Source organism: Leucoraja erinacea, chromosome 1 (assembly GCF_028641065.1).
Source record: "Leucoraja erinacea ecotype New England chromosome 1, Leri_hhj_1, whole genome shotgun sequence".
NCBI lineage: Eukaryota > Metazoa > Chordata > Chondrichthyes > Rajiformes > Rajidae > Leucoraja > Leucoraja erinaceus.
Genome location: NC_073377.1, coordinates 135,434,097 through 135,565,189, shown reverse-complemented (window position 1 = coordinate 135,565,189; position 131,093 = coordinate 135,434,097). Strand labels below are relative to the sequence as shown.

Here is a 131,093-nt window from a genome sequence, read left to right as displayed (position 1 = left end):
AGAGCTAAGACGCGCGCCATTTAGCTCTGCTCTGAAAAACGCGCAAAAACACACTAAATTAAAAAATGGACTGAAGAAAAATGCTTTCCGGCAGATGCCCGTTGTCGCGTAAGTGACGTCATCGGAAATCGACCCGACCCCGGTATTTTAAATGAGAAAACGGGTCCACAAAAGGAACCTTCCCACCCGATCTCCGGGAAGACCAAGAACTCGTGGGCAAACACTACAAGAGGAAGGTGAGGACATTTCTCAAGACTCTGAGGAAGAAAGCTCTACTTTTACTACGGAACAAGAGCAAGAGCAAGCACTAAAACAGGCTATGGTGCAAGAAATTAAAGACTTGTTGGCTGAAAAGCTGAAAAGTTAGACACAAAACTGGATGACCAACTTAATGGTGTGAAAACAGAAATATGTGAAAAAATTAATACGGTACAAGTTCATATAGAGGAGGTGAATTCCACCCTGAAAGGAGAAATTAAAAGGGTTGAAGCAGACATCAGCAACAAGTTAGAACCCATTATTGTCACTTCAAGAAAACAGCGACGCCATCAGGGAACTGGAATCTGCAACTGCTGAGATCACCCAGACAACTCAAAGACTGAAGACGGAACTCGACCGTGTTTCTGGGTAATTGGCCAAAATGACCGAAAAATGCCTAGATCTCGAAGGCCGTTCTAAACGTCAAAATCTAAGGATTGCCAGGGTGAAGGAACAAAAAGATGGCAAAAATACTTGGAGCTTTGCTGCCGATTTACTTCAACAGGTACTTAATCTGGATGAGAGACCAAAACTCGACCAGCACATCAAGCCCTGAGAGTACGACCGGGACTTGGAGCTCCACCAAGACAATTTATTTTGAAGCTACATCATGCATTAGTTCTTGAAGACATCATGAAGAAAGTGGCAAACAAAAGAAATCTGATTTTTGAAGGAGACAGCATAAGAATTTTCAGAGATTATCCAGCTTAAGTCGTCAAGAAAAGAGCACTCACCAAGTCGAGAGATATACTCAGAGACATACCAGATCTTAGATATTGACTAATGTATCCAGCCAAACTAAGGTTCACATACAGAGGGTCCAAACGCTTCTTCACCGACCCAGAAGATGCATTTACGTATGGGCAAGACATTGCAAAGGACAAGTAGGATAAGTAACACTTTGCAAAGATTCGTTATGAAAATACATTGAGCTGACTTTACTCGATTACTTAGGAGGGCTATGTTTTATTTATCTTGAAGTTATACTGCTTGTTATATTGTGTGTTTAAATCACTCCTTCTGTATTCATTTATAATGGGGATATAAACGTTGTAAGGGTTTACAAAGGGCTTATAAGTATATAATGGGTTTAAAAATGTTCGTATAAGATGGCCGACATTTAGAAACAAAGGCTGCTAAGCCTAGGCTAAGATTAGAGATAAAAATGGAATGTATGTGAAAATTGAGGGAGGAGAGGGAGGGTATGAGGGACAGACGGAGAGGGAGAGATTAATCTCTCCTTGTACAATGCAGCTGTCAACAAGTTGAAATTGCTAACAATTTATCTAACATACAAACGGAAAAAATCCGCGTATTAAGCCGTCTATTTTAATTTTTTAATTTAACGAGACTTAATAAATCTATGTTACGGTGGTTATAAGGTGGTTATAAATTACGCGATAAAAAGGTTTAGGCCTCGTGACAGACTGCAGGATAGAGCGAGAGGGAATATGGTAGAGAAGGTGAGTAGGGTTAAGGTAATAAAGAACTAGGGGGTAGAGGGTGGAAGTGAGATGGGGAGAATTACAGGGTGTTATCGGAAGGGGGATTTAGAGAGAATTAGTCAGGAAGTCAGGGAAAGTTAGGGGAGTCAATTAGAGAAGCGAGAAAGTGGGATGCCCAGGTGGGCAGAGGTCAATAGAGAAATAGGGGTCAAGCAAGTGTAGACAGGGATTGAGTAAGTTGTAGCAAGATGCGCGGAAGCTTAGAGATGTATTAGAACGATTGGGGAAGCTGATGGGGTGTTTGAGAAGTGAGGAGAGAGAAATCTCTGGAGGTACTAATAAATTCCTTTAAGTCTCCCAATTTTAAATTGGCTATGTATTTGACATATCAATTTCTTTAAGCTAGTTAATAAGTTTTATAAACAAATCTAATTACCAAATATTCATTTAGTATGTATTGTATAAAAATATATTTAATTCGCCCAGAGGAAATTATTTACTGAGCTTCCTCTGGGATTTTTTAGCCTATCTGTCACACTCTTTATCTATTCTTTCTAAGGCACTTTTTCTTGGGAGATACCTGCAGGGCTTTGGAATTGGGCTCACCCACCCAGCAACCAAAAGTTTTATTTTAAATATTGTGTTACTCCATCTGAAACAAGGAAAAACATGTAAGCTTTAATGCAAGACGATCTTTCTAGGAAAACTGGAGGAATTACCTTTTGTAGTTACGTAGAAACATAGAAATTAGGTGCAGGAGTAGGCCATTCGGCCCTTTGAGCCTGCACCACCATTCAATATGATCATGGCTGATCATCCAACTCAGTATCCCGTACCTACCTTTTCTCCATACCTTCTGATCCACAAGGGCCACATCTAACTCCCTCTTAAATATAGCCAATGAACTGGCCTCAACTACCCTCTGTGGCAGAGAGTTCCAGAGATTCACCACTCTCTGTGTGAAAAAAGTTTTTCTCATCTCGGTTTTAAAGGATTTCCCCCTTATCCTTAAGCTGTGACCCCTTGTCCTGGACTTCCCCAACATCGGGAACAATCCTCTTGCATCTAGCCTATCCAAACCCTTAAGAATTTTATAAGTTTCTATAAGATCCTCTCTCAATCTCCTAAATTCTAGAGAGTATAAACCAAGTTTACCCAGTCTTTCTTCATAAGACAGTCCTGACATCCCAGGAATCAGTCTGGTGAACCTTCTCTGCACTCCCTCTATGGCAATAATGTCCTTCCTCAGATTTGGAGACCAAAACTGTACGCAATACTCCAGGTGTGGTCTCACCAAGACCCTGTACAACTGCAGTAGAACCTCCCTGCTCCTATACTCAAATCCTTTTGCTATGAAAGCTAACATACCATTCGCTTTCTTCACTGCCTGCTGCACCTGCATGCCTACTTTCAATGACTGACGTACCATGACACCCAGGTCTCGCTGCATCTCCCCTTTTCCTAATCGGCCACCATTTAGATAATAGTCTGCTTTCCTGTTTTTGCCACCAAAATGGATAACCTCAGTGTGCAGTGTGCTTTAAGTTTGTATACTAATCTCTTATGTGGGACCTTGTCGAAAGCCTTCTGGAAGTCTAGATACACTACATCCACTGGTTCTCCCCTATCCACGCTACTAGTTACATCCTCGAAAAATTCTATAAGATTCGTCAGACATGATTTACCTTTTGTAAATCCATGCTGACTTTGTCCAATGATTTCACCACTTTCCAAATGTGCTGCTATCCCATCTTTAATAACTGACTCTAGCAGTTTCCCCACTACCGATGTTAGACTAACTGGTCTGTAATTCCCCGTTTTCTCTCTCCCTCCCTTCTTAAAAAGTGGGGTTACGTTTGCTACCCGCCAATCCTCAGGAACTACTCCAGAATCTAAAGAGTTTTGAAAGATTATTACTAATGCATCCACTATTTCTGGAGCTACTTCCTTAAGTACTCTGGGATGCAGCCTATCTGGCCCTGGGGATTTATCGGCCTTTAATCCATTCAATTTACCCAACACCACTTCCCGACTAACCCGGATTTCACTCAATTCCTCCAACTCCTTTGACCCGCGGTCCCCTGCTATTTCCGGCAGATTATTTATGTCTTCCTTAGTGAAGACGGAACCAAAGTAGTTATTCAATTGGTCCGCCATATCCTTGTTCCCCATGATCAACTCACCTGTTTCTGACTGCAAGGGACCCACAATTGTTTTGTCTTTTATATTTTTTATTATTTTATACAATTTTTTTAACAAAACAGAACAAAACAAACAAACAAAAAATAAATAAATAAATAAAAACTGAAAAAGACAACAGGAAAAAAAAAGGAAGGAAAAACAAATAATTATAATTAAAAAAAAAATAAAATAAAAATAAAACAAAGCCGCCAGACATAACAGTATTGGTACAATCCACATGGTGCTACACAGTCATGCATTGCAAAAGCAGAAGTAAAGGTCACAGGACTACATCACTGCAGATAATATGAAATCATGAAATTATTGGACTTTGAGATGGTTGATAAATGGTCCCCAAACACTTGAAAAGTTGTTTGGTACCTTGGAATTGTAGAAGTGTATCCTTTCCATCTGTATGATTATTATAATTTCATTGAGCCATTTTTCGAAGCAGGGGGGTGTAGATGATTTCCAGTCTGTTAGGATCATTTTCTTGGCTGCCACCATACCAAGCATCAGTGCTTGTTGTTCTTCAGACGTGAAGTACAAAGCAGTCTCTGAGCATCCAAAAAGTGCCAGTTCTGGATCAGGGAGAATATCTTTTCCATAGACCCCAGAAAACCACTTAAATATTTTAGACCAGTATATTTGTATATGAGGACAGAGCCAGAAAATATGTGTTAAAGAACCATCTGCACTTTTGCATCTGTCACATAATGGAGAAATAGCAGGGTAGATTCGATGTAATTTGGTCTTTGAGTAATGGAGTCTGTGGATGACTTTAAACTGAATCAGTTTATACCTGACATTGATCGAACAAGTTTGGATTCTGGTCAGACCTTCATTCCAAGTGTCGTCAGACACCTCGAAATTCAGCTCAGTAGACCAGGCTTCTTTCAGATGGGTAGTGGATACAGAGGTGGTGAATAGACTCACAAAGCGAGATATTAGATGTTTGGAGTCTGGAGGAAGCTGCAGGAGCACATAGAGTGGGCAACTGTCAGGCATGGTTTGAAAATTTGCAATTTGATCTTTAACGTAGTGCCTAATTTGGAGATAGCGAAAAAAATGAGAGTTGGAAAGGTTAAATTTTGATTTCAGCTGATTAAACGAAGCAAACTTTTTGTCAATATATAGATCTCTGAAGGTCGCAAGTTTTCTTTCATGATCTATTTTTCCTTTCCTAATTAAGCCCTTTGTCCTCCTCTGCTGGTCTCTGAATTTCTCCCAGTCCTCTGGAATGCTGCTTTTTCTGGTTAATTTGTACGCATCATCCTTCGCTTTGATACTATCCCTGATTTCCCTTGTTATCCACGGATGCACTGCCTTCCCTGATTTATTCTTTTGCCAAACTGGGATGAACAATTTTTGTAGTTCATCCATGCAGTCTTTAAATGTCTTCCATTGCATATCCACCGTCAACCCTTTTAGAATTAATAGTAAGATTAAACGAGTACTTACCAGTATGAAGTTTGATCTGTATTTTATGAGGAGTTACGGTGAGGTATTACGTGAAGATCCCAGCCCAGTGCGCAGGTGCGGCATACTTCGAAGCAGCGGTGTGAAATCACAGGATAGACACAATATTTGAAGTAAGATAGTAAAGATCATGAGACATCAGTTTATTAGTTTGATCTATATATTGAGGGTGGGAGCGGAGGGCACGTAATACCTCACCGTAACTCCTCATAAAATACAGATCAAACTTCATACTGGTAAGTACTCGTTTAATCTTACTATTTTACTTCGGAGTCACGTGAGTGATTCCGTGAAGACTTCAAAGGTCTGTGATTTCAAACCGTGTAACAGTTTTTATTTCACTCACTGCCGAAGTTTTTGAGGGAGGAAGTATTATCGTAATCAACCAGTGGATCTGCTTTCACAAGAAACAGAAAGGTATTTGTTAACAATAACAACATAAAGAGCTCCCCTGAGCTTAAATTAATATTGCAGTTTGTAATATTCTTTCTGCAATTAAATCAGGTTTATCAACGGTTTATAATAAAAATGTTCTGAACATCGTTCCCTTGACCATTCTGCCGTATTGAGAATGTGGTCAACCGGGATGTCCATTCGTTCAGCCGCTGATATCAATGCTGCCCTAGTGGAATGGGATTAAAATGTATTATTATCTATTCCGGCAGCTTTCAGTACCTGTTTGAGCCACCTTGGAGTGGTTTGGCTCGTACCCCGTCTTGGGGTTTCTGTGGTTGACCCATGGGCTTTCCTCTCCCTCTAAGATTGTGGGTTGTGTCTATATATTGTAGTAGATGGGTCACCACACTCAACCTGGACTCTGGTGGGTAGGCCCGGAATCCCACCAGTGAATTGGGCGTTCCTGGTCCATAACCATATAACGATTACAGCACGGAAAACACAGGCCATCTCGACCCTACTAGTCCGTGCCGAACTCATAACCTCGCCTAGTCCCATATACCTGCGAGTTAGGTTTTTACCAGACCTAGAATATGAACGTGATGCGTCTGGGGTAATCACCATGTTATCCAGTCTAGTTTTATGGAGTGACTGGACTCTGTGAGCGTATACGATAGCCATAAGCATGAGCGTTAGCAAGCTGAGGGATCTGGCTGGTGCCATTCTCTGAGATATGTCAATATCACACCGATATCCCATACATGGGTATGCCTGCATGCTCTGCTGTCCTGCTGTTTTGGATAAGCAGACAAGGTGCTCCATGCTGTATTTACGGCACTGTAACTCACCTTTTGTTCATGGTGTAGATGTTCCAGGAACTCCAATACGTCAGTGGTTGAATAGTTTGGTATGTTGTCCCTGCGTCGTGGCAGTATTTTACCCATGTTAGCTCTTGGTGACTGTTCGCAGGGATGCCGACATGGTGGTAATGGTTCCTTTGGATAATCCCAGTCCCTGGTAAGGTCTATTCTAACCCTGCACCCAGGAGTTTGATGTTTTTCTGGCATGGGTGGCTTATGCCTGATACTGGGTTGAGTCAGCAACCATGGTCCACTAGGGAAATCCATAGGTGACTCGCCCACCATGTCGTGATGAACTGGGAACCATGGCTGTGTAGGCCGGTCGGGCACGTTCAATATCTCGGAGACAGATCCCATCTGTATTGCGAAGTGCCCGACTGATGAGGCAGAAGGGAGGAAGGCAAAGCAGAAATTCCCCCTTCCAGCGTGTAGGCATCTATCGCTGCTGCCTCTGATCTGGTTCCTAAGTCACATACATAGGTTACTGGTGATTCCGTCTTGTGCAACCAAATTGATATCTGGCTTTCAAACTGCTTAATACCTTTAGCAGATATCTTGGGTTTGACATCTATTCAATGTTATCATAAATTTTTACCCGTGACATGGTGTCTCCCACTGTGTTCTAGCTTCCTAGGACATAGGCAGCTGATAGTTAAAATGTCTTTTGACACACCATTGCCAGATTTGTTTGACCAATTTGTTGCACAATAATGATTTTTATGCTCCCCATATGGTTGATATAAGCCACCACCATAGTATTATCAATCCGTAACCACATATGTACGTGCTGCATTTGAAATGCGTATGCTTTTTAGCCCAATAGGCGATCACCAATCCCAAGTAGTTGATGCCCGGTGTGTGTAGTAACGATGTTTGTGAATTGGTCCATCTGTTACCTGTGCTGGATATGGAGTTTAGTTGCTCCCCAGCCTAAAGTACTGGCATCGGTTTTTAATAACCAAGTTGGGATTGGTGATGATAATAGGGCAGAAAACTATGCCAAATATATGTCTGCCCACCACCGTAATTGTGATATAGCTTCAGTGGGTACATTCATGATTTGATTATAGTGACCCAAGTACCTTGGCAAAGTAACAGTCATATGGACGGAATTGTTATTGAAGCCCAGATAATCCATGGTAGTTAATGCTTCAATTCTGGTTTATCTGGGCGTGGGATGAACCTCAGAGCTTTAGGGAGCTGTTTCGTAGCTAGAACTGCTGCCACAGCTAATTCCTTTGTTTCCCCTAATATGAGGATATCATCCAATATATGCCATGATTATGCTTGTTTTCTTAATATTTTCATGGCCATTTTTTAATATTTATAATAGTTTAGGGCTGAGGTTAGACCATAGGGAATGCTCTATGCTCCCATAGTTGCCCTAACCGGGATATCCATTATCCAGGTAAAAATTTTTAGGTATCTATAATGATCCTAGTGTATGGGTATAAGATAGTTAGCATCTTCCATATCAATGCTCCCCATAGGTATCCTTTGGAGATCAGATGTCTGGCAGTGACAAAAACCCGTCTCCATCTTAAAGTGTATATACTCAACAGATTTATTTAGTGATATTAGATCAATGATGATGCTACATTCACCATCTTTTGTAGTTTTGGTGAATATATTCGATACAAATTCCAATGGTTCATGTTTACTCCCATGATCCGTTTAGTAATGAGCCTTTCTAGTTCAGCTTGACCTTCTCACTTCTCTTTTTTAGAGGGAGAAAATGCCCTTTGGGCGCATTGCTGAACTGGCGGTAATATGCCCAATTTGAATTCGTTTTTATCCACTAATACTGTTGAGTATATTTTAGTTATTTGTGACAGCATCCCATGCTTTATCAACAAGGGTAACCCCCCCCCCCCCCCCCCCCCCCCCCCCCCCCCCCCCCCCCCCCCCCCCCCCCCCCCCCCCCCCCCCGCAGTTAGTAAAACACCCTTATTTAGTGTAAACTGGGAGGAACCAGACTACCTACCTCCATGTTTATTGTTTTTTCATGAAGGCCTAGTTTGCTGGTATGCTGGTGCTGTCGGTGGGGCGGCGCATTTTCCCATGGCTCCGCTCTGGGCCCCTGTCTAAAAAGAATTTTGGGGGTAATGTGAAGCGGTCGCCAGGCTTTCACCAGTCCTTGTTCGATATTGCTGGTGGATGCCGAGGGGTGCTGCCAGCTGGGTGTTGGATGCGATGTCCTGCTCGTTCCATGGCCTGCCCTCATGAGGCGCACAGGTTTAGCTGCCTCTCTTCCCGCAGCAGCGGTTTGCATAGCCCCGTATATTTGGGGTTGCGGGCAGGTCTTATATGCACCAATGTCAGTCGAGTATCCCAAATTTGGGAACATCTTAGGCGTCAGCACCCTCGTAGTGCAACGGGATAGTCTCATCCTGGGAGAACCACCTTGGTGATCATGGCGTCTCGCCTGCCAGGTGAGTATGATCCGTGGAAAACGAGCAAAGGCGGTGACATCTTGACCCTTCTGTTAGGAGCTTCAGAATTCGCTGCTTTTAGCTCTTGTCTGCGAGTCTGCTGACCCAGCTGCCTGCGGATTTGCCTCTAGAAAGGCCTGCTCCTGCAGGGCTTTGTTGGGAAGATGGTCGCATGGAGGAGCCATGTAGTGGCCCACGACACCCAGTAGCTCTTCCTGATCCTGCTCCCCTGGCATACTGCTGTTCTCGTCCGCCTGCCCAGCGTTTAAGCCAGCCCAGCCCTGGCCTCCTTAGCTAGCCTCAAAAGAGGGAGCAAAAGGGTGTGCTATAAATTGGAGGAGGCATAGCTCAAACTCCGCTGTTGCATCAATCCCTCGACAAGGGAGATGGCTAGTGCAATAGCACTGGGGTAGGAGTGTCAGCTCCCTTGGCATTCAGCCAGTGCCCCTTTTTTCCTGGAGGTTTTGAACTCCATGACCTCCTCTGGCTTGGGGAGACAGACATACTTATTTTTGCTGTCTCCAACCTGTTCCAGTGTTGGAGGAAGTTGATTCCTATAGAACCTGTAATTTTGGTAAGATTTTTGTCTTACCTGTATGTAGAGGCTGCCTGCCGTTTTTCAGGCGGCATTCTACCGGTTCCCGGGCGGCGATTCTCCTTGTCAGGAGTCTGCAGGGCTGCCGGTCGGGTTTTTTAATTTCCCGCCGGTCCGCTGCTGTTAACCAAACAGCTGTTCAGCGGACCGGCATAGCGCAGCTCCCTGCAGCGGTCCGCAGCGTGTGCGGTCCCGTTAGCGCCTTTCCCCCTCCACTGTCGGCTCCTTCGCTGGAGTCGAACGGGGGCCGCTTCCTCTGCTGTTTTGCTCCCCCTGGAGCAAAAAACCACAAGGCCCGATTAAGGTAAGTACTTACCTCACGTCCTTGGATGCGGGAGCGGCCGACTCCCGCTGGCCGCGTTGCACAGCTGTGCGATAATGCCGCACCTGCGCACTGGGCTGGGATCTTCACGGAATCACTCACGTGACTCCGAAGTAAAATTGCCAGTCAATCTTGGCTAATTCATGTCTCATACCCTCAAAGTTACCTTTCTTTAAGTTCAGAACCATTGTTTCTGAATTAACAATGTCACTCTCCATCCTAATGAAGAACTCAACCATATTATGGTCACTCTTGCCCAAGGGGGCACATACAACAAGACTGCTAACTAACCCTTCCTCATTACTCAATACCCAGTCTAAAATAGCCTGCTCTCTCGTTGGTTCCTCTACATGTTGATTTAGATAACTATCCCGCATACATTCCAAGAAATCCTCTTCCTCAGCACCCCTGCCAATTTGATTCACCCAATCTATATGTAGATTGAAGTCACCCTTTATAACTGTTTTGCCTTTGTCGCACACATTTCTAATTTCCTGTTTGATACCATCTCCAACTTCACTACTACTGTTAGGTGGCCTGTACACAACACCCACCAGCGTTTTCTGCCCCTTAGTTTCGCAGCTCTACCCATACCGATTCCACATCCTCCAAACTAATTTCCTTCCTTTCCATTGCGTTAATCTCCTCTCTAACCAGCAACGCTACCCCACCTCCTTTTCCTTTCTCTCGATCCCTCCTGAATATTGAATATCCCTGGATGTTCAGCTCCCAGCCTTGGTCACCCTGGAGCCATGTCTTGGAACGTTAGGGGCGTTAATGAGCCAATTAAAAGAGGTAAGGTCTTAGCCCATCTAAAATCAATTAATACTGATATAATATTTTTACAGGAGATGCATCTCAAGGATGGAGCTCATAACAGGCTGAAGGCTAACTGGATTGGCCAACTATATAATTCTACTTTTCATTCTAAAGCTAGAGGTACTGCAATCATAATTTGTAAAGGCATACCATTCAAACACAAAGCCACTATAGCCGATAAGGAGGGTAGGTACATTATAGTATCTGGGGAGTTATATTCAACCCCACTTACTATGGTGAATATCTATGTCCCCAATTTTGCCAACCCACAATATTTTAATAAAATAATAAATATAATCTCAGACTTCACCCAGCAAAATCTGATAATTGGAGGAGACTTCAATTGTGTTCTGGACCAATATCTGGATAAATCCTCACAGCAAAGGAGATATAATCCAAAATCAAAATCGAGCGAACTCCTAAACACTTTTATAAAATATACAAATATAACCGATGTATGAAGGATTGAGAAACCATCCGGAAGAGAATATTCTTTTTATTCAGCCGTGCACAAAACGTATACATGCATTGATTATTTTCTGGTGGATACAAAACTTTTATCCCTTTAATCCCTTTTAGAATAAATCCCAAATACCATAATAATATTATTTCCGATCATTGTCCATTAACATTCTCCTTAAAATTAGAAGGAATGCATAATAAAAAAATGTTCTGGAGATTTAATCTTCAAATATTAACAGATCCAGGTTGCTGCGAATATTTGAAGCAACAGATGGAATTATTTTATGAGACAAATGACACACCAGGTATTTCGGCCTCTTCATTATGGAATCTTTTAAGGCCTTTATTAGAGGTTCTATTATTTCATATCAAGTGTATCAAAATAAATAAAACAGGTCGGAACAATTGGAATTAGAACAGATTAGACAGCTTGATTTAGAAAATGCTACCAATCCTTCTATTGACAAACAGAATAAGATAGAAGTATTAAAATTTAAGTTAAATCAAATTATTTCTGCAAGAGTTATCAAGTTATTTCAAAAAATCAAAAAAACATTGAATTCGGTGACAAACCACACAAACTTCTGGCAAGTCAGTTGAGGAAAATGGAACAAGATCATACCATTCAAAAAATTAGATCAGAAAAAGGTGAGCTGATTACACTCCCTAAAGATATCAACGAAAGATTTTTACAATTCGATCGCCATTTATACACATCTAAAACTTCAGTAGAAACTATAAAGATTCTTGACAATTGCAATCTTCCGTCACTTAACGTGGCGGAACATGAAGAACTTGGAGCGCAGATTCCAGTAAAAGATATTGAAGAGAATATTAAATCACTGAATAATGGTAAAACGCCAGGCCCAGATGGGTTTAGTAACAAATTTTATTTAAAAAATTCATGAATTAATCTCTCTTCATTTACAAGCCCTTTATATACATGCATTTAAAGAACAGACGTTACCACAAACTTTAGCCGAATCAACTATTACACTGATACCCAAAAAAGATAAAGATCTTGATGAGCAAGGATCATATAGAGCAATAGCTCTTTTAAATACAGACCAGAAAATATTAGCTAAAACCCTGGCAAGAAGACTGAGTATGTTAGTAAACTAATACACCCTGATCAAACTGGGTTTATACCCAAGAGACACTCGTTCAATAACTTGAGACGCTTGTTTAATATAATGTACTCATACAGAACGATAAACGAATACTTATCAATTATTTCCTTAGACACAGAAAAAGCATTTGACCAAGTAGAATAGGAATATCTCTTCACAGTATTGCAAAAATTCCAACTAGGAGAATTTCATGGTAAAGTTGTTATATAACAATTTGATTGCCAGAATACTGACTAATCAAACACTCTCACCTAAATTTCAATTATCCAGAGGCAATAGACAAGGGTATGCATTATCACCACTGTTATTTGCCCTTGCGATAGAACCCTTAGGTGAAAGTATAAGAGTACATCCGAGCATTCATGGCTATAATACTAAATATTCTAATAATAAGATATAATTGTACAATACAATACAATACAATTTATTTGTGTCATTTGAACCTCATTGAGGTTCAAACGGAATTTGGTTTCTGCAGTCATACACACAAGAAAAAGAACCAAGACACAACACAATTACACAAACATCCATCACAGTGAATCTCCTCCTCACTGTGATGGAAGGCAAAGTCTTATCTCTCCCCTGAACTCCTCATTCTCCTTCCGATGTCAGTCAAACCCCCCGGCGGGCGATGGTAAGTGTCCCGCGGCCATTAAAGCCGCGCTGGGTGATGCAAGGCCACGCTTCGGGTCTTGGTGTTGGAGCCCCCGGCGGGCGCTAGCAAGTCCCGCAGCCATTTAAAGCTGCGCCGGGCGATGTAAGGCCCCGCTCCAGGTACTTTTCAACCCCGCAACTCGGGCGGGAGAAGTCGCCGTTGCGGAAGCCCCGAAAAGCGGTCACCCACCAGTGACCCGCCGGCTCCCAGTGTCACCATCCACCAGACCTACGGTTGGAGCCTCCGAATCCCCGGGGTCGGGTCGCAGCCACGCGCCACCACAGCTCCTCCCTCTCCGAACTCGGCCAGCTCCACGATGGTGGGTAAGTCCATAGCTCCAGGGCTGGAGCCCCAGGTCGTTCCAGTTGGAGGCCGCTGCACGGTGCTAGGCCCCAACGACAACGGAGACCCGACAGGGAAAAGGTCGGGTTCTTCATGCAGGGGAAAGATTTTAAAAGTTTCCCCCACCCCCCGCCCCCCACACACATACCCAGTTAAAAAAAAAGCACTTTAAACTACATTCAAATATTCAAACGCGACAACAAAAAAAAAACGACAGACAGACTGCAGAGGCCGCTGCGACGTGAGTCTCGCCGCCCACCCAAAGATGGGTATGCAGAAGATGTACTATTATATATTACTAACTCCCAAGTCAGTATCTCAAATATACTAAATCTTATACAACAATTTGGCTCCTTTTCAGGGTATAGAATAAACGGGAACAAAAGTGATATTATGCCGATAAAACATCAAGACCCGTCACACCTTCTAAAAGTTCCCTTTAGAATTGCCATGGAAAATTTAAATATCTTGGAGTTTACCTGACTAGAAAATATTCTTCCTTATTTCAAGCAAATTTTCCATCATTAATCACCAAATTAAATGCCCTTATTCAATTTTGGAAAACACTTCCGATGTCCTTCATGGGCAGAGTAAATGCCATAAAGATGATTTTCCTTCCACAAATCCGGTACTTATTTCAATCAATACCGATTTTTCTCCCTAAAAACTTTAAAAAAAAAACTCGACTGCGATTACAAACTTTATCTGGGATTACAAAATTTACAGAATTCACAAACGACATTTATGTAAACCTAAAGAAATCGGCGGACCAGCTTTCTGTAATTTTCTTCTCTATTCTATTACTGGGCAACTAATATTAAAAATTTAATTTATTGGATGGACGATACATGCCAACAAGTAAACTGGTTAAAAATGGAGAGGGAAGATTGTTTGCCTTTCAATATAGGCGAGATTCTTCTTTCTCCAACAAATCTGAAGAAATCAATGTATGAGAAAAATCCGAGACTCCATAGCACCTTACAAATCTGGAAACAGCTGAAATCAACCCTTAAATTGAGAAATTTATCACTCCTCTTACCAATTGCCAATAATCCCTCGTTTAAACCATCTACATTAGACGTTTGTACAATGGGAAAGCTTAGGAATTAAAAAGCTGGGAGACCTTTATGAGATGGGGACCCTCCTCTCGTTTCAAGAATTACAGTCGAAATATCATTTGAAGAGTAGTCAATACTTCAGATATCTTCAAATACGAGTATGTGAAAATACACACCCAAGATTGTCACTCTATGGGTCCAGATATACTAGATGAATGCATGAATAGAAAGTTGGATTCAAATAAGTTAATATCGTACCTCTATAATACCCTTTTAAATGTACATATCCCACCATCGGAAATAATTAGGCGAGCTTGGGAAGACAAATTGGGTTTAACAATTTCAAAGGATAGTTGGGAGGAAAGTCTTCTATATATACACCACTGTTCTCTTAATGTTAGGCACTCGCTAATACAATTTAAAATACTGCCTAGACTTTATTATTCAAAGTCTAAATTGAATAAGATCTTCTCAAAGGTATCCTCCAAGAAGCAACCATAACCCATTCCTTTGCTTCCTGTATACAATTACAAAACTTCTGGAGGGGAATTTTTGAATTTTTTCCAAAATACTTAAAATAAAACTGGATCCCGACATAAAATTGATCGCACTAGGCATATGGGAGGCCTGTTCTGACCTAACATTATTTCAAAGACGTTTCCTTAACTATGGCCTGATAACGACGAAAAAACTAATACTTAAATTTTGGAAACAGGCAAGTCCCGACAGTGAAGATGTGGATCACAAACATGTCTGAGACACTACATTTGGAAAACATTAGGCTTGTCTTGCCAGAAAAAAAAACAGATCAATTTCTCAAGACATGGACACCCTTCACCAAATTCTTACAAGAATAGCATGGTGCAACACAAATTTAAATTTAAATCCGATGCCAGGTTTCTTTTTTCTTATTTCTATATCTTTCGGCCACACTACTTTGGTAGTTTAGGGGTCTTTCTTTTGTTCTTTTTCGATCTATCTTTTCAATTTTTCCCTTTCTTGTTCTCTTTTTCTTTTCTTTTTCTCATTTCTTGTTCTCATTTTCAGGTTATAAGATTAAAAATGAAGCTGTACAATTGTATAATTTTAGATACTGAATGTTTAATCTTTGTATAATTGCTTCTAATAAAAATAATTAAAAAAAAATAATAATATTTTAATTTAGGAAGGAACTGCAGATGCTGGAAAATCGAAGGTACACAAAAATGCTGGAGAAACTCAGCGGGTGCAGCAGCATCTATGGAGAAGGGTTTCAGCCCGAAATGTTGCCTATTTCCATATAACCATATAACAATTACAGCACGGAAACAGGCCATCTCGACCCTTCTAGTCCATGCCGAACACATAATCTCCCCTAGTCCCATATACCTGCGCTCAGACCATAACCCTCCATTCCCTTCCCATCCATATAACTATCCAATTTATTTTTAAATGATAAAAACGAACCTGCCTCCACCACCTTCACTGGAAGCTCATTCCACACAGCTACCACTCTCTGAGTAAAGAAGTTCCCCCTCATGTTACCCCTAAACTTCAGTCCCTTAATTCTCATGTCATGTCCCCTTGTTTGAATCTTCCCTACTCTCAGTGGGAAAAGCTTTTCCACGTCAACTCTGTCTATCCCTCTCATCATTTTAAAAACCTCTATCAAGTCCCCCCTTAACCTTCTGCGCTCCAAAGAATAAAGCCCTAACTTGTTCAACCTTTCTCTGTAACTTAGTTGCTGAAACCCAGGCAACATTCTAGTAAATCTCCTCTGTACTCTCTCTATTTTGTTGACATCCTTCCTATAATTAGGCGACCAAAATTGTACACCACACTCCAGAATTGGCCTCACCAATGCCTTGTACAATTTTAACATTACATCCCAACTTCTATACTCAATGCTCTGATTTATAAAGGCCAGCACACCAAAAGCTTTCTTTACCACCCTATCTACATGAGATTCCACTTTCAGGGAACTGTGCACAGTTATTCCCAGATCCCTCTGTTCACCTACATTCTTCAATTCCCTACCATTTACCATGTACGTCCTATTTTGATTTGTCCTGCCAAGATGTAGCACCTCACACTTATCAGCATTAAACTCCATCTGCCATCTTTCAGCCCACTCTTCCAACTGGCATAAATCTCTCTGTAGACTTTGAAACTCTACTTCATTACCCGCAACCCCACCTATCTTAGTATCATCTGCATACTTACTAATCCAATTTACCACACCATCATCCAGATCATTGATGTACATGACAAACAACAGTGGACCCAACACAGATCCCTGTGGCATCCCACTCGTCACTGGTCTCCAACCTGACAAACAACCATCCACCATTACTCTCTGGCATCTCCCATTCAGTCACTGTTGAATCCATCTTGCTACTCCACCATTAATACCCAACCATTGAACCTTCTTAACCAACCTTCCATGAGGAACCTTGTCAAAGGCCTTACTGAAGTCTATATACACAACATCCACTGCTTTACCCTCATCAATTTCCCGAGTAACATCTTCAAAAAATTCAGGAAGATTAGTCAAACATGACCTTCCAGGCACAAATCCATGTTCACTGTTCCTAATCAGACCCTGTTTATCCAGATGCTTATATATATTATCTCTAAGTATTCTTTCCATTAATTTGCCCACCACTGACGTCAAACTAACAGGTCTATAATTGCTAGGTTTACTCTTAGCCCCCTTTTTAAACAATGGAACAACATGCGCAGTACGCCAATCCTCCGGCACTATTCCCGTTTCTAATGACATTTGAAATATTTCTGCCATAGCCCCTGCTATTTCTACACTAACTTCCCTCAATGTCCTAGGGAATATCCTGTCCGAACCTGGAGACTTATCCACTTTTATATTTCTCAAAAGTGTCAGTACTTCCTCTTCTTTGATCCTCATAGTTTCCATAGCTACTCTACTTGTTTCCCTTACCTCACATAATTCAATATCCTTCTCCTTGGTGAATACCGAAGAAAAGAAACTGTTCAATATCTCCCCCATCTCTTTTGGCTCTGCAGATAGTTGTCCACTCTGACTCTCTAATGGACCAATTTTATCCCTCGTTATCCTTTTGCTATTAATATAGCGGTAGAAACCCTTCGGATTTACTTTTACCTTGGTTGCTTTGGCAAGTAAGGTAAAAGTAAATCCGAAGGGTTTCTACCGCTATATTAATAGCAAAAAGATAACGAGGGATAAAATTGGTCCATTAGAGAGTCAGAGTGGACAGATTTCCTTCGCTCTATAGATGCTGCTGCACCCGCTGAGTTTCTCCAGCATTTTTGTTTACCTAATATTTTTGGTTCTTGGGTTGGAAATGATATAATCAAGCCTGATCCAGAAAGACTCCGGCCACTCAAAGAGATACCTGTTCCAGCTACATTAAACTCTCTACGAAGGGTTCTTGGGATGTTTGCATATTATGCTAAATGGATACCAATTTTTTCTGACAAAATTCAACCTTTGATTAGAGCAAAATCTTTCCCCTCGACTCTACAGCAATTGGTGTCTTTACTTCTTTAAAGAAACAATTGAAATCTGTGACATTACGCTCCATTGATGAGGATCTCCCCTTTGTTGTTGAATGCGATACCTCTGATTTAGCAGTATCAGCTACATTAAATCAAGGAGGACGACCAGTGGCTTTCATGTCTCGTACTCTCCAAGGTAGTGAATTGCACTACCCACCCGTCGAAAAGGAAGCTACAGCAATTATTGAAGCAGTGAGAAAATTGAGTCATTTCCTTGCTCGTCAGCACTTCACTTTGATAACAGATCAGCTTTCAGTAGCTTTTATGCTGGATAATCGGAACCAAACAAAGATTAAAAACAGTAAAATACGTGAATGGAGGATTGAATTATCTGCATAGTTATTCAATTGAGTACCGCCCTGGTAAGGATAATGTTGCTCCGGATACATTAATTCGAGCATTTTGTGCCTCTGTTCATTCTTCTGCACTCACTGATCTTCACAATGGGCTGTGTCATCCTGGAGTCAGTAGTTTGTTACACTATGTTTGTTCCAAAAACTTACCTTTCTCTACAGAAGATGTGAAGATGACGTGTGGTTCATGTAGAATCTGTGCTGAATTAAAACCAAGGTTCTTCCGTCCTGAAGAAGGAAGATTGATCAAAGCTACTCAACCTATGGAACGTTTGAGTATTGACTTCAAAGGGCCTTTACCATCCTCCTCTCGAAATGTTTATATACATACCTTAGTTGATGAATATACGAGGTTTCCATTTGCCTTTCCTTGTCCAAATATGTCAGCTACTACAGTTTTCAACTGTTTAGACCAACTGTTTTCATTCTGTGGATTTCCAAGTTACATACATTCTGATAGGAGCACCTCATTCATGTCAAAATATTTAAAAGACTACCTTTCTAATAGAGGAATTGCAACAAGTAAAACAACACCATGTCATCCTATTGGAGATGGTCAGGTTGAGAGGTATAACAGAATCATTTGGAAAGCAGTGAAACTGGCTTTAAAGTCAAATGACATACCAGATCAGCAGTGGGAATGTGTTCTACCAGATGCATTACACTCCATCAGATCTCTACTGTCAACTGCTACCAATACTACTCCACATGAGCGGTTCTTTAACTTCAAACGGCTTTCTTATAGTGTACTTCTCTGCCATCATGGTTGACTAGCCCTGGGCCTGTGTTGCTTCGTCGTTATGTCCAATCAAATAAGAATGAGCCCTTTGTTGATGAAGTTGAACTGACTGATGTCAACCCTTCTTATGCAACTATCAGGATGGACATCAGTCAACTGTCTCACTTCATGACCTTGCACCATGTCCGTCTTCTCCATCAGCTCCATCACTCCTTGATAACATTAATCGAGAACTTCCTTCAACACTTCCATCATCCCCTATGGAAACTTCTATAAGTAATTCTAAAATGGAAAATCTAAATAACAATATGAGCGAAGTTGATTGCCACCAGCTATTGAAACACCATTATCTCCTGAAGCTCCAGTGCTGCGACGGTCATCACGACATACTAAACCTCATGACCGTCTCAACTTATAAATAGGACGGGAGAATGAAGTGGGTGCATGTGCGGGGCTTTTCCAGAGTGTGCGCATGTGCGGGGTATTTCGAGTGGGAAAGGCCTGTGGAATCAGCCATGTTTGCCAGACATTTCTGAATTTATGTATTACAGAAATGAGTTGCTTAAAGCTTAAATAAAGTTAAGTAAATTACGAGTAGATTAAAGTTTAATTTGCCTCACAACAGTCTACATTTACTTGTTTCGTTTGTTTGAGAAAAAAAAAATATTTGTCCAGTGTGGTAGGTGTCCAGGGTGATAGAGGCTCCCATTCTCATCATAGCTACAAACAGTGTGCCATCTCTATTGTTTTCAGTTGCCTCACCCACTGACCTCGATCCCTGATCCCATCCTCTCATCACCTGGAGTTATTGGAATGAGAACGTCAAAGCAAGATAAAGGAATGCCTACTTGCATTATTTGATTAGCTCTCAAATATAGAAACTCATGTATTCGTGTTGGTGTTTCACTTAATCTGCAAATATTATTAAATACATTTGAGTATTTAAAAGGTTGTCACCGAGTCCTTTATTATTAAAACTCCTTTAACACCATAATGTGTTTACATTGATTGTTCCAACTTTAATGCATATTTGGGGAATATGGTTCACACCATCAATCAAGGTCACCATCCCCCCTTTCCACCTTTCTTCTTTTTTTGTTGCTGCTTTTTCTTGGAGGCTGCTGAAGGCTTCTGCTGCCGAGGAGGCACAATGTTGCTGGAAGCTGCTACAGTTGCAGCAATCCCAGGTCTTGGCGATGTGGGTGGGCTATTCACAGTCTTGCTGGCATCACTGAATAAAGAGCAGAATAATCATTAACCTGGCTATAAAGTACAGCTACTACACACAAAGGTAGATAAAAGTGCTGGAGAAACTCAGCGGGTGCAGCAGCATCTATGGAGCGAAGAAAATAGGCAACTTTTCGGGCAAAAACCCTTGTTCAGACTGATGAAGGGGGGGGGGGCAGGGAGAAGAAAGGAGAAAGGAAGAGGAGGAGCCAGAGGGCTGAGGGAGAGCTGAGAAGGGAAGGAGACAGCAAGGGCTATCGTAAATTGGAGAAGTCAATGTTCATGCCGCTAGGGTGCAGACTGCCCAAGCGGAATATGAGATGCTGCTCCTCCAATTTCCGGTGGTGCCCACTCTGACCATGGAGGAGGCCCAGGACAGAAAGGTCGGATTTGGAATGGGTGGCGGAGTTGGTGCTGAGCCACAGGGAGATCAGGTTGGTTAATGCGGACCGAGCGGAGGTGTTCGGCGAAACGATCGCCAAGCCTACGCTTGGTATCACTGATGTAGATCAGCTGACATCTAGTGCAGCGGATGCAATAGATGAGGTTGGAAGGTGGTGCAGGTGAACCGCTACACACATTCAGTCAGCAACAACATTTTCAGGACATTCGCACAGATACATGGGTAGGACAGGTTTAAACTAGAGGCAAGGGGTGGGAACAATAGTACGGCAGCAATTGGATGGAGTGATCGGAAAGTAGAAGTTAGGACCAATAGGTCTCACAGGAATGACAGGCAGTGAGAGATGATGGAGAGACATGGTGAGGCTGATAGACTGAAGTGTATTTATATCACTGCAAGAAGTAACGTGGAGGAAGAGGTGGAGGAGCTGCGACACTAATCAGCAGTTTTCAGAGAGGACACTGGAGGCTTTGTCTGCTGAGGTGATATAGGTAGGGCTTAGAAATAAGATAGGAGCAAGAAAGCACTCTAATGGGACTGTACTATAGTCCCCTAATCGCAAATGGAAGATGTAGGATATGGAAACAAATTAATAAAAGATTCCAAAGAAACAGGGTTGTCTAAGTGGGTGACTTTAACTTTCCCAGAATTGACTAGGACTTGCTCAATGCTAAACATAGAAACATAGAAATTAGGTGCAGGAGTAGGCCATTCGGCCCTTCGAGCCTGCACCGCCATTCAATATGATCATGGCTGATCATCCAACTCAGTATCCCTTACCTGCCTTCTCTCCATACCCTCTGATCCCCTTAGCCACAAGGGCCACATCTAACTCCCTCTTAAATATAGCCAATGATAAAGGTTTAGGTTTTAAACTTAGACAGGAAAGGCTTAGACAGGAAAGAATTTGGTAGCTTTATCCAAGAGGATTTCCTGAAACAGTATGTGGATAGTCCAACTGAGAAGGGAACATACTGGACCCTGTATTGGGAAATGAGTCTGGCCAGGCTACTGTGTTTCAGAGGAAGAGCCTTTTGAGGATAGTGATCTCAATTCCATACGTTTTAAGATTGTTTTGAATACGGATGTCTGGATCTTGCAGAAAGGTAGTAAATTGGAGCAAGACAATCTATAACACTATTAGGCAGGACACTGATAGCAGTTATTGGATAACTACACATCTGATATATGGGAGTCATTGAAAGGGCATGTTCCAGTGATAAGGAGGGGTGCAGATGGCAAAGTAAAGGAGCCTTGGATGACCATAGAGATGGTAAATTTGGTTAAAATTAAAGAGGAAATGTACATAAGGTTTCAGATGATGAAATCACACATGGGCTTTGAGGAATATAAAGCAAGTAGTAGAAAGAACTCAGATGGGCTCTTTGAAGGGCTACTATGGGCCATGAAATAGCTTTGGCGGGTCAAATTATAGAAATTACAAGGGCTTTTAATACTTACATTAAACACAAAAGGGTAACCAGGAAGCAGGTAAGGCCAATCAGGGATAAAGGAGGGAATTTGTACTTGGAATCAGGGGATATAGGATAATAAACGAGTACTTTGCATCTCTATACACTGAGGAAGACAGTGAGATCAGTGTAAAGAATACTAATATACAAGGGCTGTTTGAGATTTAGGTGGCAGTATTTGGAGCTCTTGATAAGCATGAAGGTAGATAAATCCCCAGGGCCTGACATGATCTATCCCAGGTTATTGAGAGAACCAGAGAGGAGATTTTGGGAACATTAATGAAAATCTTTACATCTTCTCAAATCCCAGGCAAGGTCCGGGTGGACTGGAGAGTAGCTAATGTTGGATCTTTATTTAAGGAGAATAGTAGAGAGAAACTAGGGAACTAGAGGTAGATGAGCCTCACGTTAGGGGTGGGGAATCGATTGGATTGAAGAGATAAATGCAGCATAATCAAGCACCAGTCTCACTCCGGCTACTCACCCTTCTCCCAATACCCTCTACTTCTTTACTCCCCTACCCTGGGAAAAATAATCTGTGCATTCACCCTGTCTATTCCACTCACGATTGTATACACCTCTATAAGATCACCACTCAACCTCCTGTGTTCCAAGGAATAGATTTCTAGTTTGCCCAACGTCTCCTAATAACAGCCCCTTTAGTCCTGGCACCATTTTATTTCCTTCTTGCTTCTTAAAGTTTATATACACTTCTTGCTTAATTTTGGCCTTGGATGACCAGCAGTAGCAATCTTAATATTAGCAGAAAAAATTAGCAGAATCTTGGGAGCACAGGAGGATGTCAATCCACAACACCTGACTTTTTTTTTGCAAATATCAACTTGCATCTTTCACCACATGTACAGAGTAAGAACAATCCCACAGCAAACACTCACAGTTCACTTGTTCCAGATGATGTTGCTCCTTGAGTTCCTTTCCCAATGAGTTCCTTCTTCTTCCCCTTCTTTCTCCCACGATAATATGAACGTTCCCTCATAGGAAGCCATCGCTCTGGATCAGGAGTCACTTTCGGATCATGATTTTTGGGTAGCTTACCTACACAACATAAAGTGGGACATGATGGAGGTGGTTTACATTCACAGGTCAACAAGATCAACATCATCTAAATTAGCTATTTTGTTTCAAGCTTGGCCTAATATTGAAAAGCCCATGCTGGCTCTCTGAGTAATCACGCTGACATAATTGCCCCTCTTATTTCTTTGTACCCCGTTCCTTCTATTGTTCATCAACTCTATCCCAATTGTCTAACCAGCACACTGTGGAGATGTGGGAGGAAACTAGCGCAGGCAAGAGATCCTCGTGTGGTTAACCGATATCACACAAACAGCAGAGGTCAGGAATGAACCAGTACCGCTCTGTCCGCTCCTCTGTCCTCAGTGGCAGATATAGGAATGTTCATGTGTCCCATCCAGTAACTCTAGATTGATATGACAAGGTTCCTCATGGAAGGTTGGTTAAGAAGGTTCAATGGTTGGGTATTAATGGTGGAGTAGCAAGATGGATTCAACAGTGGCTGAATGGGAGATGCCAGAGAGTAATGGTGGATGGTTGTTTGTCAGGTTGGAACATGACGAAGCATGCACAATAAGTGGCTCCACTTTCCTCAGCTACAATGATTTGATGGTGTGGTAAAGTGTCATAGTTGCATATGCAGATGGGGGGGGGGGGGGGGTTGGGGGGGGAAGGAAGTAGAGTTTCAAAGTTGAGAAGAGAAATTTATGCCAGACATGCTTTGGGCTGAAAGATATTCAAGTACATGGCTCAAGATACAGGTGGAACTCACTAGGGTACCAAACATCAAAATCAAAATGAACTATCAATTATGGTATGTTACAGAACCTACCTGAACAGAGGGATCTGGGAATAATCTGCCCAGTTCCGTGAAAGTGGATTCTGGCATTTAGAGGGGGGGGTGGTTTAAAACGCTTTTTGTACTAGGCTTTTCCAATCGAAAATGTTCAGCCTAGTAAATCATTAACGGAAAATCGCTGAAAGACCCCGTCGCAAAAGGTATTATTAGTTTTTATGTCCTTGTATAATAGTTATAGTAGTTTAAAAATCACTCTCTCATTCCGCAACCTCTCGCAGCCCCAGGGTTTTATAAAGCAAGCAATTAAAGGTATGTACCTTACTTTTACATTAAATGGGGCTTGTATATAACCCTGTATATAAAGTTCTATAGGAGTTTCATTTTGGGCTCTTTGGATCCCGCAGTAGGTTAAGGGGGCACTTGATGGGCACAAATCCACTAAAATGATGAACGTTCTAGACAGCGTTGTTCAGCTTTTCCCACTAGAAATCCGATTTAAATTGACTTTAATTTACATGCAAATGAGAATTAAATTCCTTCCATTTGGCCTATAAATTGATGTAGAGATTTAAAAAATCATGTTTTATTGTGAATTGTTTGTGAATGATTATTTGGACAGGTGGTGGGCTATTTTCGTGTTAATCATTTAAAAATAAATGGATAGAGTTTAGGTCTGGGAAGGGAAGTTTGAAATTATGCTACAATTGCAGGTAACTAACTAATTAGGGGAGATTATGTGTTTCAGGTCATCCAAGTCGAGATTATTTTCCGTATTTGTTTCAGAATGGTTATATGATCTATGATAACTGAAAATTTCACTTCTTGTTCTCACATTTCTAAGAAGTTATGGGCTTGCTGCGTGTCCACGATCACAGTCTGTTTTGTTATGAAAGCATGCACAAAAAGCTCACTCTCCTAGGAACATGTTTGAGTAGCTAAAGTGTCATAAGTGCATGAAAATGGTCATAACTTTTTAATCACTGGGTGATATGAAAGAAAAAAAAGGTGTCCAATTAATGCTTTTGTTAAGCTTTCAAGTGATGGGATCAAGGTGCAGCTTGAATTCACTAAATCTCAAAATTTGTAACATTGCTTTATATCAATCACAAAATAAACATATGCTACAAAACCTATGACGGGAAGAAAGAAAGAAGAAAGAAATCTAAAGAAAAAACCTCTCTTTTTCTTCTTCTTTTTCTTTATATCACCCTGTCTGCAAAACAAAAAGTAGTGTCAGAAGGAACAATTCTACAAAGCAGAATGAATTATGGGCAAAAAAAACCAACTATTTTTGTGAAATTTGCAGTCATGAAGCTCTGGGATTGAAACATGTTTAACAAAGAAATGCAGATGCTGGAAAAATCGAAGGTGAACAAAATTGCTGGACAAACTCACCGGGTGAGGCAGCATCTATAGAAAAAAAGAAATAGACAACTTTTCGCGTCGAGGCCCTTCTTCAGACTGATGTGGGGGGTGGAAGAAAGGAAGAGGGACAGTAGGCTTGTGGGAGAGCAGGGAAGGGGATAGAAAGCAAGGACTATCTGAAATTGGAGAAGTCAATGTTCATTTACAAGATGGAGGCGTAGGCAAGTCCGGTGACAAGATGGAAGCGCATTGACTTATCAAATTTCAGGTAGTCCTTGCTTTCTCCGTCCTTCCCCTCCCCAGCTCTTCCACAAGCCTACTGTCTCCGCCTCTTCCTTTCTCCACCCCCCCCCACCACCCGACATCAGTCTGAAGAAGGGTCTCGACCCGAAACGTCGCCTATTTCTTCTCTCCATAGATGCTGCCTCACCCGCTGAGTTTCTCCAGCATCTTTGTCTACCAGGGATTGGAGCAGATCAAATTTCTTCCTTACATACAGTTGTCAAATCAACGCAAGTCTCTGCTGGGTGCAGCTGATCGAGGCAATGAGAAGGAAAGCATATTAACACCTTCAGAAGATTCACTATGTCAACGGACACTTATCCACCTTCATTCTTTGGGCAGAAATCAGTTGGAGATAAAACCTTAAAAACTCTGTTCATTCTGTGCTTTTAATATGGTGCCACATACCCACGTTCGTTTGGTTGGATTTCACCTGCCACTTTTCCAGCCTTCTTCCTGATGTATGTGGCACCATGTGAATTCTCCAAGGCATCAACATCCACTTTGAAAGACATAGCCTCAAGTGAAGGCAGGTGTTTACTAAGTCTGGACATGTATGTTTAGGAAATGTAAACATAACCATTAAACCATTATTGTTAAAAATCTTTAAGATTTCTCAATCTATCCAGGGACATTTCGACAGGTAAATAGGGCAAGTCATAACAGGATAAGGATCTAGTGTGGGCAAACGTGATTGGTTTAGATGAGCAAAAAAGTCAGCATGGATATGGTGCCCTGAAGGGCTGTTGCTGTGCTGACAACTATGATGAACATATATTAAATATACCAATATATTTAATCATGGGGAGTACCAAATTATGCAATTACTTGGTTACAAATTAAAATATTAGCTGCTCATCCCATCCCCAGCAGTAAGGTAGTTCAGTTTTCAGACATATGCTCCCTAAAACACTTTCCTGACACCCTGGACTTAACTCCACACCAGGCACATAGGACACAGAACATGGAACAGGCCTCTCGGCCCACAATGTTTGTGCCTAACATGATGCCAAGTTAAACCGATCTGTGGAGACTGTACATGATCCATATCACTCTGTTCCCTGCACTTACATGTTATCTAACCTATCTAACAGCCTCCTAAATGACACTAAGATATCGCCTCCACCACCACCCCTGGCAACGTGTACCAGGTCCCCACTACTCTACAAACACTGGCTCCACACATTGGTTAAACTCTCCCCCTCTCACATTATAGCTATGCCCTCCAGTTTTGGTCATTTTCACTCCAGGAAAAAGGTTCTGACTGTCCTATACTTCTGTCATCTCCCCTCAACCTCCAATGTTCCGGAGAAATCAATCCAAGTTTATCCAGCCTCTCCCGGTAGCTGCAACCCTCTAATCCAGGCAGCATACTGGCAACCTCCTCTGTATCCTCTGCAAAGCCTCAAAATCCTTCCGGTAATGGGGCAACCAGAACTGCAACAGAACTGCAATTGCGGCCCAACAGAAATATCGCACCATAAGCCTTCTTTTCCACTCTATATTTATGCTGCCACCTTCAGTGAGCTATGAACGTGAACTTCACCATCCCTCTGCACATCAATGCTGTTAAGGTTCTTGTCATTAACTGTATACTTTCCCCTAATATTTAACCTTCCATCCTCACATTAGCTCGGGTTAAAATCCATCTGCCATGTCTCCGCCCATTTCTGCAGTTGGTCCATATCCCGCTCTATCTTTTGACAGCCCTCACTGTCTGCAACTCCTCCAATTGTGGTCAACAAACTTACACATCTACATTTATGTCCAAAGTAGACAAAAAATGCTGGAGAAACTCAGCGGGTGAGGCAGCATCTATGGACAAAAGGAGTAGGTAACATTTTGGGTCAAGACCCTTCTTCAGACTGATCTGACTGTCCAAGTCATGTATTGACATTATAAATAGCAGAGGTCCCAGCACATATATGTACAGAAGTCCACTGGTTACAGACCTCCAGCCAGAAATCTCCATTCCACCACAACACTGTCTTCTATGAATATGCGAGTTCTAGATCCAGACAACCAGGTCACCATGAATCTTAATCTTCAGGATCAGCCTACCATGAGGGACTTTATAAAAAGTCTTACAAAATCCATGTATATAACATCCACCGTCCTACCTTCATCAATCTCCTTCATCATCTCCTCAAAATACTTAATCAAGTTAGAAAAGGCATGTCCTGTTGAAGAAGGGTCTCTGCCCGAAACGTCACCCATCCCTTCTCTCCAGAGATGCTGCCTGTCCTGCTGAGTTACTGCAGCATTTTGTGTTTATCTTCTGCAGTTCCTTCCTACACATAAAATACGATGCTGGCTATCCCTAATTCATCCATTCTCCGATACCATCTACCATCCTAGTCATCCTGCTCGTTTCCTCTCCTCCGTACTCTCATCTCCCATAACCGAGCCTCACATTTCCCTTCTATCCTCCCTCTTTTCCCTCGCTGTTCCACCCCTGTTTTACATTTCACTCCTCCTCTTCTCTCCTTATCTGCAACATTTTTGCTTCCTTTTCACCCTTAGCCATTATCACTTAGCCCACCCATCTGCCAATCATCCCATCACTTGTATCCGCCTATCACCCCACCCGCACCTCTTTTCTCCCCCTACTCCATCAATCTGAAGGGTCCCGACCCAAAACATCGTATGCCTATTCCCACCATAGATGCTGCCTGGCCAACTGAGTTACTCCAAAGCTGTGTTATCCTCGATATTATAGCATCTGCAGTTTCTTGTGTCGACATTGCTACTCTTCCATTTGCTATTACTCGAAGATGTTATAAAATGTTATAAATAATTAAAAATGCTTTTGACTTAAAGGATACATCTTGGCTTTTTCGGAGTCCACCAATGAATATGCAGAGATGAGTTGTGCCAAAGTCCGTACATCTGCAGAATTTTGTCTAGACAGAAAACAAAACCAAGTTCATAAGTCATAGGAGCAGAATTAGGCCATTCGGCCCATTGAGTCTATTCCGCCATTCAACCATGGCTGATCTATCTTTTCCCCTCAATCCCATTCTCCTGCCTTCTATCCTATGACACGCATAGTAATCTAGAATCTGTCAATCTTAATATCAATTATTAATAACACATTTTCTGTTATTTGCACTTTATCAGTTTATTTATTCATGTGTGTATATATTTATATTATGGTATATGGACACACTTATCTGTTTTGTAGTAAATGCCTACTATGTTCTGTGTGCTGAAGCAAAGCAAGAATTTCATTGTCCTATACAGGGACACATGCCAATAAACTCACTTGAACTTGATCTAGAATCTGTCAATCTTCACCTTAAATACCCAAAGACGTTCCGCACAGCCGCCCGTGGCAGTGAATTCCATAGATTCTCACCTCTGACTAAAGAAATTTGTGCTCATCTTCTTTCTATAGATATGTCCTTTTATTCGGAGGCTGTACCCTCTGCTCCCAGACTCTCCCACTAGTGGAAACATCCTCTCCGCATCCAAGAAAAACAAGTGGTCTGATAATAAAATTAAACCACTGCTGTCCAGGATTGTACCTGTACATTTCATTTCATACATGCAAACCATCAAGCAGTCTCAAATTATACTTTACATTGGAGTCAGAGCGACATAGATCATTACCACATAAAAACAGGCGCTTTGGTCCACCTTGTCCATATTGACCAGGTTGGCATATTGGGCTAGTCCCATTTGCCCGTCTTTTTCCCATATCCCTTAAAAACATCCTATCCATATATCTGTCCAAATATTTTTTTAAGTCAGCATGCACTCTACTGTCCACCTATAGAAGTTAGAGAGAGTCATAGAAACATAGAAAATAGGTGCAGGAGGAGGCCATTCGGCCCTTCGAGCACAATAACCTGGCCCTCAACACCAACAAAACCAAGGAACTGATTGTGGACTTTGGAAGGGGTAGGATGGAGACCCACAGTCCCGTTTATATCAATGGGTCGATGGTGGAAAGGGTCAAGAGCCTCAAATACCTGGGCGTGCACATCTCTGAAGGTCTTTCCTGGTCCGAGAACACTGATGCAATTATTAAGAAAGCACATCAGCGACACTACTTCCTGAGAAGACTATGAAGAATCGGTATGTCAAGGAGGACTCTCTCTAACAGGTGCACAGTAGAGAGCATGCTGACCAGTTGCATCGTGGCTTGGTCCGGCAACTTGAGCGCCCAGGAGCGGAAAAGTAGTAAACACTGCCCAGTCCATCATCGGCTCTGATCTCCCTACCCTACCATCGAGGGGAACTATTGCAGTTGCTGCCTCAAAAAGGCTGGCAGCATCATCAAGGACCCACACCAATCTGGCCACACATTCATCTCCCTGCTACCTTCAGGTAGAAGGTACAGGAGCCTGAAGACTGCAACGTCCAGGTTCAGAAATTGCTGCTTCCCCTCAGCCATCAGGCTATTAAACTCAGCTGAAACAAATCTCTGAACACTAATAGACCATTATCTGTTAATTTGCACTTTATCTGCTTATTTATTGATGTGTGTATATATTTATATAATGGTGTACGGACACACACTGATATGATATGTTCTGTATTCGTGCCTACTATATTCCGTTGTGCTGATGCAAAGCAAGAATTTCATTGTCCTATCTGGGACATATGACAATAAACTCTCTTGACTTGGCTCTTCTTGGGCACCGGTATAATTGATGCCCTTTTAAAGCCAGTGGGAACCTCAGACCTCAGAAGTGAGAGGTTGAAAATGTCCGTAAAAACTCCAGCCAGTTGGTCCGCACAGGTTTTTCGAAAACGAACAGGAATACCATCAGGTCCAGATGCTTTTCGAGGGTTCACCCCTCTGAAGGATTTTCTGACGTCGGCTTCAGTGACTGAAATATCATCACAGCGAATGGGGGCTCGGGAAGGCACATCAAAGCGTGCGTAAAATGCATTGAGCTCGTCAGGGAGTGAAGTTTCGCCGACATTCGAGCTGTCTCCTGATTTCGCCTTGTAGGAAGTGATTGCATTCAGGCCCCACCACAGCTGCCAAACATCTCATCCTCCAGTTTGGAGCAGAAGTCCCTTTTGGCCTTTTTGATGGCCTTACCAAGGTCATATCCTGACTTCTTGTAGACCATTGTTTCATCAGACATGAATGCCCGGTGCCTGGTCTTCAGAAGAGTGCGGATCTCAAAGTTCATCCATGGTTTCTGATTGGGAAACACTCGGAAAGTTTTTGTACGGATGCAGTCCTCCACACATTTCTTCATGAAGTCTGTAACGACTGTGGCGTATTTGTTCAAGTCCATTGCCGAGTCCTTGAACATTGCCCAGTCTACAGACTCCAAACAGTCCTGGAGTTGTTCCTCTGCAGATCAGATGGTTATTGGCTGTAACCTTCCCTCCATTGATGAACTGTACACTGCAAGGGCCAGGAAGCGAGCGGGTCAGATCATCTCTGACCCCTCTCACCCTGGCCACAAACTCTTTGAATCACTTCCCTCTGGAAGGCGACTCCGGACTGTCAACGCTGGACATAAAAACAGCTTTTTTCCACGAGTAGTAGCTCTACTCAATAACCAAAAATCTGTAGCCTCCTTTTGCTCTGGTATTTTATTTAATTCACATGTTTTATTATTAATGTTTAATTTTTTATGTGTCATTCCTAACTGTCACTGTATGTCACGTTGTCACTTGTGGGCAGAGCACCAAGGCAAATTCCTTGTATGTGACTACTTTGCCAATAAACTTATTCATAAACTTAGATGTTGTAAACAGTCCTCTGATCACTTTTCTTCATGCCTTGCGGTATAAAACAGCAGCGATGCTTCATGGAGAAGGACGACAGAGTCATAGAGTGATACAGTGTGGAAACAGGCCCTTCGTCCCAACTTCTCCACACCGGCCAACACTGTCCCAGCTACACTTGCCTTCGCTTGGTCCATATCGTTTGCAAACCTGTCCTATCCATGTACCCGTCTAACAATTCCTTAAACAATGGGATAGTCCCAGTCTCAACTACCTCCTCTGGCAGCTTGTTCCATACACCCACCACCCTTTGTGTGATAAAGTTATCCCTCGGATTCCTATTAAATCTTTTCCCCTTCACCTTGAACCTATGTCCTCTGGTCCTCGATTCCCCCACTCTGGGCAAGATACTCTGTGCATCTACCCGATCTATTCCTCTCATGATTTTGTATTGTATACCTCTATAAAATAACCATATAACCATATAACAATTACAGCACGGAAACAGGCCATCTCGGCCCTACAAGTCCGTGCCGAACAACTTTTTTCCCTTAGTCCCACCTGCCTGCACTCATACCATAACACTCCATTCCCTTCTCATCCATATGCCTATCCAATTTATTTTTAAATGATACCCCTCAAATCACCCCTCATACTCCTGTGCTCCATGGAATAGAGACCCAGCCTACTCAACCTCTCCCTACAGCTCACACCCTCTAGTCCTGGCAACATCCCCATAATTCTTTTCTGAACCCTTTCAAGCTTGACAATAACTTTCCTATAACGTGGTGCCCAGAATTGAACACAATATGGATTATAACCAGCATCACCATCACATATTGCCCAGTGACACAGGACAAGTGCGGCAGGGATGTTAGCAATAATTCTATATTCAACCATACTAATAAACAACTCTGCTTCACAAACCTCCAGTTACTAGAGAAAGTAGTGACATTTTCACAAAATAAACAGTCCAAATTAAAGTAACCTCTTGCAATACACAGTCAGTGCCAGATGATTCATGTTACTGAAGCAATTGCTAAACTATAGAGAATGTTATAACGTACCTCCAAAGTTGATCCAAATCACTGATCGCTTCCTTCTGCCGCCCATATTTCAGTTTAAAATTGGCTGCTTCTCTCACTAATAGCAAATGCGCCGGGGTATTTGGCTATATTTAAAAACAAAATGACAATACATGACACCATGTGCCCCACATCCCAAAAATAATGCAAAACATTTGCATTGCGCTCCTTCATGGAATGTGAGGGGAAGTAGAACACAATGACAAAATCACATAAACGCCTCGGTTTTCTTAGAAGATTAAGGAGATTCGGTATGTTGACATAAATAATCTCACAAACTTGCACAGGTGTATGGTGGAAAGCATACTGACTGGTTGCATCACGGCCTGGTTCGATGACTCAAACACCCAGGGACAAAAGAGATTACAGAGAGATTAATAAAGGACAAAGTGTTGGAGTAACTGGAGTTGGCCAAGGCCGACTGGAAAAGGATCCTAGCAGGAATGACGGTGGAACAGCAATGGCAGGGATTGCTGGGCATAATCCAAAAGATGCAGGATCATTTCATGCCAAAGAGAAAGAAAGATTCTAAGGGAGTAAGAGGCAACTGTGGCTGACAAGGGAAGTTATGGATGGAATAAAACTAAAAGAAAAGCTGTATAACATAGCAAAGAGTAGCGGGAAGCCAGAGGATTGGGAAACTTTCAAAGGACAACAGAAGGTAACAAAAAGGACAATATGGGGTGAAAAGATGAAAGACGAGAATAAGCTGGCCAAGAATATAAAGAAGGATAGTAAAAGCTTCTTAAGGTATGGTAAGAGAAAAAGATTAGTAAAGACAAATGTGGGTCCCTTGAAGACAGAAACAGGTGAAATTATTATGGGGAACAAAGAAATGGCAGAAGAGTTGAACAGGTACTGACAGGTACTGGCAAAGGAAGACACAAACAATCTCGCAGATGTACTAGATGACAGAGGATCCTGGGAGACAGAGGAACTGAAAGAAATTTGCATTAGGCGAGAAATAGTATTGGGACTGAAGGCTGATGAAATCCCTGGGCCCGATGGTCTGCATCCCAGGGTGTCAGTGTGAACTGCGAAGAGGATGCTAGGAGGATGCAGGGTGACTTGGACAGGTTGAGTGAGTGGGCAGATGCAAGGCAGATGCAGTATATAATGTAAATAAATGTGAGGTTATCCACTTTGGCGGCAAGAACAAGGAGGCAGATTATTATCCCAATGAGTCAGATTAGGAAAAAGTGAAGTGCAACAAGACCTGGGTGTCCCTGTACACCAGTCACTGAAAGAAACATGCAGGTACAGCAGGCAGTGAAGAAAGCTATTGGCATGTTGCCCTTCATAACGAGAGGATTTCAGTATAAGAATAAAGAGGTCCTTCTGCAGTTGTACAGGGCCCTGTTGAGACCACATCTGGTGTATTGTGTGCAGTTTTGGTCTCTTAATTTGAGGAAGGACATCCTTGTGATTGAGGCAGTGCAGCGTAGGTTCACGAGATTGATCCCTGGAATGGCGGGACTGTCATACGAGGAAAGATTGGAAAGACTGGGCTTGTATTCACTGGAATTCAGAAGGATGAGAGGGTATCTTATAGAAACATATAAAATTATAAACTGGACAAGTTAGATGCAGGAAAAAATGTTCCCAATGTTGGGGGAGTCCAGAACCAGGGGCCACAGTCTAAGAATAAAGGGGTGGCCATTTAAAACTGAGATGAGAAAAAACTTTTTCACCCAGAGAGTTGTGAATTTGTGGAATTGTCTGCCACAGAAGGCACTAGAGGCCAATTTAGGAGAGTGAGAGAGTTCAATGTTTAATGTTGGGTTGTAAACTACCCAAACAGAATATGGAAGACACTGTTCGGTCACAGGTATCGACCTCCCCATCATCGAAGGGACCTACAGGATTTGGCAATTTCTTATATATGTGGGAAAGTGCAATTATAAAATGTATCTCAAGGATCAAAGCAGAACTGAAGGGCATTGCTTAAACACACGATGAATCATATTAAATGTATACAAACATTGTATACATTATAAAATGTAAATGTATACAAAAAATGTATACAAAAGTGAGTGGCTTTGCAGATAGTGAAGATGGTTGTGAACGATTGCAGCAGGATCTGGATCGATTAGCCAGGTCAGTGGAGGAATGGTTGATGGAATATAATACAGAGAAGTGTGAGGAGTTGCATTTAGGGATGTCGAACAAGGGCAGGACCTACACAGTAAATGGTAGGCCTCTGGATAGTATCGTAGAGCAGAGAGATCTAGGAGTACAGGTGCATGGTTCCTTGAAGATCGAGTCGCAGGTAGATAAGGTGGTCAAAAAAGGCTTTTGGCACTTTGGCCTTCATCAGTTGAATATAGAAGTTGGGAGGTCATATTGCAGTTGTATAAGACGTTGGTGAGACCGCATTTAGAATATTGTGTTCAGTTCTGGGCACCATGTTACAGGAAAGATATTGTCAAGCTTGAAAGGGTTCAGAAAAGATTTACGAGGATGTAGCCAGGGCTAGAGGGTGTAAGCTATAGGGAGAGGTTGAGTAGGCTGGGTCTCTATTCCATGGAGCGCAGGAGGATGAGGGGAGATCTTGTAGAGGTGTACAAAATCATGAGAGGAATAGATCGGGTAGATGTACAGAGTCTTTTACCCAGAGTACGGGAATCGAGGACCAGAGGACATCAGTTCAAGGTGAAGGGGAGAAGATTTAATAGGAATCCGAGGGATAACTTTTTCACACAGGTGTATGGAACAAGCTGCCAGAGGAGGTAGTTGAGGCTGGGACTATCCCATCGTTTAAGAAACAGTTGGACAGGTACATGGCTAGGACAGGTTTGGAGAGTTATGGACCAAGCGCAGGCAAGTGCGACTAGGGTAGATGGGACATTGTTGGCCGGTGTGGACGAGTTGGGCCAAAGGGCCTGTTTCCACACTGTATTACTCTATGACTCTATAAGCATACTCCAAAGCACTTCTGATGTGTCTGTTCTATAATATTCTTGTTGCAATGGAAGAATGTTGTACATTTTTTTAACGTCTAGATTAAATGTAGAATATAGAACCTAGAATGGCACTGCAAAAACACCTTCACCCCATACCAATTGCCTGCACATTATTTATATACTTGCATTCCCTGCCTGGTCACAACTTTAGATGCCTATTAAATGTTGCTTTCATATCTCCTTCCTCCCCCTTCCCTTGGCAGCACATTCCAGGTACCTACCACTGAGTGAACACTCTCTCTCTCACCTAAAACCTACCCCCTCTGGTATATTTCAAGTTTGTCCAACTCTCCTTCAACCCGATACCCTCCAATTCAAGCAACAATCTGATGCACCCTCCACATCCTTTCTGTAAAGCAGCGAGCAGAAGCGCACACTTGGCCAGTCAGCATTAATGGCATCAATGGTGGCCTCGTGGATATGGTGAAGAGCTTCAAGTTCTTTGGCATAAATTTCACCAAAAGTTGTCTTGGACCAACCAGGTTAAAGCTAAGAAAACACACCAATCCTTCTATTTGCTCAGAAGACTGGGTGTTTGACACATCTCTAATGACTGTTAACAAACTCTTGCAATGTACTGTGTAGTGAGGAACTGCAGATACTGAGGACATATTCGATTCCTCTGACATTTCTTTATTCCCATTATCACCTCTCCTGCATAATTTTTCAGCAATCCCACACCAATTCTCGCCTCTTTCTTATTGTTTATATATCTGAAGAAACTTTTGTTATCCTCATTTATATTATTGGCTAGCTCCCCTTCATGTTTCATCTTTTCTCCCCGTATTACCTTTTTAGTTCCTTTCTTTTGGGTTTTTAAAAAAAAAATTTTATAAAGCTTCCCAATCCTCTGGCTTCCCACTAATCATTGCACTTTTATATGCCTTCTCTTTTAGTTTTGTGCTGTCTTTGTCTTCCTTTGTCAGCCACATTCTCCTGTTAGAATCTATCTTCCTCTTTGGGATGAAGTTTCTGCACATTCCAAATTATTCCCAGAAATTCGCGACTTTGCTGTTCCACCGTCATTCCTGTCAGTCGCCTATCCAATCAACTTTATCCAACTCCCTCATGCCTCTGTGGTCACCTTAGCTCAGCTGTAACACCGACACATCAAATTTCATTTTCTCCTTCTCAAACTGCACGATGACGTTTATCATATTATGGCTACTACCTCATAGTGATTCCAAGATGGCGGCGCTGCCTTAGCCGCTGCGGCTCGCCTGCAGTCAGTTTGTTTTTTCTTTTTTTGTTTGTTCTTTTGTCCTGTTTTAGTTAATTTTTGGTTTTATTTTAATTTTATTATGTTGTGTATGGGTGTGGGGGGGAGAAACGTGTTTTTGGTCTCTTCCTTCGGGGGGATGCAACTTCTCTTGTCGTATCCCCCGTGTCCGTCTCCGCCTGCGCCAAAGCCTAATGGCGGAGCTGGCGGCCTCGGAGCTGGGGAAGCGTTCCAGCGGCAACATCAGAGCTGTGGCGACCCGGCATCGGAGCTGTGGCGTTCCGGCAGCAGCGGCGACCCGACAATGGAGCTGTGGCATTCGGCGGCAGCGGCAGCGGCGACCCGACATCGGAGCTGTGGCGTTCCAGCGGCAGCGGCGACCCGACATCGGAGCTGTGGCGTTCCAGCGGCAGCGGCGACCCGACATCGGAGCTGTGGCGTTCCAGCGGCAGCGGCGACCCGACATCGGAGCTGTGGCGTTCCAGCGGCAGCGGCGACCCGACATCGGAGCTGTGGCGTTCCAGCGGCAGCGGCGACCCGACATCGGAGCTGTGGCGTTCCGGCAGCAGCAGCAGCGGCGACCCGACATCGGAGCTGTGGCGTTCCTGCGGCAGCGGCGACCCGACATCGGAGCTGTGGCGTTCCGGCGGCAATGGCAGCGGCGACCCGACATCGGAGCTGTGGCGTTCCGGCGGCAGCAGCAGCGGCAACCCGACATCGGAGCTGTGGCGTTCCGGCGGCAGTGGCGACCTGACCTCGGAGGATCGGCCACGTCGGGAGCTCACAGGTCGCCTCGGAGCAGAGGGAGAACAAGGAGGGAAGAGACAAGGACTTTAAGATTTTTGCCTTCCATCACAGTGAGGAGGTGCCTGGTGAGCTCACTGTGGTGGATGTTAAATTTGTGTTTATTGTGTAATTTTGTCATTTTTATTATATGTATGACTGCAAGGCAACGAAATTTTGTTCAGACCGAAAGGTCTGAATGACAATAAAGACTACTTTACTTTATAGAGACTCCTTTAACTTAAGCTCACTAATCAAATCTGGTTCGTTACACAATACCAAATCCAGAATAGCCTTTTCCCTAGTATGAGTGACTACAAGCGGCTCTAAGACGCCATCTGGTAGGCACTCTACAAATTCACTCTCTTGGGGTCCAATACCAATCTGATTTTCCCAGTCTATCTGCATATTGAAATCCCCCATGACCACCACAACATTGCCTTTCTTACATGCAGATTGTATCTTCTGATGGAACTTGCACCCTACTTCCTGGCTACTGTTTGGAAGCCTATAAATAACTCCCTTCAGGGTCTTTTTACACTTGCAGCTTCTTAGCACTACCCACAAGGATTCTACATCTTCTGAGGGGGCGCCGTCCAGTTGGGTATGGCTGCCCTGCGTGCAGCTGTCCGTCCTTTCATTTCTTTTTTTAATTTTTAGTACGTTAAAAAGTGTTGTTTGGAGGTCTATTCCTTTTATGTGGGGCAGAGGGGGAAGGGGGAAACTGTATTTCTCAGTCCCTACCTGGTCGGAGAGGCGGCTTTCCTCCGAGCAGCATCTCGGCCCGTCCTCGTGGCCTACCATCGGGGTCTGGAGTGGCGTTTCCTATACTAAGTGCATTGTTCCCTATACTAAGTGCATTGAAATACCTTTAGTTCAGTATTCACCACCGTTCTTCTCACACCGTTCCCAATTTTGCCTTCTGAAACTTTCCACCCAATTACTTCTGGAGGCTTCAGTCGCTTCTCCTGCACTCTCCTTCCCTTTAATTTGATCCACACATCTCCAATTTGTTGAGCCCCCCCCCCACCCCCAATTTAAATTAAAGCCCTTTGTACGGCCTTGGTTATACGGTTTGCCAGGACCCTTGTCCCAGCCGGGTTCAAGTGGAGTCTGCCCCATCGGAACAGCTCTCTAATACTCGTGCCAATGTTCCTCAAATTCAAATCTACTTCTCACACACCAATCTTTGAGTCACATGTTCAACTCCTTAATCTTCTCAACCCTATGACAATTTGCTCCTAGCTCAGGTAGCAATCCAGAGATTATTACCTTTTTGGTTCTGCTTTTCAAATTACTCCCAAGCTGCTCAAATTCCCTCAGCAGAACCTCTTTCCTTGTTCCACCTACGTCAATGGAATAAACATGGACCACGACGATAGGATCTTTCCCCTCCCGCTCTAAATTCCTCTGCAGGTCAAGTGAGATGTCCCCAACCCACGCAGGCAATAGTCTTCAGGATTCTCGATTCTTGTGACAGAGAATAGTGTCTATTCAACAGAATATACTGTCCCCAATGGCGACTACGTGTGTCTTTAGTTTAATATTGAGAAACATGCCCTTCGGCCACCGAGTCCATGTCGACCAGCGATCCCCATACACAAAACACTATCCTACACACTAGGGACAATTGACAATTTTTTACCAAAGCCAATTAACTTACAAACCTCTACGTCTTTGGAGTGTGGGAGGAAACTGGCGACCCCGGAGAAAACCCACGCAGGTCTCGGGGAGAACGTTTATACATTCCCCCCTCGAATGGCTCCCTGATCCAGAGTGCCTCCAACCTTCCCGACTCCATTTACGTTCCATGGCGTTTTCATGGAAATAAATTTTCATAAATTATAAAAGGTTGAACCTTCCTGTAATATATTACTCATTGCATCCTGTCAATCAATCAATTTAATACATACTCCCTGTTTCCTATAAGTCTGCATCAATGGCTGATCCTTCTGCCGATATCTTGCTGTTCCCTTCGTATGCATTTGTCATTTTTATAATGTTCAAAAACAAAAAGCATAGCAAGTGTTACCTGGTGTTCCTGGTACCACTGGATAGTTTGGCAGAAGATTTCTATTGCACTATCAATATCCTCCTCATGGCTATACATAGTGACTAAGGCAGACACCTGTTGAAGAAAATAATATTTTCAATAGTTACAAACCAAACATTTCCTCAACTTTCTAACATAACTAAAATTCATTATGTTTCAGAGCAGAGGGATCTAGGAGTACAAATACAGATATCCCTGAAACTGCCATTTCAGGTGGATAGGGAGGTAAAGAGGTCTTATGGCATTCTGGTCTTCATCAGTCAAAGATTTGAGTATAGAAATTGTGACGTTATGTTACTGTTGAGCAAGACAATGGTGAAGCCACACTTTTCAATTTTGCTCACCCTGCTATAGAAAAGTTCAAAAGTTCATAAGTCGATAGTTTTACCGTTATCCCTCGTGGGCTGGATAAATCTGGTCAAGATGGTCGTCCTACCCAAATTCCTGTATCTTTTCCAGCACGTCCCTATACTTATCACTAAATCTTTTTTTGATAAATTAGAAAGGACAATATCTAAATTTTTATGGGGTAGCAAAACCGGCTAGAATCTGAAAGGCGATACTGCAGTCTCCTAAGAGTGACGGCGGTTTGGCACTTCCTGACTTTAGGCGATACTATTGGGCAGCTAACTTGCAAAACCTCCTGTATTGGATGAATGATGATTGCGACCACCTACCGACCTGGGTACACATGGAAAAGGCGAGTTCACATCTCCCGTTGCGGTCTGTCCTATGCTCCCAACTCCCCCTTCCTATAACATCTGTGGGTGCAGGCCCAATTGCGTCCCTCTCGCTCAAGATATGGAGTCATCTCAGGAAAAACTTCGGTTTACAAGGCCCTTCCATCTTGACCCCACTACTTAAAAACCACATCTTTAAACCTTCAAGTACAGACCACCGCATTCAAAACCTGGCATAGCAACGGTATCAGTAGTATCAAAAACCTATACAAGGATGGCATCTTTTCGTCTTTTGCGGAGCTCTCGTCCAACTATAGCTTCCCAAACCCCCAACTTTTTCGTTTTTTCCAGATTAGGGATTTTGTGAAGAAGACATTTCCCCATTTCCCAAATCGCCCCCCTGAAACCCTGACCGATACCATCTTAACTCTAGATCCCAACCGGAAGAAATGCATCTCTGTTTTGTATAACTTGTTGGGGTCGGTTATATTGAAACCTCATACCTCATTAAAAGCTGCGTGGGAGGGCGAGCTGAATACGAAACTAACAGACCATCAATGGGACTCTGCCTAGGATTTGATCCATTCTTCCTCCATATGTGCCCGTCATGGCCTAATCCAATGCAAAGTCCTTCACAAAGTCCACTACACAAATGCAAGATTATCTAGAATTTACCCCGCTGTTGGGGACACCTGCAACAGATGTAATCAATCTCCTGCCAACCATAGCCATATGTTTTGGTCTTGCCCTAAGCTAGCAGCCTTTTGGAGGAGTGCTTTCGACTTGATAAGCAGAGCCTACGGCCAGACTATTCCTCCAAACCCACTGTCAGCCATTTTCGGTACCCCTCCCAACACCAACCTCTCTGTTGCGGTGAAATGGGTCCTAGCTTTTACAACCTTGTTAGCCCGGAGACTGATCTTGCTTAACTGGAGGCTCACCTGTCCCCCGACACACGCCCGCTGGATTAAGGAGGTGCTTTACAATTTAAAGCTTGAAAAACTTAGGTTCTCTCTCAAAGGCTCTACCAAGACATTCCTAGATACATGGAACCCTTTCTTGGAACTTGTTAACTCTCTCAACTTGTCCACCATTGTTCTGCTCTACTGCAGCTGCTCTCCCCTTACCCCCCCCCCCCCCTCCCCACACTTATTTATTTAATTACTTACTTATTTACTGTTATTAGTGACCCCCCCCCTTTTTTTTAAATTAATTAATTTTTAAAAAATAATCTTTTTTTTAGTACTTTTTGTCTAGTTTATCTTACCATATTTGTGTGGATGTGTATGTATGTGAGTGTTGTTTGTCCCCGTTTGGTTCCGACCTGATTCGGGTGGGTTGAAAGTGGGTAAGGGTAAGGGCTTTGAGGGTCGCTTACATACTGTTGCACAATTATGCCTTGATTGTCACTGTCTGTTATCATTCTATGTATGCAAATTGCTGTGAAATTCAAATAAAAAGATTTAAATCATAAAAGTTTATAAGTCATACGAGTGGATTTAGGCCATTCGGCCCTACGAGTTCTCTGTCATTCACTCGTGGCTGATCTATCTTTTCTGCTCAACCCCATTCTCCTGCCTTCTCCCCATAACCCCTGACACCACGACTAATCAAGAATCTGTCAATATCCGCCTTAAAAATAGCCAATACCTGCTATCACAGCCGTGTGTGGCAATGAATTCCACAGATTCACCGCCCTCTGACTAAAATTCCCCTTCATCTCTTTTCTAAAAGAAAATATCTGGAAAGAGTGCAGAGAAGATTTACACGGATTTTAGCAGAAATCAAGAGCTCAAGCTATAGGGAGAGATTGGAGAAGCTAAGACTTTATTCTGTCTCCTTCCATGAAGCCAATTCTCTATCCAGTCATTCTGTGCCAGACCTGATGCCAAATTAAACTAATCTCTGCCTGCATGTGATCCATATCTCTTCACCCTCTGAATATCCATGTGCCTAGATACAGAACCGGATACAATTAGAACTATTAAAAGACAATTGCACAGATATATGGAAGGGCTTAGGAATGGGTCAAAAGCAGGCAACTCGATCCGCATGGACAAAATTGACTGAAGGGCTTATTTCTATGTTTACTGCTCTATGAATCTATGATAAATCCTGTTTACTTTCACATTGTCTCCAGATTTAATATCTGAAACACTTTTGTATCCAAAATCATTACAAGAAATTAACCAATTTGACAAGGAACGGTGCCACAATAAAAGCAAATACGCTAATACTTTTCTATTAGTCCTTACCCTGGAACACTCTTGCCCTCGGAATCCTGAAATAGAACGGTTGGGCAGAATGGTGAGAATATGGAGCCGATAAGCACAAAGGATGGCTGGAGATTTGATGGGAGATCTGATAGAAGTGTATAAAATTATAAGAGGCATAGATAGGGTGGACAGTCAGAACCTTTGTACCAGGGTGACAATGTCAAAGACTAGATGGCATTGCTTTAAGGTCAGAAGGAGAAATGCTTAAAGGACAAGTATTTCACACAGTGAATGGTAGGTGCCTGGATCCTTGTGGTGGTGGTGGAGGCAGATACGATAGTGACGTTTCAGAAGCATTTAGATAAGCACATGGAAATTCAGATGGTGAAGAGATATGGGTCACATGCAGACAGAGATTAGTTTAATTTGGCATCAGGTCTGGCACAGATATTGTGGCCATTCCTGTGTATAAAGTTTTATGCTTCATGATCTCTGATGTTAGGAACCGATTTCTTTATCATGATACATAGGATGCCAATATGTTGATAATGGTGAAGATAGACACAAAATGCTGGAGTAACTCAGGCAGCATTTCTGGATAGAAGGAATGGGTGACGTTTTGGTGACGAATGGGTGACCCTTCTTCGGATAAATAATGGCAAACTATGAGTCCATGTACAAAATGTGTGATTGGGCCACACGCACTGCCAGAGTCAGCATGCGATCTATCATAAGTATTCTGAGCTAAAACCAGGCAAAGGCGGGACAATAAAATATCAATATCTTTAACATAAGTTAGGATCAGAGGAATCCAAGTGTGGGAAATAATGTAGGAAGGAACTGCAGATGCTGGTTTAAACTGAAGATAGACACAAAATGCTGGAGTAACTCAGCGGGACAGGTAGCATCTCTGAATAGAAGGAATGGGTGACATTTTGGGTCAAGACCCTTCTTCAGAATTACAGGTTTTTTTCTGATAAATGATAAATCTGAATTAAACTGGCAAAGTAAAGTGCATGGAATGATGACTCGGAACCACCGATTATGCTGGGTACACATAACAGCCAGACATGTCACTTGATATAACCATATAATAACCATATAACCATATAACAATTACAGCACGGAAACAGGCCATCTCGACCCTTCTAGTCCGTGCCGAACACATAATCTCCCCTAGTCCCATATACCTGCGCTCAGACCATAACCCTCCATTCCCTTCCCATCCATATAACTATCCAATTTAATATAACTATCCAATTTAATATAACTATCCAATTTGATATCATTTTCACCACAACACGATTTTAAAACTTACCATCCCAAGTTTGTTTGTCTTCTCATCAATTGATCTTAAGATGTCACATGCTTTTGTAACATGACCTTTAGGAAAGAGAATGAGAGGTAAACAAGAGAACACAACAAACAGCTTAATATCAAACACCCATTTTCAATGTTTTTCCACTCTACACTCAGATGAATGGCCGTTTATGATCAATTATTGAACAGCAATTACAAAAGGGTTGTTAATTCATTAAAATACAGTTTTGTTACCATCTACGGAGCAGGATGCCCACCTTGGACAAGATATAACTGTGCCACTGTCATCTTCAATTCAACTTCATTTTCTGGGTGGTGCTCCAAGAAATCCTTCAAGTCAAAATGCATCAAAATACTTATATTAACTCATGGTTCTTAAACAACAAAATAAAAATGGTTACATCACAGTAAAGCACTGTAATAAGAGTTTTTCCACAACAGCCTGCGGCTCATTGCGCTGTGGCCAGTAACACTACAGTTAAAGCCTCATAGCACTGTGACCAGTAATGCTACATTTAAAGCCTCATAGCACTGTGACCAGTAATGCTACAGTTAAAGCCTCATGGCACTGTGGCCGGTAGCACAATGTCTAAAGGCTCATGGCGCTGTGACCAGTAACACTACTGTTAAAGCCTCATGGTGCTGTGGCCAATAACACTGCATTTAAAGCCTCATGGCTCTGTGGTCGGTAACACTATGTCTCAAGCAGGGGTCAGCAACCTACGGCCCCCAGGCCCAATGCGACCCCTAACCAGAAATCATCCGGCCCGCCAAGCTCTGGCTGCACCACATCTTGCGCAAAGCCGCCGGCACGGCCGCGCACCTTCTGTGAACGCAAGAAAGAACTGCAGATGCTGGAAAAATCGAAGGTAGACAAAAATGCTGGTGAAACTCAGCAGGTGAGACATGCAAGGATTGCATGAGGCTGCCTCACCCACTGAGTTTCTCCAGCATTTTTGTCTACTTTCTGTGAACACGTGATTTGATGCCTGCCATCCGGGGCGGGATCCATGTGTACATGTGATAGATGTGGCCCGCCATCCACTCACAGACATGCGTCCTGACTCCCTGGTCTAAAGGCTCTCAGCGCTGTGGCCAGTAGCGATATGTTTAAAACTGTGGCCGATAGCAAAGTGGGGGTGGGGGGGCTGGCTCGGATGCCTCTGCCATTGGTTGCAGTTTGAATTGTGAGGCAGCGCTATTGGCCAGAACTTAACGGCAGTTCTTTTCAACGGCTGATTTATGCCGATATAAAGGCAGGCGCTAGTAAGCCATAAGTTAGTTCATGTATGGGAGGGGTTCACCGACGGGCTGAACCTCGTCTCCGGGGTGAACCTCATCTTCTCTGCCTCTGATCAGCGCCGCGGATGGAGGCAGAGAAAGACAGAGGCGCGCTGTTGTAAAACAGACCTTGCGCATTCCGAGACAAGTATTGTTTTTGTTCTCTTTCTTGCCAATAAATCTGATTTGTAACTGAACAGACGAGTGAGCCTTTTCCTGTTCAACTAGTCAGATCCTTGAACCTTGAACCTGTTCACTTGTAACAATTGGCATAGTCGGCAGGATCTGACGAATAGAATATAATTTTTTTTTGTAAAAAGAAAAGCAAACGAGATGGCGCTGGTGCAGGCCAAGTTCTCCCGCAACGAGCTGCTGCCCTCACTCTAGGGTACTGGGACTGTTCATGCTGGAGAGGGTGTGACTATTGGTCTGTTTATCTTCCCATGGACTTGAGTATTTTGCACAGGAAAATCTGGTGGTACCTCACCAGCGATTTGCAGTGCTGAAGGTAAATGGACCATGTCTTCAAAGCATTTAGGAGAGTTGGATGCAATGCTACCTGGTAGGTGTTGAGTCCTGGGCTTGGTTTGAGATCTTGATCATTATTGCTTAGACATCCTCATGCTGTACAGGCACACTGAAAGTGGTGGTGAATTTTCTTACTAATGAGTGTCTTGTTGAAAGGTTGCTCCTGGGAAGTGACCCACGTATTCCTGAGTCTTGCAATGTATCTTTATTGCTTTAAAGTAGCTTTACACAGTGGGGACAGTTGGGAGAATATCGTTGCTTTGCAGACCTTGCATAAGCTCAATGACTGTCTCCACAACCTCACAAGAAAATAATTTGAAAGGTTCATCATCCGAAAGGGGACTATGAAGGCATGAGAGAGGAGGTGGCCAAGGTAGACTGGAAAGGGATCCTAGCAGGAATGATGGTGGAACAGATCTCAACTACTACCTCAGAAATGACCTGGATCCACTTCAATTTGCCTATTGCCTCAAAAGTTCAACACAATTGTCACATCACTGACTCCCTACTCTCCTTGGGACCATCTTCATAACAGTAACACATGCTTCACTCTGCTGTCTATTACACCAGCTCAGCATTTAACACAATCATGCCCTACAAACTTGTCACCAAGTTCCAAGAACTTACTTTCCTTTGCAACTGGATCCCTGACTTAAGCATCAGCAGACCTCAATCTTTACACTAATAATATCTTCTCCTCACTATCAACACAGCTGCACCTCAAAGCTGAGTGCTCATCCCCGTGCTGTGCTCTCTTTACACCCATGACTGCGTGGCTAAGCACAGCTCCAATGCAATTCCACTGCAGGGGAATGCAAGAGGCTGCAGAGGTGGACTCCCAATTCATTATAGGCACAGTCCTTTGCATCATCGAAAGCACCCACATGGGGTGGTGCCTCAACAAGGCTGAATCTATCATCAAGGATCTATCATTTAGGTAAGGCCCCTTCACGCTGTTACTGTCAGGCAGGAGGAACAGAAGCCTAAACTCCTGCACCCCAGCTCTTGCACTACCATGGACTTGCTTTCAAACTGTTTCTGCAGATCTTGCACTGTGGTAAATGTGATAGTCCGTATAGTCAGGGAACATTGCATGTCTTGTACTTTTTCACCCCGCCATTTTAAAGAATTTATGTTATTTATGTTAAATTTATGCATAATGTATTTCTTGTTTTTTTTCTTTTCATTATATTTTATGATTTATGTGTAATTGTTCTGTGCATTGTCTGTGTCTGTGATGTTGATGCAAGCAAAACTCATTGTACCTGTACCTCACTGTGCTCATGCACATGACAATAAACTCAACTTAAACTCATCAGCCCATTGAATTCTTCAAGACATTTTATGTGTTGCTGAAATTTCTTCCCATCTTTGTGAGCTCTGGAGAATACAATCCTCCTCGAGTCCCAGGAACCCGATCCACCCGCTAAGATTTCAACATGCAGGTAGACTGGGAAGATCAGGTTGGTACTGGACCCCAAGAAAGGGGCTTTGTAGAGTGCCTTTGTGATGGATTCTTAGAACAGCTTTTATTGGAGCCTACCAGGGAGAAGGCAATTCTGGATTAGTGTTATGTAATGAACTGGATTTGATAAAGGACCTTGAGGTTAATGAGCCATTAGGAGGCAGTGACCATGACATGGTCAGGTTTAATCTACAATTGGAGATGGAGAAGAGTAGATCGGAGGTGTCAGTGTTGCAGTTGAATAAAGGGAACTATGGGGCCATGAGGGAGGAGCTGGCCAAAGTTGACTGGAAAGATACACTAGCAGGGATGACAGTGGAACAAAAATGGCAGGTGTTTCTAGGAATAATACAGAAGGTGCAGGATCAGTTCATTCCAAGGAGGAAGAAAGATTCCAAGGGGAGAAAGGGTCGTCAGGGACAGTATAAAAATTAAAGCAAAGAAGTACAAAGTAGCAAAGATGAGCGGGAAGCAAGAGGATTGGGTAATGTTTAAAGAACAGAAGATAACCAAAAAGACAATACGGGGAGAAAAGATGAGGTACGGAGGTAAGCTAGCCAAGAAAATAAAACAGGATAGTAAAAGCTTCTTTGGGTATGTGAAGAGGAAAAAAATTAGTTAGAACAAATTGGACCCTTGAAGACCGAAAAAGGTGAATTTATTATGGGGAACAAGGAAATGGCAGATGAGTTGAACAGGTCTGTCTTCACTAAGGAGGACACAATCTTCCTGATATAGTAGTAGCCAGAGGATCTGGGGTGACCGAGGAACTGAAGAAAATCCACATTAGGCAGGAAATGGTTTTGGATAGACTGATGGGACTGAAGGCTGATAAATCCCCAGGGCCTGATGGTCTGCATCCCAGGTTACTTAAGGAAGTGGCTCTAGAAATCGTGGATGCATTGGTGATGATTTTCCAATGTTCTATAGACTCAGGATCAGTTCCTGTAGGTTGGAGGGTAGCTAGTAGGAAAGGCAGTAGAGAGAAAACAAGGAATTATAGACCAGTTAGCCTGACATCAGTGGCGGGGAAGATGTTGGAGTCAATTATAAAAGATGAGATAGTTGAACATTTGGATAGCAGTAACAGGATCGGTCCGAGTCAGCATGGATTTACAAAGGGGAAATCATGCTTGACTAATCTTCTGGAATTTTTTGAAGATGTAACTAGGAAAATGGACAAGGGAGAGCCAGTGGATGTAGTGTACCTGGACTTTCAGAAAACATTTGATAAAGTCCCACATAGGAGATTAGCGGGCAAATTAGGGCACATGGTATTGGGGGTAGAGTGCTGACATGGATAGAGAAGTGGTTGGCAGACAGGAAACAAAGAGTATGGATTAACGGGTCCCTTTCAGAATGGCAGGCAGTGACAAGTGGGGTACCGCAAGGCTCGGTGCAGGGACCGCAGCTATTTACAATATACATCAATGATTTGGATGAAGGGATTCAAATTAACATTCGCAAATTTGCAGATGACACAAAGCTGGGTGGCAGTGTGAACGGTGAGGAGGATGCTATGAAAATGCAGGGCGACTTGGACAGGTTGGGGGAATGGGAGATGCATGGCAGATGAAGTTTAATGTGGATAAATGTGAGGTTATCCACTTTGGTAGCAAAAACAGGAAGGTAGATTACTATCTTAATGGCGTCAAGTTGGGAAAAGGGGAAGTACAACGGGATCTGGGGGTCCTTGTACATCAGTCTATGAAAGTAAGCATGCAGGTACAGCAGGCAGTGAAGAAAGCGAATGGCATGTTGGCCTTTATAACAAGAGGAATCGAATATAGGAGCAAAGAGGTCTTTCTGCAGTTGTTTGAGAGCCTAAGTGAGAGCACACCTGGAATATTGTGTGCAGTTTTGGTCCCCCAATTTGAGGAAGGAAATCCCTGCTATTGAGGGAGTGCAGTGTAGGGTTACAAGGTTAATTCCCGGTATGGCGGCACTGTCATATGCTGAGAGAATGGAGCAGTTGGGCTTGTACCAGGCACGTGCCGTGAGTAATTACGCAAGGTAGGCAGTCAGTCGGCTTTTAAAAAAAAATTTAAACCGCGCATGCGCAGATTGTTCTCACTGTAAAAAATAAAAATAAGTAACAATTCAATTTTCCCAAGGCTTCTAAATCTCCTTCATTTTGTAATTACTGAATGGGTGGGGGACGGAGGATGGAAACATAGAAATTAGGTGCAGGAGTAGGCCATTCGGCCCTTCGAGCCTGCACCGCCATTCAATATGATCATGGCTGATCATCCAACTCAGTATCCCGTACCTGCCTTCTCTCCATACCCTCTGATCCCCTTAGCCACAAGGGCCACATCTAACTCCCTCTTAAATATAGCCAATGAACTGGCCTCAACTACCCTCTGTGGCAGAGAGTTCCAGAGATTCACTACTCTCTGTGTGAAAAAAGTTCTTCTCATCTCGGTTTTAAAGGATTTCCCCCTTATCCTTAAGCTGTGACCCCTTGTCCTGGACTTCCCCAACATCGGGAACAATCTTCCTGCATCTAGCCTGTCCAACCCCTTAAGAATTTTGTAAGTTTCTATAAGATCCCCTCTCAATCTCCTAAATTCTAGAGTATAAACCAAGTCTATCAAGTCTTTCTTCATAAGACAGTCCTGACATCCCAGGAATCAGTCTGGTGAACCTTCTCTGCACTCCCTCTATGGCAATAATGTCCTTCTTCAGATTTGGAGACCAAAACTGTACGCAATACTCCAGGTGTGGTTTCACCAAGACCCTGTACAACTGCAGTAGAACCTCCCTGCTTCTATACTCAAATCCTTTTGCTATGAAAGCCAACATACCATTCGCTTTCTTTACTGCCTGCTGCACCTGCATGCCTACCTTCAATGACTGGTGTACCATGACACCCAGGTCTCGCTGCATCTCCCCCTTTCCCAATCGGCCACCATTTAGATAATAGTCTGCTTTCCCGTTTTTGCCACCAAAATGGATAACCTCACATTTATCCACATTATACTGCATCTGCCACACATTTGCCCACTCACCCAGCCTATCCAAGTCACCTTGCAGTCTCCTAGCATCCTCCTCACAGCTAACACTGCCCCCCAGCTTAGTGTCATCCGCAAACCTGGAGATATTGCCTTCAATTCCCTCATCCAGATCATTAATATATATTGTAAATAGCTGGGGTCCCAGCACTGAGCCTTGCGGTACCCCACTAGTCACTGCCTGCCATTGTGAAAAGGACCCGTTTACTCCTACTCTTTGCTTCCTGTTTGTCAGCCAGGTGGAGAGAGGGTGTGAAAAACGGGAGCACACCGGGACGTTGAATCAGTTGTCATCTTATTGAATGACAATACTAATTCAAGGGACCAATTGGAGGGAGAGTTCCTTTCACAGCGTGTGGAGAGTCTGTGCCAGGGGTTAAAGATGCGGGGAGGGCAGGAGTATTGAGAAGGAGGGGGTCGGAGATCATGTCAGACCGCTGCCGCAGCGCTCCGGGCACGGACAGCAGAACTGGCCGCCACTTTAGGGGAGGGAAGCAGCTCGGGTGATTGCGAGCGGCCGCCGGGACCCAACAGCAGAACCGGCTGCCACGTCAGCACCTTCTGCCGGCCCACTCACCTCTGGCAGTGCTCTCTGTCTGAACACCTCTCACCTACCGCTCGCCGGCCTCACTCATGCCAGCCGCTTCCCGCAAATCCTTAAATTCCCAGAGCCGAGTAACCTCAATTGGTCCCTTGAGCGCGCGGTTGGAATTTAAGGATTTGCGAGAAGCGGCTGACATGAGTGAGGCCGGCAAGCAGCAGGACAGAGGTTTTCAGACGGAGTACTGCCAGAGGTGTGAGGGGACCGGCAGAAGGGGCTGTCCGGTCCCGGTGACCACTCGCAGCCACCCGAGCTAATTCACTCCCCGGCCAAAATGCGGTGGCTCCGTGCCTGGAGCGTCACAAGTGGGTTACTGGCCCCGATCCCCTCCTTCACAACGTTCCTGCCCTCCCCGGGCCTGAGTCCTCAAACGCTGTGAAAGGAGCTCTCCCCCCACCCCGGGAAATATGGTATTTAAAAACATATAGCACCAAGAAATGAACTTACCACGTTATTGGTACACAAACTCCAATCTTCTCTCTTTGTTTCGTAAGATACTCTTAAAATAATGACAATCCATATTTGAAAAACCCGCCAAGAAACTCGCGCTGTGCATGCGCAGTAGGCTGCTGTGCCTGCGCAGTACAGCAAAGGCAGAATTTCAGCTGCCTTCAGCCCCGCTTGTCATTGACGGCTTGAAGCAGCACTGCGGCACGTGGGCTGCACAGACCTTCCCGTGTTGAAAGTGCTGCGGATGAAAAGCACGGAAAATTATGCCTACCTAAGAGATCAATCTCTTAGATAGGCATAATTCTCCCATGCCTTTACTATTTATATTTAATAATTGTCATTTCATAATTTTAGTCAGGGTAGGCAGTGCCTACCTTCCCTATCCTAACGGCAGGTGCCTGGCTTATACACTCTGGAGTTTAGAAGGATTAGAGGGAATCTCATTGAAACATATAAGATTGTTAAGGGTTTGGACACGCTAGATGCAGGAAACATATTCCCGATGTTGGGGGAGACCAGAACCACCGGCCACAGTTTAAGAATAAGGAGTAAGCCATTTAGAACGGAGACGAGGAAACACTTTTTCATCACAGAGAGTGGTGAGTCTGTGGCATTCTCTGTCTCAGATGGCGGTGGATACGGGTCTTCTGAATGTTTTCAAGAGAGAGCTAGATAGGGCTCTTAAAAATAGCGGAGTCAGGGGATATGGGGAGAAGGCAGGAACGGGGTACTGATTAGGGATGATCAGCCATGATCACATTGAATGGCGGTGCTGGCTCAAAGTGCCGAATGGCCTACTCCTGCACCTATTGTCTATTGAACAACAGCAGCGACGACTGGAATGTGCCCCGGTAGCACCGACTCGCACCACAGGACTCCCAAGGGACCGTGGAGTAGGCCCAGCCTGAGAGGACCGCCGTGAAGAACAATGAAGGGCCCGGCATGGGCGCGGGGGGGGGGGGGGGGAGAGTGGGAGAACCAAGGGGAACCCGGCGTGTGAGAGGGGGGCACTCTAGTTTTAGAATCCTCTGTCCAGGGGGATAAGTCTTCGTTCGTTTGTGTGTTTGTTCATTTGTTTTGGTGAAGCCCTTCAGCATTGATTTCTTTACGGCAACATTCTGTTGTGTTTCCTGTCCGTGTTTCTTGCTGGCTGGCCCTGCCTTGCCAGAGGGTTGTGTAGGAAAGAACTGCAGATGCTGGTTTAAATCAAAGGTAGACACAAAATGCTGGAGTAACTCAGCAGGACAGGCAGCATCTCTGGAGAGAAGGAATGGGTGACCTTTTGGGTTGAGACCCTTCTTCATATTGAAAACCGAAACATCAGCATTCCTTCTCTCCAGAGATGCTGCCTGTCCCGCTGAGTTACTTCAGCATTTTGTGTCTACCTTGCCAGAGGGTTGTGCATATATCAGTTTATCACATTTGAAGAACTGATATTGTTCATTTAATGTACTATTAATTATTATATATTTATTTGTGTTATTGCATTAATTGGCATGTAAAGCTGCAGCAAGTAAGAATGTCATTCCCTGTACATGTGACAATTAAACACTATTGACTTGGCTCTTAATGAAGCCAGCATATATCAAATGTAACGACAATCTGTGATATTTCCCAGCCAGGCTTACCTCCAGTAGCTCGATTGCCTTGGTGTGCTGTTTCTCTCGACACATTTGTGCAGCCTGAATTAACACTGGAAGTGGTGTCATTGGATCCTGTTTCTGCAAACTTGATGTCAGCTTTCGACACTGGTCAGCCTGCGTACAAATTAAGCCGGCGTATTTATTTACAACAATTTATCCTAGAAATATGAGAGCACTGATATAATATCAAAACTTTTAAACACTGTTCTATTCTGGGTCCTATCCAATGTTAACATGGTCGGCATGAACGAGGTGGGCCGAAGGGTCTGCTTCCCTGCTGTACATGACACCATGCAAATAAAATGATTGTACATGACGCCATGCAAATAAAATGATTGTAGACTTGATCGAGCACTAACAAGTTCATAGAAGAGCAGACCAGGGAACGTCAAAATTAATTGATAGATTTTGTAGTAGTGGCAAATTACTTAAAACAAATTCTTCCTTAAGTTATGGATATTTGCTCCCTGTCCAAATTCATCTGGAATAAGCTAATGTTTCAGAATGCTGCAGTAGGCAGCAACTCTACTGCTGACCCACCATGTTGCCCAAGCATTCTCAACCAAGTTACATGACCAGGGAACCCAGAACTGATCCCTACGGCACACCGCTGGTCACAGATCTCCAACATGAACAAAGTCTTCACCTACACACCAAGCCAATTTGTGTCCGATTGGCAAGCTCATTCTGCTTTAATTTTAGAGATACAGCATGGAAACATAGAAAATAGGTGCAGGAGGAGGTCATTCGGCCCTTCGAGCCAGCACCGCCATTCATTGTGATCATGGCTGATCATGGCCCTTTCAGCCCACCGGGTCCACGCCGACCAGCAATCCCCGCACATTAACACCATCCTAAACCCACTAGGGACAATTTTTACATTTACCAAGCCAATTAACCTACATACAACCTGTATGTCTTTGGAGTGTGGGAGGAAACTGAAGATCTCGGAGAAACCCCACGCAGGTCATGGGGAGAACGTACAAACTCCGTACAGGCAGCACCTGTAGTCAGGATTGAACCCGGGTCTCCGGCGCTGCATTTGCTGTAAGGCAGCAACTCTACTGCTGCGCCACCATGACCGCCCTATGGTCCCATAATATCTGACCTGGACTAGCCTAGCATACAGGACCTTGTCAAAAGCCTTGCTAAACATATGTAGACAACTGCCATGCCTTCCTCAATCCTCTTACATGCACAAAGCCATGATCTGTAATCAGATCTTGCCTTTACAAAATCCGATAGACCCCGTCTCCCAGAATCCCGTCCAATAACTTTCCAAGTACTATATAACCATATAATATAACCATATAACAATTACAGCACGGAAACAGGCCATCTCGGCCCTACAAGTCCATGCCGACCAAAAAAGTACTGATGTTAGGGTCACCAGCATATAGTTCCCTGGCTTGTCCTCGCAAACTTTCTTAAGGTATCACATTAGACATCTTACAATCTTCCAGTACCTCACCCATGGCTAAGGAAGATACAAAATTATCTGCCAGGGACCCAACAATTGTGTTCCTTGCTTCCCACAACGTCCAAGGATCTACTTGGTCAGGCCTCAGGGATTGAATTTCCATGACCTTGGTCAAGACAAGTTTAGTTTGTTCAAGACACTTCACACGCACTTCTCTCTAATGACCTCCATTTTCACGGGGCTTATTCCCTCATCTTTACTATGGATGTTCAGTCAATCTACACCTCCATCCCCCGCCAGGAAGGCCTCGAAACCCTCAGTTTCATCTTCAACCACAAAACCAGCCAATGTCCCTCTATGAACACTCTCCTCCGCCTAGCAGAGTTGGTCCTCACTCTCAACAACTTCTTCGACTCCTCCCGCATGCTCCAAATGGGCATTCGTAGGGTCCCCAGCTATGCCTGCCTCTTTGTAGGGTTCGTCAAACAATCCCTATCCCCGAACTCTATCTCCGCGACATTGCCGACTGTATCGGGGTAACCTCCAGGGCCTATGCTGAACTCATGGACTTCATTAACTTCACTACTCATTTCCATCCTGCACTCAAAATCACTTGGACCATCTCCGACACCTCCTTCCCCTTTCTTGATCTCATTGTCTCCATTACAGCAAATAGGGTACTGCACCTCTACCCCCATTGAGCACATTAGACTGTGTCTATGGAACTGATGGGCTACAATACTAACTATATTTTGCACTCAGTATCTTGGCCTTCCCTCTACCTATTGTAGGTGAGTTTGGCTTGATTGTTTTTAAGTATAGTATTATTGATCTGTGAAACCAAAGAGTGCAAGTGAGGTCTGAAATGAATGCTTCTCATCTGTATTTGCTACAGAGGACATTAAAGTTGAACAATTCAGGAAGGGGACAGTGGAATCCTAGAACAATACAAATGTAGATGTATTGAGCTACGGGAGGCGAGGATGAGACTGCTAGAAATATTCATATCTTTAGTGTTGAGTGTTGAGTGATCTACACTAGTCACAGAGCACTTGATGACTGGGGCAGCTACAGGTGGGGTACTATTATTCAACAAGGGCAGCAACATTATGCCAGGTAACAACAGATTTACGATCAAACCTCAGTGGCAGGGATACTGGTGCAAAATATTCTGAGGGGCAAATTAATCAGCATTTGAAGCATGGATTAATCAAGGAGAAGTATGGCTTTATGAAGCCGAGATTCTGTTAACAAATTTGATATTTTGAACAGGTGATCCTAGAGTGCTGCCAAGTTGTTTGGTAGATGTCTTAGGTCAGGCTAATGACAAAATTGTACACGAGTGATTTGTCCAAAAGGCAAGACCTGTGGCGTCCAGAGCAATTTGCAAATCTACGCATTTTGGCTTGGTTTACTGGAGGCACATGGTTTCAGAAACAAAAGCAGATAGATGACAGGTTTCGGCGAGGACTGTCAATACCGCATTGTTGAAACCGATGACCCAGCAGTTTCAGTCTCCTGATACTTTAATTCTGTGTCCCAGTGTACCATAGAATTAACGAGATGCTATGAAGATTTGCGATACACTTACACCTTACCTGGTTTGTATGCATGGCTAACAAAGCTTTGTTGACTTCTATAGCCTGTAGCTGTCGGTGGGTGAGTTTATGCTCCACTCCTTCTGCATTGGTCAGTTTCACTTTTTTCTTTGAATCAAACACATTTTGGTCCTGCAGGAAACAATTTGAGACTTGCGTTGGAAGCTTTCAGGACCAACATAAAATTATAACGGCGGGAGTGTCCTGGGGAGCCACGTGGGGCTAATCCACCTGCCGAACAACCTCCCCAGCAATCCAGACTCTCTCCACAGGTCGCCCAGGGGACTGCGAGGCATGCCTGTGCCGAAGGAACCTCAGCGGCGGCAGCTTGAGCCTCGACGGCAATGGGAGCCTGGGCGGTGTTGGGGCCTCAGCAGGAACCTTGGCGGCAGCCTTGCTGGCGGCTGGGTCCTCGGCCGCAACGGGAACTTCGGTGGCGGTGGAAAGTGAAGGGGCTGGGCGAGGAAGACAATGGGGACATGGTATGGGGGACCACTGTGAAGAACAATGGAGGATCCGGCATGGGGGGGGCCGCAGTGAGGGATGGTGGGAGAACAAAGGGGGAACCGGTGAGGGGGAGGGAGGGAAACACTCTAGTTTAGGATCCTTTGCCCAAGGGATGTCTGCGTTTGTTCGTTCGTTCTGGTTTAGGCAATGTGTACACGGCAGCCAGCCAACAGTCTCTTGTCTTTTTATTTATTTTTACCACTTTTAATTTCAAGTTTTTGTGTACCTTGATGTGTGTGTGACTGTTGGCAGATCAATTTCCCTCTGGGGATTTTTAAGGTTTATTGTATCGTATTGTAAATGTGTAGGAAGGAACTGCAAATGCTGGTTCACACCAAAGATAGACACAAAATGCTGGAGTAACTCAGCGGGACAGACAGCATCTCTGGATAGAAGGAATGGGTGACTTACGTTTCGAGACCCTTCACACTGAGTCAAGGGAAAGGGAGTCTAGAGAATATGAAAGGGTAAGGTGTGAAAACAACAGATCAAAGCAGATGATAAGGAAATGTAGAATGATTCATTGTCGGCAGAGAGAAAGGTGACAAGGTTTGTCTGCTTTGACCTGTCGTTTTACCACGTTACTCTTCTAAAAAGCATGAAATTATTAAAGGAGTATGGGAAATGGAGATTATAAGGAGGTCCAAACTACTTTTCACAAAAAAAAAAAATCTCACGACTTAAAACATCCTTTATAAAGCACAAATCTTATTTCTTACTTCAACATTGAAATTAGATGAACTCATTGCTGCTTAAAAGTTGACATGGCAACCTGTTAGAAACAGGTAGATCTCAGAAAACTCTATAATCGATTGAAAAAGTCTGTTAAACAATTTAAAAAAAGCCTTGATAAGATTTAAGTAATCATCACAACTTTTGCATGGCTTTTTGAACTAATCGAAGCATGTACCAGAAAATGTACAAACTCTGAACAAAATTACTATTTTAAAGCACAAAATGAGTAGGTGGTTTATGCCCAAGAACACGTGTGGGGCCTCAGTTTATGTCTCATCTGAAAATGGACACGGGCCAGTCCCTCCCCCTCTATACACTGACCCTCACCCCTGCACTGTAGCATTCAGCTGTGCCTTTCCCTCAGATCAGCATCAGGACTGCTGAATCTGTCGACCCCCGGCTCAGTGGGAACTGTGACCATGCCCACACTCTCATTCTTGTCCAGGCTGACACGGTGCTCACCACTGCGTCCTCCTTCAGCAGAGCTGGCTGAGGGCAATTACCACCATGAACAATCAACCGGGTAATTTCACACTGTGCGGGTGTTACCCTCTGGAGTTCACTGATGGGCTTCAGAAATCATTTCAAAACCAGGTCGCAGTTTTGATAAATCTGGCAGCAACAGCTATGATTTGATTTGCTTTGATGAGATTTGAGCATGTCTCAAATGAAAATGAAATGATGATTGGCAGAACTCTGCAGTCATGCATTCCATAACTCAAATTGAAAAAAGACTTGGATCAACTCAGCAAGTGGGTGAAAGAACAGCTCATGGATATTAATTCAGAGACGTGCAAGGTACCTTGTTGAGTGTGATGATATTATTGGCAGTCACAGCAAGGAGTCCAACATCCGAGGGCCTGCAACAATGGAAGAAAAGAAAAATGAGACCCCAAAATGGTTATCTTTCACATGGCTGATTAGCAAATCTTTTATTTCTTACTTCAGTTTGATCACTTGATTATAAAGTTGCACGGCATCATCATTCCGGCCTTGGAGTTGCATAACATAGGCCATCTGGGCATGGATTATTGCCAGCTCGGCATCAATTTCCTCATCATTTATATCCTACAGAGAGAATCCAGCATTAGCATAAATACAAAAAATCAAGTGGAAAATAAATACACCATCTGAAATTAAATCTGGCATTTGCACACACTTTGCAGATCACACAGGAGGAACAAACTGAGCAGTAAAGTGAAGAGGATGGTTTCATGCACTGTATCAGAGAAAGCTTCCCAAATCAGCATGTTAAGGAGAGAAGGGAACAGCTGTTTAAGACATTTTACTTCACAATGATTAAGAGTTTATTAATGATCTCAGAGTAAAGATTACTGTCGGGTAGAGTCAAAATACAGGCATAGTCAATTGTATGGAAACAGGCCATAGAGTGACACAGTGTGGAAACAGGCCGTTCTGCCCAACGCGCCCACACCGGCCAACAATGTCCCAGCTACACTAGTTCCACTTGCCTGCCCTTGGTCCTTATCCCTCCAAACCTGTCCAACTGTTTCTTAAATGGCGGGATAGTCCCAGCCTAAACTACCTCCTCTGGCAGCTTGTTCCATGCACCCACCACCTTTTGTTTGAAAAAGTTACCCATCGGATTCCTATTAAATATTTTCCCCTTCACCTTGAACCTATCCCTATAGCTCACATCTTCTAGTCCTGGCAACATCCTCGTAAATCTTTTTTGAACCCTTTCAAGCTTGACAATATCTTTCCTATAACATGGAGCCCAGAACTGAACAAAATATTCTAAATGCAGTCTCACCAACGTCTTATACAACTGCAACATGACATCCCAACTTCTATACTCAATACTCTGACTGATGAAGGCCAAAGTGCCAAAAGCCTTTTTGACCACCTTATCTACCTGCGACTCGACCTTCAAGGAACCATGCACCTGTACTCCTTGATCCCTCTGCTCTACAACACTACCCAGAGGCCTACCATTTACTGTGTAGGTCCTGCCCTCGTTCGACACCCCAAAATGCAACACCTCACACTTCTCTGTATTAAATTCCATCAACCATTCCTCTGCCCACCTGGCCAATCGATCCAGATCCTGCTGCAATTGTTCACAACCACTACTCAACTACTAACAAACCAAATGCTTTCACCTAAATTTCATTTATTCTGGGGCAATAGACAAGGATGCGCCCTCTCCCCGATGCTATTTGCATTAGCCATAGAACCTCTTGTCGAGAGTATCAGGTTCCATCCAGGCATATATGGATACGATACTAAACATACTTCTAATAAACTACTATAGAACAATTCAGTTCCTTTTCTGGCTATAGAATCAATTGGAACATAAGTGAAATTATGCCAATAAAAGAACAAGATGTCACCCAGCTCCAACAGTTTCCCTTAAGAATCGGTACTGAAAAATTCAGATACCTTGGAGTTTATGTTACCAGAAAATATTCCCTTTTGTTTAAAACAATTTTCACACCATTAATTACTAAACTCCATACGTATATTCAATTTTGGAAAACACTGCCTATTTCTCTTCTCGGTAGACTAAATGCCGTAAAGATGATCTTTCTCCCGCAACTTTTATACTTATTCCAGTCAATATATCTTCCCAAAAGTTTTTTTCAAAAAAATTGATTCCATTGCCATTAATTTCATCTGGGACTATAAAAGCCACCAAATACACAAAAGGCATCTGTGCAAATCCAAAGAGAATGGAGGACGCCTTACCCAACTTCCTCTTTTACTATTGGGCAACCAATATTAAAACTATAATTTTCTGACTGGATGATTCATATCAACAGGCAGACTGGATAAATATGGAGAGGGAAGATTGCTTGCCTTTCTGTATAGGCTTGATTGTCCCGTCTCCAATATCCCTGAATAAGTCAGTTTGCCTGTTGGTGTGAGCATAACCCGATCATACACAGTACTATCCGTATCTGGAAACAGTTGAAACTCAGTCTCAAACTGAGAAACATGTCTCTCCTTTTTCCCCATTGCAAATAATCCATGTTTTAAACCTTCTACTCTAGATGTGGTATTTGCTCAATGGAAGAATCATGGAATCAATACTGTGGGAGACCTTTATCAGAAGGGGACTCTTTCCTCCTTTCAAGAATTACAGGAGAAATACGATTGGGAACACCCAATAACTTTTTCAGATACCTCCAAGTTAGGGATTACGTGAGAACATACATACAAGACTGCTCCTCTGTAGGTCCAGACATACTCGATGAATGTTTGAATAGACACGCAGATACAGAGAAGTTGATATCCCACATTTACAATGCCCTCCAAAACATTGACACTCCATCCGAGATTTATAGGCGTTCATGGGAGGATGAGATGGGTCAACACATCTCCAAGGATATACGTGACGAAAGCCGACAATACATACATCATTGCTCTTTAAATGCCAGACATAGAAACATAGAATATAGGTGCAGGAATAGGCCATTCGGCCCTTCGAGCCTGCACCGCCATTCAATATGAACATGGCTAATCATCCAACTCAGTATCCTGTACCTGCCTTCTCTCCATACCCCCTGATCCCTTTAGCCACAAGGGCCACATCCCTCTTAAATATAGTCAATGAACTGGCCTCAACCACCTTCTGTGGCAGAGAGTTCCAGAGATTCACCACTCTCGGTGTGAAAAAAGTTTTTCTCATCTCTGTCCTAAAGGATTTCCCCATTATCCTTAAAAGGTGACCCCTTGTCCTGGACTTCCCCAACATCGGGAACAATCTTCCTGCATCTAGCCTGTCCAACCCCTTAAGAATTTTGTAAGTTTCCATAAGACCCCCCCTCAATCAGACACTGCCTGATATAGTTTAAAGTGCTGCACAGGCTATATTACTCAAAGACCAAATAGAGCAAGATCTTCCCCCGTGTGACAAATGTCATGCTCATGAAGCCACAAAAACAGATTTTTTTTTTGGACGGAAGTCTTTAACGTCACCTCGAAAACACTGAAAATTCCACTAGAACCAGACCCAAAACTGACAATGCTGGGAATATCAGAGGCATGCGTCAAACTAAGGGTATTTCAAAGACGCTTTCTTGATATGGTTTAATATCCTCAAAAAAACATACTTAAATTTTGGAAAAAGACAACAGTCCCCTCAGTGAGGATGTGGGTTACGGAAATGACAGAGACACTAAATCTAGAAAAAAATTAGGTTTGACTTGACTGACAAACCGGATCAATTCTTAAAAATATGGTCTCATTTTATTGAATTTCTTGAACAATACAATGGTTGAACGCAAACTCAAAACTGATTGTAAGGCTGGGTGAGCAGGCGCATGGGTGGGTTGACTCCTCTTCTTTCTCCTGCTTTTCATCTTTCTCTTTCGTTTCTTCTCTTTTTTCTTATTTCAATTTAATATTCTGTTTGTAAAATGTTAAAATTGAAGCTGAGCTAGAGTTGAGAACTGTTGTCATTCTTTTTTGTACAATTGCTTCCAATAAAAATAAAATTAAAAAATAGAACTGCACCATCCCCAGGAATGATCGTAGCTCTGACACATTGTTGGGTTTTGAAGCATTCACTATTGTTTCAACTTTTGCCTTCACTTTGCCAGAGGGCAAAGTCCGTTGGCATCTACTTTGAGTCCAAGGTAGACCACCTCTGACTGCACAAATGCACATTTACTTAGTCGCAGTTTGACATTGTGGCAGTTCAGTCGTGTGAGAACTTGCTCAAGGATTTCCAGATGTTCTACCCTGCCCTCTGTGAATATCAGTAGGTCATCCTGGCTGCACACACAGTACGGAATGCCTTGTAACATTTTGTCCATGACAGTTTGAAAGATTTTCGGGGAGGATTTCACACCATAGGGCAGCTTTGTATATGAATACAAGCCCTTATGTGGGTTGATAGTCAAGTACTGCTGACTTTCCTTGTCGACATTGAGTTGGGCGTAAGCGCGAGACAAATCTAGTTTAGTGAAGACTCTTGCTCCGCTAAGTTCTGCATACAGATTTTGCGAGGTTGGTAACGGATATTGCTCGTCATCAACGGGTTGGTTGATTGTGACTTTGTAATCACCACGTAGTCGAACAGTTTTGTCGGCATTGGGTACGGCCACAATTGCCGTTGCCCAGTTACTCTGGTCTGTCTTCATGAGTACTCCATTCCACTCTAACCTGTCGAGTTCTTCCTCCGCTTGTTGCTTTAGTTCAAACGGTACAGGTCTTGGTCGACAATACACAGGTCTCACATCTTGCTTAAGTCGAATGTGTGCAGAGTACCCAGTTATTCCCATGTAACTGTCACCAAAAATGTTTGCTTATGACGTTTTCAAGACTTGATTCGGACAAATCGACGCTGAAAATGCTCTTCCAGTCTAATTCTATTCTACTCAGCCAATCCTTTCCAAGGAGGGTTGGGTTATTTCTGTAGCTGGCCACTATGCTGGACAGTGTTACTGACTGACTATTATGCTGAACTTTACAGTTAATTTGTCCACGTCTCCAAAACTTCGCCCGAGTAGGTACTCAGCTTGACCTTACTCTCAAACAATGGTATCTGTGGGAACTTTGTTTCGTACAGGTCTCTGGTCATGACCGAACAATCTGCTGCCAGGTCAATACACATATCGATTGACTTCATTAATCAATAGTTTAGTTCGAAAGTCCTTGCCTTGGCTGGTTGTAAGCTTATCGATGTTGCATAAATGGTGTACAACTCAAGTTCATTTCCATCAGAGTTCACCTACAAGTTACAAGGAAAACCTACAAGGAAGAAAGTTCTAAGGGGAGTAGGAGGCAACCATGGCTGATAAGAGAAGTTAGAGATAGAATAAAACTAAAAGAAAAGATGTATAACACAGCAAAGAGTGGCCGGAAGCCAGAGGATTGGGAAACTTTCATTGGACAACAGAAGGAAACAAAACGGGCAATACGGGCTGAAAAGATGAAGTACGAAGGGAAGCTGGCCAGGAATATAAATAAGGACAGTATAAGCTTCTTTGGATACGTTAAGGGAAAAAGAGTAGCAAAGTTAAATGTGGGTCCCTTGAAGGCAGACACGGGTGAAATTATTATGGGGAACAAGGAAATGGCAGAAGAGTTGAACAGGTACTTCGGATCTGTTGTCACTAAGGAAAACACAAACAATTTCCCAGAAGTACTGGAGGACAGAAGATCTAAGGGGGTCGAGGAAATGAAAGAAATTTTCATTAGGCGAGAAATAGGCTAATGGACAGAAGGATGATAAATCCCCAGGGCCTGATGGTCTGCATCCCAGGGTCCTCAGGGAGGTGGCTCTAGAAATAGTGGACACATTGGTGATCATTTTCCAATGTTCAATAGATTCAGGATCAGTTCCTGTGGATTGGAGGATTGCTAATGTTATCCCACTTTTCAAGAAAGGAGCGAGAGAGAAAACAGGGAATTACAGACCAGTTAGCCTGACTTCGGTGATGGGAAAGATGCTGGAGTCAATTATTAAAGAGGCAATAATGTAGCATTTGGATAGCAGTAAAAGGATTAGTCCAAGTCAGCATGGATTTATGAAAGGAAAAGCATGCTTGACCAATCTTCTGGAATTTTTTGAGAATGTGACAAGTAAAATGGATGAAGGGGAGCCAGTGGATGTAGTGCATCTAGACTTTCAGAAAGCCTTTGATAAGGGTCCGAGAGACTGGAGACTGGACTAAATTAGGGGTATTAGGGGTAGGGTGTTGCCATGGATAGAAAATTGGTTGGCAGAAAAGAAGCAAAGAGTTGGAGTGAATGGATCCTTTTCAGAATGGCAGGCAGTGGCGAGTGGAGTGCCGCAAGGCTCGGTGTTGGGGCCGCAGATGCAGTATACAGATAAATGTGAGGTTATCCACTTTGGTGGCAAAAACAATGGGTCAGATTATCACAATGGGGTTAGGTTAGGTATGGGGGAGGTACAGCGAGACCTGGGTGTCCTTGTACATTGGTCACTGAAAGTTGGCATGCAGGTACAGCTAATGGAATGTTGGCCTTCATAACAAGAGAATTTCACTATAGGAGTAGAGAGGTTCTTCTGCAGTTGTATAGGGCTCTGGTAAGACATCTGGAGCATTACGTACAGTTTTGGTCTCCTAATTTGAGGAAGGACATCCTTGTGATTGAGGCAGTGCAGCGTTAGTTCACGAGATTGATCCCCGAGATGGCGGGACCGTCATAAGAGGAAAGTTTGAAAAGGCTAGGCTTGTATTCACTGGAGTTTAGAAGGATGAGAGGTATCTTATAGAAACATATAAAATTATAAAAGGACTGGACAAGCTAGATGCAGGAAAAACATTCCCACTGTTGGGCAAGTCCAGAACCAGGGGCCACAGTCTTAGAATAAAGGGAAGGCCATTTAAGACTGAGGTGAGAAAAAACCTTTTCACCCAGAGAGTTGGGAATTTGTGGAATTCCTTGCCACAGAGGGCTGTGGAGACCAAATCACTGGATGGATTTAAGAGAAAGTTTGATAGAGCTGGTGGAATCAAGGGATATGGGGAGAAGCCAGGCATGGGTTATTGATTGGGGACTACTAGCCAAAGAAAAACGGTGCTGGCTCGAAGGGCCTCCTCCTGCACCTATTTTCTATGTTTCTAAGGTGAACTCCTCTTTGATGTTGTCGCTTGTTTCCCGCAGATTGTTGATTCCCTGTTTTATGCTTGGCCCGACATGCTGAGGCGATATAGCCTTTGGCATTTATAGCACTTGGCCATTTTGAACTGACAAAATTGGGATGAGTGATTACCGCTGCAACGATATCAACTTGCTGAACTTGGCTCCCCGCCATACTTTGGTTTTGATTTAATGCCTCTTGGTTTGGCCATAGGCACTGCCTTGTGACTGTAAACGGCCACTGCAGTCTGTGGTGGATGAAACTCACGAGCATTGTTTGATGCCATCTCCATTGTGGCAGCAATCTTGTATGCTTTCTCAAATATAAGATCTGGAGTGTTCATGAGTTTGGACTGAATTCGTTCATCCATTCGTTGGGATGTAATGTTACAATTGTACAAGGCATTGGTGAGGCCAATTCTGGAGTATGGTGTACAATTTTTGTCGCCTAATTTTACTTCGGAGTCACGTGAGTGACTACGTGAAAGAAACCCGCTACGACGCATGCGTGTCATATCGCATACACGCATTGAACGAGTCAGACATGGGAGAGGACGTCTCCCTAGAGGGAAATGCAAAGAAGCAGGTAAGAGACTGCAAAATTTTTCCCACTTACCTTGCAGGTAGGAAAGGCAAGGAGCTGCGGGAAGCTGGAGGGGAGAACCGCGGAAACAGCGGACAGCCAGCAGCCAGCAGCAGCCGATGCGCGAATCCTCCGGAGAGGATTCCTAAAAGGCTATTTTTAGCAGCAGCAGAACAGCTGTGCCCGACGTCGCTCCCCGCACCGGCAAGATTGACTGCTGCCGGGCGGGAAGCGAAGCAACACGTCCCGGGGGTTTCCAGACTAAGCAGTCTATGTTGGATGCAGTCGCTAGCGGCTCTGGGGCCGATTGAAGCGGCTGCGGGACCCGGAAGAGAGCAGGACTACTCCGTAGCCGTCAGCCGACAGCAGCCCAAGGACCTACGCTACGGGGTCCGTGGGGCTGCGGGAGGAAGGACGTTCCTCCCAAACGACAGGCTGAAAACCAGTACAGGTAAGAACAAATTTCCCTTACCTTTGGTTCTTTTTCCAGACGTTGCTGCTGTATTCTGAAGAGCAGCAGGCAGCCAGCTAAGGACGTCAGGGCACAGCCACAGGTCGTTACTGCTGTGTTCTGAACAGCAGGCAGCCAGCTACTGATGTCAGTATAGAGCTGAAGTGCTGCCACACAGAATTGCTCCTGCTTAATGACCAGCAGCAGGCAGCAATGAATGTCGGCACCAGCATCTCCCATAAGGGAGCGAGTGCCAAATTTCACCCTAAATGGGTAGAGGTGCCCGTGAGTACCGGGACCATGGGGAGCGACCAGTGCCCGTAGGCATGGGGACCGGCTGCGGGAAATACCGCGTGCGACTAGTGCCAGAGAGCACCAAGGTCGGCAGGAGCGGTCCCATATATATTAAAGCACCCGCGACGACTAGTGCCCGAGAGCATGTAAGTCGGCTGGAGCGGTGGCTGGAGGAAATTTCTCCACAGTGGCAGGCTCCGGGATTGGAGGATAGCCACAGTGGGCAAATAAATATAAGTCCCACAGCAGTTTCCCATAAGGGCTGCATGAAATGTCAGACGCCTCTGAGGAGGGTATGGAAGGTCTGACGGGGTAAAATCTGAGCAGGTGAACAACCTGCTGAACATGATGAGCCAGTGCTGCCAGCAGAAACACACTGAGAATGATCTCGAGAAGGTGGCTGTGAGTATTGAAGGACTGTGAGTCCACCCATCAACTTCAAGCTAAATATTTTTGCTGAAGTGTTGGCAAGGCTTTTTTACCCCGGGATATTGTGGTGCTCTTAATGTAGCCATTGTTACAGGTGCATTTGCAGACATGTTGGGAAGGCCGTTAGGAGTCGGGATATTAAAATCCGTAATACTCTGAAAGGTCTCATGGCGGGCATAACAGCTTTGGCCCGCATGTTAAAAAAGGTGGAAAATTAGTAACCACAAGGATGCCATTAGCACTATTTTTTGCGATGTGCAGTTTGAAGGGCCATTCAGCCAGCTCTAGACCCTAGTTCGCTATACTATGTAAGCAAAGGGCTATAGACCCCGTTATTTGGGGGGGGAGGACCTGTCTAAACAGGTAAAAGAATTGGCGAGGAGGCTCGACTTTGGGGCTGATTAGAGCATCCAAAGGATATCTGGGGAAGACATTAACCTTATGTGCATCCTAAGAGAGGTAGTGTTTTGTAATTATTCTACAAAGAATTGGGCAGAGGTACCCAGCAGCAGCGTCCTGTTTAGGGTTTGGCCCGGGACGACCACTGTGGAAGATGCAAAAGTCTCTACGTCAGCATCTACCCTAACATTAACCTTTAGGCTCTCCACAACCGCGTATGAAACCAAGAAAAATAACTTGGTTACCACCAATAACCATGGAGGTAGGTGAATTTGGGGCGCCAGCATTAATAGGGAGCACGGAAGTTGGAGGGACATTGCAACTTCATGTTGAAGCTTGGTGTAATATATCTATGGACAGATACATCCTTAGCAGTTTTAAGGGATATCTGATAGAGTTTCTACTCAAACAAAACCCTCCAGTACAACATAAACCGGACAGATATACATGCTGGTAATGGAATAAACCAAACCTGAACAACAGGATTTGTCTCAAACATCTTTATTAGAAATAAGAAAGATGGGGGTTGCCGTATTATTATGGATTATCAATGCTTCACAATGTTGTGCAATATATTCATTTTAAAGATGGATACTTTTAGCAGTGCTAAAGACTTAGTTTTCAGCAGGCTACTGTATGGCAAGTATTAATCTTTAAGATCCTTGCTATTCAATATCCAACAGGGGGGAAAAATTTTAAACCAGCGTTGGGACTGCTGCAACACCAAAATCATAGAGTAATGGTATAGTTGGATGATATCCTTATTGTGGAAATAACTTATGAATCGGCATGTTAGGCAGTGGTTGCCACTAAACAATTGTTTGAACAGCTGGGATTCATTGTCCATCCACTTAAGTCAAAATTGACACCATTAACACATTTAATATGTTAATGACTTTACTAATATGGAAAGCCACAGAGTTTCAATGGGCTCATAATTATAGAGGTCATTTATTTTGGCCAATGGAGCTAATGATAGAAGCTATAAAAGAATTACAATGTTGGGAATACAATGTTAAGTATTGCTCCAAACCCAATAGTTATTCACAACCCGTCTGTGCTATTACAAACAGATGCCAGTGCAATTGGTTACGGTACAACTGATACCATCTCGAGCTATGGGGGAGATGGAATATATAAGAAGCTAACCTACATAACACTAAGGGTTAGAAATGTTAAGTGCATTTCATGGGCTAAAATCTTATTGCTCAGGAATGAAACTGCAGCATGTTAGATGGTAGATAGATAATACCTCGGTGATGGCATATATAAGTCATATGGGTGGAAAGATATCAAAATCTTGTGATGAATTGGCAAATTCAATTTGGCAATGGTGTGTCCAAAGGAATATTTGGTTATCGGCTACGTATCTACCAGGGATACTAATTCAGTGGCAGACACCAGGTCACGAAAATTTATTGAAAGTACTGAATGGATGTTGGATAGAACGGTATTTGCTAAAATCAGTAAAGTATGTAAGGCCGGATATTAGAATTGCATCCAGGGTTAAATCACCAGTTACCGAGGTATGTATCATTGGTACCAGATCCTGAGGCAGAAGCTACAGATGCTGTTTCACTGCACTAGGGGAGGGTTTTCATTTATGTATTACCTCCTTTTCTACTTTATAAATTTGGGGTACTAAGGGAAATTCAACAGGAATCGGCATCGGGGATGTCTTAGTACCTGATTGGCTTACCCAACTATGGTTTTCCGGGGTACAGGACATGGTGCTGGAACCATGTATAACGGTAAGACATAGTCCTAAGTTGCTGGTGCATCCAGTAACTGAGGATAGCTATCCATGTCATAGAAAATATTGATTTAGTAGGTTGTAGACTCTAAAACACCGCTACGGGACATGGGGCTATCAAAAGAACTGTGGACATGATCACAGCAGCACGAAGAAGGTCTACACAATAACAGTATTTAGGTCATATTAAAATGGACTAATTACTGCCATAATAACTTTCTGGACCACAGAAATAAGGATGTTCCGGCGGTGCTAGAGTTTCTCACCAGCCTGCAATATGGAGGACTGAGTTTCAGCACTGTGAATAGTGCCAAAAGTGCATTGTCAAGTTATTGGTGGCAAGGAACAGTAAGACAGTCTGTGGGATCACATCCTCTGGTAGTTAAAAATTTTAGAGGATATGTTAACACCAAGCCACCAAAAATAAGATACAACTATATCTGGGATGTAAGTGTGGCTTTGACCTTGCTAAGGAATTGGTCGCCGGCTACAGCATTAAATCTGGATAACTAACTAGAAATGGTAATGCTGATGGCGCTAGTCACAGCGCATAAGCTCCAGTTATTGCTAAAAGTAAGATGGATGGCTTCACTATTGCGGCACGAAGTTTGGGGTTTGTGATCCAGGACCGTATTATTAAACAAAATAGGCCAGGATCAGCGGGGCAGGTCATAGAATTGATGGCCTACCCGGAGGACAAACGCCTCTGTATAGTGAAGCACGTTTTTTGTTATACAGTGAAAATACAAAGGCTATCAGAGGCAAGGAATTGGCGTTTAATCAGCTATAAGAAACTGTACCATAGAGTGTAACTCAGACCATTTCGCGGTGGCTGAAATATGGGTTATGATAGGCGGGAGTGGACAATAACATATTTAATTATCACTCCACCAGGGCTGCAGCTACATCCGCAGCAAAACGCCTTGATGTATCCATGGACCAAATCCTCAGGATTGCAGGATGGTTGTCGGAGAAAACGTTTCAGAAATGTTATAACAAACCAGTTAGCAGTATGGGAACGTTTTTCGGGGAACATTTTAAGTTCTGTATGATAATTTATCCCTGAAGAATACAGGGTTATGATTTGAATTAATTCGATATTATTTATCATTTCCATTAAATAATTGGTATGAATGTTTTGAATATAATTAACAATTTCTCCCTAACTACCAAGGCAGTTGTGAAGCATGGACTCGTTTCCACGGCATGAGGTCACAGAGCTTTGAAATCTTTCACGTAGTCACTCACGTGACTCCGAAGTAAAATAGTAAGATTAAACGAGAACTTACCAGTTTGAAGTTTGATCTTTATTTTATGAGGAGGAACGTTGAGGGAATACGTGCCCTCCGCTCCCACCCTCGAATGGTCATATCTTAAACTGGTATCTCTTTAATAATCTTACTATTTTAGGTCATTATAGTGTATCTGTGACCTCACACCGCTGCTTTGAAGGATGACACGCATGCGTCGTAGCGGGTTTCTTTCACGTATTCCCTCAACGTTCCTCCTCATAAAATAAAGATCAAACTTCAAACTGGTAAGTTCTCGTTTAATCTTACTATTATAGGAAGGATGTCAACAAAATAGAGAGAGTACAGAGGAGATTTACTAGAATGTTGCCTGGGTTTCAGCAACTAAGTTACAGAGAAAGGTTGAACAAGTTAGGGCTTTATTCTTTGGAGCGCAGAAGGTTAAGGGGGGGACTTGATAGAGGTTTTTAAAATGATGAGAGGGATAGACAGAGTTGACGTGGAAAAGCTTTTCCCACTGAGTGTAGGGAAGATTCAAACAAGGGGACATGACATGAGAATTAAGGGATTGAAGTTTAGGGGTAACATGAGGGGGAACTTCTTTACTCAGAGAGTGGTAGCTGTGTGGAATGAGCTTCCAGTGAAGGTGGTGGAGGCAGGTTCGTTTTTATCATTTAAAAATAAATTGGATAGTTATATGGATGGGAAGGGAATGGAGGGTTATGGTCTGAGCGCAGGTATATGGGACTAGGGGAGATTATGTGTTCGGCACGGACTAGAAGGGTCGAGATGGCCTGTTTCCGTGCTGTAATTGTTATATGGTTATATGGTTATCCACTAGACCATTAACCAATCTGTCGCATAGTGCGCATCCGAGAAAGGTTCCAAAGTTACAGTGCAAACTTAAGTTTTAAGGCATAGAGATAGCCTGACAAACACGCGACGATTTATACAACTGCTGTTTTAAACTGCAGTCCCCTGCATAGAAGGATCTGCGACCTATCGTGTCCAGCTCACAAACAACTGCGACACAACTCCGTATTTACTGTTTAAACTATTAAACACTGCATGTTGCAAAACAGACCTGCACTGTATTTAAAGGATGAGTTCACAAACTCGTCGCCAATTTTGTTATATTCCAGACGGCAGAATGTATAACAACTTACACGCAGGTTGCCTGGATCACAAAGGATTTATTTATTAGCGAATGGTATGTTAGCATTCATAGCAAAAGGATTTGAGTATAGCAGCAGGGAGGTTCTACTGCAGTTGTACAGGGTCTTGGTGAGACCACACCTGGAGTACAGTTTTGGTCTCCAAATCTCTATTGCAAAGGACATTATTGCCTTAGAGGCAGTGCAGAGAAGGTTCATCAGACTGATTCCTGGGATGTCAGGACTTTCATATGAAGAAAGACTGGATAGACTTGGCTTGTACTCGCTAGAATTTAGTAGATTGAGGGGGGATCTTATAGAAACTTACAAAATTCTTAAGGGGTTGGACAGGCTAGATGCAGGAGATTGTTCCCGATGTTGGGGAAGTCCAGGACAAGGGATCACAGCTTAAGGATAGAGGGGAAATCCTTTAGGACCGAGATGAGAAAAACCTTTTTCACACAGAGAGTGGCGAATCTCTGGAACTCTCTGCCACAGAAGGTAGTTGAGGCCAGTTCATTGGCTATATTTAAGAGGGAGTTAGATGTGGCCCTTGTGGATAAAGGAATCAGGGGTATGGAGAGAAGGCAGGTACGGGATACTGAGTTGGATGATCAGCCATGATCATATTGAATGCAGGCTCGAAGGGCCGAATGGCCTACTCCTGCACCTATTTTCTATGTTCCTATTACCCAACATTCCCTGCTTATGTACAACACCAACTCAATAACATACACATGAATATGTATGAATACATTACAACCGTGGTCTGAAATACTTACAGTATCTTCTGAAAATGATTGCCGACAGAGTTCTAAATCAAAATAGAAAGCATGATTGGAATTATAAAGCTAGCAACATTAACTGCCACTTCTTGGGGGGTGGCTACAAATAAATCACAATCACAATAATACTTTATTAGCCATGCATGTTTTGCAACATACGAGGAATTTCATTTGCCAAGTCAGCCATATAAATAAAAAGCAACGGAACACACAAAACTTATTTTAACATAAACATCCACCACAGTGACTTGTCCACATTCCTCACTGTGATGGAAGGCAAAAAAAAGTTCAAATCTCTTCCCTCGTTTGCTCTCCCGCGGTCGGGGGCCTCGAGCCTTCCGTTGACGAGACAATCTTGACTCCCGTAGCTGGCGGCGCGCCCTCCGCGTCGGGGCGACCAGCTCCTGCATCGAGGGGATGTCAGCTGCCCCGCACCGGCGATCGAACCCTGCACTGGGGCTAGTCGAGCATATGCGTCGTTAAGAGCTTTGAGATGCCTCTCCCGTGACCGCAAGCTCGATGGTAAAGCCCGCAGGCGCGGTTGTCGCATTCCCAGGCAAGGGATCAGCTCCTGTGTTAAGTCCACACCTCGTGGGGGCGCTCAAGGTCAGTCCGAGGAGGCTTCCAGCTCCATCGATGGTAGGCCGCAGATCAGCCGGAGATGCGACCCGGAAAACAATCACATCTCCGTCAAGTTAAGAAACTGTAAAAACGTTTCCCCCTCCCCCACATAAAACAAACTGGAGAACATTTACATAAACTTTTAAAACGCACTAAAAATGTTTAAAAAAACCCTCACAAAAACAGACAGACTGTTGGCGGGACTGCCAATCGTTCGGCGCTGCTGGTGCCGCAATGATGTAAAACTGAAATGAAAATCCTGCTGGAAATACTCAGGTCGTCAAACAGCATCTGTGATGCTGGAATCTGGAGTAAAACATAAAGTGCTGGTGGAATTCAGTGGAGGGAATGGAGACAACGTTTTCAGATTAAACTGTAGAAGAGTCCCAACCTGAAATATCATCTATCCATTCCCTCCACAGATGCTGCCTGACCTCCTGTGTTCCTCCAGCACTTTATGTTTTCCTCAGTGAGTTTAACATCTCAGGTCAAAGCCCCATCATCATAACTGGAAGAATATGATTTTTCCAATTATGATGAATGGTCATTGGCCTGGCATTTTGTTTCCTCTCTCCAATGAGCTGCCTCACCTTTTCATTAGTATTTCCATTACTTTGTCTTTATTTCTGATGAATTGAGCTTTTGTCAACATAAGTAATATTATTAATATATAGGATTTCATTTTCATGCAAATGATACTTACCTTCAGCCTTCTGAAGTTTATTCATTGCTTCAGGCAGCTTGCCCTCACCAATCAAAGTGCAAGCAGCATTGTAACACAGTTCATATGAAGTTTCAGGCAAGCCCAAGTCTTCCTGAGAAACAAAATCAAATTGCAATTGCATGTTATTTTTGGACGAATAACTTGCAAAAGCTCCAAAGTATTTGACAGTATTGCTACCTAACAAAATTAGCTAGAGTTGTAGAAATTAGGACCAATGTTACATTGTACAAGACGTTGGTGAGGCTGCACTTGGAGTATTGTGTCCAGTTCTGGGTCACCTCTGCTAAAGGAGAAATATTGCTCAGCTGGAAAGGGTTTAGAAGGACATTGCCAGGACTCGAAGGCATGAGCTACAAGACACACTCGGACTTTATTCTTTGGACCACAGAAGAGTGATCTTATATAGGTGTAAAAAACGATGATTAGTACAGGTGTCAGGGGTTATGGCGAGAAAGTAGGAGAATGAGGTTAGGAGGGAAAGATAAATCAGCCATGATTGAATGGTGGAGTAGACTTGATGGGCCAAATGGCCTAATTCTATTCATGTTCCTTATGGCTTTATGAGGGGAATAGATAGGGTAAATGCAGTATCTTTTTCTCAAGGTATGGGAATCAAGTACGAGAGGACATAGGTTTAAGGTGAGAGGGGAATGATTTAAAAGGAACCAGAGGGGCTACTTTTTCCACACAGAGGGTGGTGAGTATGTGGAACCAGCGGAAGTAGTTGAGGCAGGTACCAAGAGCACCATTTCAGAAATCATTAAGATTTCTACTAATAAACTAAAGTTTGGTTTATGTGGTAAGTTTTAAGTACGAATTGGAAAGTAAGGTTGAAAGCTTCAGGAATGTGAAGTTATCCACTTTGGCGGCAAGAACAAGGAGGCAGATTATTATCTCAATGGTGCCAGATTAGGAAAAAGGGAAATGCAACGAGACCTGGGTGTCCCTGTACACCAGTCACTGAAAGTAAACGTGTGTTTAAGAAGGAACTGCAGATGCTGGAAAATCGAAGGTACACAAAAATGCTGGAGAAACTCATTCTTCAGACTGAAGAAGGGTTTCGGCCTGAAAAGTTGCCTTCGCTCCATAGATGCAGCTGCACCCGCTGAGTTTCTCCAGTATTTTTGCATACTGAAAGTAAACATGCAGGTACAACACCCAGTGAAGAAAGCTAATGACATGTTGGCCTTCATAACAAGAGGATTTGAGTATAAGAGTAAAGAGGTCCTTCTGCAGTTGTACAGGGCCCTGGTGAGACCACATCTGGAGTATTGTGGGCAGTTTTGGTCTCCTAATTTGAGGAAGGACATCCTTGCTATTGAGGCAGTGCAGCTTAGGTTCACAAAGCTAATCCCCGGGATGGTGGGACTGTCATATGAGGAAAGATTGGAAAGACTGGGCTTGTATTCACAGAAATCTAGAAGGATGAGGGGGAATCTTATAGAAACATTTAAAATTATTAAGGGATTGGACATGCCAGATGTAGGAAACATGTTCCTGATGTTGGGCAAGTGCAGAACCAGGGGCCACAGTCGAAGAATATAGGGGAGGCCATTTAAAGCTGAGATAAGAAAAAACATTTTCACCCAGAGTTATGAATTTGTGGAATTCTCTGCCACAGAAGGCAGTAGAGGCCAATTCACTGGATGAATTTAAAAGAGAGTTAGATAGAGCTCAAGAAGCTAGCAGAATCAAGGGATATGGGAAGAAGGCAGGAACGGGTTACTGATTGTGGATGATCTGCCATGATCACAATGAATGGCGGTGCTGGCTCGAAGGGCCGAATGGCCTCCTCCTGCACCTATTTTCTATGAAGGAAATTTCAGAAGTTAGAACTTTTATCATTGAAGGCAAAATCACCAATAGTCGAGCATGCAAAGACGGGATACTGAAAGGCCAAATATCATGGAGGGAGATCGAACATTACAAAGAGACCAAAGGATTTTGGAAAGATTTAATTAAACTGAGAATGGCGAATCAAAGTTTGACCTGTTGACAATAAGTGCTGTATTTTCTGGGAAGAAGGAAGCGTGCACGGAGGGAAGCGTGTAAGTATCGGTGTTTATATGCACCTGCTCCCTGGTCCACAGAGAGGGAAGTGCTATTTTAGGATGCAGCCCAGTTTGCTACTGGAATTTCTGCAGCCATAATGTGCCAATGGTAATGGGAATGAATATTAAGGCATTGGATGGGATGTCAAACAAGTGGATGACATAGCATCATACATCCACTGGCAGCCTACAGACACCCACAGCAATGTTAACTGGATAGTCAGATGGCCTGGATAGAGTGGATGTGGAGAGGATGTTCCCACTAGTTCACCTAGAATCAGAGACCATTGCCTCAGAATTAAACAACGTTCTTTGAGGAAGATTAGGAACAATTTATTTAGTCAGAGGATGGTGAATCTGTGGAATTCATTGCCACAGAAGGCCATGGAGGCTCTCAAGAGATATTTTTAATGCAGATATAGATAGATTCTTGATTAGTAAGGGTATCAGGGTTTATGAGGAGAGGGCAGGGGAATTGGGTTGATAGGGAGAGTTATGATTGAATGGCGGAGGAGACCTCAATGGCCGAATGGCTAATTCTGCTCCTATCACTTATGAACTACTCTTTTTCCCACCGTGCATCCTGAAAGAACTCCATGCCATTCTCCCAGCTTTGCCACGGTGTCCGAGTGCGACATTTCACGCAGGAGCCTCAGAGAAATCTTGTCCACCACCATAGTCAACAGATGACTTAGCCACATCTCATATTTCCCACACCTCTGCTCGCTGCCTCCCTGACAAATCACGGATTCAACTCTCACGGTCTTCATCTTCCATTGGATTCAACGGATCGGTCCTTGTAATTTCTGCCACCCTCAACGAGATTCCACCGCCACACACATCTGCCCCACTCCCTGTTCAGTATTTAAAAAAGATTGCTCTCTGTGTGACAGCCTCCTCTGCAAGCTACAGCAACCCCGCTTGCATCTGGGTACTTTCCCCTCAATCGCAGGAGACGCCAGACCTTCAGGGCTCGAAATTAGCGGTTGCCCGGTTGCCAATGGAAACATACAGTCCCGCTGGGCAAACTAAAAGCCATGCCATTTTGCCCGGCTTGGCAAGCACCAGGGTTACCTATCATTTGATTCTGAGCAGGACCCCTCTACCTCTCTCTCTCCGTCTCCAGGTCTCGCTCTCCACCCACTCCTCATCCACCGGCACAGCAGGCCGCCTTACACATACACACTGCCACGGTCTGCACATCCTCCCCCTCCACATGCACACGGTCAGCACCAAAGATCCTATAGCAAAGATCTTTGGCCACCACATCTCGGCCGTGGTTGTACGCATGTGCCGCCCTGCACATGCGCACTGCAACGGGTTGGCGTGGGCCACTTTCTTCCTCCCTTTGCATTGTGGGAGATCTAGCCGCCATTGCTGTCCAGTCGGTTTATATATATTTATATGCTCTATGGTATATAGACACACTGAACTTTTATCTCCAGTTCTGTATTATGTTTACATATTCTGTTGTGCTGCAGCAAGCAAGAATGTCATTGTCTTATCTGGGACAGATCACAATAAAACTCTCTTGACTTGGACTTAAGGAAAAAAGGGTTCTTAGGGGAAAAAAAGAGCTACCTTAAATTTAATTGCATCTGGTTGGGTAACTATGGTAGGGTGAAGACTATTCCATGCTTTAATTGTGTGGGGGAACTCCATGGAGCAGCCAGCATCTCTGGATAGAAGAAATTGGGTGACGTTTCGGGTAGAGACCCTTGTTTAGATTTCCTCTGGTTTTAGTGTTTTTATTTAATTTAAAGATACAGCGTGGCAACAGGCCCTTTGGCCCACTGAGTCCACGCTGACCACCGATCACCCGTACACTAGTTCTATCCCACACATTAGCAACGTAAGTCAAGAGTCAAGAATGTTTTATTCTCTCACATCCCAGTTAGAACAATGAAATCCTTACTTGCGGCAGCACAACAGAATATGTAAACATAGTGCTCTGAAAACAATGTTATGCAATAGCAAATAGCAACACCTTTTGGGGAAGGTGCGACCTGTACAGAAAGGACGGGTTGCACTTGAACTCGAGGGGGACCAATATCCTGGCGGGGAGATTTGCAAAGGCTACTGGGGAGACTTTAAACTAGTATGGTTGGGGGTAGGGACTCAAATTGGGAAAGCTAGCAGTCAGTGTGTGAGGCAGGAGGCAGAGAATGGTAGCACTCTGACCCAAAATGTAGGGAAGAGAGAAGAAAAAGACAATAAACAGAGAGTAAGAAAGGGTGGGTTTCTTAAATGTGTATATTTTAATGCTAGCAGCATTGTAAGAAAGGTGGATGAACTTAGAGCCTGGATAGACACCTGGAAGTATGATGTTGTGGCGATCAGTGAAACATGGTTGCAGGAGGGCTGTGATTGGAAACGAAATATTCCAGGATTTCGTTGCTTCAGGTGTGATAGAATTGGAGGGGCAAAAGGTGAAGGTGTTGCATTGCTTATCAGGGAAGATATTACAGCAGTGCTTTGGCAGGATAGATTAGAGGGCTCGTCTAGGGAGGCTATTTGGGTGGAACTGAGAAATGGGAAAGGGGTAGCAACACTTATAGGGGTGTATTATAGACCGCCAAATGGGGAGCGAGAATTGGAAGAGCAAATATGTAAGGAGATTGCAGATATTAGTAGTAAGCACAAGGTAGTGATTGTGGGAGATTTCAATTTTCCACACATAGACTGGGAAACACATTCTGTAAATGGGCTGGATGGGTTGGAGTTTGTAAAATGTGTGCTGGATAGTTTTTTGCAGCAATACATAGAAGTACCTACTAGAGAAGGGGCGGTGCTGGACCTCCTGTTAGGAAATGAGACGGGTCAGGTGGCAGAGGTATGCGTTGGGGAACAGTTTGGGACCAGTGATCACAATACCATTAGTTTCAATATAATTATGGAGAGGGGCAGAACTGGACCTAGGGTTGAGATTTTTGATTGGAGAAAGGCTAACTTTGAGGAGATGCGAAATGATTTAAAAGGAGTAAATTGAGACATTTTGTTTTATGGGAAAGATGTGGAAGAGAAATGGAGTACATTTAAAGGTGAAATTTTAAGAGTACAGAATCTTTATGTCCCTGTTCGGTTGAAAGGAAATAGTAAAAATAGGAAAGAGCCATGGTTTTCAAGGGAAATTGGACACTTGGTTCGGAAAAAAAGGGAGATATACAATAATTATAGGCAGCGTGGAGTAAAGGAGTGCTTGAGGAGTATAAAGAATGTAAAAAGAATCTCAAGAAAGAAATTAGAAAAGCTAAAAGAAGATATGAGGTTGCTTTGGCAAGTAAGGTGAAAGTAAATCCAAAGGGTTTCTACAGCTATATTAATAGCAAAAGGATAACGAGGGATAAAATTGGTCCATTAGAGAGTCAGAGTGGACAGCTATCTGCTGAGCCAAAAGAGATGGGGGAGATATTGAACAATTTATTTTCTTCGGTATGCACCAAGGAGAAGGATATTGAATTATGTGAGGTAAGGGAAACAAGTAGAGTAGCTATGGAAACTATGAGATTCAAAGAAGAGGAAGTACTGACACTTTTGAGAAATATAAAAGTGGATAAGTCTCCAGGTCCGGACAGGATATTCCCTAGGATATTGAGGGAAGTTAGTGTAGAAATAGCAGGGGCTATGACAGAAATATTTCAAATGTCATTAGAAATGGGAATAGTGCCGGAGGATTGGCGTACTGCGCATGTTGTTCCATTGTTTAAAAAGGGGTCTAAGAGTAAACCTAGCAATTATAGACCTGTTAGTTTGACGTCAGTGGTGGGCAAATTAATGGAAAGGATACTTAGAGATAATATATATAAGCATCTGGATAAACAGGGTCTGATTAGGAACAGTCAACATGGATTTGTGCCTGGAAGGTCATGTTTGACTAATCTTCTTGAATTTTTTGAAGAGGTTACTCGGGAAATTGATGAGGGTAAAGCAGTGGATGTTGTATATATGGACTTCAGTAAGGCCTTTGACAAGGTTCCTCATGGAAGGTTGGTTAAGAAGGTTCAATGGTTGGGTATTAATGGTGGAGTAGCAAGATGGATTCAACAGTGGCTGAATGGGAGATGCCAGAGAGTAATGGTGGATGGTTGTTTGTCAGGTTGGAGGCCAGTGACTAGTGGGGTGCCACAGGGATCTGTGTTGGGTCCACTGTTGTTTGTCATGTACATCAATGATCTGGATGATGGTGTGGTAAATTGGATTAGTAAGTATGCAGATGATACTAGGATAGGAGGGGTTGTGGATAATGAAGTAGATTTTCAAAGTCTACAGAGAGATTTATGCCAGTTGGAAGAGTGGACTGAAAGATGGCAGATGGAGTTTAATGCTGATAAGTGTGAGGTGCTACATCTTGGCAGGACAAATCAAAATAGGACGTACATGGTAAATGGTAGGGAATTGAAGAATGCAGGTAAACAGAGGGATCTGGGAATAACTGTGCACAGTTCCCTGAAAGTGGAATCTCATGTAGATAGGGTGGTAAAGAAAGCTTTTGGTGTGCTGGCCTTTATAAATCAGAGCATTGAGTATAGAAGTTGGGATGTAATGTTAAAATTGTACAAGGCATTGGTGAGACCAAATCTGGAGTATGGTGTACAATTTTGGTCGCCCAATTATAGGAAGGATGTCAACAAAATAGAGAGAGTACAGAGGAGATTTACTAGAATGTTGCCTGGGTTTCAGCAACTAAGTTACAGAGAAAGGTTGAACAAGTTAGGGCTTTATTCTTTGAAGCGCAGAAGGTTAAGGGGGGACTTGATAGAGGTCTTAAAATGATGATAGGGATAGACAGAGTTGACGTGGATAAGCTTTTCCCACTGAGAGGAGGGAAGATTCAAACAAGGGGACATGACCTGAGAATTAAGGGACAGAAGTTTAGGGGTAACATGAGGGGGAACTTCTTTACTCAGAGAGTGGTGGCTGCGTGGAATGAGCTTCCAGTGAAGGTGGTGGAGGCAGGTTCGTTTTTATCATTTAAAAATAAATTGGATAGTTATATGGACGAGAAAGGAATGGAGGGTTATGGTCCGAGCGCAGGTATATGGGACTAGGAGAGAATACGTGTTCGGCACGGACCAGAAGGGTCGAGATGGCCTGTTTCCGTGCTGTAATTGTTATATGGTTATAAACGAGAAAACAAAACAGTGTATATTTATATATGTATATATAACTATACACACACACAAACAAAGTTAACAACACACTATTTCCCTATTCCACTATTTCCAAGCATGTAGGTTTCCTCCAACATCCCAAAGATGCATTGGCTTTGTAGGTTAACTTGTCACTGAAAAATTGCCCCTAATGAGTCGGGAGTGAGTGAGAAAAGTGGGATAACAGAACTTGTGTGAATGGGTAGACAAAAGAGAAACTCTTTTTGGAGAAACTCAGCGGGTGAGGCAGCATCTATGGAGCAAAGGAAATAGGCGACTTTTCGGGTGCGGAAGAAGAAAGGAAGAGGCGGAGACAGTGGGCTGAGGGAGAGCTGAGTAAGGCAAGAGAACTACAGGGCATAGGTTTAAGGTGAGAGAAAATATGAATCTGAGGGACAACTGCAGATGAAGTAGTTGCAACAGGTACTATAACACCATTTAAAATTCATTGGACAGCTACAAGGACCTTAGATAGGGCATCTTGGTCAGTAGGGACGAGTTTGGCTGAAGGGGCTATTTCTGTGCAGTATGATTATAATTGATAACCTGGACCCTGGTAAGCAAAATCATATGTAGTAACCAGGAGCCAGGGGACCAGATGCCTATTCTCAGGATTTCCAGAGAGTCAGGTAGCAAATTATCTGAATTTTATGCCACGGAGCCCAGTGATAAATGATTGGTAGTTTATATTTTTTGGTAATTCTCTACTTACATTTCAGATTTGGGCACCTACATGGGGGTTTAGCCAAGAGCAAATAATTCACAACGTTTTGTAAAAAATACCAGCAAAGAATTGAATTGCACACTAATTCTTGTTAGTAAAAATACAGAACACTTTGCAACAGGTAGATTCTGATACTTACAGGGTAGGAATGTTCACAGGTACTCAAAGCTGCGACCACAGCTGAAAGATTGGTTTTCCTTTCCTCCTCATAATCATCTTGTGAATTTCTAATTAAGTCACGATAAACCGTTAAACAGTCTTCATACCGCTCCAATCTGTACAACTGAATTTACAGAAGAGGGAAAGTTAACTGCAGTCTGTGGTGGATGAAAAGTTAACTGGCGATTGCTTTTAATTGCATGATTTTTGAAAATCTTTTCACGGGATGTAGACATATATGACAAGACTGACATTTATTCTCCAACCGCACTTGGTCCTTATCAAAGGAGGGATCAACGAATCAGCACAGAACGTCCACACCAACCTTTCACCCAGGGTTGGTACAGTGTTTCCTGCAGGATGTGGGAAGTCAGGGACATCATCTGCACCAATCCCTAATCTACACCAATTGCATTGGTCCGCACAAAGATCTTCTACTTCTGTACCGTGCCTGTTTAAGTGTTTCTCTCTTCAAAGTAATGTGCATTTAATTCCACCTGCCTCTCATGTTCAATCTATGCCCATTTGTTTTTGAAATACCTAGCAAGGGATGAGAGGGTCACCTTGGCAAGAGTGATCAAACACTTTGGGCCTGTACTCCTGGGCTTTAGAATGAGCGGTGAGCAGACAAGATCCTAAGGGGGGTTGACAGAGTAGATGTAGTTTTCACCCGTGGCAGAATCACAAACAAGAGGACGTAACTATAAGACAAGGGTCATTTAAAACTAAAGTACATAGAATTTTCTTCTCTGCAGGTGGTGAATCTCTGGAGTTCAGAGATACAGCGCAGAAACAGGCCCTTCAGCTCACTAATCTGTGGGCCAGCGATCCCCGCACATTAATACTACCCTACCCACATTAGGGACAATTTACTATTATACCAAGCCAATTAGCCTACAAACCTGTATGTCTTTGGAGTGTGGGAGGAAACCGAAGATCCCGGAGAAAACCCACGCGGTCACGGGGAGAATGTACAAACTCCGTACAGACAGCACCCATAGTCAAGATGAAACCCAGGTCTCTGGCGCTGCAAAGCAGCAAGTCTACCACTCTGTTACCGTGCCGCCCCTAGTGGGAGGGAAAGCTAGATCATTATGTAATTAAAGGAGATGGATAACTAATTGATAGATCAAAATTATTGTTCAAGTTTGCAAGTTATTGGGCTAATTGGCCACTGATCATTGGTTCCCAGTGTGGATCACATGCAGACTGAGGAGATTAGTTTATCTTGGCATTATACTGATGGGACTGTTCTAGTTCTATGTTCTATCTGATTCTATGATTCTAAAAGCTTTTCAAGAGGTCAGTAGCCCTAACGTATTTAAACCTCGCCCTGAAGTTAAATTCAACAACATGAATGCAGCTTAGGTTAACAAGGTTAATTCCCGGGATGGCGGGACTGTCATATGTTAATAGAATGGAGCGGCTGGGCTTGTATACTCTGGAATTTAGAAGGATGAGAGGTTATCTTATTGAAACATATAAGATTATTTAGGGTTTGGACACACTAGATGCAGGAAACATGTTCCCGATGTTGGGGGAGTCCAGAACCAGGGGCCACAGTTTAAGAATAAGGGGTAAGCCATTTAGAATGGAGATGAGGAAACACTTTTTCACCCAAACAATACCTCTTTTGGCAGCTATGCCACCAGACATGCTGCATGCAGGATGATTACTTTAAGAGGAAAATATTTATATACCACTTGTGCATAAAGCTCCTTTAACTTGTCAGTCCTCTGATCGACAGCTTCAATGGTCTTCAGCGCAGATTCTATCCGATTCAGTCTGTATTCACAATATGCCTTCTCAAAGGCTATCACATCACTAGAAAGCAAATACAGGGGAGAGACAAGCTTAGTTTGAATGGGTTCAATACTAATATTTTTTGAATGACGTCACATGTGCGTATTCGTCTTTTTCCATCTCAACCACAGTTAGAGTGATACAGCGTGGAAACCTATTGAAATTCTACAGAGCTGTAATGTGATTTCCCGACCTTTATACCCAATGCCTCGATCAATGATGGCAAACAAACCATACGACTACCATTCTATCTGTTTGGTATAGAGTCAGAGTAATATAGCGTAGAAACAGGCCCTTAGGTCCAACTTTCCCACACCAGCCAACATGTCCCAGCTACACTAGTCCTATTTGCCCACATCTAACTTTTTCTTATACGATGGGATAGTCCCAGCCTCAACTACCACCTCCGGCAGCTTGTTCCATATACCCACCACCCGTTGCGTAAAAAAGTTACCCCTCAAATTCCTATTAAATCTTTTCCCCTACACCTTAAATCTATGTCTTCTGGTCCTTGATTCGCCTACTCTGTGCAAGAGACTCTGCATCTACCCGATCTATTCCTCCCATGATTTTATCCACCTCAATAAGATCACTCCTCATCCTCTTGCACTCCATGGAATAGAGTCCCAGCCTACTCAACCTCTCCCTATTGCTCAGGCCCTCTAGTCCTGGCAATATCCTTGTAAATCTTCTCTGCACCCTTTCCAGCTTGACCACATCTTTCCTATAACATGGTGCCCAAAACTGAACACAGTACAATTTAGGAACCACAATCCCTAAATCTGCTGAAATAAAATGCATGATTCCCTCGCTGTAAAACAAGGCACAGCAGCATGGAAATTTTTAGTTCAGGAGACAGAAATTTGTCTTTTAACAAATGTGGCTGAAGAAACGCAGCAAGCCTAATTCACGATCGTTTTATCATGAATCTGAAGAAGGGTCTCCACCCGAAATGTCTCCCATTCATTCTCTTCAGAGATACTGCCTGACCCGCTGAGTTACTCCAACATTTTGTGTCTACCTTCGATTTAAACCAGCATCTGCAGTTCTTTCCTACACAGCTCCATCATCCTCTGTTCCAGCAATGGAACAATTAAATTCTTACTTGCTGCAGCTTTACAGGCCCTTGCAGATGAATGTACAATAATAAAAGAATACAGTTAGTTAATAATAAGTAATAGTAGGAAATCAAACCATAGTGCGTAGTGCAACAAAAATAATATCCATAGTAGATCAGTTGCTGAGGTTAGTGTTGTGCAGTGTTCAAGCACCTGTTGCTGGGAAGAAGCTGTTCTTGAACCTGGAAGCCACGGTTCTCAGGCTCCTGTACCTTCCTCCTGATGGTAGCAGCGAGATGAGATCGTGGCCACTTCCACGTGTGCTTTTCCTAAGAATGAGCAGTCGGCCATTGGCTCTGCCATTGATAAAGTTCTGTGATTCCACCTCAGAGTCACTTTGCTGAGCTACCCCTAATTCCTTGACTATCTAGCATATATACACAAAAAAACACAAACTACCGGAGTAATTCAGTGCATTTCTGGAGGACTATCTCCAGAATATCCACTGCTGATCTGAATAACCTCAATGACTGACCTGGGATTCAGCAGTCCAAAGATCCACTAACCTCAGCAAGACGTTACTTAGCTCAGTCTAAACTGCCAATCCCTATTCTGAATCTGAATCCAGGTTGTAGACTCCTCAGTCAAAGGAACATTCGCCCGGCCACATAATCCTACAAGTTTCAATGAGACCTCACATTCTTCTGAAGCCTAGAAAATACAATCTCAGCTCCCCTCAAGGCAAACCATTCAGCCCTGGGACCAGCGTTGACTCTTTTCTGCACTGTTCATGTGCAAGGACATCCACTGTCAACAAAGGAGACACACCAGATTCAGCCCCAGCAAAACCCTATACATTTATAATTAAATACAAGACACAAAGAGCTGTAATAACTCAGTGTGTCAGATAGCATCTACGGAGAAAAGGAATAGATGACATTTCGGGTTGAAACCCTTCTTCAGACTGAGTGCCGGGGAAAGGGAAACGAGAGATATAGATGGTGATGCAGAGAGACATAAAAAAATGAATGAAAGATATGAAAAAAGGTAACGATAATAAATGAAAAAGGCCATTGATAGTTGTGGGTTAGGTGATAACGAGTTTAGCGCTGTGTGGAGAACTTCACCAAGAAAGACCAAAGTTCCCATTTTACTAATAATAAATCAAATGTGTTTCAGCGTATCATACCTGGATAGCACCTTACTGTGAGTGTGAATTACGTTTAGCGCTTCCTTGAAACTCCCACCGTGGACCAGGCAGACCACTTTACAATGTAGTGCAGTGACATCATCCTTGTCATCTTGCAGTACTAGAGAGAAAAATCAGTTTAATTAACGGTGATGAATCTCATCCACAACCAAGTGCAACAAACTCAAACAAATTAACAACTATTTCAAACGCTCCTGCGACAAAAAAAACATAGACACAGAACCATGCAGCAGAGGAACAGCTCGCCCGTCCCAATGTCCGTGCCGAACACGATGCCTGGTTACTGATCTCCTGCCTGCAGGTGATCCATATGTTCTCATTCCCTTGCATTAAAGGCCACTACTGTCATATCCGCCTGCACCACCTGCCCTGGCAGCACGTTACAGGCACCAACCAACATGTGGAAAACATTGCTCAGCACATCCTTACATTCCAATCAATGAGAGGGGACAAATCTTCCCCTTCCACCCCACCCCACAGGGCCCAGCATCGGCCAACACACCCGTGACCCCGACTCCGGACCCAAACCCTGGAGCCGGCCGTCTCGTTCGGCGCGTCCATCCGCGGGTCCCGTTCCTCCCGCCCCAGCGCCGCTCACTTTTGTTGAGAGACTTGAGGGCGCGGCTGTAATCGGCGGTCTGTCCGAAGCGATTCACCTCGGTCCACAGCGCCGTCAGTGGCGCTCCGCCCGCCATGGCTCGGCTCGGCCCTGTCCTGTCCTGTCCTGTCCTGCTGGCAGCTGTCGCCTGCACGGCCCGTCTGGTCTCGCCTCCCCCCGCCAGGAACACCGCCCCCCGCCGGCCGGAGACCAAAGCGCCACCTGTGGGTCGGATATATACAGGTATCTCAAGTCATAACGAGAATGGATAGGATAAATGTACAGAATCTTTTACCCAGAGTTGGGTTATGAAGAACCAGGGGACATAGGTTTAAAAATGAGCGAGGAAAGATGTAATATGAACCTGAGGGACATTTTTTGAATATGGAATGGTGTATGGAATGAGCTGCCAGAGGAGGTATGTGCAGGAAGGAACTGCAGATGCTGGTTTAACATGGACACAGAGTGCTGGAGTCAGGCGAGTCAGGCAGCATCTCTGGAGAACATGGATTGGTGATATTACGGGTCGGGACCCTTCATCAGTCTGAAGAAGTGTCCACCCGAAACGTCATCTGTCCAGAGATGCTGCCTGTCCCGCTGCCTGACTCCAGCATATTCCCTGAGGAGGTAGTTGAGATAGGGACATAGGTTTAGAGGGATATCCCTGTAACACAGGCAGGTGTGAGTACTGTAGATGTATCATGTTGGTCTGGTGTCTGTGCCAAAGATCTTATAGGGTGATTTCACTAAAGGTCACTGGAGCGTGGATCCGCACCCACGTGACCAAAATTCTCAGGTGGAGGATATGCTATCCATCCGGTACATGTTAGTGGATGGGAAAAATCGCATTTTCCCACCCGTTAAAAACATAGAAAACGGCGAGGTTGAGAGCTGCAATTTACTGTGCCAGTCGGGGTGACTGTGAGGCACAGCTACCTAGATTTACAGGGGGAAAAAAAGATAGCAAGTAAGGTAAATTCAAGAGGGAACTGAAGGTGCCTATCCACCGGAAGTCAGGAGCCGACAATTGCCGAGGATATTTAAAGGTCCAAAATATCGGGAAATATCGCGTTTTCCCGCTGAATTTCATCAAATGTAAGGCATTATATACTTTTTCTTTATTCATTTGTTAGATGAGAATTTTTAAAAGTGAAAAATCACTCAGTAAAAGTTCAAAATCGGCCATGGTTCTCAGGTTGGTTTTAACATGCAAAATCAAAACGCCTCTGAAGCTGCATTTACCATTTAAATAATGATAAACTATCAATGCATTTTTAAATAAATTTCACTCAGATGCAAGCTAAGGAATGTGATAATTATCAGCTGTCAGTTGGACAAAATTAGGACATTTTATTATTTCTTGTTTAAAGCCTGCACATTCACCCAAACAACTTATGTATTAATTGGGTGAATGTGCAGGCTTTAAACAAGAAATAATAAAATGTCCTAATTTTGTCCAACTGACAGCTGATAATTATCACATTCCTTAGCTTGCATCTGAGTGAAATTTATTTTAAAATGCATTGATAGTTTATCATTATTTAAATGGTAAATGCAGCTTCAGAGGCGTTTTGATTTTGCATGTTAAAACCAACCTGAGAACCATGGCCGATTTTGAACTTTTACTGAGTGATTTTTCACTTTTAAAAATTCTCATCTAACAAATGAATAAAGATAAAAAAGTATATAATGCCTTACTTTTGATGAAATTCAGCGGGAAAACGCGATATTTCCCGATATTTTGGACCTTTAAATATCCTCGGCAATTGTCGGCTCCTGACTTCCGGTGGATAGGCACCTTCAGTTCCCTCTTGAATTTACTTTACTTGCTATCTTTTTTTCCCCCTGTAAATCTAGGTAGCTGTGCCTCACAGTCACCCCGACTGGCACAGTAAATTGCAGCTCTCAACCTCGCCGTTTTCTATGTTTTTAACGGGTGGGAAAATGCGATTTTTCCCATCCACTAACATGTACCGGATGGATAGCATATCCTCCACCTGAGAATTTTGGTCACGTGGGTGCGGATCCACGCTCCAGTGACCTTTAGTGAAATCACCCTATAGCAGAGCAAGATAGACTACTCCTGCTAAATGCAATGGACTGACGTGTAGTACGCTATGGAGGGGACGTGGGCATTTTCCATGCCCATTTTAGCAACCTGAGCCAACCTAACCCGACCCGACTCGCACTGTAATCAATGTTGCGGGGCAACAGTTTGTGTGGGTCAGATTCATAAATCTGTCAGTTCAAACTATTTGTCAAGAATAAAATTTGATTCTGGTAGTTGTCTTTTTTAATGTTTTTTAAATCATTCTTTTTAAATGGCACACAAGCAGTGTTTGAGTTGATTTTGTAGTAACCGGAATCGACCCGACTCGCAGGGTGATTGACAGGGGGGACTTTTTGTGCGTGATTATAGGGTTAGATTCATAATTCTGATAGTTCATAATTCTGTTGATTCTTGTTAAATAATAAAATGTTTATAAACACACATACATGAAAATTATATAAATGTATATAACACACACAATTATATTTCTTCTAATCCAATAATGAACTTTATTTCAGACTAGACAAGGGACATTAAATAAGAAACATTGTCTTGGGGCACTCTCTCTCCCCGCTGCCCCGGGCCCCGCACTCTCTCTCCCCGCTGCCCCGGGCTTTGCTATAAGATCTTTGGTCTGTGCTGTTTGACACCGTCCACACAGTGGGCGGGGCCGGGGATCTTTCATCCGGAGCAAGCTTGCTATAGGATCTTTGGTTGTACGTGTCGTCCCAGGACCGGATGTGCGAGTTGTCCGGGGACCGGATGTGCGTTGATGCCGGCGCTGGGATGGACCAAAGGATGGATTACACGGTGCATGAGGCCTGGAACGACGCGACCAATGTTTACCTGATCGCGGTGCTGCTCAGCGTCGGGCTGCTGCTGTACGCCAGGAGGCGAGTGGGGCTCGGGCCGGAGGCGGAGATATGGGTGAAAGGGCAGGCACCGAGCGCTGGGGTAACTCCGCGGTCGGTCGGTATCGTCGTCACTCTGTGGGGCCAACATGGTCCTTCACAGAGAGTCGGGCAGGGGGGAACTGCTGATGGATGCTGGTTTCACCGAAGATAGACACGAAAAGCTGGAGTAACTCAGCGGGTCCTTCAGATACCCGTCCATGTTCTCCACAGCCGCTGTCTGACTCACTTAGTTACTCCAGCGCTAACTTTGTGTCTCTTTGTAAACCAGCATCTACAGTCCCTTGTGTCGACACATAACATAAAATATAGAACAGGAAGGGAAGTTTGTTGTGAAGATGATAGGTTCATAAGTGATGGCAGCAGAATGAGGCCATTCGGCCCATCAGGTCTGCTCTGCCATCCAATCATGGCTGATCTATCTTTCCCTCTCGATCCCATTCTCCTGCCTTCTCCCCAATGCCCCTGACACTGTACAAGAACCTGTCAATCTCCACCTTAAAAATATCCATTGACTTGGCCTCCACAGCTGTCTGTGGTAATGAATTCCACAGATTCACCACCCTTTGTCCAAAGAAATTCCTTCTCAGCTCCTTCCTAAAGTTGCATCCTTTTATTCTGAGGCTGACCTCTGGTCCTAGACTCTACTACTTGAACAAAGGGGACTGTGGAGGCATGAGGGAGGAGCTGGCCAAAGTTGACTGGAAAGAGGCCCTAGCTGGGATGACGGTGGACCATTTCTGGGAATAATCCAGAAGATTCAGGATCATTTTATTCCAAAGAGGAAGAAAGATTCTAAGGGGAGTAAGAGGTGACCGTGGCTGACAAGGGAAGTCAAGGACAGTATAAAATGAAAAGAGAAGACGTGTAACATAGCAAAGATGAGCGGGAAGCCAGAGGATTGGGTAACTTTTAAAGAGCAACAGAATGTAACTAAAAAGGCAGCATGGGGAGAAAAGATGAAGTACGAAGGTAAGCTATCCAAGAATATAAAGGAGGATAGTAAAAGCTTCTTTAGGTATGTGAAGAGGAAAAAAAAGTTAAGACAAATGTGGGTCCCTTTGAAGCAGAAACAGGTGAATTTATTAAGGGGAACAAGGAAATGGCAAATGAGTTGAACAAGTACTTTGTGTCTTCCTTAGTGAAGACAACCAATCTCCCATATGTAGGGGATCAGAGGACCTAGGGTGATGGAGGAACTGAAGGAAATTCACATTAGTTAGGAAATGGTGTTGGGTAGGCTGAAGGCTGATAAACCCTCATGGCCTGATGGTCTGCATCCCAGGGTACTCAAGGAGGTGGCTCTAGAAATCGTGGATACATTGGTGATCATTTTCCAACGTTCGATAGATTCTGGATCAGTTCCTGTGGATTGGAGGGTAGCTAATGTTATCCAACATTTCAAGAAAGGAGGGAGAGAGAAAGCATGGAATGATGCTGGAGTCAATTATAAAAGATGTAATAGCGGCGCATTTGGATAGCAGTAACTAGATCAGCCCAAGTCAGCATGGATTTAAATGGGGATATCATGCTTGACAAATCTCCTGGAATTTTTTGAGGATGTAACAAGTAAAATGGACAAGGGAGAGCCAGTGGATGTAGTGTGCCTGGACTTTCAAAAAACCTTTGATAAGGTCTCACACAGGAGATCAGTGGGCAAAATTAAAGCACATGGTATTAGGGGTAGGGTATTGACATGGATAGAAAATTGGTTGCAGGCAGTGACTAGTGGGGTACCGCAAGGCTCAATGCTCGGACCGCAGCTATTTATAATATATACATTAATGATTTAGATTAAGGAATTAAAGTAACATTAGCAAGTTTGCAGATGACGCAAAGCTGGGTGGAAGTATGAACTGTGAAGAAGATGCTATGAGGATGCAGAGTGATTTGGACAAGTTGGGTGAGTGGGCAGATGCATGGCAGATGCAGTATATAGTGGATAAATGTGAGGTTATCCACTTTGGTGGCAAGAACGGGAAGGCAGATTATTATCTGAATGGTGTCAGATTAGGAAAAGGGGAAGTACAACTAGAATTGAGTATATTTGTACATCAGTCACTGAAAGTAAGCATGCAGGTACAACAGGCAGTGAAGAAAGCTAAGAAAGCATGTTGGCCTTCATAACGAGAGGAGTTGAGTATAGGAGCAAAGAGATCCTTCTGTATTTGAACAGGGTCCTTGTGAGACCACACCTGGAGTATTGTGTGCAGTTTTGGTCTCCTAATTTGAGGAAGGATATTCTTGCTATTGAGGCAGTGCAGCCAGCGTAGGTTCACGAGGTTAATTCCCGGGATGGCGGGACTGTCATATAATGAAAGAATGGAGCGACTGGGCTTGTATTCACTGGAATTTAGAAGGATATCATAGAAATATAAAATTATTACGGGATTGGACATGCCAGATGTAGGAAACATGTTCCTGATGTTGGGGGAGTCCAGAACCAGGGGCCACAGTTTACGAATAAGGGGTAGGCCATTTCGAACTGAGATGAGGGAAATACTTTTTCACACACACAGTTGCGAATTTGTGGAATTCTCTGCCTCAGAAGGCAATGGAGGCCGATTCACTGGATGCATTCGAGAGAGTTCGATACAGCTCTTAGGGCTAGCGGAATCAAGGGGTATGGGGAGAAGGCAGGCATGGGTTACTGATTGTGGATGATCAGTCATGATCGCATTGAATGGCGGTACTGGCTCGAATGGCCTACTCCTGCACCTATTATCTATGTTACTCAAAAATGCTGGAGAAACTCAACAGGTGCAGCAGGATGAGGGGATATCTTGTAGAAACTTAATAAAGGACTGGACAAGCTAGATGCAGGAAAAAATGTTACCAATGTTGGGTGAGTCCAGAACCAGGGGCCACCGTCTTAGAATAAAGGGGAGGCCATTTAAGACTGAGGTGAGAAAAAAACTTTTTCATCCAGAGAGTTGTGAATTTATAGAATTCCCTGCCACAGAGGGCAGTGGAGGCCAAGCCACTGGATGGATTTAAGAGAGAGTTAGATAGAGCTCTAGGGGCTAGTGGAGTCAAGGGGTATGGGGAGAAGGCAGGCACGGGTTATTGATAGGGGACGATCAGCCATGATCACAATGAATGGCAGTGCTGGCTCGAAGGGCCGAATGCCCTCCCACTGCCTGCACCTATTTTCTATGTTTCTCTGTTTCTATCCTCATATTCATGACCTTGTTCTCTCTCCCTCTTAAGTATAAATAAAATGTGTGAGAATATTGAAGGGATTTTTGTGTGCCACGGTTTTTCTGCTGGATGCATGGTGAAGTGACCTTATTTATTTTATTACTTTGCTGACTTGGGGAAATTTCTCTGTTGCCTTTAGAAATAAAAGGAAGATCATGAGAATATTCACTGTCCCTGCTGCTGGTAATCACACTCCTGAGCCCAACTTTTATGACAACCTGCAGAAGGTTCGCTTACGCCAGCAACTGGATATGTACTCGATTGGTAAGCACGTGCAGCTTGACTGTAAAAATGTTTGATGTCAAGTATCTTGGGGAAGAAAGTTATTGGAAGAAATTATCTTTCATTTAATAAAATATTTTTTGGTCGGACATTTGATGTCGCTGGCGCCTGCTTCAATAACATTGTGACCTCTTGTTCATGCCTGCCGCTGTTGAATGCTGAGGTGCTTAGGAACTTCTCACAGATCAGTGGATCTCTGCAGTTCTCCACCTCACATGGGTGTCGAGGCTGGGACAATGAAGGTTGGGAACTGAGGGCTATGGGGAACTGCCATAAGAAGAGCTGCATTGATCATATTGATCACAGGCCTGAGGGGCTGTGTGGCTTACCCCTTTTCTTATTGCTCTGTTCTTAGAGTCCTACAGCACATAAATAGGCCCAACCACCCACCTCATCCATGCTGACCAACATCGTCATCTTAAGTTGGTCCCATTTCCTGTGTTTGGCCCAAACCCCTCTCAGCTTTTCCTATACATGTGTCTATCCAAATGTCTTTTAAATGTAGTATTGTATTTATCTGTACAGCTTCCTCTGGCAGCTTGTTCCCTGACTGATGAAGACCAGCATGCCAAAAGCCCTCTTCATCACACTGTTCCCTTCCAGACTTGTTAGCTTTCAGTTTTTTCCACCTCTCTACCTTTGAACATGTTGCTTAAATATCTCTTACATAGAAACATAGAAAATAGGTGCAGGAGGAGGCCATTCAACCCTTCGAGCCAGCACCACCATTCATTGCGATCATGGTGATTGTCCCCAATCAATAACCCGTGCCTGCCTTCTCCCCATATCCCTTGATTCCACTAGCCCCTAGGGCTCTATCTAACTCTCTCTTAAATCCATCCAGTGATTTGGCTTCCACTGCCTTCTGTGGCAGGGAATTCCACAAATTCACAACTCTCTGGGTGAAAATGTTTTTTTCTGACCACAATCTTAAATGGCCTTCGGCACGGACTTGTAGGGCCGAGATGGCCTGTTTCCGTGCTGTAATTGTTATATGGTTATATGGCCTCCCCTTTATTCTAAGACTGTGGCCCCTGGTTCTGGACTCGCCCAACATTGGGAAATTTTTTCCTGCATCTAGCTTGTCCAGTCCTTTTATAATTTTATATGTTTCTATAAGATCTCCCCTCATCCTTCTAAACTCCAGTGAATACAAGCCTAGTCTTTTCAATCTTTCCTCATATGACAGTCCCTCCATCCCAGGGATCAATCTCGTGAACCTACGCTGCACTGCCTCATGCTCACAAGGATGTCCTTCCGCAAATTAGGAGACCAAAACTGTACGCAATACTCCAGATGTGGTCTTACCAGAGCCCTATACAACTGCAGAAGAACCTCTCTACTCCTATACTGAAATCCTCTTGTTATGAAGGCCAACATTTCATTAGCTTCACTGCCTGCTGTACCTGCACCGCAACTTTCAGTGACCGGTGTACAAGGACACCCGGGTCTCGCTGTACCCCCCCCCCCCCCCCCCCTTACCTAACCTAACCCCATTGAGATAATAATCTGCTCACTTGTTTTTTGCCACCAAAGTGGATAACCTCACATTTATCTACATTATACTGCATCTGCCATGGATCTGCCCACTCACTCAACCTGTCAAGGTCACCCTGCAACCTCCTAACAACCTCTTCACAGTTCACACTGTCACCCAGCTTTGTGTCATCCGCAAACTTGCTAGTGTTGCTCCTAATTCCCTCCAAATCATTAATATATATGGTAAACAGTTGCTGCCCCAACACCGAGCCTCATGGCACTCCGCTCGCCACTGCCTGCCATTCTGAAAAGGACCCGTTCACTCCTACTCTTTGCTTCCTGTCTGCCAACCAATTTTCTATCCACGTCAACACTCTACCCCCAGTACCATACGCTCTAATTTTAGTCACCAGTCTCCCGTGCAGGACCTTATCAAAGGCTTCCTGAAAGTCTAGATACACTACATCCACTGGCTCCCCTTCATCCATTTTACTTGTCACATCCTCAAAAAATTCCAGAAGACTAGTCAAGCATGATTTTCCTTTTATAAATCCATGCTGACTTGGACTAATCCTTTTACTGCTATCCAAATGCCCCTTTATTACCTCTTTAATAATTGACTCCAGCATCTTTTCCACCACCGAAGTCAGGCTAACTGGTCTGTAATTCCCCGTTTTCTCTCTCGTTCCTTTCTTGAAAAGTGGGATAACATTAACTATCCTCCAACCCACAGGAACTGATCCTGAATCTATTGAACAGTGGAAAATGATCACCAATGCGTCCATTATTTCCAGAGCCACCTCCCTGAGGACCCTGGGATGCAGACCATCAGGCCCCGGTGATTTATCATCCTTCAGTCCCATTAGCCTACCCAATACTATTTCTCTCCTAATGAAAATTTATTTCAGCTCCTCGACCCCCTTAGATCCTCTGTCCTCCAGTACTTCTGGGTGATTGTTTGTGTCTTCCTTAGTGAAGACAGATCCGAAGTACCTGTTCAACTCATCTACCATTTCCTTGTTCCCCATAATAATTTCACCCGTGTCTGCCTTCAAGGGACCCACATTTGACTTTGCTACTCTTTTTCCCTTAACATATCTAAAGAAGCTTTTACTGTCCTTCTTTATATTCCTGGCCAGCTTCTCTTCGTACTTCATCTTTTCAGCTCGTATTGCCCGTTTTGTTTCCTTCTGTTGTCCTATGAAAGTTTCCCAATCCTCTGACTTCTGGCTAATCTTTGCTGTGTTATACGTCTTTTCTTTTAGTTTAATTCTATCCCTAACTTCTCTTGTCAGCCACGGTTGCCTCCTACTCCCCTTAGAATCTTTCTTCCTTTTTGGAATGAAATGATTCTGTATCTTCCAGATTATGCCTAGAAATTCCTGCCATTGCTGTTCCACTGTCATTCATGCTAGTATCCCTTTCCAGTCTACCTTGGCCAGCCCCTCTCTTATGCCTTCATAATCCCCTTTGTTCTTAACCATGCTTTCATCTCACTGAGTGTCAAAACTGGCCCTGCCTAAATTCTAACATTGCTGATATACGATCCCAACTGCAGTTAGCAGGATCTTCCAACTTGCTCCTGTCTCTGGAATTTCTGACCTCCCTCTTGGCTGCTCTAGTTCATGGTCGCCCTACCCTGGGTAAAATACTCTGTATTTATCCCATCAACGTCCCTTATGGTTTTATACGACTCTTTAAGATGATCCATCAGCCTGCTGTGCCCCAAGGAATAAATTCCTAGCCTGCACAACATCTCCTTGGAGCTCAGGCCTCAAGTCCCGACAACATTCTCATAAATCCGTACTGCACCCTTTCCACCTTAATGGCATCTTTTTGTAGCAAAACTAAACAAAATGCTCCAAGTCTGGCCTCACCAATGTCTTATACAGCTGTAACAAATGACTAAAATTCCCTACTCAATTTCGTAACGGACGAAGGCCAGCATGCCTTAAGTCTTTCTCACCACTCTGTGCCACCACTCTCATGGAACAATGTACATGAGCTCCGAGATCCCTCTGCTGTACAACACTCCAAAAAGCCCTCCCATTCACCTGCCTAGTTTGAGTCCCAAAAATGCGATATCTCACACTTATTCTAGGAATTCTCTCTGTTGTATCAGGTATTCACATATAGTCCAGATTTTACTATGGAAACTATTTGTTGCTGAACAAATGTCTAAATCTTTGTAATAATTTTTCTCTCTCTTGTACTATTTATAAAGATTCACATGTTTTCCCGGTTTACATGTTTTTAACTTGTTTCTCAACCAGTCCTGTCACACAAATGATTTACACAAAGTGCTTGAGTAACTCAGTGGGACAGGCAATATCTCAGGAGAGAAGGAATGGGTGACGTTTCAAGACCCTTCAGACCCGAAATGTCACCCATTCCTTCTCTCCAGAGATGCTGCCTGTCCCGCTGAGTTACTCCAGCACTCTGTGTCTATGTTTGGTTTAAACCAGCACCTGCAATTCCTTCGTACACACAAATGATTTATGTACACCTATCCCAGGACCTATGCTCCTGTTAGAATTTTGGCTGGATCTCTTAATAAAATTATTGTTATCAACATTCCAGCTGTCAGGTGAGAAAATACTATTATAACTTACACCCTATAAAATGTCACCTTGAGCTTTAAAGTTGTGGTGTAGAATGCTTTAACATCAGCCATTGTTGACTGAATGATTGTGCATAGTTAAAGACCGCAATGCACTAGGCATATTATAACAGAATCCAATATAGATCCAGATGTAGAGATTCCAACTGAGAAACGTGAAATGCAAGCTCAAACCTGCTCCAGAAATAACGTTATTTGTTAATTATTATTAGTCCTGGAAATATTTTCATATTGGTCATGTTGTTAAGGGTTTGATTGCGATGTTGGACTGGTTACGTGGTAGTTGCCCAATGACAGAGGGCTTGGGCTGTAGATCCAGATGAGAGATTCCAACTGAGCAAGGAATTAGGCACATTAGGCTCCAGGGAGCCGTTGGTGCGAGGAGGACTTAGTCCTGGAGCTGTGAGTGGTCATGTTGCGCGGGTTTGCTTGCGATGAGGCCTGGTTACGCCGTTGGTGCTGAGGAGGGCTTGGGCTGGAGCTGTGGGGAAGGGTGGGCAGGCAAGGACTTAGGCACATTAGGCAGGGGAGCCGTTGGTGCGAGGAGGACTTACCTGGAGCTGTGAGTATAAAAACAGCGCGGGGTTTGCTTCTACAGAGGCCCGGGGAGCCGTTGGTGAGAGGAGGAGTTACCTGGAGCTGTGAGTATAAAAACAGCGCGGGGCTTGCTTCTACAGAGGCCCGGGGAGCCGTTGGTGAGAGGAGGACTTACCTGGAGCTGTGAGTATAAAAACAGCGCGGGGCTTGCTTCTACAGAGGCCCGGGGAGCCGTTGGTGAGAGGTGGAGTTACCTGGAGCTGTGAGTATAAAAACAGCGCGGGGCTTGCTTCTACAGAGGCCCGGGGAGCCGTTGGTGAGAGGAGGAGTTACCTGGAGCTGTGAGTTACCCAAATCTGCAACGTTCCATCTCACTTCCAGAGAAGGATTCTGATTCTGGTGGAAGCCTCTGATTGGTGGAAGAGGACCAGCGGAAGCAGCTGATTGGCTGATTGGCTTGTATTGTATTTGTATTGTAATTGTAAGGCTTTATTGTATTTGGATAAGGGGGAGAATGAAGGCCAGGGCAGTTTACTGTTCTGGATGTCAGATGTGGGAGGTCATGGAGTCGGAGTGCCCTCCAGACGTCCACATCTGCGCAAGGTGCGTCGAGATGGGGCTCCTAAGGGACCGTGTCAGGAACCTGGAACAGCAACTCGATGACTTCTGTCTGCTCAGGGAGAGTGGTCACTCCAAGACCACGGGAGACAGAAAACTGGGTCACAGTTAGGAAGGGCAACGGGCAGAGGCAGGGACTGGTGAGTACCCCGGTGGCTGTACACCTTGGAAATAAGTACTCATGCTTGAGTAAGGGTGGGGGAGACAGCCTACCTGGGGGCAGTGACAGCAGCCGGGTCTCTGGCACAAAGACCGGTCCGGTTGCTCAGAAGGGTAAGGAAAAGAAGGGGAGGGCAATTGTAATAGAAACATAGAAACATAGACATAGAAACATAGAAATTAGGTGCAGGAGTAGGCCATTCGGCCCTTCGAGCCTGCACCGCCATTTAATATGATCATGGCTGATCATCCAACTCAGTATCCCGTACCTGCCTTCTCTCCATACCCTCTGATCCCCTTGGCCACAAAGGCCACATCTAACTCCCTCTTAAATATAGCCAATGAACTGGCCTCAACTACCCTCTGTGGCAGAGAGTTCCAGAGATTTACCACTCTCTGTGTGAAAAAAGTTCTCCTCATCTCGGTTTTAAAGGATTTCCCCCTTATCCTTAAGCTGTGATCCCTTGTCCTGGACTTCCCCAACATCGGGAACAATCTTCCTGCATCTAGCCTGTCCAACCCCTTAAGAATTTTGTAAGTTTCTATAAGATCCCCTAATAGGGGACTCTATAGTCAGGGGGTCGGATAGGCAATTCTGTGGACGCAGACAGGAGTCCCGGATGGTAGTTTGCCTCCCTGGTGCCAGGGTCAGGGATGTGTCTGAACGTGTCCAAGAAATCCTGAAATGGGAGGGAGAGGAGCCTGAGGTTGTGGTGCATATAGGTACCAATGACATAGGTAAAAAAAGAGAAGAGGTCCTGAAAGAAGAATTTAGGGAGTTAGGTAGAGAGTTAAGGAGAAGGACTGGAAAGGTAACAATCTCAGGATTACTGCCTGTGCCACGCGACAGTGAGAGTAGGAATGGAGCGAAGTGGAGGATAAATGCGTGGATGAGGGACTGGTGCAGTGGGTATGGATTCAAGTTTCTGTATCATTGGGACCTCTTTTGGGGAAGGTGCGACCTGTACAGAAAGGACGGGTTGCACTTGAACTCAAGGGGGACCAATATCCTGGCGGGGAGATTTGCAAAGGCTACTGGGGAGACTTTAAACTAGTATGGTTGGGGGTAGGGACTCAAATTGGGAAAGCTAGCAGTCAGTGTGTTAAGCAGGGGGCAGAGAATGGTAGCACTCTGACCCAAAATGTAGGGGAGAGAGAAGAAAAAGAAAATAATCAGAGAATAAGAGAGGGTGGGTTTCTTAAATGTGTATATTTTAATGCTAGGAGCATTGTAAGAAAAGTGGATGAACTTAGAGCCTGGATTGACACCTGGAAGTATGATGTTGTGGCGATCAGTGAATCATGGTTGCAGGAGGGCTGTGATTGGAAACTAAATATTCCAGGATTTCGTTGCTTCAGGTGTGATAGAATTGGAGGGGCAAGAGGTGGAGGTGTTGCATTGCTTATCAGGGAAGATATTACAGCAGTGCTTTGGCAGGATAGATTAGAGGGCTCGTCTAGGGAGGCTATTTGGGTGGAACTGAGAAATGGGAAAGGGGTAGCAACACTTATAGGGGTGTATTATAGACCGCCAAATGGGGAACGAGAATTGGAAGAGCAAATATGTAAGGAGATTGCAGATATTAGTAGTAAGCACAAGGTAGTGATTGTGGGAGATTTCAATTTTCCACACATAGACTGGGAAACACATTCTGTAAATGGGCTGGATGGGTTGGAGTTTGTAAAATGTGTGCAGGATAGTTTTTTTTGCAACAATACATAGAAGTACCTACTAGAGAAGGGGCGGTACTGGACCTCCTGTTAGGAAATGAGATGGGTCAGGTGGCAGAGGTATGCGTTGGGGAACAGTTCGGGTCCAGTGATCACAATACCATTAGTTTCAATATAATTATGGAGAGGGACAAAACTGGACCTAGGGTTGAGATTTTTGATTGGAGAAAGGCTAACTTTGAGGAGATGCGAAAGGATTTAAAAGGAGTAAATTGGGACAGTTTGTTTTATGGGAAAGATGTGGAAGAGAAATGGAGTACATTTAAAGGTGACATTTTAAGAGTACAGAATCTTTATGTCCCTGTTCGGTTGAAAGGAAATCGTAAAAATTGTAAAGAGCCATGGTTTTCAAGGGAAATTGGACACTTGGTTCCGAAAAAGAGGGAGATCTACAATGATTATAGGCAGCATGGAGTAAATGAGGTGCTTGAGGAGTATAAAAAATGTAAAAAGAATCTTAAGAAAGAAATTAGAAAAGCTAAAAGAAGATATGAGGTTGCTTTGGCAAGTAAGGTAAAAGTAAATCTGAAGGGTTTCTACCGTTATATTAATAGCAAAAGGATAACGAGGGATAAAATTGGTCCATTAGAGAGTCAGAGTGGACAACTATCTGCAGAGCCAAAAGAGATGGGGGAGATATTGAACAGTTTCTTTTCTTCGGTATTCACCAAGGAGAAGGATATTGAATTATGTGAGGTAAGGGAAACAAGTAGAGTAGCTATGGAAACTATGAGGATCAAAGAAGAGGAAGTACTGACACTTTTGAGAAATATAAAAGTGGATAAGTCTCCAGGTTCGGACAGGATATTCCCTAGGACATTGAGGGAAGTTAGTGTAGAAATAGCAGGGGCTATGGCAGAAATATTTCAAATGTCATTAGAAACGGGAATAGTGCCGGAGGATTGGCGTACTGCGCATGTTGTTCCATTGTTTAAAAAGGGGGCTAAGAGTAAACCTAGCAATTATAGACCTGTTAGTTTGACGTCAGTGGTGGGCAAATTAATGGAAAGAATACTTAGAGATAATATATATAAGCATCTGGATAAACAGGGTCTGATTAGGAACAGTCAACATGGATTTGTGCCTGGAAGGTCATGTTTAACTAATCTTCTTGAATTTTTTGAAGATGTTACTCGGGAAATTGATGAGGGTAAAGCAGTGGATGTTGTGTATATGGACTTCAGTAAGGCCTTTGACAAGGTTCCTCATGGAAGGTTGGTTAAGAAGGTTCAATGGTTGGGTATTAATGGTGGAGTAGCAAGATGGATTCAACAGTGACTGAATGGGAGATGCCAGAGAGTAATGGTGGATGGTTGTTTGTCAGGTTGGAGACCAGTGACGAGTGGGGTGCCACAGGGATCTGTGTTGGGTCCACTGTTGTTTGTCATGTACATCAATGATCTGGATGATGGTGTGGTAAATTGGAGTAGTAAGTATGCAGATGATACTAAGATAGGTGGGGTTGCGGGTAATGAAGTAGAGTTTCAAAGTCTACAGAGAGATTTATGCCAGTTGGAAGAGTGGGCTGAAAGATGGCAGATGGAGTTTAATGCTGATAAGTGTGAGGTGCTACATCTTGGCAGGACAAATCAAAATAGGACGTACATGGTAAATGGTAGGGAATTGAAGAATGTAGGTGAACAGAGGGATCTGGGAATAACTGTGCACAGTTCCCTGAAAGTGGAATCTCATGTAGATAGGGTGGTAAAGAAAGCTTTTGGTGTGCTGGCCTTTATAAATCAGAGCATTGAGTATAGAAGTTGGGATGTAATGTTAAAATTGTACAAGGCATTGGTGAGGCCAATTCTGGAGTATGGTGTACAATTTTGGTCGCCTAATTATAGGAAGGATGTCAACAAAATAGAGAGAGTACAGAGGAGATTTACTAGAATGTTGCCTGGGTTTCAGCAACTAAGTTACAGAGAAAGGTTGAACAAGTTAGGGCTTTATTCTTTGGAGCGCAGAAGGTTAAGGGGGGACTTGATAGAGGTTTTTAAAATGATGAGGGGGATAGACAGAGTTGACGTGGAAAAGCTTTTCCCACTGAGAGTAGGGAAGATTCAAACAAGGGGACATGACATGAGAATTAAGGGACAGAAGTTTAGGGGTAACATGAGGGGGAACTTCTTTACTCAGAGAGTGGTAGCTGTGTGGAATGAGCTTCCAGTGAAGGTGGTGGAGGCAGGTTCGTTTTTATCATTTAAAAATAAATTGGATAGTTATATGGATGGGAAGGGAATGGAGGGTTATGGTCTGAGTGCAGGTATATGGGACTAGGGGGGATTATGTGTTCGGCACGGACTAGAAGGGTCGAGATGGCCTGTTTCCGTGCTGTAATTGTTATATGGTTATATATGTTATATGGTTATATGACTTTATTAATTGGAGGTTGATCTTATAGAGGTGTATAAAGTCATTCGGGGAGTATTGAAAATCGTGGTTTTCACAAAGTCTTTGATAAGGTGCCACATGTGAGACTGCTAAGGAAGATAGTTCATAGGAAGATAGATACAACCCATAGTTGTAATGGAAGATTATTATATCGTTCAAGGAATCTTTCCTCTAGCCACTATGATTGAAGACAGGAGTAAGGAGATAATTTCGATACGCATGCAAGCTCTCCGTGAGACATTCAAAGCCGTCCAAAGAGAAATCTTCAAAACAGTCTCTGAATTAATAGTTTCTGTATTGTCGTAGTAAGATATTCATCCAAACTGCTTCTCGGTTAAGTACATTTTGGCCTTACTCGTAGTCAAACTTGAGCATGGTGGAACTTGTGCATGTTGGAAAGCTGTGCCTTCTCCTCCATGCTTCCTCCAACTAAAACTAAAAACTACTAGCGTCTGCGTGAGAATCCCAGCCGCAAACACGCCTCCGACTACGTAATAAATCCCATCCATATAATTACAGGCAGATATAATTTAAAGGTACACAAAAATGTTGGAGAAACTCAGCGGGTGCAGCAGCATCTATGGAGCGAAGGAAATAGGAACGTTTCGGGCCGAAACCCTTCTTCAGACATTATAACATACTGAGTTAAGCTAAATGGCTACTACATACCAGCCCCTAATTGTTCTGACTATATAACAAAGCAATTACTAATAGACATTAAAAAAGGTAGCTATAAAAACTTAACATATATCAAAAAACAAAAAAAATTATATATCCGCATTCAGACTTCTTTAGCGGTTCTTCCATCTTCACCATCGCCTTCTAGAAGCAAGCGTAACTTGGTTATTGGTCTTATTAAAACATTGTTCGTAGTCTGAAGTCGTACCGTGTGCACCAAACCCTTAACATCAGGCTTGATACCCAGTATATAGTCCAAAACACAAAAGTCCAAAGTTTTGACAGCATGAAACTTCTTCCTCCATGTCCAATCAATTCATGAATATGTCGTAACAATAATGTTGATATGTGAAAGTCCTTCGAGAGAATAATAGGATGTTTAGCCTCTTCAGGCATTGCCAATCTATTTAGGCGACCACCCACTCTCAGAAGTCCTTCCTCCAATACTGGATCAAATTGACTGTTTCTTTTGACACCATGTACTCCAGCTTCTAATGTCGATATTTCTTCTTTGCATTTCTGTTTTTGACAAAAAGTGATAATCGCGTTTTCCCATTTGAGGAGATCATCAAGATGTAAACCCTGTACGTCGTACGATGCCTAAAAAACTTGCATCTCCTTTTCCACCTTTTTCTTCAATATTTCAGGATCTTCTTCAAAGATATCTTCAGCATCTCTTTCCTTTTTCGAGCAAACTGTAATAACCTTGTTTTTAGTTGAAGAAACCAAGCTACCACAGTCACCAACTTTACCACAGTCACCAACTTATTCCATGATGAAAAGTGGGTAATTCAATCATTTGTTGTTTGCTGAATATTTAGCAATAACGTTCAATGCAAGGTTTTGTTTAATTTCTGGATCATTAGCAGATATTTCAAATCCCAGCTCGAGCTTTGGCCATTCTCTGACCTACAGAGAAATTCTGTTCCATTGATCCATCTCTTATTGCTTAAGAAGCGGCCTGCTGTTAGTCCTCTAGAAGCTTCATCTGCAGGATTTTCCTTTGTGTTAACATATTTCCATATCTCCCAATACAAAAGAGATTCTGTTTGCTACAAATGTCAAAAAACGTTTGTTCTCAGTGTTGAAGTATTTAAGCACTGTAGTACTATCTGTCCAGAAGATAGATTCTTCCAGTTGAAGCTGTAGTTCATTTTGCAGCAATATGTCAACTTTAACAGGTAAGTCTGCGGCTGTAAGTTCCATTCTGGGAATTGTCATTTGTTTCAAAGGTGCCACTCTGGCCTTTCCCATTAAGAATGCAACATGTTCTTTGCTATCATTTTCCTGTCTTAGATATGAAACGGTACCGTAGCCACTTTCACTGGCATCTGAGAAATTATGCAGCTGTGCACTTCTGATCTTACCAAAGCCTGTAGGCTTCATGCTTTGAATTCTGACATCTTGTTGAGATCTGCTAATCATTCTGTCCATCGGTGAGAGGACGTTTGTGTTATACTCTCATCCCATCCAAGTTTTTCCTGCAAAATCAACTTGGCTGGCAGTGTAAATGGTGCAAGAAATCCCAGAGGGTCGTAAACAGAACCAATCACGGATAGGATACCTCTTCTAGTACATGGTCACTCTTGAATTGAGATTCTAAACTTGAACACAGCTGTTTCAACACACCGGTGCAGTCCCAATGCTCTTTCCATTGGCAAATTGTCTTTGCCCAAATCCAACTCACTGGTTTCTTTGGCTCTATAATCTGGTGGAATACTTCCCAATACTGTTGCTGATCCACTTGGAAAGCGTAAATCCTCCTTTATTGCAGAGGGCTGTCAGATGTTTTACCATTTGAATTGCTTCCTGCTCCATACACATGGATTTTAAGTAATCACCCACATAGAAATTATTATTCATAGAGGTTATCACTTCTTCTGGAAAGTGAGCTTTATTGTCCTGTGCAGTCTCCTTTAATACAAAGTTTGCACAACTTGGCGATAACACTGCTCTAAAGAGATGTACCTTCAACAAGATCTTGTTGTGCATCCCCTTCAGGCCACCATAAGAATCGCAAGTAGTCAATGTGTTTTTCTGATACTTTGATGATGAAACATCATTCTAATATCATACATCAAAGCAATTGGCTCTTGTCTGAATTTAATGTGAACTCCGAAGAGTGAGTTGGTAAGGTCTGGACCTTGCAGTAGTTGACAGTTGTGATGTTCCTTTGAAGACTGCAGCACAGTCAAAGACTACCCTCAAGGTCCCTTTCTTCGAGTGATGCACCCCATGGTGTGGAATGTACCAAAGCTCTCCATCACTTTGATTTAAGTAAGTAAGTAAGTTTATTGGCCAAGTATTCACATACAAGGAATTTGCCTTGGTGCTCCGCCCACAAGTAACAACATGACATAGTGACAGTTACGAATGAATCAGAGAACACTAAACATTAATAATAATAAAACATTAATGATAAAACACCATTGATCAAGCATGTGAACCAACAAAATATCAGATCAAAGGGATAGTTGGTTTGTTGGTACCATTTCGGCATAATCATTGTCAATCATATCCTTTAGGAAAGACACTGCTCATGAAATTTCGTATTCTTGCCAAACTTGCGTTTCAGATTCTGGGTGCGTTGCTCTGCCATACGACGATTAATCGGCAGACACACTTTCTTGTTTGAAAGCTAAGTCCAGACAATAGTGTCTGTCTATAATTTTTACTGAGTAGTTCATAACATCCAAGAACTTTAACTCTTCCCTGGACATTTCTTCTGATTCCTTACTGGTACTTTCATTGAAGTCGTGATTGTATTGCTTGATCAATAGCTTTTCTAATTTACCAGTAGATATTTGATTAACAGCAGTGGCACGGTAGTTTTTCTGTTTCCTGCTTCTCAAGGAGCCATAAATAACCCATCCTAGTAGGGTTTTCACAGCAAACAGTTCATCCCTTTGGCTCCTCACAGTCTGTATAGGTTCCAATGCTTCAAAGCATTTGTTCCGATAAGTAGGTCGATACCAGAATATTATCCTTCAAGTAAGGCCATTGTTTCAAGTCCTCATGTCTGGGTATATTTTGATGACAAACATGCATGGTCTCTCAACACTTCAGATATTGGTATAAAATTGTCTTCATCCAGACTAGATATTTCCATACTTGTAATGTAATGACAATCGCAGGATTTCTCCTCATTCATGTTACACAATGGAATCTTAACCTATTCTCCTGTGATGTCCTGCCTTCTCATCAAGCTTTCTGTACAAAAGATAGCCAAACTTCCATGATCCAAAATGCATATGTTTGCAACACTGTATTTGCCTTGCTATTCCTTACCTGAACTGGTAAGCTGGAGAAGATACAGGTTTCTACCCTGGCCTCAATATGAGCAGTTATCTGAGGTGAGGTGACAGCATCAATAGTAGCTGGCTTCTCCTTCTGTTCTATTTGCTCCGGCATCTTCTGTACAGTGTGAATTGCTTCAGGATGATCTTGCTTGCACTTATCACAAGTTATGGGACTGTCGCAGTCTTAAACCATGTGTCCTTTTTTTCAAACATCCAAAACAGATTCCCTTCCCCTTTAAGAAATCCACCTTTACTTTATATTCTTCTTCTTGAATCTTCGACACCACCTTATGGTGTGACCAACTTCATCACATAACAAACAAAATCTTTTTTGCTTGATAGTAGATACATCTTTCATTCCACCTGTCGTTTCCACAGGTATTATAGTGGTAGCAAAACTGCCTCCCTTAGGTCCTGATCTTCCTTTAGTTTTAGTAAAAGTAGAACCTTTGACAGTTGCAATTGGTTTATGATCTTCAATACTCCTGTGGCTTGGATTTATCATGAACCGTACTCCCCTTTCCAAGAAATGGCTACTCGATTCTTCGTTTACAATATCTGGCCTGCTGTATCTCTCCACTTTTCTCTAAGTCTAAAGGCAGTTTTAGAATGATGGCTCTAGTATTACTAACAAGATTAATTTCCTCTATGTGGTCGAGATTTTTCATCGAGCTACAACAACCTCTAGGACTATCGCAAACTCACTTAATGCCTCCACATCTTCTGGCTTGATATTTTTCCAAGCATACATTCTTCATGTATGCGTTAGCAATCCTCTGTTCGTTACCTTAACGTTCTTTAAGTAACCTTCTTGCCTCTTGATAGACTTGGCTTTCATGCCTATTTAGACAGCTTTCGACAAGCACTTTAGCATGTCCGCTTGTGTAATGCACCAGAAGTCGTAAGCGCTCTTTATAATCGGTAGTTTTCATTTCTACTCCTTCGTGAGACGCCATTATGAAAGCTTCACCAAAGGATCACCATCATATTTCGGAATTTCTATTGCTGGTAGTGTGGAAGAGCGATTTTGTTGAGCTATGAGCTTGTTGATTTCAGCTAGATTCCTCACCAATTCAAAGAATTCGCCTTGAGATCCTTGGTTAGGGGCAGTCGGAGGATAAACAGGCCTCTGATAAGCATATTGAATTGGTGGTTTGTTATGAGCCTCATCAGGAGGCCCATAAATTTATTGCTTTGGTCTAACATCCTGTTGTTGAGGTAAAACTTTGTTGGCCCATCACTGTTCTAATGGGTGTACAAAGCCATGAAATCTGGTGGTCCACGGTTGTGGAATTAATCCAACTGCTGCCTCCCTTTGAGCAGTTTTTCTCAAATAAGAGTTCTTCCCATCAGATATTTTAGAGCCACCTCTTGAACCATGGCCTTCCAGTATCTCAATCTTCGTCCTGGTTTCTTCCAACATTTTATCCAGTTCCAACCGTTCCTTCTCTCTCTTTAACTGCCTTCTTTGTTCCTCAACCTCTCTGCTCGTCTGCTATCTGCTCTTCTGCTCTCTATTCTTCTTCAATCTCATGGTTTCTCGTCAAGGTGGCAGCTTGTAGCGCAAGAGCAGCCACAGTTGCTTCAGCTTCCATACGAGCAGAGGCTCTTAAAATTGAACTAGCTTCAGAACTATGCTTATGTCTCAATCTTCGGGTTGAAACGTATGAGATACTATCTCGTGGTATTACTACTTGTTCGTTTTCGACACCTTGTTGTGTAGCATCTCCTGCTGTTGCATACACGGTCCTTTGATCAACTTCAGCAAACCATTTCTCCACATTGCCAATGACGCCGTTAAGATATTCAATCGCTTTTTGAAACCACTGATTATGCTCTGCCTTCCTCATCAGGCAGTGTTAGGCTCAGTAATAAGCCGTGGTTTTGTGCAAACTCGAGGCGGAGGTTGACTAGTCGTCCATGATTAGATTTTACTTCTTCAGCATTCTCTTCAAGGCACATGAGTTCATCCTGGAACTCTATTAAATCGATAGCCCACTTCCATAGCTTATTTCTCTCATTCTGACATTTCTCTAGAAATGCAACACGGGCCTTTTCGGTGAGCTTAGTTTGTCTCTTCGGATATCTGGGCTTCTCTCCGCCACCTTGTGGCTCCTCTGACTCACCTGCTCCATCTTGCTCCATGGATTTAAACAGGTCTTGGCAGATTCTGCTAATTGGACAAACAGGAACTCTTCAGTTTGCTTCAGTCATTATTAACCTACCGGTCAGGTAGGCTCTAAATCTCTAAGCCAATCTCTGGCTGAGATCTATTTTTTTTCAGTTGCTCTTCTTTGGAATCAATCTTCTGGCAATAATCTCTTTCAGAGATTCAGCCCAATATTCTGTCCCTCTTCTATGGGACCAATCTTCTACCTCCTGGCTGTAAGGCAGCTTTCGACTAGATGTAAAGGCAGATTATTATATCCTTCAAGGAAGTTTTCCTCTAGCCACTCTGATTGAAGACAGGGGTAAGCAGATAATTTCGATACGCATGCGAGCTCTCCACGAGACATTCAAAACCGGACAAAGTTAAATCTTCAAAACACAGTCTCTTCATTAATAGTTTATTCATTGTCGTAGTAAAAACAGTAAGATATTCATCCAAACTTCTAGTTTAAATACATTTTGATCTTACTCGTAGTCAAAGTCGTGCATGGTGGAACTCGTGAATGGTGGAAAGCTGGGCCTTCTCCCCCATGCTTCGTCCAACTAAAACTAAAAACTACTAGCGTCTGCGTGAGAATCCCAGCCGCAAACATGCCTCTGCCTACGTAATAAATCCCACCCTTATAATTAGAGGCAGATAAAATTTAAAGGTAACTGGTTATAGTTATAACATACTGAGTTAACATAAATGGCTAGTACAATAGTATCAAAGTGCACATACTAACATGGATAGCAGGTTGCCTGGATGGCAGAAGGCCAAGATTGGCAATAAAGGGGACGTTTTCTGGTTGGCTGCCAGTGACTAGCGGAGTTTCGCCGGGACCGATGCTGGGGCTGCTACTCTTGCATATTAATAGTTTGGATGAGGGGATCATAGAAACATAGAACATAGAAAATAGGTGCAGGAGGAGGCCATTTGGCCCGTCGAGCCAGCACCACCATTCATTCCGATCATGGCTGATCGTCCCCAATCAATAACCCGTGCCTGTCTTCTCCCCATATCCCTTGATTCCACTAGCCCCTAGAGTTCTATCTAACTCTCTCTTAAATCCATCCAGTGATTTGGCCTTCACTGCCCTCTGTGACAGGGAATTCCACAAATTCACAACTCCCCTTCATACTAAGACTGGCCCCTGGTTCTGGACTAGCCCAAAATTGGGAACATTCTTCCTGCATCTAGCTTGTCCAGTCCTTTTATAATTTTATATGTTTCTATAAGGTAACCCCTCATCCTTCTAAACTCTAGTGAATACAAGCCTAGTCTTTTCAATCTTTCCTCATATGACAGTCCCTCCATCCCAGGGATCAATCTCGTGATCCTACGTTGCACTGCCTCATAAGGATGTCCTTCCTCAAATTAGGAGACCAAAACTGTACGCAATACTCCAGATGTGGTCTTACCAGAGCCCTATACAACTGCAGAAGAACCTCTCTACTCTCTTTTTTCTCTTTTTTTGTTTTTATGGATTTATTGACATTTGATCTGTTCAATTAATTTAATCAATCTCTGTAAAGCACTTTGGTTCAAATACTGGTTTTGTTGAAAAGTGCTATATAAATAAAGATTATTATTATTATTATTACTCCTATACTGAAATCCTCTTGTTATGAAGGCCAACATTCCATTAGCTTTCTTCACTGCCTGCTGTACCTGCATGCCAACTTTCAGTGACCGGTGTACAAGGACACCCAGGTCTCGCAGTACCTCCCCCTTACCTAACCTAACCCTATTGAGATAATAATCTGCCCCCTTGTTTTTGCCACCAAAGTGGATAACCTCACATTTATTTATATCATATCTGCCACGCATCTGCCCACTCACTCAACCTGCCCCTGCAACCTCCTAACATCCTCTTCACAGTTCACACTGCCATCCAGCTTTGTGTCATCCGCAAACTTGCTAGTGTTGCTCCTAATTCCCCCTTCCAAATCATTAATACATATGGTAAACTGTTGCAGCCCCAACACCGAGCCTTGCGGCACTCCACTCGCCACTGCCTGCCATTCTGAAAAGGAGCCGTTCACTCCTACTCTTTGCTTCCCGTCTGCCAACCAATTTTCTATCCTCGTCAACACCCTACCCCCAATAGCATGTGCTCTAATTTTAGTCACCAGTCTCCTGTGCGGTACCTTATCAAAGGCTTTCTGAAAGTCTAGACACACTACATCCACTGGCACCCCTTCATCCATTTCACTTGTCACATAGAAACATAGAAATTAGGTGCAGGAGTAGGCCATTCGGCCCTTCGAGCCAGCACCGCCATTCAATATGATCATGGCTGATCATCCAACTCAGTATCCCGTACCTGCCTTCTCTCCATACCCTCTGATCCCCTTAGCCACAAGGACCACATCTAACTCCCTCTTAAATATAGCCAATGAACTGGCCTCGACTACCCTCTGCGGCAGAGAGTTCCAAAGATTCACCACTCTCTGTGTGAAAAAAGTTCTTCTCATCTCGGTTTTAAAGGATTTCCCCCTTATCCTTAAGCTGTGACCCCTTGTCCTGGACTTCCCCAACATCGGGAACAATCTTCCTGCATCTAGCCTGTCCAACCCCTTAAGAATTTTGTAAGTTTCTATAAGATCCCCTCTCAATCTCCTAAATTCTAGAGAGTATAAACAAAGTCTATCCAGTCTTTCTTCATAAGACAATCCTGACATCCCAGCAATCAGTCTGGTGAACCTTCTCTGCACTCCCTCTATGGCAATAATGTCCTTCCTCAGATTTGGAGACCAAAAAATTCCAGAAGATTAGTAAAGCATGATTTTCCTTTCATAAATCCATGCTGACTTGGACTAATCCTTTTACTGCTATCCAAATGACCCATTATTACCTCTTTAATAATTGTCTCCAGCATCTTTTCCACCACCAAAGTCAGGCTAACTGGTCTGTAATTCCGTTTTTTCTCTCTCGCTCCTTTCTTGAAAAGTGGGATAACATTAGCTATCCTCCAATCCACAGGAACTGATCCTGAATCTATTGAACATTGGAAAATGATCACCAATGTGTCCACTATTTCTAGAGCCGCCTCCCTGAGGACCCTGGGATGCAATCCATCAGGCCCCGGGGATTTATCATCCTTCAGTCCCATTAGCCTCTGTCCTCCAGTACTTCTGGGAGATTGTTTGCATCTTCCTTAATGAAGTCAGATCCGAAGTACCTGTTCAACTCTTCTGCCATTTCCTTGTTCCCCATAATAATTTCACCCATGTCTGCCTTAAAGGGACCCACATTTGACTTTTTCCCTTAACATATCTAAAGAACCTTTTACTGTCCTTCTTTATATTCTTGGCCAGCTTCCCTTCGCACTTCATCTTTTCAGCTCGTATTGCCCGTTTTGTTTCCTTCTGGTGTCCTATGAAAGTTTCCCAATCCTCTAGCTTCCGGCTACTCTTAACTGTGTTATACATCTTTTCTTTTATTCTATCCCTAACTTCTCTTGTGAGCCACAGTTGCCTCCCCTTAGAATCTTTCTTCCGTTTTGGAATGAAATGATCCTGCTTCTTCTGGATTATGCCCAGAAATTCCTGCCATTGCTGTTCCACCTTCATTCCTGCTGGTATCCCTTTCCAGTCTACCTTGGCCAGCTCCTCTCTCATGCCTTCATAATCCCCTTTGTTCAGCTGCATCACTGCCACTTCCGATTTAACCTTCTCCTTCTCAAATTGCAGATTAAAACTAATCATACTATGATCACTACCTCCAAGCGGTTCCTTTACCTCGAGTTCTCTTATCAAATTTGGTTCATTGGACAACACTAAATCCAGAATTGCCTTTTCTCTGGTCGGTTCCATTACAAGCTGCTCTAAGAATCCATCTCCGAGGCATTCTACTAACTCTCTTTCTTGGGGTCCTGAACCAACCTGATTTTCCCAGTCTACCTGCATATTGAAACCCCCATCACCACAGTGGCATTACCTTTGTTACATGCCAGTTTTAACTCCTGCTGCAACTTACACCCTACATCCGGGCTACTATTTGGGGGTCTGTAGAGAACACCAATTAATGTCTTCTTGCCTTTGCAATTCCTCAACTCAATCCACAGTGACTCTACCTTGTCAATCCCTATGTCTTCCCTCGCAAGGGACTGATTTCCATTCCTCACCAGAAGAGCTACCCCCTCCCCCCTCTCCTCTGCCCACCTGCCTGTCCTTTCTTAGGATGTATAACCGTGAATATTAAGTTCCCAGACCCGATCTTCCTGCAGCCACGTCTCGGTAATCCCCACAATGTCATATCTACCAACCTCTATCTAAGCCCCATGCTCATCTACTTTACTTCTTATAGTTTGCGCATTCAAATACAGTACTTTTAATTCATTACGCATCTCACCATTCACATCGATCCCTACTACACTTGGCCATACTCTCCTATCCCTTTGTGAGCTTTCTTTCCTGTTAATTCTGGGATCATTAACTATCCCTTTACTCCCTTTTCCTTTAACTCCACCCTTGACTATCCCATTTGACACCCCCCATCCCCCCCCCCCCTATTTAGTTTAAAACCACCTGTGTCGCAGTGGCAAACCTGCCTGCCAGAATGCCGGTCCCCCACCTGTCAAGGTGCAATCCGTCCCTTTTGTACAGTTCCCCCTTACTCCAAAACAGATCCCAGTGGTCTAAGAATCTAAATCCCTGCCCCCTGCATCAGTTCCCAGCCACACATTCCGGTCCTGTATCTCCCTGTTCCTACTCTCGCCAGCACGAGGAACTGGAAGCAAAACGGAGATAACCACCCTGGAGGTCCTGCTTTTCAGCACTTTTATGAGCTCTCTAAAGTCACACTTCAGAATATTCATCCCCTTCTTTCCGACATTGTTTGTGCCAACATGCACGACAACTTTTGGCTGCTCACCTTTGCCCTTGAGGATTTTCTGCACTCTGTTCATGACATCCTGGATCCTGGCACCCGGGAGGCAGCACACCATCCTCGAATCCCGTCTGTTGCCGCAGAAACCCCTGTCCGTACCTCTCACAATTGAGTCTCCAACCACCACTGCGTTGCCTGACGTCGGCCTCCTTGGTTTTGGCTCAACAGCACTTTTTGCATCGCAAGCCAATGCGCCACTCAGTGCATCAACCTCTTCTGTCCCATATAACCATATAACCATATAACAATTACAGCACGGAAACAGGCCATCTCGGCCCTACAAGTCCGTGCCGAACAACTCATACCATAACCCTCCATTCCCTTCTCATCCATATGCCTATCCAATTTATTTTTAAATGATACCAATGAACCTGCCTCCACCACTTCCACTGGAAGCTCATTCCACACCACTACCACTCTTTGAGTAAAGAAGTTCCCCCTCATATTACCCCTAAACTTCTGTCCCTTAATTCTGAAGTCATGTCGTCTTGTTTGAATCTCCCCTATTCTCAAAGGGAAAAGCTTGTCCACATCAACTCTGTCTATCCCTCTCATCATTTTAAAGACTTCTATCAAGTCCCCCCTTAACCTTCTGCGCTCCAGAGAATAAAGACCTAACTTATTCAACCTATCTCTGTAACTTAGTTGTTGAAACCCAGGCAACATTCTAGTAAATCTCCTCTGTACTCTCTCTATTTTGTTGACATCCTTCCTATAATTGGGCGACCAAAATTGTACACCATACTCCAGATTTGGTCTCACCAATGCCTTGTACAATTTTAACATTACATCCCAGCTTCTATACTCAATGCTCTGATTTATAAAGGCTAGCATACCAAAAGCTTTCTTTACCACCCTATCTATATGAGATTCCACCTTCAAGGAACTATGCACGGTTATTCCCAGATCCCTCTGTTCAACTGTATTCTTCAATTCCCTACCATTTACCATGTGGGTGAACCTGTTCACAAGAGGTACAACACCCGGGGACCTGTGCATTTCATGTTTACTTCCGTTTCTCACTGTCACCCACCTTCTCCCTTCCTGTACATTCGGTGTAACAATCTTGCTGTAGGACTCGTTGAGGAACGACTCGGCCTCTAGGAAGAACCTGAGGTCATCCACTTGCTTCTCCAGTTCCCCAACACGGTCCTTCAGGAGCTGTACCTGGATGCACTTCTCACACTTGTAGCAGCCAGAGGCACCAGCGGTGTCCTTGACTTCCCACATACTGCAAGCATCACACTGAATCAGCTTGCCTGACATCTCCTTCTTTCGCCTCCCTCTCCAGCAATTTGCATAGCCTCCTACCCTCAGCCTCCTCGACGAAGACTCTCGAGCCAAAGACTCGCACTTTATTCACAAGGCCGCTCCCTAAGAGCCGTCTTGCTTATATTGACTGATAAATTGCCTAATTTACCAATTTACAAATGAAATTCCTCAGTTTTAAACTGTTTTCCCCCTCTGACTCGCTTCTAACTCTCCTCCCACTCGGGCTACAGCCTATCAGTGCTTTTTCCTGCTTCTCTTTGCTGCTGTTTCTGCAAAATCCACGGAAGCTCTGAGTTGCCATTGTCGAAGCCATTGTGGTCAAGTGTACAGATGATACAAAAATAGGTGGAGGGGCAGGTAGTGCAGAGAAAGCAGGGACTCTGCAGAAGAACTTGGATAGGTTGGGGGAGTGGGCAGAGAAGTGGCAGATGGAAGACAGTGTTGCAAAGTGTGGAGTCATGCATTTATGGAGTAGGAATAAAGGCTAGACTATTTTCTGAATGGGGAGAGAATCCAGAAATCGAACTTGGGAGTGCTGGTGCAGGATTCCCAAAAACGAATCTGCAAGTTGAATCGGTAGTAAAGAACGCAAATGCTAGTATTTATTTCACAAGGGCTAGAATACAAAAACAGGGATGTAATGCTGAGGCTCTAAGGCGCTGGTCAGGCTGCATTTGGAGTATTGTGAGCATTTTTGGGCACCATATCTGAGAATGGATGTGCTGGCATTGGAGAGGGTCCAGAGGAGGTTTACAGGAATGATTTCCAGGAATACGTGGGTTAACATATGATGAGAATGATCCCAGGGGTTAAGGGGGAGAGATAGATCAGACATGAGTGAATGGCAGAGTAGACCAGATGGACCGAATGGCCTATTTCTGCTCCTATCACTTATAACGTCGGTAGGGTAAATGCACAAGTGTCTATTACCCAAAGTCAGGGCATCAAGAACGAGGACAGAGTTTTCAGGTGAGAGGGAAAGTTTTAATAGGATAGACACACAAAGCTGGAGTAACTCACTGGGACAGGCAGCATCTCTGGAGAGAAGGAATGTGTGACGTTTCGGGCCGAGACCCTTCTTCAGACTTACAGTGCTTGTGCGTCTGGCAGGCATCTCCACCAGCTGGGGCCACCAATTTGAATGATTACGTGATGTCACAAATCACTTAATAATAATAATAATAAATTTTATTTATAGGCGCCTTTCAAGAGTCTCAAGGACACCTTACAAAAATTTAGCAGGTAGAGGAAATACATGTAAGGGGAATGAAATAAATAGTAGAGACATGACTAGTACACAAAGTAAATACTTAGTTCAAGTGCATCTTCGAATGCACACTGAAAATTATGCACAAGATGTAAATAACATATCTTGTCTTTTTGGTCTTAACTGGTAAGTATTGAGTGGATTAATTGTGAGGCTTAGTGATTTTCCTCTAAAGAATGAGAAAGATGGTGTTCAGAACAGCCAAATTTAGTTTAATTTAGAGATATAGCACGGAAATAGGCCTTTCAGCCCACCGGGTCCCCGTCGACCAGCGATCCCTGCACATTAACACTGTCCTACACACACTAGGGACATTTACGAGAATGTCATTTACATTTACATTTACCAAGCCAATTAACCTACAAACCTATACGTCTTTGGATGTGGGAGGTAACCGAAGATCTCGGAAAAAACCCTCACAGGTCATGGGGAGTACGTACAAACTCCGTTCAGATAGCACCCGTAGTCTGGATCGAACCCGGGTCTCTGGCGTTACTTTCGCTGTAAGGCAGCAACTCTACTGCTACACCACCGTTACCGCCCAGATTATCTAATTGAAACTCCTGCTGCAGGAACAAACCAGGAGTAATCTCAGGATGAAGAATTGTCTGTTTAGAGTGGTTCCCAACGTGGGGCGTACACCCCACAGGGGGGCAATTTGATTTTTAAGGGGGGCAATTGAGCGCGACTGAGGAGGTCTGGGTCCAAATTTTCGATTTTTATTTTTTGGATTTTCCATCTGGTAAACATATGTAGTTTATGTTTCAGATGTTATTTTGAGTAAATAATTTTTTTTAGGTAAAAAAGGTCTTTATTGTGTAGTTATTACATAATCACCGCGCCATCGCTCTTCATGCACGTCGCACGAAGCGCGCGAGGTCATGGGAGAACCTTATTTATTGAATTGGATTTAGAAATGCGATTCAAAGCGTTTTTGCTAAGTTACCCTTATAATATTTATTTCCTCCGTTTTCTCTCAAGGGAAAGCAATCCGTTTCTGAGAATTATTTCTTTGCTCGTGCTAAAATGAGTAGTGCAAGCAAGAAGAAAGTTTGTCAGTATTCAGAGAGGGGGGGGGGGGGGGCATCAGGATATTAGAGGTGATTAGGTGGGGCATGGCCAAAAAAAGTTTGGGAACCACTGGTTTAGACCATAGGTGGGGACTTCAGAGGCACAACGTGGAAACACCCTTCAGTCCACGAGATCCGTACTAACCAACGACCACCCCATGCACTGGCATTATCCTATACACGAGGGACAATTTACAGAAGTCAATTAACCTACAAACCTGTATGCCCTTGGAGTATGAGAGGAAACTGGAGCACCCAGAGAAAACCCATATGGTCACAGGAAGAATGTAATAACTCCGTACAAATAGTACCTGTAGTCAGGATCGAACCGGGATCTCTGGTGCTGTAAGACAGCAACTTAACTGCTGTGCCTCCATTCCGCACAGTGTGAGATGTCTTTCTGCAGAGAGGAGAATTTCCTTTTCCGCTGTTGTTTCAATTCACTGATGTTGAATATATTTGAGACCAAATGATAGAATATTAATCACGCAGGAAATTCAAAGATTTGAGATTGAATTTTCCTATGTCAAGTAAATCTGTCCCTCCTTATCTATCCAGCACCCCTACACACACATTTGTTTCCACTTCTCCCACTCCTTCACGTCAATCTTTCTCCTTCCTTCAACCCCACCTACTACTGTTTCCTCTTTTTCTCGCATACACGTTCCCATCTCCCACCATCCCTCCCTCTGGTTCTCCATTTTACTTCCCATCTTTCTTTCTTATCAGATTCCACCATTTGCACTCTTTTGATTTCTCCACGTCACCTCCATTGCTGGTTTCTCTCCTCAGTTCTTACCTCGCCTCTTTTTGCCAGCATTTTCCTTCCATCAGTCTGAAGAAAGATCCTAACCTGCAATGTTGTCGGCATATTTCCCTCTGCAAATGCAGCCTGGGCCGCTAAGTTGCTTATCTGCATTTCCTCATCTCTATCCAGCATCTACTACAGTCTCCGAAAGATCCGAGAGTTAGGGATGAGGGAGTATGGGGACTCGAGGATCTCCCATTACTGTTACGGCACGGACTAGAAGGGTCGAGATGGCCTGTTTCCGTGCTGTAATTGTTATATAGATAGCAGATCTGGCTGGAGGTTTATGGTTTATGGCTTATGACGTGTCATAAGGTAATTAGTGATAGGAACAGAATTAGGCCATTTGGCCCATCGTCTACTCCGCCATTCAATCATGGCTGATCTATCTCACCCCCTAACCCCATTCTCCTGCCTTCTCCCCATAACCCCTGACACCCGTACTAATCAAAGTGATCATTATAACCATGAATCTGATCAGCCTCATTCTTAGTATAATCTCAGTAAGGTGAAGTAGTATGGTTCATTGTATTCAATAGGTGAGTGTTTAATTGTCTTGCACCGGCAACAAAACAGTGACATTCTAACTTGCTGCAGCGTAACATGCCTGTTGACGCAAAAACACACAGATAAATATTATATTCCGGATGGCAGAATGAATAACATCACGAGAGAGAGATTTATTACCCAACATTCCCTGCTTATATTGAACACCAACTCATTAACATATTAACACATTACACTGCTCTCCTTTTTTTAAGTATTAAATCTAAGTACTCATTTACAATTTTGTTTAAGAAGGAACTGCAGGTGCTGGAAAACCGAAGGTAGACAAAAATGCTGGGGAAACTCAGCGGGTGAGGCAGAATCTATGGAGCGAAGGAAATAGGTAACATTTCGGGTCAAAACCCTTCTTCAGACAACAATTTTGTTGTGATACTTGATTTAAACCAGTATTTATGAAATCTTACATGATAGACATAATATATTTATTTCACGTATCTACACATTTTTGTTTTACTTGTGCAGTGAGTTATTTAACTTACAAACCTAACCTGGCTACTGGTTTACGGATCCTGCCTGATCGTATAACAGTTACAGGTGTAACAGGTTTAGGTGTTGACTCAACTGCAGGCTTGTTTGGCTCTGTTTTAGTACCCTGACTTTGACCAGAGGAATCTGTTTCTTCGTCTATATTAACTGAACTTAGTGTTTCAACCACAGTGGTCTCTTCCAACTCACTTTCAGATAAAAACTCAGGGATTAGGACTTCATGCTCAGTTTTTGGTTCATCTTTGGCTGAAATCATTTGATCAACATGAATACTTTTGATCCTATCTGCAACCAACTAAGTATCTTTTTATTCCACACATTTCCACAGTTTTCCCAACATCCCATTTGTCTCGACTGGACTTGTTGGGAGGACTGAGAACACGAACTTGCTCATTTGGCTTGAAGTACCTCTCCTTTTTGTGGCGTTTTTGACAACTGTTTTTGCTCAACTCTAAGGCCAAATTGGGTTGAACTCTAGACTTATGCGTATTCTTAGTCTTCTCTTCATCAACAATTCTGCAGGTGAGTAACCTGTCGTTATGTGTTGTGGTTCTGTACTTCAGCCAAACAATGTTTCATGTTGAGCTTTGAACTACCTTACAAAACCTGTTTCTTGAGACCATCTTTGACAACTCTAACAGACCTTTCCGCCGCCCCGTTGGAGGCTAGATGGTATGGGGGAACAAGTGTGTGTTTTACACCATTCCGCAGCATGAACTCTTTGAACCGTTCTCAACGTAACTGAGGCCCGTTATCAGAAACAAGTTCTTCCGGTAAACCATGGCATGCAAAAATGGAACTCAACTCATCTATGGTACGCTCAGTAGTAGTGCTTGACCCCATATGCTTAACCTCAATCCATTTGGAATGACTATCTACTAGTACCAGAAAGTGATCATTACCATTTTCACCAAAATCTACATGAACTCTCTGAAAAGGTCTACTTGGCCATGACCAGGGTTGCAGTGGTGTTTTTGGTGGTTTACTACGGCAATTTTGGCAGACACTACATTTGCTCACCAGTGACTCAATGTCACTGTCAATACCAGGCCAATACACAAAACTTCTGCCAATTGACTTCATGCTTACTATGCCAGGATGTTCGGCATGAAGTTAATTCATAATTTTGCTTCTCAACCACTCTAACCCCACTTAATGCATCCCTGCTCACATGATAATTCAGGGTGTCGATTATGGAAAGGCTTCAGCTCTGAGTTCAATCCACTATCGATTTCAGTCCCAACTGTTCAATGTCTGTTCATAGACCCACTTCAGCACACTTCAGCTCTGTTTCTGCTGCAATTTCCGTTGCAGTCACTGGAAAATCTTAATCTACAACTTGCAGTGTGTAGATTGAGTTCTCACTTCCCACGTCAGAGTTCTCATGGGGCAACCGGGACAATGCATCTGCAACTGCGTTGCACTTGGAGCTTCTGTACTCAACCTTGCGGTCATACTGAGACCCAGCGCTGTGTCCTTGATGGCGCCTTGGAAGGTATAACTGACTTGGGAACAAGTATCACTAGTAGTGACTAGTGATCAGTCACTAGGGTGAATGGTCTGCTGAGAAGAAACTGATGGAATTTCTTGATTCCGAACACGATGCTGAGTGCTTCCTTTTCTATCTGTGCATAATTGCCTTCACTCGGTGATAGGGTGCGGGATGCAAAAGTAATAGGCTTTTCCTGTACGTCATTCATTATGTGGGAGATCACTGCACCTACACAATAACTTGAAGCATCACAAGCAAGTTTCATCTCGCGTGTCGTATCGTAGTGAACAAGGAGTTTGTCACGTCAAGTTTTCCTTGCAGATGTCATATGCACATTGCTGTTCCTTTCCCCACGTCCATTTCACATCTTTTTGTAGCAGATGATATAGTGGCTTTAGCACAGTTGTTAAATCTAGAAGGAATTGTGCATAGAACTGCACCATCCCCCCCAACCCCCTCAAACTATGTGACCCCTGCTCTTCCCCACCCACAGCACAGTCTTCATACTCCCCCACCCCCACCAGACATCCCCTCGGCCTCAGTCCACTCCGGCCCCAACCCGCATCCCTGCCATGTGTTCACCACCCCCCCCCTTGACCTCCCCCTCTCCAACACCGAACGGTCGGTCCTCAGCAGAGGTCTTACCTTTGTTCCCCTCCGTCCCCACTTCAATGAGTTCCGCGCCCACCACGACTTGGAGCTCTTCTACAGTCGCCTGCGCCTCACAGCGTTCTTCCATGGGAAGGAGTCTTCGCCCCCTATTGATGATCCCTTTACCTGTCTCCAACGAACCCCCTCCTCGTGGACCCCCCCCTCATGGACTTCCGGCTTTAGAACTTTTAATCCAAAACTGCCGTCGTGACATCAACCGCCCCAACTTCTCCACTCCTCTGTCTCACTCCAATCTCCCCCCATGAACGTACTGCCATCGACTCACTCCGCAACAACCCAGACTGGGTTATCAAACCCGCCGACAAGGGAGGTGCTGTGGTAGTCTGGCGCGTCGATCTCTACAAAGCTGAGGCCACGCGCCAACTCTCGGACACCTCCTCCGACTTACCCCTGGACCATGACCCCACTGACGAGCACCAGGCCACTATCTCTAGCACCATCACAGACTTCATCAACTCCAGCTCCCTGCTTCCCCCCGAGCCTCCAACCTCATCGTTCTCCATGGCCCGATTTTACCTTCTCCCCAAAATCCCCAAACCTGACTGTCCTGGTAGACCCATTGTCTCTGCCTGTTCGTGCCCTACCGAACTCATTTCCACATTCCTTGACTCCATCCTATCCCCCTTGGTTAAATCCCTCCCTACCTATATTCAAGACACCTCAGATACTCTCCGTCGTCTCCGGGCATTCCATTCTCGAGGCCCCCATCCCCTCATCTTCACCATGGACTACTACACTCTACACCTCCATCCCCCACCAGGATGGTCTCAAAGCCCTCCGGTTCTTCATCGACCGGAGAAGCAACCTATACCCGCCCACTGATAGACTCCTCCGCCTAGCGGAGTTGGTCCTTACCCTCAATAACTTCTCGTTTGACTCCTCCCATTTCCTCCAAATACAAGGCGTAGCTATGGGCACGCGCATGGGCCCCAGCTATGCCTGCCTCTTTGCCGGGTACGTCGAACAACACTTGTTTGAGGCGTACCAGGACCCCATCCCCGACCTCTACCTCCGCTACATCGACAATTGCTTTGGTGCTACCTCCTGCACCCACACACAAATGACTGACTTCATCCACTTCACCACTAACTTCCATCCGGCACTCAAATACACCTGGACCATTTCCGACACTTCCCTATCATTTCTTGACCTCACTATCTCCATCGCAGGTGATAGACTTCTGACTGACATCCACTATAAACCCACTGACTCCCATGGCTATCTAGACTACTCTTCTTCTCACCCTGCTTCCTGTAAGGACTGCATTCCCTACTTCCAATTGCTCCGTATATGTCGCATCTGCTCCCAGGATGAGGTGTTCCACATCAGGGCATCGGCAATGTCCTCATTCTTCAGGGAACGGGGGTTCCCCTCCCCTACTATAGATGAGGCTCTCACCAGGGTCTCTTCAATACACTGTAACACTGCTCTCTCCCCGTCCTTACTGTTCCGGTGGGCTGCGCGACTCGCGTCGCAGCGGCCTCTGCAGTCCGTCTGTCTTTTTATTATGTTTTGTCTCGTTTGAATGTATTTTTTATTTTATTTTTTTGTGTATGTGTGTGGGTATGTGTGTGGGGGGCGGGGGTTGGGGGAAACTTTTAAAATCTATCCCCTGCATGGAGAACCCGACCTTTTCTCTGTCGGGTCTCTGTTGTCGTTGGGGCCGAGCACCGTGGAGCGGCCTCCAGCAGGAACGACCTGGGGCTCCAGTCGCGGAGCTGCGGACCTACTCACCATCGCGGAGCTGGCCGAGTTCGGAGCGGATGGAGCTGTAGTGGCGATCGGCTGCGACCTGACCCCGGAGATTCGGAGCTCCAACCGCAGGTCTGGTGGACAGTGACACCGGGAGCCCGCGGGTCCCTGCTGGGAGACCGCTTTTCTGGGCTTCCGCAACGGCGACTTCACCCGCCCGAGTTGCGGGGTTGAAGAGTACCTGGAGCGGGGCCTTACATCATCGCGCGGCTTGGGATGGCTGTGGGACTTTGCTAGTGCCCGCCGGGGGCTCCAACAAGACCTGGAGCGCGGCCTTGCATCACCCGGCGCGGCGTTAATGGCTGCGGGACAATTACCATCGCCCACCGGGGGCTTTGACTCTGATATCGGGAGGGGAATGGGGAGTGCAGGGGAGAGATATGTTTTTGCCTTCCATCACAGTGAGGAGGAGATGCGCTGTGATGGATGTTTGTGTAAATTGTGTTGTGTCTTGGTTCTTTCTTGTGTGTATGACTGCAGAAACAACATTTCGTTTGAACCTCAATGGGGTTCAAATGACAAATAAATTGTATTGTATTGTTGTATTGTATCCCCCACTCGTAACATGGGCACAGTCCCCCTAGTCCTCACCTTTCACCCCACTAGCCGTCACATACAACAAATAGTCCTCCGTCATTTTCGCCACCTCCAACGTGACCCCACCACTCGCCACATCTTCCCATCTCCTCCTCTGTCTGCTTTCCGCAAAGACCGCTCCCTCCATAGCTCCCTTGTCAATTCTTCCCTTCCCTCCCGCACCACCCTCTCCCCGGGCACTTTCCCTTGCAACCACAAGAGATGCTACACTTGTCGCTTTACCTCCCCCCTCGACTCCATTTATGGACCCAAGCAGTCGTTCCAGGTGCGACAGAGGTTCACCTGCATCTCCTCCAACCTCATCTATTGCATCTGCTGCTCCAGATGTCAGCTGATCTACATTGGTGAGACCAAGCGTAGGCTTGGCGATCGTTTTGCCGAACACCTCCGCTCGGTCCGCATTAACCAACCTGACCTCCCGGTGGCTCTGCACTTCAACTCCCCCTCCCATTCCGAATCCGACCTCTCTGTCCTGGGCCTCCTCCATGGCCAGAGTGAGCATCACAGAAAATTGGAGGAACAGCACCTCATATTCTGCTTGAGCAGTCTGCACCCTAGTGACATAAACATTGAATTCTCCCATTTCCGGTAGCCCTTGCTGTCTCCTCCCCTTCTCAGCTTTCACTCAGCCCTCGGGCTCCTCATCTTCCTTTTTTCTATTTTCTCCCTGCCCACCCCCCCACCCGTCATCAGTCTGAAGAAGGATTTTGGCCTGAAACTTTGCCTATTTCCTTTGCTCCATAGATGCTGCTGCACCCGCTGAGTTTCTCCAGCATTTTTGTCTACCTATGATCGTAGCTCTGAAACACTGTTAGGTTTTGAAGCATTCACTACTGCTTCCACTTTTGCCTTCAAAGGGCGAAGTCCATTGGCATCTACTTTGAGTCCAAGGTAGACTACCTCTGACTGCACAAATGCACATTTACTTTGTCGCAGTTTGACATTGTGGCAGTTCAGTCATGTGAGAACTTGCTCAAGGATTTCCAGATGTTCTACCATTGCGCACACACAGGCTGGACAATTTTCGGGGAGGATTTCACACCATGGGGCAGCTTTGTATATGAATACAAGCCCTTATGTGTGTTGATAGTCAAGTACTGCTGACTTTCCTTGTCGACATTGCGTTGGGCGTAAGCGTGAGACAAATCCAGTTTAGTGAAGACTCTTGCTCCACTAAGTTCTGTGTACAGATCTTGCGTGGTTGGGAACAGATATTGTACGTCATCAACGGCGGTTGATTGTGACTTTGTAGTCACCACGGAGTCGAACAGTTTTGTTGGCCTTGGGTACGGCCACAATTGGCGTTGCCCACTTACTCTGGTCTGTCTTCACGAGTACTCCATTCCTTTCTAACCTGTCGAGTTCTTCCTCCACTTGTTGCTTTAGTTCATATGGTACAGGTCTTGGTCGACAATACACAGGTCTCACATCTTGCTTAAGTCGAATATGTGCAGAGTACCCTGTTATTCCCGTGTAACTGTCAGCAAAAATGTTTGCATGTTTACTTATGATGTTTTCAAGACGTGATTTGGACAAATCGATGCTGAAAATGTTCTTCCAGTCTAACTGTATTCTACTCAGCCAATCCTTTCTAAGGAGGGTTGGTTTATTTCTGTAGCTGGCCACTATGATGGTCAGTGTTACTGACTGACCATTATGACTGACTTTACAGTTCATTTGTTCACAAGTGTCCAAAACTTTGCCTGGGTCGGTTCTCAGCTTGTCCTTACTCTCAAATAATGGTATCTGTGGGAACTTTGTTTCGTACAGGTCTTTGCTCATGACCGAACAATCTGCTGCCATGTCAATACACGTATCGATTAACTGCTAATTTATCAATAGTTTAGTTCAAAATTTGTTGCCTTGGCTGGTTGTAGGCTTATCGATTTGGTTGCATAAATGGTGTACAACCCAAGTTCATTTCCATCTGGGTTCATCTCCAAGTTGTGAACGCCTTTCTGGTGTTGTCGCTTGTTTCCTGCAGATTGTTGGTTCCCTGTTTTAAGCTTGGCCCGTCATGCTGAGGCGATAAGGCCTTTCTTCTGGCAGTTATAGCACTTGGCCATTTTGAACTGACAAAATTGGGATGCGTGATTACCGTTGCAACGATAACAACTGGCTGAACTTGGCTCCCCGCTATACTTTGGTTTTGATTTAATGCCTCTTGGTTTGGCCATAGGCGCTGCCTTGTGACTGTAAACGCCCACTGCAGTCTGTGGTTGATGAAACTCACGAGCATTCTTTGATGCCATCTCCATTGTGATAGCAATCTTGCATGCTTTCTCGAATGTAAGATCTGGAGTGTTCACGTGTTTAGACTGAATTTGTTCATCCACTAGACCACAAACAAATCTGTCGCATAGTGCGTGTCCAAGAAAGGTTCCGAAGTTACAGTGCAAAGTTACGTTTTTCAAGGCAACAATGTACTCATTGATTGTCACATTCTGCTTCTGGTTTCTAGTGCCGAATTTATAGCTTTCTGCAATTTCCAGAGGCTTTGGGTTGAAGTGCTCCTCCAGCTTCTTCGCAATGTCATTGAATGGCACGTCTTTTGCCTTTATGCCTGCAAGAAGATTCACGAGTGTGCCGTACACTTCAAGACCGATCTCTGTGAGCAGAATTGCTTTGTTTCAGTCACTATCTCTCCTTCACCACTAATCTCCATTATGTTGTTTGCCGTGAAAAACATGTTTGCTCTCTCCATATAGGAGCTGAATGGCTCTCGACTCTTGACAAAAGTGCCAAGGTTTTCGATGTAGCCCGTGGACGCTGCCATCGTGTCGTCCTTTTTTTTTTGTCCATTCAAAAACCCCGATTTCCTGTCTGTTCTGGTGTAACAATTCACCTAAAACCTAGCTGTAGAAAGGCTATTCAGCTTGCGTAACTCGACAAAAAAAAATCTCATACAATCCCAAGGACGGCATCTTGCCACGTAGATACACATAGAGATAGCCTGACAAACTCTCAATGATTTGTCCAGCTGCTGTTTTAAAGTACAGTCCCCTGCATAGAAGGATCTGCAGCCTATCGTGTCCAGCACGCAAACAACTGTGACACAACTCCGTATTTACTGTTTAAAATATTAAACAACAATGCATGTTGCAAAACAGTCTTGCACTGTATTTAAAGGATGAGTTCACAAACTCTATCCCATCCTCGTCGCCAATTTTGTTATATTCCAGACAGCAGAATGAATAACAACTTACATACTATACTGGTTGTCCAGATCACGAGAGAGAGATTTATTATAGCAATGTTACACAATTTTGAGATTTAAAAAATCAAGTCTGCAATTCATCCCATCAGATAAAGCATAAAAAGAAGGTTAATTTGACACCTAATTCACTTTCATATCTTCAGTATTAAAAACGTTATGGTCATTTTCATATTCGCTTGTTCCCTATTGCTTTGCCATTGACTTAACACAAAAGCTGTGATCGAGGACAGTCAAAAGCCCATAACTTTCTTAAAAATTAAGTGAATTAAATTTTCAGTTATTATAGATTAAAGCATTCTGAATCAAATATAAAACATCTTATTTAGATTACCTGAAATTAAAGCATATAATGAGTTAATTACCTAATTGTAGCTAATTACAAAATTGACCGTGGTGACGGAAATAGTAATAAACACCCAGATTGCCTTGAAAATTCAAAAATGTGATATTCTCAAGATCAGAACTTTAATATTATTGTATTATATGCTGAAAGTCCATAACAGATAGGTAAATAAATTACAATTTCTAGCAATGGACCAAGTCTTTATGGAGAAGATCAGTTGCTAGCTGGTACATTGGCATATCATAATCAGTAGCATCATCATACTCCTCAGATTGTAACCACTAAGCAACTCTGTACACCTTGTTTTTCCTCAACTTTTCAATTTTGGCATTGTAAACTACAAGTTTTTGCTCTTCAAACCACGCATGATATGCCTTTCTGCCCACTACTTTCCCATTAAGAATGTCCTGTAGATTCCATTTCTTAAGAAAAGGATAATTTAAAAAAATAGCCTGTATCCAAATAACAAACTAATCCCATTCAGACAAGAATTCACAATATAACATGATTTTTAAATCCCACTGTCATGAATTTATATGCCAGATGGAAGGATGTTTAATTCCCATAAATTAATCTAAAAACATCCTCAATATAATCAAAATTATTATTTTTATGCACAATACATGGGACTAAAACTGATATTGACTATGGGTAGACAATAACACAAAATATAGACGATTTAGATGCTCTTATGACATGATTGTCCAAAAAAAAGAGCATTTAAATCATCTTGCGAGTGGGTTGTTCTGGAACGCAACCGATTGGAACGTTGCATTTGCGGTGGAGTTCAACTCCATATCGGCAGGAAAATCACTGCCGGTTCGTATGGGGCCCAAATCAAATTTTCGCAACGTAAAATTAGATTAAAGCCATCCCAAGAAGCAAGTTTATATGTAAAATAGACAACTTACTCTTTGTTTTGTCCCGTTCTTAAATTGACTCGCGATTAAAAAAAATAAAAAATAAAAATCAGGAACGGAAGTCCGATCGATTATTCTTCAGCAGCTAGCAGCCCGAGGAAGTCCACCTCCGATAAGCAGTACAAAACTGCATTTTAATCCCGCCCCCCCCCAAAGGCGCGCTTACGGCCAGTGGCAGAACTGCAGCGCCGCTGAAGGTACGTTTTGTAACATCGCTATTTATTACCCAACATTCCCTCCTTATATTGAACACCAACTCATCAACATATACATGAATATGTATGAGTACATTACAAATATACAATAAGCAACAATGCAATAAATTTATAACATAAATTCCAGATGGGCATAATAGTAGAAACGCAAAGTTTGTTGTGTAATTAAAAATGGAGATCATATTAGATCATAATTACTGAGGCTGATGAGTAAAATGTTCAAGAGCCGGATAATTGCTGGGAAGAAGCTGTTTGTGAACCTGGAAGTCATGGTTTTCAGGCACTTGTACCACTACGACCTGTGATAGACCTGTTCACTCTCTGTAGTCTCCTTCAGTCCTGAGTGTTGGAGTTGCTGACCAGGCCGTGATGCAATCAATCTGTATGCACTCTGTTGTACACATGTTGACGTTCAATAGAGTATTAATCGACAGACCAAATCTCCACAATCTTCTCATCGATGTGTATTGGACCTTGAGCCTGTCAGCTGAGAGCTGTCCAATCTGCTTCCGTTTGATAAACATCTTTCGCTTGCCAGATGAAATGAAACTTCAATGAGGAGTATTGCATTTTATCAATAAAGTTACAAAGAAGATAACAGTATTCATTTAAAATCTGTTAACATATTATTTCCATCATTTCAGCACGAAGGTATGAACAGCAGCAAGTACAGATGGACAGTGTGCAACTGACAGTCGAGTGATACCTGCATCACTAATATTGATGGAAGTAAAAATCAAGGGGGCAGCCATACAAATGAGAGAACCGGTGAAGAGAAAACTACTGCAACATCTGAAATCAATTGAGAAACAATAGGAGTTGAACGTTGAATGTCACTCCTGAAGGATAAATGAGCAAGAGATATGGTGATTACTCTCCACCTTATTAAGTGATGTTTTCCCCCATCCCATAATGTATAACTATGTAATTTGCCTTTTTTAATAACTCGACATGTTAATTATGGAAAGTTTCTCCTGACAAATATGGAAAAGGGAATCAATATAGTTATTGATACTTTCATGCACAGTGATTGCTTCCTTAACCCAGTCCCTTGACTGTCCCAGAGATCATGGGTCTTGAATGACCAGAATACTGAGAGTTACTTTTATTTGAGGAGTGATGTTCGTTGAAGGACTGGATTGTTCTTCGTTAAGGACAAACTCAAGTCAGTTCTAGTGGAAGCTTGTTCAAACATCCTTCCTACTTGTCTACGTATTGAGTTTGGTTTGAAGTAAATAAAAATGTATTGACCAGAGTGAAGTACAACTTTTGTATACCCAAACATTATGAGACGTCTTGCTGTCGCTTGCTGTAAAAATCTTAGTTCACCTTGAAATTTGTAGTTATCTGCATGATTCCAGGGTATTGCTGGAAATAAAACAAAAAATTATATAAATTTAAAACAAAGATGCATATGCTTCAGCATGGGTTACTCAGTGAAGTTTGCCCTTGGTGTAGTTGCCAATTAGTTAGGACATGCTAGGTTTTGAACCAAGTATCTGCTCTGTTCACTGATCATGTGTGTATCATAGCTCAGGAACATTTATTTAAGAAGCCATGCTTCATTAAATGTTTAGCTGTCAAGTGCATACTGATCAAAATGCAAAGTGCTAGAGGAACTCAGTGTATCAGATAGCATCTATAGAAAGAATAGACAGACGATGTTTTGGATCATGACTCTTCTGACGTACTGGCCAAGTTGTTTTACTAGTATGTGTTTTGAATAGTGACTCACTATAGTCTCATTAAGTTTGAGTGCAATCTAAAAGCAAATGGACAGAAGCAATCTATTCTATCTCCTTTACAAGGATGTTGTCAGATCTTGAGGGCATGAGCTATAGCGAGGGGTTGAACAAGCTGGGATATTAGTCCTTGCAGCGTGCAAGGCTGAGGGGTGACCTTATAGGTGTATAAAATCACAAGGGGATTAGATAGGGTAAATGTACAGTATTTTTCCCAGGGTAGAAGAATCGAGAACCAGAGGACATAGGTTTAAGGTGAGGGGAAAATTGAATACAAATAAGGTGAGGGGCAACTTTTAACACAGGTTATAGAACAAACTGCCAGAGGTGGTTATTCACCATTGAGGTGATACAAAACAAAACAATAATTAAGACATTCAAACAGGTACACGGATAGACACAAAAAGCTGGAGTAACTCAGCGGGTCAGACAGCATCTTTGGAGACTTTACTTCAGTCTGAAGAAGGGTCTTGACCCAAAACGTCACCTATTCCTTTTCTCCAAAGCTGCTGCCTGACCCACTAAGCTACTCCAGCATTTTGTGTCTATCTTTCGGTTTAAACCAGCATCTGCAGTTCCTTCCTACACACAGGTACATGGGTAGGATGCGTTTAGAAGGAGATGGGCCAAACACAGGTAAATAGGACAAGGGTATATGGGTCATCTTGGTCAGCTAGGATGAGTTGGGCCAAAGGGCCTGTGTTCGTGTTGTATGACTCCTCAGTTTAAAATTACATGTCACTGTGTTAATTAGATTGGGTCAATGTTATGCTTTGTGCTTGTAAACCTATGAAAAATGTGGTTATCAATAAACGATTTCAAAAGGCTTTGTGGTCTCCAGTAAAATATTGTGTTAATTTTAGTTGTCAAATTGAATGCTGTCTAAATTTATCATGTAAATCTTCTGGGTTTTTTTACCGAATAGTGAAAGGCTCGGATCTGGAGAGGATATTTTCACGAGTGGGAGAGTCAAGGACTAGATGTCATAGCCTCAGAATTAAAGAACGTTCCTTTGGAAGGAGATGAGAAACAATTTCTTTAGTCAGAATCTGTGGAATTCACGTTCACGTTATAGTAGAATTAGGCCATTTGGCCCATCGAGTCTACTCTGCCATTAGATCATGGCTAATCTCTGCCTCCTCATCCCATTTTCCTGCCTTCTCCCCATAACCCTTGACACCTGTTCTAATCAAGAATTTGTCTAAAGGGCCTGTCCCACTTTCATGACCTAATTCACGACCTTTTTTACTTGTGGACATTTTTCATCATGCTAGAAAAACACCCCGACCTACTTGATGCCACGAGTACCTACTACTAGCATCACGGCCTACTACGATCTACGTATGGCCTCCTACGACCACGTGAGGACCATGCTGCGAGTATGAGTCAAGGGCAAACTCGGTAGAGATCGTGAAAGTAGGAAAGGCCCTTATCTCTGCCTTAAAAATTTCTACTGTGTTAGTCACCACAGCCCTCTGTGACAAGGAGTTCCACATATCAACTACCCTCTGACTAAAGAAGTTCCTCCTCACCTTCTTACTAAAAGAGAGCCCTTTAATTCTGAGGCTATGACCTCTGGTCCTAGACTCTCCCACCAATGGAAACATCCTTTCCACAACCACTCTATCTATGCCTTTCATTATTCTATAAGTTTCAATCCTTCATCCTCATCCTTCTAAACTCCAACAAGTGGAGGCTCTATTCTGTCAAACGCTCCTAACTCACTGCTAACTCACTCATTTCTGGAATCATTCTAGTAAACCTCCTCTGGACCCTCTAGATCCAGCACATCAACTTCACGTTCAAGTGAGTTTATTGTCATGTGTCCCTGTATAGGACAATGAAATTCGTGCTTTGCTTAAGCACACAGAAAATAGTAGGCATTTACTACAAAACAGATAAATGTGTCCATATACCATGATATAAATATATACACACATGAATAAATAAACTGGTAAAGTGCAAATAACAGAAAGTGGTTATTAATAATCAGAGTTTTGTCC

General features: G+C 43.5%; 2 protein-coding genes across 3 annotated transcripts; one reads left to right on the top strand and one right to left on the bottom strand.

Moving 5' to 3' along the window:
- Positions 1-20,001: 20,001 nt before the first annotated feature.
- On the bottom strand, positions 20,002-85,841 carry srp72 (signal recognition particle 72). The gene is made up of 19 exons (XM_055643805.1): positions 85,673-85,841; positions 85,054-85,174; positions 82,704-82,827; positions 80,984-81,127; positions 72,899-73,010; positions 71,572-71,603; positions 57,842-57,966; positions 57,701-57,758; positions 55,657-55,788; positions 52,624-52,752; positions 43,914-43,986; positions 43,655-43,719; positions 39,420-39,515; positions 32,405-32,508; positions 28,466-28,543; positions 26,049-26,186; positions 25,169-25,206; positions 23,059-23,218; positions 20,002-20,291 (listed from the first exon to the last, which is right to left on the bottom strand). The coding sequence occupies exons 1-19, from the start codon at positions 85,767-85,769 to the stop codon at positions 20,123-20,125; spliced, it is 1,995 nt and encodes a 664-aa protein (XP_055499780.1). The 5' UTR covers positions 85,770-85,841; the 3' UTR covers positions 20,002-20,122.
- A 2,604-nt stretch (positions 85,842-88,445) lies between these two features.
- On the top strand, positions 88,446-129,917 carry smim19 (small integral membrane protein 19). 2 transcript variants are annotated; one of them, XR_008724341.1, is made up of 4 exons: positions 88,446-88,615; positions 91,974-92,098; positions 127,993-129,475; positions 129,626-129,917. XR_008724341.1 is itself a non-coding variant. In XM_055643787.1 (3 exons), exons 1-3 carry the CDS (start codon positions 88,461-88,463, stop codon positions 128,049-128,051), a joined length of 339 nt encoding a protein of 112 aa, XP_055499762.1. In that variant the 5' UTR covers positions 88,446-88,460; the 3' UTR covers positions 128,052-129,917. The 2 variants fall into 2 exon arrangements, 1 of the variants encoding a protein (XP_055499762.1); XM_055643787.1 differs by having other exon boundaries at positions 127,993-129,917.
- Positions 129,918-131,093: the final 1,176 nt, after the last annotated feature.

Coding starts and splice junctions, on each gene's coding strand:
- srp72 (XM_055643805.1), bottom strand. CDS start 85,769: ATGGCGGGCGGAGCGCCACTGACGGCGCTGTGGACCGAGGTGAATCGC. Junction 85,175..85,672: donor CCTCAAGTCTCTCAACAAAA/GTGAGCGGCGCT, acceptor TTTTCTCTCTAG/TACTGCAAGATGACAAGGAT. Junction 32,509..39,419: donor AGTGGTACCAGGAACACCAG/GTAACACTTGCT, acceptor TTTTAAATATAG/CCAAATACCCCGGCGCATTT.
- smim19 (XM_055643787.1), top strand. CDS start 88,461: ATGTGCGAGTTGTCCGGGGACCGGATGTGCGTTGATGCCGGCGCTGGG. Junction 88,616..91,973: donor CTGCTGCTGTACGCCAGGAG/GCGAGTGGGGCT, acceptor TGTTGCCTTTAG/AAATAAAAGGAAGATCATGA. Junction 92,099..127,992: donor ACTGGATATGTACTCGATTG/GTAAGCACGTGC, acceptor CCATCATTTCAG/CACGAAGGTATGAACAGCAG.